The 121,896-nt window shown below is 41.1% G+C and overlaps 2 protein-coding genes and 2 pseudogenes across 6 annotated transcripts; 2 read left to right on the top strand and 2 right to left on the bottom strand.

Moving 5' to 3' along the window:
• Positions 1 to 18,028: 18,028 nt before the first annotated feature.
• On the top strand, positions 18,029 to 19,297 carry Gpr151 (G protein-coupled receptor 151). Its single transcript, XM_038329251.1, has one exon. The coding sequence runs from the start codon at positions 18,029 to 18,031 to the stop codon at positions 19,295 to 19,297; it is 1,269 nt and encodes a 422-aa protein (XP_038185179.1).
• A 2,838-nt stretch (positions 19,298 to 22,135) lies between these two features.
• On the bottom strand, positions 22,136 to 74,947 carry Tcerg1 (transcription elongation regulator 1). 5 transcript variants are annotated; one of them, XR_005285372.1, is made up of 24 exons: positions 74,850 to 74,947; positions 68,952 to 69,177; positions 66,248 to 66,400; positions 64,765 to 65,200; positions 61,186 to 61,428; positions 56,559 to 56,621; positions 55,352 to 55,552; positions 54,755 to 54,867; positions 53,720 to 53,808; positions 48,549 to 48,709; positions 47,135 to 47,191; positions 46,930 to 46,996; positions 45,854 to 45,904; positions 44,428 to 44,563; positions 43,549 to 43,638; positions 37,606 to 37,724; positions 34,953 to 35,103; positions 30,957 to 31,121; positions 30,388 to 30,570; positions 26,964 to 27,143; positions 26,234 to 26,317; positions 24,336 to 24,436; positions 23,444 to 23,537; positions 23,035 to 23,175 (listed from the first exon to the last, which is right to left on the bottom strand). XR_005285372.1 is itself a non-coding variant. In XM_038329620.1 (23 exons), exons 1-23 carry the CDS (start codon positions 74,906 to 74,908, stop codon positions 22,974 to 22,976), a joined length of 3,330 nt encoding a protein of 1,109 aa, XP_038185548.1. In that variant the 5' UTR covers positions 74,909 to 74,947; the 3' UTR covers positions 22,136 to 22,973. The 5 variants fall into 5 exon arrangements, 4 of the variants coding, with proteins under 4 accessions (XP_038185548.1, XP_038185550.1, XP_038185551.1 ...); XM_038329620.1 differs by lacking the exon at positions 23,444 to 23,537 and having other exon boundaries at positions 22,136 to 23,175; XM_038329622.1 differs by lacking the exons at positions 23,444 to 23,537; positions 45,854 to 45,904 and having other exon boundaries at positions 22,136 to 23,175.
• Positions 74,948 to 86,149: 11,202 nt separating this feature from the next.
• LOC119815343 lies at positions 86,150 to 88,596 on the bottom strand (annotated as a pseudogene).
• Positions 88,597 to 112,910: 24,314 nt separating this feature from the next.
• Positions 112,911 to 113,208, top strand: LOC119815342 (annotated as a pseudogene).
• Positions 113,209 to 121,896: the final 8,688 nt, after the last annotated feature.

Raw genomic sequence — 121,896 nt, 5'->3', positions numbered from 1 at the left:
ATGGGACTGGAGAAATGGCTCAGCAGTTAAGAGAGTTTGCTGCTCTTCCAAAGGATCCAAAATCAGTTCCCAGAACCTATGTTGAACAGCTCCCAGGTGCCTGTAACTCCAGCTGCAGAGGATCCAACATCGTCTCCTGGGCCCCATGGGAACTTACATACACATGGCATACACTCATCCACACACATACACATAAATTTAATAAAATATATATTTTATTTCAACTTTATGCTGGGGTATGGTGGCACAAACACCTGTAATCCTTGTACTTGAGAGGTGGAGGCAGGAACAGCAGGACTCCTAGGCTAGCCTAGCTACATGAGACCATGCCTTTAAAATTCAAAAAAGCAGAATGAAAAAAGGGGAGAAATCAGCTTTATGCTTAATACAGGAAATGCCACTTTAACTCAGGTCTTACGGTAGTCTTCTTTTCCTTGATTATCTCCAAACAAAATGCAACCCAACTCACAAAAGACATGCATGCGCACCATCATGCTGTCCTATTCTATAGCAGCAGTATCTGTGCCTGTGGAAGCTGAAGCTTCACCCAAAGTCCTAATTGGGTGTTACTAAAGTAGTTTTGTCTCAGAGCTCTTAGATGGTAAGAGAAAGGTCTGGAAACACACAAAGGGTCTGGAGAGAAGACAAGCAGTCAGGGAAAATCAGGAGACAGAGCTGCCTGCCGGTCTAGAGAGATCCTGCTTATTTTTAGTTGAAAAGAAAATGTTGTCATACAATATATTTTGATCAAACTTCTCCCTACCCCAACTCCTCCCAGATCCTCTCCATCATTCCCTTTTTCTTTCTTTGAAAAATAAGAGACAGGCCGGGTGGTGGTGGCACACGCCTTTAATCCAGCACTCAGGAGGCAGGGGCAGGTGGATCTTTATGAGTTCGAGGCCAGCCTGGTCTACAAGAGCTAGTTCCAGAACAGGCTCCAAAGCCACAGAGAAACCCTGTCTCAAAAAAAAAAAAAAAAAAAAAAAAAAAAAAAAAAAAAGACAAGAGACAGAAAACAGTAAATTTGCATATGCATACCCCACAAAAAAAAGCCACAAAAATGGAAACCAAAATATACACACAAAAGACCAATAAACCAAACGAAGCAATCTGAAACCAAATATGTATACACACACACACACACACAAATGCCATCAAGTTCATTTTGGGTTGGCCAACTAGTGCTGAGCATGGTTAATATTCCCTGAAGTGCAGTTACTATACCCAGTGAGACTCCATTGGGGAAAAAAAAATAAGCTTTCCTTTGCCTGTGGTACCTACTGGCCATGGCTTCTGGGTTAGGGGTAGGAGCCTGTGTCTCCTTCTGCTTTCAGTTCTGGGTTGAACCTGTGCAGGTCTTGTGCATGCTGCCGCAGTCTGTATGAGTTCATGTGTCCATCAGCCCTGTTGGGTCTGGAGGACACTGTTTTCCTTGAAGCCATTCGCCACCTCTGGCTCTTACAATGTCTCTATCTCCTCTTCCACATAGATCCCTGAGCCCTGAAGGGGAACGTCTGGTGAAGACATTCTATTTAGGACTAAATGAGAGCCTTCGTTTGACATGGAAGTTGTGGAGGAGTTGGGGAGGGGGTGGAGAAAAGACATGGAGGCAGGAAAGACGCCATCAAATCCGAGTGTTGCGAGGTGGTCCCCTCGCTATGGGGAAATGCAGACAGATGCGGAGGGATGACAGAGTCATTTGTGAGAGCAAACTCTTCTAAGGCCCAGAGGTTCACTATAGTTCCTAAATCAAAACTCCAGAAACCACACTAATGAGTGTGAAAACTACCAGGAAATAAAGCACAATATTTAAGTCAAAACATGGATGTTATAGGCATTGCCCTCCAGCGCATAGTGACAGACTCACACCAACTGCCCACAAAATTAACACGCTTCTTGATGAAAGGTTCTTATCCGGCAGGCAGGCCAGATTCCAAGATAAATCTATCATCATCTTGAAATTTTAATCCCAGTGGAGACAAGGTGACTTTCCCCCAGAATGCCGGAACTGTGTTGTCTTTGTCTCCTGGATCCTTATCTTCAACATGGAATATTCCATTATAAGAAGAGACAAATAGATGGAAAGAACCACACAGCAGTGAGCAGGACCAAAATGCATTATACACATCCAGAACCCATTATTTTGTAAAATTCATATATACTAATAACTGTATAGAAACTGATTTTAAATGGGGGGACAAATTCGGGCCATTTGCAGCCTCCCTCGAAGGGTCTGGATCTTGGCAGACCACAGGCCAAATTCAACCCTCTAGCATGGTTTTGTTTTTATTCTGAGCTTCAAAGTGATGCTTTAAAAGAAATTAAGCTCTGCATTTAAATTAGAAAAAAAATCAGAGAAATCTGGATGTGTTCTTCTCTTGAGGCATTAGAAGCACCAGCAGCTCTGGGCTTTCTTCCCACAGAAACCATCAACAAGCACCAAGAGCAAGCTGATCCCCTGCTAGCCTCACTCCTACCGCTAGAGATGCTTGCACAGCCCCTGCCATATCCTCAGCAAGGAGCAGCATCTACTCTGCTGCCCTCTGCTGGCCACATTCTGCAACTGCAGAAAACTACCCAACGACTCTGGCCTGTTTACTATCAGCAGCAAACAGATCCTTGACACTGGAAAACCAAATTCATCTCTATTCCCGATCTTCTCCCAGAAGCAGATGATACATATTTGAGAGATGCAAATTGAATTTAACAGACCACCACTTCAAAAGGGGGTTACTGAATACTGACTTCTCTTGTACTATATTTTACATAGACTTATTTGTGAATTCAGAATTGATTGCTTTATATAGCACATTTTGTTCCCTGGCGCCCCCGACCCCAGCATTTAAAATATTAATTTTCCCACCATGTTTCCTTTTTTCTGATTTTTCGAGACAGGGTTTTTCTGTAGCTTTGGATCCTCTCCTGGAACTAGCTCTGTAGACCAGGCTGACCTCGAACTCAGAGATCCACCTGTCTCTACCTCCCGAGTGCTGGGATTATAGGTGTGTACCTATACCCCACCACCACCACCCAGCTATATATATTTGTTTGGGGGGATTTTTGTTTTTGTTTTTTTTCAAGACGGGATTTTTCTGTATAACAATCCTGACCAACCTGGAACTAGCTCTGTAGAGCAGGCTACCCTCAAACTCACAGAGATCCACCTGCCTCTGCCTCCCAAGTGCTGGGTTTAAAGGTGTGCATCAGCACAATGTTTCTAATTATGATTAAAATATTTTTGAGACAGAGTTTCACTACATAGCCTTGGATAATCTGGAACTCTGTGTAGATTGGCTTGAACTCACAGAGATCCACCTGCCTCTGCCTCCCAAGTGCTGGGATTCACAGTATGGGCCCCCATGTCTGGATTATTAGTGTATTAAGTCAGTCTTGATGTATCCATGAATTACAGTGTATTTATCTAAGACTTCAAAGTTAGATTCCTTATCTGAACATGGTACTCATAGCAACCACAGCAGAACTAAAAAGAGGAGAGGAGAGGGAAGAAGAGAAAGGGATTTGGGAGGAGGAGAAGAAAAAGAAGAGAAGGGAATAGGAAAAGCAAAGGGGGAAAAGGGAGAAAAATAAGAAAAGGAAAGGGGAAAATTAGAAGAGGAAACGGTGCAGTGGTTTGAAAGAAAATGGCTCCCAAAGGAGTGGCACTATTAGGAGCTCTGGCCTTGTTGGAGTAAGTGTGGTCTTGTTGGAGGAAGCGTGTCACTGTGGAGGTGGGCTGTGAGGTCTCATATGGTCAAGCCACACCCAGTGAGACAGACCATTTCCTGTGGTCTGCAAGCCAAGATGTAGGCCACTCAGCTACCTCTCCAGCACCATGTCTGTCTGCACACCGCCACGTCACACCACAATGAAAATGAACTAAACCTCTGAAAATGTTAAGCCACCCCAATTAAACATTTTTCCTTTATAAGGGTTGCCGTGGTCATGCTGTCTCAGCAACAGGGACCCTAACTAAGACAAGCAGCAACCACCAGCACACAGGAGGCTCTCCATCACTGAGTCATGGCAAGGAAAACCTTCCAGGCGCACAGAGCAGCCAACATCTCAGAGGGCATTCCCAATCTGCCTGCAAAGATTTTATAACCACACCAATCCAATTCACTTTGACCAGTGTGTTTTGACAGATCCATGCAGCTAGAGAGATCTCTTCTCTGTTTTTGGATCCCCATTTTATTCCCACCCTCCCTTCTGGCAGCAGAAGCAACTCAAGATACAATGTACCATGCTCACTTCCTGCAGCTCATACTGGAAAGCCATGTTCACCAAGTACACCTAAGCAAAGGCTCCCGGGGCATCATCTAGCTTAGATCAGTGAACTGGGAATTATCACTCTTAGAGAAATTTGCTTAGGCCATTTTAAATACAACTCGGAACCCCAGATGAATTCTTTCCCACTAAGCAATTAGTGAATGCAGAAATAGAAATGGTTTGGGTTCTATATGCATGTGTTTACAGTGAATGTGCCTTAGTCTTTTGAATTTTCCTACAGTTTAAAGGTGGTCCCCTGGGGCCCTTCCAGGGGAGGGGGGATCATGAAATAAAACTGATCCCTAATCTTTGCCTTTTTCATTTCTCCCTTGCATATGCTGTAGCATTTTCTACAGGTTGCATATTCTGTGATTCTGCGACAGATAACACAGAAGGCGGGCTTTTAAAACACAAGAACATGAAACAATTTGACTCTTTCTCACTTAATGCTTCTTGAAAGTCTGTTTATTATGAAAAACATCATTACTTTTATTAACTCATTATGGGTGGCTTTTTCTAATTTTTAAAAATTGTATAAGTATATGAGCATGAGCTGCTACGCACGAATGCAGTACCCACAGAAGTGAGATCAGAGGGCGCCTGATCCCCTGCAATTGGAGTTAATGGTGGTTGTGGGATACCTGCTTTAGATGCTAAGAATTTAATTCAGGTGCTCTTCTAGAGAAGCCCAGGCTCCTAACCGCTGAGCCATCGCTCTCCAGCCCCTTGCTGTCACTTTCAACGTTGGCTTCTAATCAACTATTAGGAGACGCAAGCAAAACCAGTGTAGAGGTGGGGGCAGAGGAGCAAGAGCTGAAGGCCATCCTCAGCTACACAAGTTTTAGGTCTCATGAGGCCCTGCCGCAGAAAACAAGAGCCCAAACACAGCACCCGCCTGGATTCCCGATAGCCTAGATCCCCACATGAATGGACAGAACAATGTGGTATATACACACACACAATGGAGTTTTCCTCAGCCATAGAATGAATGAAATAATGCCCCTTTAGGAAGTGACTGGGACCAAATGCCATTAATACCAAGTGAAGTCAGCCCAGCTGAACAGCTTGGATGGGCAAATAAGAGCTCGCACATAAGTGAGCTAGAGCTAAGCATCCGCATTTATCTAATTTAAATTAATAAACTATGACCCAAAAGTATAAGGAAGACACTACCGTGTGGGAAGTACCTGACGGAAAGGGACGAATGGGAAAGGGACCTGGGAGAGGGAAGAAAGGTAAAATGTTGCAGGTTTTCTGTCATACACAAAATTTAGCCATGCGCACACATACGTTTGCATATGAAACGAAAATATTGGAGAGCCGGAGGGGACCTCTGAAGACAGGGAGGAGGGACTCGGAAGCAGCGTGGAGGCAAATATCAGCTAAGGCCGATGACCCGCATGCCATGAAAACATTTGTGGGGTTTTGAAAGAAAACGGCCCCCAAATAGAGTGGCACTATTAAGAGGGTGTCGCCTGTGGGAGGAAGTGCGTCACCGTGGGAGCAGGCTTTGAGGTCTCATTAGCTCAAGATACCGCGCAGCACACCGCCGTGCTCCCGGCCATGAGAATGGACTGAACCTCTGAAACTGTAAGCGAACCACTCCAATGAAATGTTTTCTTTTATAAGAGTTGCTGTGGTCATGGTGTCTCTTCACAGCAATAGAAACCTTAGGATAAAATTATAATCTATGGTTTTGTATGTTAAAAATAAAACTATTGGGAGGGAACATCAATTAGGCATTAATTAAAATACCAAAATAGGAAAGTGGAAAAGCTTCAAACGTTGCCTAGAATATAATAATTCCTCGTTAAACCTTGGAGACGATGGCAGGGCTGGTTGTCTGCCAATACAGACACTAGTACTCATCCGTCACAATTAAGAAAACTGAGGTGCACATGGTACCCAATCTCCCACAGCTGGTTACGTAGTGCTAGCAGCCAACCCAAGGCTAAGTTTAGAATCCACGCAGCAAACACTCCTGCTGTGCTCTACTGCGCATACTGCGCATACTGCGCATGCGAGCGCCTGAGCTGGTCTGGGTTCTAACTCGGAAGATCAGTGTGGGGCCAGAGTTTCTGTTCGTCCAGCAAGCTGCCAAGCCAGTCTGCTGCTCGCCCTCAAACCACGGTGAAGGTTGTACCTTTATCCTCATGGATGCTGTGAATTTTTTCTAACACGTGGAAGGAATGGAGGGGATGTGAGGTTGGGGACAGGGCGATGGTGGAGGTGGGGGTGTGAGTGTATAGACGCACGTGTGAGGCACACCCCAGAAGTCAGAAGAGAAGCTGATTCTCTTCTCCATCATGTTGGGCCTCGTTTTAATCCATGTGTTCATTTTCCTGTTTATAAATATTCTTATGCTGATTAAAAATTCTTCAGTAACTCCATTCATATCCCCTTCAATAGTCCCTTGTTTTCTCCAGACCTCTCCTTTCATGCTACCCAAGGCTCTTTAAGCTGCCCTCTCTCCTGGCTCGGCAGTAGTATTTTAAATCGTCACAAGGGGGCGCTGCTCACTAATCTCAGGCTCCACCGCAGCGCTCTCTGGGATGCTGGGCGATTGTGTAATTACTGAAACCGAGTTAACGGTGAAAGGAAGCTGGGAAAACAAAAGGCAGACGCTGTGTGTGTCCCGCCAAGGATCTCGGGCTGCCTGCCCTACTGTTGTGCCCGCTGCCTTTTCGCTCCATCTTTAGAACTGACAGAATCATTGCGAAGTGACAAGCAGGAAAGACAGCTACGGCAAGTTTTTAACACATTGCCATTGATGTCTTAACATCATTTGCTGTTTTCAAGTATGGATGCTCCGTTCTAAGGAATAATTACTCTTTCCGAGCAAGGAATATACCCAACACTGATGAGGTGGCTTGGCTTACATCAGTAACATGAGATCATTAAAGAACACACCCATCTTGCCTTGCGTGCCTTTTGTCTCTCACATTCAAAGAAGGGAACTCTGCCCCTTTAACGCTGTGCTTCATCAGCACTGACAGCATAGAAAGTTACTTAAACTGAATGTAGTGGCACACACCTGTAGTCCCAGCACCCAGGAAGAGGAAGGAGGGTCAAGAGTTCAAGGTAACCCTCAGCTACATAGCAAGTCTGAGTCTAGCCATCTTTAAAAAACAAAAGTTACTAACCTATGACATATTAGGAAGAGAAAAAGAAAACTCGCAATCGTATTAAAACAAGATAGAAACACAGGGAAATTATGGGGACTTGAGGAAAAGGTGACCTTCACCACTACAGGCTGTCTGAGTCATCAGCTAGGAAGCGAGAATGCCAGCACAACACTTACTGTGAAGGTTGCAGACACAGAGCAGTAAATCATTTTACATGTTGATATGTTAAAATAGCAATTAACCAGGCCTAAGGCCTGTCCTAGATGGTATACTATTACACCACGACCAAAAGCAACTTGGGGAGGAAAGGGTTTGTTTAGTATATAGATCCATAGTCACAGCCCGTTGAGGGAAGACAAGGCAGGAGCCTAGAGGCAGGAGCTGATGCAGAGGCCATGGAGGAGAGCTGCTTACTGGCCTACTCAGCCTGCTTTCTTATAGAATCCGGACCACCAGGCCACGGGTGAACTCATCCACAATGAGCTGGGCTCTCCACTATCAATCACTAATTAAGAAAATGCTGGCCGGGCAGTGGTGATGCACACCTTTAATCCCAGCACTCAGGAGGCAGAGATCTCTGATTCCGAGGCCTGCCTGGTCTACAGAGTGAGTTCCAGGACAGTCAGGGCTATACAGGGAAACCCTGTCTCAAAAAATTAAATTTAATTAAAAAAATGAAGAAGAAGGAAGAAGAAAAAGGGAGGAGATGATGAAGAGAAAGCAGGAAGGAGAAGGGGTGTAGATGGAGCGGCGGGGCTGCGTCCCGCCACCCAGCTAGCTTTACACCCGAAATAATTACACGGAAACTGTATTCTTTTAAATACTGCCTGGCCCATTAGTTTCAGCCTCTTATTAGTTAATTCTCACATCTTGCTTTAACCCATATTTAGTAATGTGTGTAGCACCACAAGGTGTTCGCTTACCGGGAAAGATTCAGCACGTCTGACCTGGTGGCTGGCTTCATGGCAACTGACCTAGAGAGGCATGGTGTTTGCCTCACTTCCCTTCTTCCCAGCATTCTGTTCTGTCTACTCTACCTATCTAAATCCTGCCCTATCAAAAAGCCAAGGCAGTTACTTTATTAACCAATGAGAGTCCTCCATCAAAGGGGAAAATAAGAAAATGCCCTACAGGTTTGCCTACAGCCCAATCTTATGGAGATATTTTCTCAACTGAGGTTCCCTCTCAGACGACCCAAGTTGTGTCTGTTTGACATAAAACTGGCCAGCACAGCTGACCCCTTGTCAATTTGACACACAAACACATCAATGTTAAGCCATAACCTTTCCTTTCTTGTTCATCCCCACCATCACCTATTAATAGAGACATCACAATATAAAACATTTTATAAATATAAAATGCCCCACAGCCTTACAAAATCAAACACATCAAAGGATGTCTCCTTAAAAATATCCAGGCTTTTTTTTTTTTAATTCAAAGTCTCTGTGAACCTCCCAATCTCTTTTTTAAAAGTTTCAAGTCTCTCAACTGTGCGCTGCTGCTGGTCTTGGTAGTCATCCCCCGGTACTGGCGTCTCCAAAATGCTGGAATCTCTGCGGTAACAGGACTGCAATTTCACCAATAGCCTGTCCTGAGCTCTCTTCAAGGCACCAAGCCTCAACTTCTCCCTATGACCCCTTTAATCCTGGGGCTTCAGCTTCTACTGAGGCTACCCCTGGCCTCTCACACACCAAGCCTCAGCTGCTTTTCATGCCGTCAAAACCAGGACCAGCTGGGTGACTCTTAGACCACCAATTAAGCTGCCAGCACGAGGTGCAACCCCGCCCCCCTCGGGATCACAGCTGTAGGCTAACTCTGAAGAAACACTTCCCAGATGACACCTCAGTGATGCTGGCCTCTTCTTAATCACCGTTCATTAACCAGTGTCTGGTCTCTTGTTAATCTCAGTGGGTTATTCAGCCCTAGCTAAGTAGAACCATCAAGTTCTCAAAACAGTAGAGTCTGTGACTCCCAAACGTCCCTCTGGAATGTCACAAGCCAGGTCTCCACCGTCTGCAACGCACCCAACATTCTTATCTTCCAAGCTCACCAAGCTTTAAACTCTCAACGGTTTTCCTAGCCCCAAGTTCCAAAGTCCTCCCACAATCCTCCGCAAAACAACATGGTCATCCTATCTGTCACAGAAATATCCCACTGTTCTGGTACCAATTTCTGTCCTAATTGTGTTGCTATTGCTATGACCTATGATGAAACATGACCAAAAGCAACTTGGGGAGGGGTTTATTTGGGTTACATAGCCCACCGAGAGAAACCCAAGGCCAGGAATCTGAAGACAGGAGCCGATGCAGAGGCCATGGAAGGAGAGCTGCTTACTGACTTCGCTCTCTATGGCTTGCTCAGCCTGCTTTCTTGTAGAACCCAGGATCACTAGCCAAGGAGTGGTACTACCCACAATAGGCTGGACACTCCCACATCAATCACTAATTAAGAAAATGTCCTACAGGCTTGGTTCTAGCCCATTCTAAGGGAGTCATTTCCTCGGTTGGTTGAGGCTTCCTCCTCTTAGATGTCTGTAGCTTGTGTCCAGTTGACAAAACTAGCCAGCACAAGGCCTGAAAGTACATGGCCCTAGGTAGGGCCTTGTCTCTGTTAGTTTTCTATTTCGTGATAAAATATCGTGGCCAGGGCTGGAGGGATGGCTCAGCAGTTAAGAGCACTGGCTGCTCTTCCAGAGGACCTGGGTTCAAATCCCAGCACCCAAACAGCAGCTCACAACTTGTATAACTCCAGTTTCAGGGGATCTGGCACCCTCACAGAGACATATATGTGGGCAAAACACCAATGTACATTAAATACAAGTAAATACACGTTTAAAAATCATGACCAAAAGCAACTTTGGAAGGAAAATGTTTAATTTGGCACACAACTCATTGGTCACACTTGGTCGCTAAGGGAAATCAGGGTAGGAACCCAAGGCGAACCTGGAGGCAGGAACTAAAGCAGAGGCCGTGAAGAAACATGTTCACCCCATGGACTTTTCCCTGTGGCTTGCCTCAACCTGCTTTCTTATGCCACCCAGGGCTGGCACCACCCCCTGTGGGATAGGCCATGTCAATCATCAATTAAGAAAATGCACCACTGGCTTGCCTACAGGTCAATCTAGTGGGCAGATTTTCTCCACTGAGGTTCCCTCTTCCAGAATGGTGTCACATTGTCATCAAGCCAGCTCAGGCCTCCTTCCCCTCCTGTTCATTTTCAGAGAAGCCCACAAATAGGACTCTTGACTGTTGACAGTAAAGCCATCCAACTTCTCAGCTTCCCAGTGACCTAGAGTTTTACCTTGCCAATTAGATCCGTGTTTAGGGGCCTTCGGGGAGCAACACGTGACCTCATATAGTTTCCTTAGCAACCTTTTGAAGATAACCTCAAGGTCTCCAAAATGGTCTCTAAGGCTAGAGACAGGGAGGTGACAGAGAGAGGCCCACGGTCACACTCTCAGGAGTGACTCGTTTTCTCCCCAGGTGTCCTCATTCCCTTAAGCCTTGTGCTTCCGAGCTCTTTTTCTAAATGTCGTCTAATGACCTTCAGCTGTACTTCATACTGGCTTGTCCTGAAGTTTTCTGCTGCATGGAAGCTCAGCATCTGGTTTGACCTGAGCCAGCGTGCCTGATTCGGGGGCACCTTAGTCTTGTGGGTGACAGCAAAGTTAGGTCTCTATCGCTGCTGCTGCTGCCGCCGCCGCCGCCACCACTGCCACCACCACCGCCGCCAGTACAGGCTGTGGTCCCTTCAAAATCACGTACAGGGTGGAATGGATTTGGAAATAGGCAGATGGAGAGATCCGGGAGGCATCACATCTCACCTCTGCCACAGAGCCTCCCCTGACAGACCCAAGTACTCTCCTGCCTCTGGGCATTTAAAACTGTTTTTCCTCTGTATTTTATCTTTAAAAACATTTTTTTTTGATACAGATCACATCTAGCTCAGGCTAGCCTTGAACTTCTGCCTTGGCCTCCTAAGTGCTGGGTTTCTAGACTTGTGCCACCAGCTCCCGCTGCTCCTCAAGATTCCAGGACTCATACAGCCCGTTAGAGTTTCAGAGGGCCCTCACGGCGACAACAGTAGAGGAGTGGAACTTCAAAACCAAGGGCTAAGATTCCACCTCCACACCTGTTTCACGTGGTCTAGACCCAGATCCCCACCCGTTATCTGTAAATTTCATCTGGGGAAGAAAGAAATGTCTCAGTTCAGCAACTAATCGGTTTTGTAACCACAAGCAGGTCACCATCTCCGAGGCACCTTTTTCTTCTTCTATAAAATGCTTATTATCAACTCCTTTGGCTAATTAGCAAGTTAGGAGCCAGGCATGGTGGTGCACATCAGTTCCAACATCAAGAGGCAGAGGCAGACGGATCTCCCTGAATTCAAGGCCAGCGTGGTCTATAGAGCAAGTTCCAGAACAGTTAGGGCTGTCACACAGAGAAACTCTGTCTCGGAAAACAAAACAAAACAAAAGTTAGGAAGATAAAGATTAAAGATATTTCCATTTCTCAATACAAGGGGATAAATAACGCCAAGGTAGAAGAATGCTGGTGAAAACGGACTTTGCTGTCCGCTCAATGCACACTGCACTAAAAAGGAGAGGTACTTCAAGTTCTTTGCCTCAATGAACTCAGCAGAAATGGTGATTCACAAGCATTTTGTGCCCAGGGGGAAACACTTAGCAGGAGTGTTACAGCTTCCCTGCTCCATCAGAAGAGTTATTCTTCCTTTGAATTTTTTTCTGATACATTTTGTAATTGGCGATGTTAAAAAATAATGCTAGCTAAGCAAATGAATGCCAATGAGTAAAAAAGCTTCTGGGGAAAAAATGTATTCATGAAGTGGCCACAGGGAGAGCTGGGAGAGGTGTCATCTTCCTTCTCGAGGGTAGGATGTAGGGCTATTTTAAGGCATGGAGAAACTTCAATTAATACCCATGGCCTGCAGAGCAGATGGTATCTCTAGGTCACAAATGGGTGCACAGTCATCTCGAAAAGGGCAGTGTAGCTTCCTTTCTCGCGCCACCAAGAAATTAAGGTAGTGAACATGCAACATTTGGAGCTAGTTATGTCTACAGATGCTGAAAATGTGTGTCAAGATGCCAGGGGTCCCACTGGGTTTAGTAACCATGGAAACAGCTCCCGTTTGCCAAAGAGATCATCACACAGACTGGCCGCTCTGACTAGAAAGGATAGGAACATTATTAAACCTGGAATTATACAATGTGATGGCTGAATTCTGTAATATACAAACTATAACTCACTGGGGCTACTGGGAATGTGGCAACAGTTATACAACAGTGTGGTTTCAATGGGCTTCTGTGGATTTTTTTCTTTCTTTTTCTTTTTCTTCTTCTTCTTCTTCTTCTTCTTCTTCTTCTTCTTCTTCTTCTTCTTCTTCTTCTTCTTCTTCTTCTCCTTTTTTTTTGTTTATCTTTGAGACAATTTCTAGTTATCAGAGGGTGGCTCAGAACCTGCAGCCCAAACCTCTGCAACCTCAATGGGACCCCCAGAACCCACATAAACATGGCAGTGGAGAGCCAACTCCAGAAAATTGTCCTCCGAGCTCCACACATGCTCCACGGAACTCAATGACCACCACCACACTGAGAGTAATAAAGAAAATACATTTTGAAATTTAACTTAAAGTACAAATGAAAGGATTTTAAAAGGGGGTGGTGAGAAGTCCAATTGAGTCAAGTGCTCACTGCACAAGCCTGCCAACCTAAGATCAATCAGCAGACCCCACATTAGAGAGTTATCCTCTGACCGCCACAGTTGTGCCAAGGCATGCCCACACATATCACACACACACACACACACACACACACACAAACAAAATCCATAATTACAACAGAAATGACACATGTGAATGAATTCTGCATGGATTATTGTGGAATGGGGCACAATGGGAGGAAGCTGACCTGGCACTCCAAGTCTATTCCAGACTGTATGGAAGGGCAAGATTGCAAGATTTGTTATTCTTGTCTTGTTCATTTGGTCACATGACTTCTTTCAGTTAGAATTTTACCTTTAATAAAGAGTTCAGATTTGGTTGGTTTTTATTTTAAGTGTGCATTGGTGTTTGGCCTGTGTGTATGTCTGTGTGAGGGTGTCGGGTCCCCTGGAGCTCTGAACTGCCACGTGGGTGCTAGGAATTGAACCCAGGTCCTCTGGAAGAGCAACCAGTGCTCTTAACCATTGAGCCATCTCTCATTTGAAAGAAGGTGGTGTGGGTGAGGGGAAAGCCAACAAAAGAACAATGTAATGTGAGAAAGGTATGTTTCTGTATTTTAGTAAATATTCAATTTTAATTCAATGTCAAAAAAAAATAAGATCTCATTATATAGACCAAGCTAACTTTGAACTAGCAATCCTCCTGCTTCAGCCTTCAGAGTGTTACAAGTACGGCATGTGCTACCATGCTGCTCTGGCAATGGATCGTTTTTTTATTACACTGTTTTTTAAATATTTATTTATTTATTATGTACAATATTCTGTCTGTGTGTATGCCTGTAGGCCAGAAGAGAGCACCAGACCCCATTACAGATGGTTGTGAGCCACCATATGGTTGCTGGGAATTGCACTCAGGACCTTTGGAAGAACAGGCAATGCTCTTAACCTCTGAGCAATCTCTCCAGGCTGCAATGGATCTTTTTTTTAATATTTATTTATTTATTATGTATACAATATTCTGTGTCTGTGTGTATGTCTGCAGGCCAGAAGAGGGCACCAGACGTCATTACAGATGGTTGTGAGCCACCATGTGGTTGCTGGGAATTGAACTCAGGACCTTTGGAAGAGCAGGCAATGCTCTTAACCACTGAGCCATCTCTCCAGCCCCTTTTGTTTTTAACAACTAGATTGGCCTCCAAATGATAGAACAAAATAGCTTATTAACCAGGAACATTCTGGGCCCATAAAAACATCTTGGCACTTCCTGAGAAGGTCCTATTCTCCTAAGGCCAGCCTAACAGTGACCCATTTCTTCTTCAGTGTGGAGAAACCCACCTCCAAATAAGAAAATGCCAATAGCTCAGATTTTTTTTTATCATTTTATCACTGCTTCTCAATTTTCAAGGGTACATATTGGCAACATTGTGGTAGGTCATGGAAAAGTCACATGAGGAGCTGGAGAAATGGCTCAACAGTTAAGAGCACTGGCTGCTCTTCCAGAGGTGCTGACTTCAATTCCCAGCACCCACTTGGTGGCTCACAACCATCATCTATAGTGGAATCTGATGTCCTCTTCTGGCATCAAGTTGTTCATGAATACACACACACACACACACACACACACACACACACACACACACACACACACACATATATATATATATATATATATATATATAAAATCTTTTGTTTATAGCTAGTATTCACTTATGAGTGAGTACATACCATATTCATCTTTTTGGGTCTGGGTTACCTCACTCAGGATAGTGTTTTCTAATTCCATCTACCCAAGTCTACCTGAACTAATGAGAGCTCACAAACTCCAGCTGGACTGGGAAGGAACAAGCATAGGACCAAACTAGTCCTTCTGATTGTGGGTGACAGTTGCATGGCTGAGGCACAGTGAGGGGCCACTGGCAGTGGCACCAGGATTTATCCCTACTACATGTACTGGCTTTTGGGAAACCTATTCTCTTTGGAGGGATACCTTGATCAGCCTAGATAGTAGGACCTTGGACCTACCCCAAAGCAATGTGCCTTACCCTCTCTGAGGATTGGATGGGCGTGGGGTGGGAGGGTATATGGAGGGAATGGGAGGAGGGGAGGGAGTGGGAACTTGGATTGGTATGTATAATGAAAAAAAAGATAGTTTGTTTTCTTTTAAAAAAAAATTAAAGAGGGGGCTGGAGAGATGGCTCAGAGGTTAAGAGCATTGCCTGCTCTTCCAAAGGTCCTGAGTTCAATTCCCAGCAACCACATGGTGGCTCACAACCATCTGTAATGAGGTCTGGTGCCCTCTTCTGGCCAGCAGGCATACACACAGACAGAATATTGTGTACATAATAAATAAATATTAAAAAAATAAAGAAAGGCCGGGCGGCGGTGGCGCACGCCTTTAATCCCAGCACTCGGGAGGCAGAGGCAGGCAGATCTCTGTGAGTTCGAGACCAGCCTGGTCTACAAGAGCTAGTTCCAGGACAGGCTCCAGAGCTACAGAGAAACCCTGTCTCGAAAAACCAAAAATAAATAAATAAATAAATAATAAAAAAATAAAGAAAAAATAAAATAAATAAATCTTCAAAGAAAAAAACAGGTCACATGGAACCCAGCTGAGAAAATCTGGGGGTGGCACCTACATTGTGCTAGAACCTGAGCATGAGGTAGAAGCAGACAAGGTTTTGCTGAAGGCCCATTGTTAAACCAGAAAAGCCAGGCATGCTGTCTACCGACTCCCTACCTTCTTTCTCCCTGCTCCTTCTGTCTGTGGCGACTCAGCAACTTTATCTCCACCCCAAATAACTATTTTTTAAATTAATTTATTTATTATGTATACACATATCAGAAGAGGGCACCAGATCTTATTATAGATGGTTGTGAGTCACCATGTGGTGGCTGGGAATTGAACTCAGGACTTCTGAAAGAACAGTCAGTGCTCTTACCCTCTGAGCCATCTCTCCAGCCCAACTATTTTCTTAAAAAACTAAAACAAAACAAACTGTGCATAGTGACACAGGGCTTTAATCCCAGCACTTGGGAGACAGAGGCAGAAGGATCTCTATGAGTTTCAAGGCCAGCCTGGTCTACATGGTGAGTTCCAGGACAGGCAAAACTACAACATAGTGAGACTATGTTTCAACAGCAACAAAACAAACAAAAACTGAGGCATTGTTCACATTGATCAAATTAGCACTTTCTGAATATATAATCAAAGGTAAACTGGTACATTCAATTGCTCAGAAAACCCCACAATAAAATTTTAGAATATTCTCATTACCAAAAGAAGGCCCATTGTGCCGATTTATAGCTCAGAGGACCCTTTCTATCATTGGTCCTTTCCGTCCCAGTTCCACCTCGTAGATACCTGGGAAAATAACAGAAGCTGCAGTCCAGCACCACGGCCAGCCTTCTCAGTGGATGGACTGCTACACTTCGCTGGTTTGGTTTTGGTTCTTTTAAGCTTTATTGATTCTTTACATGTTTGAGTGTTTGCCTGCATGTATGTCTGCGACATCCAGGGTTTTTGTTGTGCCCTCCTTTTCCTTCCCTGGGAAAAACTGCACAATTAGTACTAGGACCCGGAGGCATGACTCAATCATAGCCTGGCTGTTCTGGTCTGGCCACTAGAGCTAGAAGCCTATGCGCAGCCACACTCAGTGGGACAGTTCTCCCCGCTCCCACCTGGCACTGCCCTTTAGATCTTGGGCTTTCTAGACCACACTTTTTCCATAAACCTGTTAGGGAGATCAGTCCCCGGATAAACTGTACCATCTGCTGGTTATTCCTGTCTGAGCAATGCCACCTTCTCTGATCCCCTCCACTGTCCACTGCCTGGGAAATTCCACTCACCTGAGCTTTACTTCCCCCAACCTTTTTGTCACTGTGTATTTTGTGCATTGATATATATGCACAGCCAAGAGCGTCACCGCTCCTGTGGCGGACAGAGGGCAGCTCTGGGGAGTGGATTTCAAGTCGCCAGAGTTTGCAAAGCAGCTGCTTTTACTAGTTGCGGCACCTTGCTGGCTTTTCTGCTTTAAAATGGTACTTTCTCTCAAACCCCTTCAAAGCCTTCAACATAAAAATTCTGAAAAGCTTCATTTCCCGCGTGGCTTCATCACCATCACTTGCTGAGGTCTGATTAGTATGTAAACTAGTTCAGAGCTCCAAAAGTACCTCTAGAAAATCCGCAATAAACTTAGGTCATCCATAATTGGATTTAAAAACACTGTTCCAACTTTTTCACTATTCAACTTTGCCTGCTACCAGCCAGTTGATCTTGGAACTGATAGGCTAGTGAGGGTTGAGGAGAGAGAATGCTCCTGTCTGCAGAGGAAAGACAAGAGGGGAGAGAGCACTGGTTAAATTGTGGTCTCCCAGCAGCAGCGGCGGCGGCAGCAGCAGCAGCAGCAGCAACACCCAATGGGAACATGATAGGAGAGAACTCTTGGGCCCTGTCTAGACCAACATCAAGCTGTTGGATCCTGATGCATGTGAAAATTCAAGGGACTTGGATTCCTGAGGTGTCTACTGAACCACAGAGCAGTCTGTACTTAGAAATCCAGTCAAGAGTTTAGAAACAACTTATTGAAAATACCTCTTCTAATGATCCTCCCCTCCCATGCTGCCCTCACCCCAGGGGAGCACCCCTACTTATGTGTATGTTTCGACTCATTTATCATTTATGGGAATGTGTTATCACCTCATGAAGCTGGTATTTAGTATTAGACTTGCTAATGAGCTGTATCAACACACCCCCCGCTGCCTGTCATTCCATGCAGTTACAGGTATACTGTGTGCAGCACAAAAGCTCAGTGGCCAGCCTTCCATTGTCAGCGAACACGCAAGGGGAGGGTCCAGAAGTGTCGTCAGTGTGGACGACAGAGGGTATTTTTTTTCTTATGCAAAAGAGCTAAGAGAAAGACCAACCTAAACCAGAAGCTAACATCTACAGGGAGGAGCTCCATGGGAAAGGCAATGCTGGCCGCTGTCTTTGCTGACTCCAATTCCAGCATCATGAATGTGTCGTTTGACCGCCTCCACTTTGCAGGAGGGTACCTGCCATCTGACTCCAAGGACTGGAGGACCGTCATTCCGGCTCTCTTGGTGGCTGTGTGCCTGGTGGGCTTCGTGGGGAATCTATGTGTGATTGGCATCCTCCTTCATAGTGTTTGGAAAAGCAAGCCGTCCATGATCCACTCCCTGATTCTGAATCTCAGCCTGGCTGACATCTCTCTCCTGCTCTTCTCTGCACCTGTCCGAGCTACAGCATACTCCAAAGGTGTTTGGGATCTCGGCTGGTTCGTCTGCAAGTCCTCTGACTGGTTCATCCACACATGCATGGCAGCCAAGAGTTTGACAACTGTTGTAATTGCCAAAGTGTGCTTCATGTATGCAAGAGACCCAGGCAAGCAAGTGAGTATCCACAACTGCACCATCTGGTCAGTGCTGGTGGCCATCTGGGTTGTGGCCAGCCTGCTTCCCCTGCCAGAATGGTTCTTTAGCACCACCAGACTTCACGGAGGTGTGGAAATGTGCCTCCTGGACGTGCCAGCCGTGGCCAAAGAATTCATGTCAATGTTCGGCAAGCTCTACCCTCTCCTGGTGTTTTGCCTTCCTTTACTTCTAGCCAGCTTCTATTTCTGGCGAGCTTATGACCAATGCAAAAAGCGAGGCACGAAAACGCAAAGCCTTAGAAACCAGATGCGCTCCAAGCAACTCACAGTGATGCTGCTAAGCACTGCGGTCACATCTGCTCTGCTGTGGCTCCCCGAATGGGTAGCCTGGCTGTGGGTATGGCATCTGAAGGCTGGAGGTCCGCTGCCACCACAGGGTTTTATAGCCCTGTCTCAAGTTCTCATGTTTTCCATCTCTACAGCAAACCCTCTCATCTTTCTAGTGATGTCTGAAGAGGTCAAGGCAAGCTTGAAAGGCCTATGGAAATGGATGATAACCAGAACGCCTGCAGCTGCCTCGGAGGTTCAGGGGGCACCAGCGGGAAACACAGAGGCCCTCCCTGACAAGATTCCATCTCCAGAGCCCCAAACATCCACTCAAGAGACAGACAGACCTGACTTTCCCAACTCCAGCAAAGAGAAAACTGATAAGGCAGTGGCTCCCGTCCTCCCTGACGTTGAGCAGTTTTGGCATGAGAGGGATGCTGTCCCTTCAGCGCAGGACAATGACCCTGTACCCTGGGAACATGAAGGCCAAGAGACAGAGGGCTGCAATTAATGGACTTGATTTTCAAAGAAAAACAAATTGTGATTATTGTATTTACTTGGGCTGTTGCTTAGCCATATTCCTGATTATAAGTTACCATTAGAAACTGCAAAGGTTTCTATCTGCATTTCCAAACCATTCAACCTGGTAAGTAGATTGGCATGCAGTGCTTATGCTTCAGAGTTCTCTAAAGAACTTATTAGAAGTGTTATGTAAAGAAAGCTACAGCAAAGTGATTATTGGGTTCACAGTAACATATGCCCAGGGTACTGCACTGGCTGGAGTAGTTTATCAGACTGAGCCCGTGTACTCTCTATCTTCCCGAAACTGCTGGCCTCAAGTCAGTCAGCAAGTTATATTTCACCTAAGCATAGCTCAAAATCTCTTATCTTCTCTGGCTTTTTTTAAAGTGTAAATTTTACTTGTAGTTCTCTCCATTTGCTTTTAGTACATGTTAATATCAAGTCCATGTGATTTTTCTGAGCAAAATTTACAAAATAATGAATACATCTTCTATTCTGGGATAACTTCAAACCATGGCTTTTGGGGCCCAATTTTAAGTAAATTCAAGTTTTCCTTACAGTATAAAAGCTGTTTCAATCTTGAAAAATATACCTGAATGAGTTTTAGATGCAAATTCTGAGAATATTAGTAGCCTAACATGACTATATATATATATATAAAATAATACAGAGAATTTTCAAACTATAATGTCTCTCCCCAAACAGAGTATTCTTCTACAAGCTGAAATATATTCTCCTTGATCTCTGTTCTCTAAGGTAGACTGTAAGCTGAAGTTAATGATACGGGTATTAACTACTGGTTAAAGGAAAATGAGGGGGGACTTTCCCTGTGTCATCAAACTTGAATACCCTTAACTTTTAAAATATTGCAGGGCTTCTAAGATATATCATCAAGTGAAACAAAATGTGGAATAGTACACATTCAAAAAGAGAGAGAGAACCCAGCAAATAACACGAAATTTAGGGAAGACGAGAATGGTCCCAAGGACTATACAAAGCAAAGAACAATATAAGCACTCGGAGTTCCTAGATGTGGAAAATTTGAGTATAGCAGCAAGCCAATAAGACGTGATCATGCATCCCCCTTTAAAGATAAAAAGACACTTATGATTCTTAACTGCTCCATTAATAAAATTTTGGGATTTTTTTTCCACTGTTGGGTACTTCTGAGAATAAAAATGCCTCTAAAACAAGCAAGGGAGGAGTTTGGGGAATATTCTGTACCGTACCAAGAACTGTCATTTGCAATATTCAGTCTCGAAATGATTTTACTACAAAAGGCTGTAGTATCCAGCCTGGTCTACAAGAGCTAGTTCCAGGACAGGCTCCAAAGCCACAGAGAAACCCTGTCTCAAAAAAAAAAAAAAAAAAAAGGCTGTAGTATTCACAGAGACAAAGCTGCGCTCCTTTTCACTTGTTTCAGGATAAACTGGATTTGAAGCTGTCATTTTAAAATAAATAGTATAGCCCAAGATTCCAAAATAACTGCTTTGTGAATCCAGATCCATGAAGAGCTGCCAGTGGAACTGAAAGAAGCTTTTGTTTTATAGACATAATATGTAGAGCGTACACTTCAAGTATATGACATCTTGTAAAGAAATAAAAGCAATGCTTTACTTCTGACAGGTGTTACAGACTGAATGCTGTCTTGTGTCTTGAATTAGCATTTCAAACCATCAGTAAGAACAAGAGGGCTTTATGAGGTAGCCTGAGGGTGACAAAGTCCCAGGTTTCTAGATAAGCTGCAGTAACACCTTAAGCTACACATAAAAGAACATATAATTATAATGAATCGTTCAATAAGAACATCAGAGTCTGATCTGATCTCTTTAAAAATCTGCAAGGGAAGAACTGACTCACTCCTTCTAAGAACAGTCCACACAAAGACTGTGTGCCCAAACAAGGAAACAGAAGCTCCATCTCATCAAGCTGTTTCTTCACTCTTTTCTACTATGACTGATGTGGTGGATGTGCAGACACTACCACACGGAACTCAGAATGAAGGCCTCAGGGAAGGCACACTTCGGTAATAGTTTTCCTTTTGGCAAGCATTCAGTCTCACTCCTCAGAAAAAAACACTAAATTTATAAACGTGAATTTCAAAAGGGGTGGTGTACAAATTCTACTTGTCTATCACTTTCACAGCTTTAGAGCTCAGTCTGCTCATCAATACCAGTCTTCAACAGCTCACATAATTTCTATGACACCAAATACTAAAGAGTATGGATAGGAATGTTATACACAACACAAATAGGTCAGGCCGGTATTCTTTTCTTTCTCAGGCTTTGTTGCCATCCCAGAAGGTGGAAGACTAGAAGTAAGGCAATTAACCTCTCCTCTCACACATCTTATTTATGTGGCACCCTGGTACTAGCAACCTATGGATTTACAAAGAGAGAACAAGAGAGAGCAAGATAACGAGAGAAGCAGAGAGAGAAAAGGGAAAGCCAGGAGAACTTAACATCAGAGTAAAGTTCATGGTATATACACGACAAGTTGAAAGGAAGCCCAAAAGGCACAAACCTTTGATATGTTAAGATAGAAACAAGAAAACAAAAATAACAATATTCTTGCTTCTAAGCACCAGGTAGCATTAAAAGACTCTGAACACATAGGCACACAAAGGAAAAAGGAAGAATAGGCTTTCTACAAAATTTCTTGTCTTTTATATTGGAAATACAATATCATAGTCAAGCCTTTAAAAACTACATACTATCAAGAGTCAGTTGTCTCAAATCTCACTTGCTTTCTTTAAAAATAAAAAAAAAAACAGGTTTAAGAGTTTTTATAAAATATATTGTGTAACAATAATCATTTACAATCCACATATATAAAAGGGTTGGTTTATTGTAGTTCAAATACATAAACTGAACATTCAAACATCTTAAAATTAAACTTTAGAAACAAAAGTTCAACATTCAAACAGGAGTAGTTTACAGGGAACACCCAGAAAGGTAATTTTGTATCTAATTCAGAATTTGGGTAAAGATCATTCACTGGAGAAGAAAGTATATTTAACCAGGATTCTATTCTGGTCAACATGTTAGTTAAGAATGTGTTCATACCTGAGAAGAAATTACTAAATAAATCTTCTCCTGGGCTAAACAAGACTTGGCCTCTAACTCAGAGGGGAGAATCAAAGCACAGAAGTAAACAAATATAACTAAACTGTTCTTTAGAGACAAAGGTCTCTAAAGTGTGTCCATTAGAACAGTCATAGTCTCCGCAAGAATTCAATTCAGTGTTTTCTCTTTTACCCGCTTAAAAAAAAAAAAAAAAACAAAATCAAAACAAACCCCTTAGTTTTCTTGGAGTTTGTGGTATTTGCAAGCTCCAACCACAAAGGCTCCTGTCTTGCTGAGTAACACTGCTAGTGAGAACACCAAGTCACTGACTTCCACACCTCAGAAAAGGATGATTTTTAGCTTCAAGATTTTAAATTTACTAGACAGCCTATATTTGAGTATGTATGTCAGTCATGCCACACAAAGAAAAGCATTAAATATTTTCAAAGTGTTCTGTTCAGAGACTGCTCACAATTGCTTCTTCTGCTCATCAGGTGGTTTTGCAATAGGTTGACTAATGCACATGTATGTAAAAACCTGAACATTTGGCTCATGCAAGCGTTTTCAATTAACAGAGAGCCCGGGGAAGGGTATTTAGAATTATTTTGTTGATCGTCTAGTGGGCTCTGATGCTGTAGGAGGTGGAGGTGGACCCCGGCGATCCAGGTCATCAACGTAGGCCACAATCAATTTCCTCCTCTCTTCTGGTACACAGTCCAGTACTAGATACCGTTTGTCATTCTGCAAAATCTTTTCTACATCTTTCAGGTGCTGGTCAGATTCTTGGATTAGCTTTTTGGATCTGAAATAAGAAAAAAAAAGTACAAGAATTACTGACTGCTGTTCACTGGTCTTTGAGAAATGAGCTGGAAATGTCCATCTAGTTCCTAATTGTGTTTCCACTTTTTTTTAAAGAAAAATGTCACTGCAGCAGTCACCTTTGTAAGTCGCCTCGGCAAAGACTCCAAGGAGTGAAAGGGCCTCAGAAGCTGAATTACCCTCCCACCCCTACTGGTGGTCCCTCCAGATCAGGGCTGAGGGTGGGTAGGTAAATCTTGCCCGTGCTGTACCTGTTCTGTGGATGAACAGAGGACTTCAGTCTGCGGGGCTGCCAATCCCAGCATCTTTCACAAGCTTTCACTTTCACATCTTTCACTAAATTAACTATAAAAATGTAGAAAGAAGTCTTACTTCACATCTAATTTAAAAGCCCAAGCTGATGCAAAACATTAAGGATCCTGACCAAAAAATCCAAATGACAAAACACCTGAGAACCACACCCTCAGCACTATCTATCCTCCCATGCACACCCTTCATCAAGGTTGTCTTTAAAGGAAGAAATGCTGGAGCATGAAGCATAACCAGTTCCTTGCACATAACTGAAGGCAATGCCAAACTGATTTCCTGATGAAAGGTTACTAGTGGTGGTGGGTTACTGGGTGTGCCACACCAAAACCTTTCAAGGGCTCTGATTTTTTTTTTTTTATTTAAAAAATAAGTGTACCCAGCAAACTGATTTCCCAAGAGGGAAAAAATGATTTTTCTGTCTTAACAAGATGATTTCAGGCATTGACAGTCTAACCACACTCAGCAGTCCTCAGAGGAGGCAAAGATAATTCATAGTGAAGGATTCATTTCAAGTCTCTTTGTAAATTACAATTCTTAAAGAGTTGGGGGTCCTCAAAAAAGTAAAAAGAAGCAGTGAAGTAAAAATAAAAGTGTATTTAAAAACTGGATGTAGATAACACAAAATAAGAATTGACATCTGGGCCCTTTCTTTAAAAAGCAAAACAAAATCAAAAAGGTACTGTGGTACAGCCTGTATCTGCCTTTGCGGAGAGCTGGCATCTTCTGACCCCTACAACTCACAATGTCAACATGTGTGTGAGTGAACAGTATGCTCTGCCATCAGAGTACAGGCTAGGAGACACCGCTGCCAGTGGAACACCTGACTGCACGCACCTGTACGTGATGAATTTGGTCTCTTTCAAGAGTGTCCTGAAGTCAGCTTTGGCAGTGATGTATTTGTCTCTGATGTATTCTTCAAATTCCCTTTGTTTTTTCTGCAGGGATAGGGAAAAAAATAAGATTAACGAGAAAACCCACAAACTTTAACAACTTCTTTATTAAAGCAGTAATCTGTGAGTCCTGTAATAAAATTCAGAATAGAAAAAGACAAAGAAATGATATTTTTTTTTCTATAGAACTTACTGTAGTATATAACCTACACATTCTTTTTTTTTTTTTTTTTTTTTTTTTGGTTTTTCGAGACAGGGTTTCTCTGCAGCTTTTTTAGAGCCTGTCCTGGAACTAGCTCTTGTAGACCAGGCTGGCCTCGAACTCACATCCGCCTGCCTCTGCCTCCCGAGTGCTGGGATTAAAGGCGTGCGCCACCACCACCCAGCTTAACCTACACATTCTTAAGGAGAAAGAAAGAAAACCACAAGGGTGTGGAGGTACATTCAGCTAAAATGAAAGCTGTCTTCATAATGTCCTCAGGAAGTAAGCACAAGAGAAACAAGGCACTAAGAATCAAGCACTCATTTTCTATAGAGTGTCTATCTTTCAGCACAAAGAATAATGCCATATAATGTATGGATATACAGAGCAAGAGAACACTCAGAACATAAGTACATATTGTGCATTTAGCTTTCTCGTGAGGAATTGTAATAAAAGTTCTGTATTATCTGTATAGACCTTGCTATCAATTCCTTATGAGCAGTGAGGTCAATTAGGAACTGACAGTGGGCCCCCTGGCTATCAGTCTATGACTCTTTCCTAGTTCTACATATTCTGTGGTAAACACATCAAAAATTCAACTTAGTCGAGTTTGACTAAGGTTTGAGAAATTCAGTCTCTGTGCTTTTCAATGTCAGACCTCGAGATACCAATCAGTGACAAAACCAGTAACCCCAGAGGGACAGATGGTGTGTTATGGAAACGTACTTTGCTATATTATTTCTTTTTTTTGTTTGTTTGTTTGTTTTGTTTTTCGAGACAGGGTTTCCCTGTAGTTTCTAGAGCCTGTCCTGGAACTAGCTCTTGTAGACCAGGCTGGCCTCGAACTCAGAGATCCACCTGCCTCTGCCTCCCGAGTGCTGGGATTAAAGGCGTGCGCCACCACCGCCCGGCTTATATTATTTCTTATATGAGACATCAGGTGAGTTTGTTTCCTACACAGAAGCCAGTGCACAAGAACTTGGCTCTGCTTTTAAAATCTCATGCACAGGAGACTCTGCTGCTGTAGTCTCTTCTGCAGAAAACTCAGGACCTCACACTGTTTGTCAGTGACTTCATAGGAAATGAGTACCAACTGCCAGCCCAATATTCTCCTACCAGAAACTAAGTATAGTTTCTTTCAATTGGTAAGATCCTTAATCCAAACTCAACCCTACTAATTAAAATTATAAGCTTTAGATTACTGCTTTCTTGTTAATGTATAGAGCACAATTTTTAAAAATATGTATTTGAAAGCCAGGCATTTCAGCACATGCCTTTAATCCCAGCTCTAGGAAGGCAGAGAGCCAGGTAGATTTCTATGAGTCCAAAGCCAGCCTGGTCTATAAAGTGAATTCCAGGACAGTTAAGGAATTTACAGAGAAACCCCATCTTGAAAAACAAAGCAAATAAATAAAATATACCTAAATCCTGGCTTCTCTTTCATAATGAATTCACTTAAAATCATGTTTGGTGGAGCCACTAATGACATGCCTACCTATTGGTATTGTAAACGCCAAGGGGTTGTAGTGCACATGTGCAGTCTCAGCACTCTGTAAGCTAAGGCAGGAGGTCAACCTGAGCTACATAGTTAATTCCATGCAAACCCAAGTGCTATAAAGAGCTATCCCAAATCCTCTTACCCTGTCACTAGAGGAGAACTTAATGCACCGAGGATCTTCCTTAATTATTTTTTTCACTTCTTTCCATGTGGATGTTAAGGTAATCTTTGAAAAAAACAAAGAGAAAACATAAATACAATTCCCTTTTACTCAGGGAGTCAAACTGCAGCACATATGGTACATAATATTACACACTGACCTGCAATCTCTCGTAATGCCCAAGCGTAACTGGACTAGTTAGGGACAGGGAGCAGCTTTAATGCAATTTCTTTTTGCTGGCTTGACACAAGAGTTATTTTCATGGCCATACTTTCAAGGTGGCCTAAGACAATCACCTGTAAACCCTGTATTTACATGGGCAAACATCATAACTTCTGAAGAAACCATCACTAAAAAGAGCAGATAAACAGGAACAAAACCTGGATAACAAAGTATACAAACTGCCAGATGAGGGGCTCTAGCACCACACTGCAAACAGAGGGAAAGAAGTTGATCCCACTGGTAATGCACAGCTAAGGGCACTTCAGTCACCAGAGAAGCAGCTATACATTTGGAAGCTGCAAAAAGAACTCATTCATTCCTGACAAGTGAGAACAAAGTGGCATGCTTTAAAGTGGGAAAATCAGAAGAGAATGTCATAAAGCCTAAAAATTAAAAAATGGGTCTGACCAAGACACCAAAAACTATGTCAATATATTGTACTATCACACTATAAATGAAGATTCCGGAAATAAAAGACAGGGACTCTCACCGCAGAAGTTTCATCCAGAAGCTGCCTAAAGTGCTCCCTTTTCTTTTTGGTAAGTGCTTCAATGTGCTCATTAAAAAGCTTCTCTTTCTCCTCTCTTTCCAATAAGGACCCAGATTCCCAACGGTGATCTTTCCGGAGGGTTCTCCTTGTATCAGACCATGACACATCAGAAGAACGTACCTAAAAACAGAGAACAATGTGTGTGCTTGGTGTGTGCATATGCACGCGCGTGCACATGCACACCCACATACAACACCAAGTGGACTTTGTGTATTTACACAATAAGAAGCTCAACACTGTGGTCAGGAATTATTAACTTCATCTGGGCTTTATGAAGGTAGTCACATTCAAAACTAAAATACATTTCCTGAAAAACAAACGACCCTTTCAACTACATTACCTCATAAAGGGATCCTGTGGTAAAAGACCACTTTACATACATTTAGAAAGTGAATTGTTCAGGAGATTAGCTTACCACCAGGTTAACCAACAACCAAGCAATGTACATTTCCAGTAATTTAAGCAAAAACCTTAAAGCCTTTTTAGTTAAGGTTTTAGTTAAGCAAAAAACCTTAAGCCATTTTAGTTAAGAAGTCACCTAACACCTATTTTAGAACAGACACCTTAATTCCCAGTGATCAATTACATGATGAAATAATACTCAAGCTGGGGGTGGTGGGTAAAAATGAGGAGCTGATCATCTTCCAGTTATGACCACTAAAAAGTTTAAACAAAAAGTCTCGAAATGTGTCAAATTAAAAAAATGTTAATTTTGTCGTCTTCTATCACTCAGTATATCTCCTCCCCAAAAAGCAATACAATAAACCCTGAGCTCAAATCTGGACTTATTAACCAATCTACTAGAAGCAACACTTCTAACCCACAGCAAAAGTCAAAGTAATATATGGGAATTGGTGAGCACGGCAACACACATTCACAAAATAGTTAAGGGTAAAAATCATATGATTATCAATAGATATAGAAAAAAATATCGAAATTTAATACCCTTTCTTAACAAAAACTCGGAGTAGGAACCACCAAGATGGTTCAATAGGTAAAGGCACTTGCTGCCAAGTTCAATGACCCGAGTCTAATCCCAGGAATCCATGTGGTAGGAGAACAGACTCCTGAAAGTTGTTCTCTGAGGTCTACAATACTGCAGGGCACAAGGACATAGACACACTTTTACAAAAATAAACGTAATAGACTGGATATAGGGAAAATCAATGCAATGAAGACCATCCACGATCATCTCTAACAGTGAAAAGTTGAACATTTTCCTTCAAGCTGCGAGCTATTAGGACATCCACTCTTAGACCTCCCTCTCAAAACAATAATTTTAGAAGACAAGAGGAAAAAGACATCTAAACAGAAAGTAAGCGTTTAAAATGTCTCTAGTTGTGGATGACACGATCCTACATATAGAAAAAACTGGAGATTCCACCAAAACACTATTAAAAATGATAAATTTAGCAAAGTTAAAAGGATTACCACACAAATATTAGTATAATCTCACAAGCAAACAAAATGTAAAGTATGAGAAAATCCCACATGCAACAGCATTAACAACACTCTCCCAAAAACTGGTGTAAATTTAAGCCACTTGTATGTTAAAAACTATTACACACCGACAAAAAGAAAAACTGAATAAAGTACAAACAAGTTGAACAATATTCTGTGCCCACAGATTAACTTCCTATGGAGTCACAAGACCCTAAGAGCCAAGACAATCTTGAGCACAAAGAACAAAACACTCAAAATTTCAAAATGTAATTATGGAAACAACAAAGTAACAGAAAGCATCACAAATCCAGCTGATTCGCCACAGTATCAATGGCACAGTCCTAAAAGTTAAGTCACACTACAAACAATGACAGGAAATGGGGAAAATGAAAAGACCAAGAGGAAGAAAAGTATACAAATACTTTTATCATTTATCAAACATCTAAATATGTGTTTGGCCCTGGAACTACAACTAAGTAAGATAACTGTCATTTCTTTCTGAATTTATATTTTCTATAGGACAAATGTATTAAGTATGACAGTGGTGTATGCTACACACAAGGAGCTATGGATGAGAAAGAGCCCTAGGAGAGGGTGGTATGCACTCTTTGTTTTGCCTAGCTCATTTATTTATTTGGTTTTGTGAGACAGGGTCTCTGTGTAGCCCTGGCTGTCCTCTAACTCAGAGATCCACTTGCCTTTGCCTCCCAAGTGCTGGGATTAAAGGCATGCAAGCATGTACCACCACTGCCCAGTCAGTGTGCATGCTTCAAAACGAGAAAGTGTGTCACTGCGGTAGGAAGGTGAAGGACTGCGACAGACAGAAGGTGCCTCCTTAGGTTAAGGAAAGTTGCACACCAAGGATCGAGGAGCTCAAGAGTGACAGAGAAGGTACAGACAAGGAATTTTATCCAAGGACCTGAACTAAATATGGGGTTTCATACCTTGACAGGTAAGAGGATCAGTCACTGAGACCAGTCTGGGAAACAAAGGAAAACCCTGTCCTAAAACAAACAAACAAAGAAACTGAATTTTAAAACAAAATAAAAATCAAGAGTTGAACTTGACTGGCAGGCAGCTGCTAGGAGTATGAAGAGTCTTTGCCTCCTTCCAGAGCCAGTAAAGACAAAAAATGAGGTTTGCTCTTCACAAAATCATTGCAACTAGAATTAAAGCAAAAGCCGTGGGGGAATGCCCAGAAGGAAAGAGATCTCAAAACTACTGAAAATGTCCAGGACACAGAACACAAAAGAGTGCAGCAGAGCAAGGAAGGAATGAAGTGACAGCAGTAGCAGGAGATAGTGTAGGAAAGAATGACTGGGAGGGGCACACAGCAGAACGTCAGGGCTAAGGGAGAGGACCTTCAAGAAAGTCTCAGAGCCATCTCTTGGGCTAGCACCCTCCAGCACTGTATCTCACACCATCTACTATGTGCCTCTCATCACCACAATGATCCTAAACCAATGGTTCTCACATATTAGATATCCTGGATATCAGATAGTTACATTATGATTCATAAGGGTAGCAAAATTACAGTTATGAAGTAGTAATGAAAATAATTATATGGTTGGGGGTCATCAAAACATGAAAACTGTTCTAAAGGGTCACAGAATCAGGAAAATTGAGAGCTACTAGCCCTAAACTATCTAGAAAAAAAAGTCCAATTATGTTCAGCATTCCAATGGCAGTATGTAATATTTCAAGATGGCTTTCACCAAAACCTATCTTAAAAATTAAGTTTTGAAGTTACAAATTTTTATTTGTAAAACATTGAAACTTTGAAACTTCTTGTTTTCCCATGCCAATAATACCAAGAATTCAATTTTTAAATGCTCTGCAAATAAGAAATATTTCATAATCAATATACAGAACATTGGTAATAAAATGGACTTCCAATGTCCAGTATTCAGAAGAAAAGTACCATGTCAGACAGAAGAGCCTTGAAATTCTGGATTGCTTCTTCTCGTTTGTGCTGTTCTCTCTCTCGGTCAATTTCTTTAGTTTGCTCAGAACGTGCTTTTTGAACTTCTCTTTCTCGTTCTCGGAGGCTTGCCTCAATTCGGGCTTGCCTTTCCAGCTCCTTTTCCTTTTCTGAATCTAAATTCTGTAAAAATAAAATTACATTATCCTCCTTACCAACACCATTAAGATTTTTTTCATAAGTTGGGCAGTGGCAGTGCATGCCTTTGGTCACAGCACTTAGAAGACGAGGCAAGTGATCTATGCGTTCAAGGCTAGCCTGGTCTACAGAGCAAGTCCCAGGATAGCCAGGGGCTACACAGAGAAACTGTCTTGAAGATTTTTTTCCCATAAAACATCTTGTGAACAAGTGTTCAAGTGTAATTTTTGCCTAAAACATTTCTAAACATGTCCTCTCAAATCAACTACAAGATTCATAATTCCACCCCAATATCCAAGCACCATACACCCTTAAACAACATTAAGCAATGTAATACCCAAGGGTATAATACCAGGGAGCATAACTGTTACCTTAGCTATTTTTTCTATGTACTGTTTGAAAAGGTCTTCTCTCATTGAAGAACTATCCACCGCTTTGTACCGTGGGTCACTTTCTACTTTGTCTTTTACTTTGCTCCATCGAGACTGACTGTCCAAGTGATGATTGGATAACAGCTCAAAGAAATCCGATTTAATCTACATTTTAAAACAAGAGGGAGCAGGATGATGCACTGTGAGAAATTCTCCTTGTCTAAGTAATTAACAACCCAACAACCCACTTCTTACCTTAAACATGATCATAGTAACTTTTAAAAGTCACTTATTTGGAGGGCAATGAATCTTACTGAAAGAGCAATTCCCCCATTATTAAGAAAAGATAAAACTTAAGACGCATACAGACTACTTAAAATCTGCCAAATTCCCACCATCATATTTTAAACTATACAGACAACAGCATTTAGTTGCTTACAGCCTTTGAGTCCAGGGCTGTGTGTTTTCATACGGAACATCAACTCGAACTGAGATACACAGTGTTAACAAGATCCAGGCTTATGAGGTCACAGCAAAATACTTTAAGATGAAGATGGTAAGAATGATTCATTTTAAAAACTAGATGAATAATTTTCATTCATTAAAATTAAGAGAGAATCCAGAAATCACTGAACATAAATAGTTTTTATGATCTGCTATCAAATGTCTAAAATATAAGAATTTAAAACTTCTATTTGCTTTAAAAACACAATATTTATATCTACTTTCCTAAGTAAATTATACATTTTTTAATTATACAAATTTTTATAATTACAATTAGTTTTAAAAAGTATTCCAGTGTCGACTTTTTGAGTAGTAGCTGCACATTCACTTTGCAATAAAGTTTAGAGGATACACATTTGTCAAGTACTATCATCAAATTCAGTGTCAAAGGCCCTAAGTAATACTAAACCCAGACCCCAACCCCAAGAGAGGTCTGTTTAACAGGGGAGGAAACGTGGGAGGCACTTGCTTTATGAATCTCCACGGTTTTACATGTTCATCTTTGATTATTACATACTGTTACAAAAGAAGATAACCCGGAGTCAGTTCAACAAAGGATTCTGGTTAAGCCTCCCTTTTAACCACTGGGATTAAATATTCTACCTTTCTCCTAATGGAGGAACGAGGAATTAGAAATGGCATTAGAATAATCTAAGATGTGTGGCACAAGAATGAACGGATGATGCTTTCTGTCTATTCCTATTATCATTTCCTCTCAGAACCACATTTCTCCTATCACGATTATGGGAAGTTATGTTCTTTTTGAAAATCATTTGTAAAGTTCTGAGACAAAGAACGTCTATATCAGAAATATTTTTGAACCAATCAGTCATGAATTTCTTTTATTAAACTTGAACCTTAATTTAGCTTGAAATAATATGAAATGCCCCAAAACCCAGTTTTTCAAGTATTAAAGCATTTAATATAATGGCAAATAGTATAATAAAAATTCAGCTTGTCAACTTTGTATCTAATAAATACCAAATTCCTAGGTGTATTTGGTAACTAGAAGGTGAAATTTACACTAAAATAACACATGTACTTTGTGTCAAATAAGATTTTCTAAGCCATGGGAATTTATATTAACTTAAAACTCTTCAAACACTAGATGTAAACTATATAAAGTAGTTACAGTTTTTAACATGTGTGATACATAAACAAATACTATAAATAAGATCTTAAAATCTTTTCATTGTTGGCATTACCATGATGAGCCTACTAAAGCTGCTAAGCATGAAAAATAGTTAATAAATGAATGGGAAAAAATGAAATTTACCATCAGCTTAACTCACAGCCCCCGTTTTTTTATCTTTATCACAGCAAAAATACACTGTAAAGCACACAACTTTAAACAGGAAAAAAAATGCAAATTTCCTAACATGAGTAACTCCATTACTGTTGCCTTCAAACGTGTAGTTAAAGAGGATGAAGTGTTCCCACTAAGCAGCAGTAAACAAAAGCTCAAGTACTGGCTTTACAAACAAAATGCAGACTCCCATCAAGTAAAAGCAAATCAACTCTAAGGGCATGTTTTTTACAAAATGAAAGGCTACAGTGAGCAGACCCTAATTATCCATACCCTGCTACTGCTGCCAGTAGTACCAATAACAAGGTTACATTTTTTAAAGTCTAAGATTAACAGAAACAATACAAAGGAAAAGAGATAAAATTTCATTAACTAAATACCACAAAATGTGAACATAAAATCTATTACACTTAACCCTTATAAATTCTCTGATGGTCTATCGGTTTTGCATTTTTAAAATTAGCTCAATCTGTCTTTATAATCTAGAGGATAAAGATTTTATAGAAGTCTTTATTCGGATTTATTTGATGTTCTGTCTATTGAATGCTCTTGACTGGGGACACCACACTGTAGGGATATCAGGGGAAAAACTAAACATATGCAAGTACCAGAACTTCGGGACGCTAAAGCAACAACAGCACAACTAGGAGACCCCCTAATACCAAAAGCAGCACCAGTGATGGGCAGCTGTTAAAACAAAGGCAGTCGTGACCCAGTCGCAGAGGAAGCAAGATGTGACTGCCTCGCCAAAAAAAGCACCAAGCCACATGGCCAAAATAGACAAGAATTATTGGCTAATACAAGTTATAAGAATTAGTTAACAAGAAGAGCCTGAGATACTGGGCCAATCAGTTTACAATTGGGGAAAAAAAAACCAAAACTAAATTGCCTGACAGGCCACATAGAATAAAACTGCAAAGTTTTATTATAAAATAAAATTAAGTTATTCCAAACATGTTTATAGAAATTAAGTTATCAAAAAACCCAATTTACATTAAGTGTAATCATATACTAGCAAATGATTGTTTGGTTTTCATTAATTAAATATATTATTCTAAAAGTCAAAAGTAGGGGCAAGAGAGATGGTTCAGCAGTTAAAATAACTGGCTGCTCTTCCAGAGGACCCAGGTTCAATTCCCAGCACGCACATGGTGGCTCAAAACTATCTGTAACTTCAGTTCCAGGGTTTCTGACACCGTCACACAAACATACATGCAGATAAAACACCAATGAACATAAAATAAAAAAAGCACATTAAAAAGAGTAGCAATTCATTTATGTGATCCTTATATAAAATATTCATGCAATTTGTTTGCATGAATCTTCTGTACATTTCTTTTAAGCATAATCATTTAAAATTATCTGTAAATTCTATGAAAGTTTACTTTGAAGCCCAACATATTAGATAACCAGAATTCTCCTATAACTATCAAAAGCTGTTTCATCTAATATTCTTACTATTTTAATTGGAAGAGGTTTCTTAACAATGAGACTTGGGATGATTTCCCTAACAACGTTTCTTAATAGAATTCATAACATTTTAGCTTCCCACAATAGGAAGCAATTTTGAATGTCAGAAATGATGAGGCTCCAGAGGGACTATTTCCCCCATCACAAAGCACACTGGAACACTCAGGAGAGTGGCTGTTTTGATGGCTCTCACACCACTGGTACCATCTCCCACTGTTCTGCCTCCACAGCGGTGAGCTCTCTATTCCTGACATTGCTATCAAATGACATTTCAGACGCATTAATCTTTTATAGCTGACCTTTAATTCTGATAAGCAATAATTTATATGTAAGATACATTTACTGAAAGATTAGAAACTTACTAAAATGATATTTTTATGAAATAAAAAGATTAAGAAGCCCTTTGAAATTCAAATGTTAGTATTTATAAAGACTTCTGAAATCTTAACACACTTTAGTTACCATGGAGCATGTAGTTCTAAAACCTTGTTCCAGGTTTACCAGATACCTTATTTAACAGAATTTAAAGCAATTCAAAATAGTTTACTGAGGTCTCTAAAATAAGGATTATGAAAATATATATGTATAATATATATTATACCAACAATTGTGCAAAACACTGATCCAATTGCTTGTGCCTACAAACAAGGTTAGGAAATAGTATAATCATTAGTCCTCATTCTACCAAACAGGCCGCTAGAAATAAACCACCTTACCTTCTCTCCTCTGGTCTTCGAATCTTCTTTTTCTTTCTTCCTTGCAGCTGCCACAAATTCATTAAACAATGCTTCTCTATCTTTCATCTTTTCAATTGCTTTGAATCTTGAATCTTTAGCATGTTTGGCAGCAAATTCACTAAAAGTAGCTCTGTAAGAAAATGGTCAGTATGCTAGCTTTAGTTGACTACTTGTTTCTAAAACAAGCATAAAAGGAACACACCATTTTCCTAGCAAGAATATGTGCCACAGACGTGTAGGCACCAAATCTCAACAGTGACACACAGTAAGGAAAGAAAGAGGCCCTAACTGAAAATGTGGTTAGTGGTTGTATGCCACCAGCCAAAATCAGGGAATGTAATAAATTACCTTTTAATAAAGGCACACCAAGATGAAGAATGTATCTAGAGGCTTAATAACTCAACTACTACCTAAGAGTTATGTAGCCAAAACTTGCTTCAAACACAATGGGATAGCTTATCTGACCGACTCTTCCTAAACTGAACAAAGTACATAGGGCAGCTGATGTACAGCAGACGATAACAGGTAGGAGTAACGGTACCTGAAAGGAGAGAATTCGTGAGGTATACCATACTCTTACATAGCTTCATGTAACCGCCCAAGGTGCAGATCTAGGTGTGTATAACACAGTGGCACAAGAGTTTGGGCACTAAAAGAGCAGAGGAAGAAGTCCTAGAGACAAGATTTCCCAGAAGACTCAGTGAGGGGTAATACTCAATGGGGACTCAGACACAACCTACCTGTTGAAAAGCATGGCACAGCCATTTTCTCTGCTGTCATCACAGCTAAGAGTGAAAAAGCATCAGGGCATGGTGGCGCACACCTTTAATCCTACCACGAGGAAGGCAGAGGCAGGTGGATCTCTGAGTTCGAGGCCAGCCTTATCTACATAGCAAGTTCTAGAATAGCCAGAGCTGTTAACACAGAGAAACCCGAGTTTGGTTTCCAACACCTACCTCAGATGGCTCACAACCACCTGTAATTCCACTTCCAAGGTATCCAACACCCTTTATGGTCTCTGCACGTCACTGCACTCACCCTCATATAGACATATACACATAATTAAAAACAAAAAACTACAGTGATAATAGACATTCAAATATGCTGAAAGAATAGTATTAAGCAAGTCCATAAAAGATTTACAAGGGAGATAGTTCCATTTGCAGAAGTCCATGCTAGTAAAACATAAGTCAAGCCAGTAAGTAAACTGTCTGCTTAGCAAATGGAAGATATAAGAGTACAGAGTTTGTAAAATCCATAATGCTAAATATTAAAAATATGATACATACAAAGAATTATGTACATAGCTTCAGGGAAAACAAACCCTAGACAGACATCCAGATACTGTTCTAAGAACCAATCAATGTTTTCAAGCTATTATAATTACACTAGAAAATTAAATAAAAATCAATTCAAACTGAAAATTATCTTAATTAATAAGAAGTTTCAACACACAGTTGGCTTCAACTTTACAAAGATCCACCTGCTTCTGCCTCCAGAGTGCTAAAATGCATGCACACCCAAACTAGAAAAAATATTTACAAAAAATTAAAACCATTAAGAAAGATTAATTGAGTATGTTTAACATTATAATGAACACACTAAGAAGGTCATTCATGTGAAAGCTAGATCAGTAACAAAGGATGAGCCACAGAATGAGTGAAGGTGGGGAGCCAGGAACATAACACTACTTACTAATACATGAACAGGCAGACCCCAAAAGAGCAAAGAGTACATGAGGACACAAAAACACTAGCCAGAATTCCCCAAATTTAATTAATACCAATTTTTAATTCCAAAAATCTTTGCCAACCCCAGAAGGTCAACTACAAAGATAATGGCTCCAGGCTAAGGATATAATGAAGTAAAGGGGCAGTTCCTACAAGCCAAAGAGTCATGAGGTTCAGTTGGGGCTGCCTACCTTTCTTAGTCCTAACAGAAAGGTGCAACTTGTCCTCTGTGCTATTTCTTTCTTTTAGATGCTGGCCAGAACCAAAGTGGGCTTTGACCGGAACTTCGGGCTTTCTTACTCTTCCTCTACAGCATCTCCCCATCATGCACCCCCTGTCTAACCAGTATCTGATCTCTGAGCCTGCTCACATGGCTCGGATATTTTCATTCTCTTCTCTATTCTCCTCCAGGCAGCTGCTGAGATTTACAGCTTGCCTGGCCTGGGATTTTTTTCCTTTAATACAAAAAAACTATACTCAAACTTCAAAAACAGGAAAAAGGTAATTTTCCCATGAATACAAAGCATTCTTTATAAAGCTTATAAAATGAGATTTACTCCTACAATAAAACACTTTCATACTGGAAAATGAAAAGGAAAAATAAGGCTTATTTATCCCTTTAAAAATCATGTCACTACAAAACTAAAATACACTACCTTCTTCTGTGTTAAAACAACAAGCTAACACCACTACAGTCACAATTAAGCTACAAGCCACTCCTCCTATCTACACTATTTTGAGCAATAGCAAACTCCTCTCTTGTCACCACCACCTAATCTGCTTGTTTACTGCCCTTATCTACAAAATAGGTAGGTATAACTTGATTCCTCACTCACTTTCCACACATACACACTCGATTACGGGGGAAATACATACTCATATGTGACTGGTAAAACACATACCTTGGATTAAACTTTGCTTCTTCCATCATTTTTTTGAAATCTTCCTTGGCTTGCATTATTTTGTTTTTCTTTTCCCTGCGTTCTTCCTCTGCTCTGGTCTTGACATACTGATCAAACACCTATCACACATACACACACACACACAAAAAAAAAATACCAATTTTATAATGCAGTCTAATAGAAAATTATAAAACAAAGTCTCCATCCAAACTGTACTAGGGACCGTACACTAAGTATAGATAATTAACAGTAGATTATCTCCAGCAAATCTCACTTAAAAGTTTCACCAAAATAGTGCACAAGTATATGGCTCTCTGTTTAGCTGTCTGGGACAAAACAGAAAAAGAGAAACAAAAACTCTTATTTCATAATTTTCTCCCAATGGTACCGTATATAAATATTTCAAACAGAGACATCCAAGCTAAACCATAGTCCTCTTGAACTCATTCTAGCAAAGTCAGCAGCACAGAGTCCATAATTTAATTCTACTTCAATACTTAAGTCTATTCTATACTATTTCCCCACTTAGTATTGTACAACCAAGATGAGTTAACTAAGATTTAAATGTCTGGGTGTGTATAAAGTTTTGTTTGAACAGGCATACTTATTGCTTTACATATTGTCTACGATGCTTCCACACTAAAATAACAAGTTCACAGTTGCAACTGGACCACAAAACCCCACTATTATCTAGCCCTTAAGAAGTTTGCTCCCTGTTCTAAAAGGTCAAATAAACGAGTGTCTCTTATCTTGGGGCAACATAATTTCTGAAAGCAGCATGCCAGAATAAGAACTGAATCTCAGCCGGGCGGTGGTGGCGCACGCCTTTAATCCCAGCACTCGGGAGGCAGAGGCAGGCGGATCTCTGTGAGTTCGAGACCAGCATGATCTACAAGAGCTAGTTCCAGGACAGGCTCCAAAGCCACAGAGAAACCCTGTCTCGGGAAAAAAAAAAAAAAAAAAAAAAAAAAAAAAAAAAAAAAAAAAAAAAAAAAACCTGAATCTCAGAACTGAGGCACAGCTCTCTCTGAAATATGGGTGTTGGGGTTACTCCCCTCAATTAAACTAATCTAAGTAATCCCTCACAAGCATGCCCAAAGGCTTGTCTTCCTGGGTGAGTCCAGATTCTGTCAAACTGACAATATTAGCCATAACCAGAGCATCTTTGTAGAAGTGTCACCATGGGAGCCCACCCAGATGGCAAGCTGTTTTGGTGCTTCACTCTTCACCATGAGGCAAGAGTTCAAAGGAATCTGGTTTAGGACTCTGTCAAAATCAAAGTTCCAAAGGAAAGGGGGTGGGGGAAACCAACTTAAGCAACTTATGAAACTAACTATAAAAGAAACCTAAAAAAACTTAAGACATTAATATGGGAAAAGTAAAGTTTGAACTGAACAAGTTGGCTGACAATAGTGAGGGAAAGCACATTTAAAAAAAATCAAGAGGAAAAAAACAGGAATTTAAGGATGAGGGCTATGCATTTAGTTCAGTGGCAGAGCACATGCCCGACACATTGAAGACCAGGGGGTTCGATACCCAATACCACAGAAGAAAAGGGAAGGGGGAAAAATGGTACGAGAGAGGCTGGGGATAAACCCAGAACTCAGAAAATTAAATCTGCTGCTTCAAAACAAAACAAATTTGGAGAAACTGTGACTGGGAAGTTCATGCACCATACAGAGAACCTAGTATTATTTTTATAAATGTGTATAGTGTCAAACTTTCTTCTAAACACTTATCTCTATACCCAAAATTTACTCAAGCTTTCAGCCGTCATCATAGAACCTCCTTTTGTAGTCAATGGCTATTAATAGAGAATGAGTAGGCCTAGAGTCCTCAACCCTAAATGAGACACCTGTATCACACTCCTCCCCATGGTGCAGGGAGCACTGTGGAAGAGGAAGTGGAACTACCACTAAAGCATATGTTGAGGAGGAACCAGAGGCTATGACTGCCCGGAAAAAGACCCGGTTAAGACCAGCCTAGGGCAAAGTCCAGCACAAGAGAGGAAGGCTACAGGACTTATATAAAGATGAAGACTTTAGCAATTAAGGACTGTTGAGTAGAATGGCCCACTGGGTTACCTGTGATCCAGTCAATGGCCTATACCCATGCACACAGGAAAGCACTGAACAGGACTCAGTGGGCTATGAAAAGAGGACATGAGCTGGGAAGCAATCATGGCAAGGGAGGGTCTGGAAAGAGCTGGGGTTGATATTATAATACACTGTATGCATGTATGAAACTCTCAAAAAGTAACAATAGTGACAACCAAAGAAATGAATGAAAGAGAATTTCCCAAAACCAAAAGACGGCAGTTTCCATATTGCATAATGTAATCTACTAAGACAAATCTCACTGGAACAACATCAGATCACAAAGGATTGAGAGAGAATGTACATACTGGGCCTAAGGGGAATCAAGAAAACAATAGGTAACACTACAGCTTCAAAAATATCTCTGAACATTAAAAAGCAAAGCAAAATCTTTAAGAAACAATACTTAGCCAGTCCTACAGTGCCAAAAAAGACACAAACAAGGCTTCCTCAAATACGTAAAACTCATTAAGTTATCAACACCCACCCCCTACTTCATTGTAAGCTAAAAAGGAATGAAAGCAGCAAAAATAAGTACAACAAAAACAACCTCTAATTGGGCACAATGGAGGTAGAGGGAGCACAATCTTGAAAGCAGCCCAGACTACGTGGGAATATCCATCTTAAAATGTAAGCACCAAGGAGGAGCTCAGTAGCAGAGCATTTGCTCAGCTCACAGAACACCTTCATCTATGAAAACCAGACAAAAACCTCATGATGGAACCAACCCTACAAACGGATGAAAACAGGCCTTCCAAATGATTAGAGTTGTCATCACTGAAGATGACAGCCAAAGAGAAGGTGAATTCAGAGAGCTGTGGGGGAAAATGTCTCACTCCAGCATCAGAAGGTCCATAAATGCACACCAGCAAGACTACATGAGATAAACAGAAAATGTTTCCTAAAATGCCTCTCACCAGGCCAGTCTACCCACAGCACTACCAACAAAACTGTATTGAAACTCTAGATTACCTTACCCTGCCAGGGACAGACAACAGTCCTTAAGTCACAGGAAAGCCTCTTTTCTCCTATCTTCCTAATCACCCAAGTATTACATAATATATTAAAAGTAACTTCTTTCCTTGAAGCAGGAATATAAATGAAAGCCTCTGTATCTCTGCTTCCTGAGATTACCACAACAACCTCTACCAACTTTTTCGATACTTGAAAGAATTGTATATCCCCTCCTTTAAGATAGTCCAGACCAATGCTATGGATTACTGAGATGCACATCATAGAAAATAAGGGTTCTCCTATGCCCTCCAATAGCTCCTTATTCCTTTCATGCTTTCCATATACTTGGTTCAATGTGTCCTATTTTAAACCATCATTTTCTTTTAATTTCAACTCATGAATGCAACATTACAGTGAGAGTGGACAGGTTTTAAAAGTGATTCCTAGCTAAGTTCCTTTTACAAATATAAGCACAACTACATTAGAAAAGGACTATACCACCTAGGCAGCTTTTAGGATGTTGGTAACATTTCTTGATCTTGGTAACTTACATGCATACATGTTCCTCTTGCAAATATTCACTCATTATTTTTGCTTTTCTATGTGTTCTTTTTCTTCATAAAATAGTTTATGGGGCTAAAGGATGGTAACACCAGTAAAGTGTAAGCATGAGTACTGAATTCAGATTCCCAGCACCCACAGGAAAATGAGAAACAATGGTGCACATCTGGACCTCAGGCTCTGGTGGGAGTGAGTGGATGAAGACAAAAGGATCCATAAAGGTTACTGGCCAGCCAGTCCAGCCAAATCAGTAAGCTCCAGGTTCAACGAGAGACTAACAAAACTAAGGTAAACAATGAGGAAGAAAGACACCCAACCTTGATTTCTAATCTCCATTTGCACATGCATGCACTCACACATGCACATCGCACCTGCATAAATATGTATGTTTACTAAAACATGAGACTATCTAATTATCATATCAATATCGCCTAGATTCACAAACCTAAAGAATCATGCTGACAATGTGATCATAACAGTCAATTTTCTGAAACTCTGAATTACATACATTAAAGCAATAACTCATCCAAAGGTTAGTAATTATCTACACCAGAGCCTAAACTCCTCCATAGAAGTCTGTTCTGTGAAAACACTATTTTATAATTTGTCACAACATATAATAAAAATTTCTAACCCTTTAGGATACCTTTCATCCAAAACAAGATTAAAGACAAACCATAAGCTAAAATGTATGGTTAGAACCGAAGGATGCAATTTTAGATTAAGACATTAAACTGAAATTTTTTTGAAGTCAAAACACAAACTTGGATAGGAAATTATGATATGCAAATGTTTAGTAAGCACCTATTTACTTTATCCTTTATTTTTTATTCACATGCAAATAATAAAACCAAGTACTTAAGATATATGTGTGTGTGTGTGTATATATATTTATACTTGAATGCCAAATATGAATTTCTCTTTCCTCTCAGAACTACCACTACAACTTTATGAAGACAATTTCCTTAGGAGACATAATCTCCACAGAGGCTCTGTTTGAAATAGCATCCCCACTGCTGTACTGTAATTCTAGGAAGTAGCTCAATCTCTACCAACTTGCAATGCTCCAGAAGTTGAAGAACTTAAGTTCTAAATAGTACTTGGGTTTCACTCAGACAGAAATTTTAACACTTAGTAACATAAAAATGTGCTGTTAAGTCTTCTAGGTTTTTTTTATAATAGTCACTAATCCAGACACCATATAGAGCAAGAACCAAACTGCTGCCCTTACAGAGTTTACATCCTGCAGGACAGGGAAACATATAATAAACAATGTAATTTTATTTCGACTTATCTATCTGTATGTATTTATGTGTATCTATCTGTGGAGTATGTATATGGGCATGTATGCCACAGCATGTGTATGGAGATAGAGAACAAACTGCAGGGACTGGTTCTCTCCTTCCATCATGTGAGTTTGCAGACCAACTTCAGGTCAGGTGACTCACCCTGCCAATTCCAATCTACTAATTTCAGATAATTAGAGCTATCAGTGCTATTCAAAAACCATAACAAAACCACAAAAGGTAAAGAGAGAATATTAATACAAACTGATTAGGCAAAGGAAGTGTGTTGCCTTATCCGTTGATGTGGCTATAATAAGCACAGAGAAGAACTTTAGAGGAATATAGCAATGACCACATGTAAAACATTCCACGTCAAGAGTCTGTTTTACCTTAAATGAAATAGAATGCATTAGACAATTTTAAGAATAGCAACTTAACTGACTTTCTCTTAAACCTTAAATGACTCTTGGCTACTATGTAGAAAAACTTGACTACAAAAAAAGGAAATGGGCTATTAAAAATATAAAGAGGCTACAGGATAAGAGTCCATCTTTGTGGCTTAGACATGTAGCATTCCAAGTACCACACTTCCCAGTATTCACACACACAGACAAATTGGCGCACTGGTTAGGAAGGCAGTGAACAGTGGTCATGTCTGCTGGGAATTACAGATGGGTGGTTTTTCTTTCTTAAACTCTATTTTGTTATTTTCTACTCTAAATTTGCATCATTTGCACAAATTGATAAATGCAGACATAACTTCATTAAGTATAAGGCACAAGGACAATATGTTCATGTGAAAGTGGCAAAAATAACCTTGTTTCTGAGTTGGGAAAGCTTCTACACTGACCTAAGCACTAAGATGCAAAAGTATGCTCTGAAATACTGCTAAAAAATAGACGGTAGCTTAAACGGTCTGTGCTGTGACTCCAGCACACGAGAGCAGTGCAGAAGGACTGCAGGCTCAGCTCGTCTGGGAGCTTGTTTAAACACTTAAAACATCAAATTTCATTTAAGTAAGTTCTCACTATTTTATTTCCTTTTACCTGTTTTCTTTCTTTAGGATTGAGAAGCAAGTACCGAGGGTCAAATACTATCTTGTGCAACTCCTTCTCCCATGTTGAAAAAGCAGACACCTTTAAAATAAAAAGAAAGCATTGCCTCATAATTAAGATACTCTAATACCAACCAGAAAGGTCATAATTTTGCTTGAAATCTACAGGGCATCTGTTTATAAAGGAGACATTAAAACCATAGTGAAGTTTCCATCACTAATAAATGATAAGCAGTGGGAGGCTAGCAACAGCAAATTTCCACATTAATTGGCTCTGACCATTTCTTTGTTATAAAGAAATAACACACACTTCATTGCTCATTAAAATAACCACTACTGTGTGACATTTAACCTTAGTACATCAGAAAAGGCCTTGAAGATTTGCATTTTGATTTCACACCCTTAACTGCAATCTTAAAAGCAATACTGTGATTTAAAATAGAATGGCTTACTTATTCAAACACATTTGTAAATACAACCAAAGTTTCTTTCTCATTTAGCTTTCAATATCATTAAGTATCGGTTCTTTCGCCAAAAGCCACTCTGAAGATAGTGGAAGAATCATATATACCTTACCTATCCGAAGCAGTCCGCAATTCTGCAACGTTAATACTCATTCATGTTACCGAAATTATATGACCCCACAAATGTTAAATGCTATTTTTACTTAAGGACAGCAAAATGCCACTTAGTTTAACATGATATAAGCCAAGGAAAAGGCCACTTCAAAAGTGTACAGTAATTTAACAGCTTCCCTTATCCTTCCCACCCCAATTTTATGAGCACTAACCTTAGATTTGACCTTTTAGCAAGACATATTTATATTACTTATATAAAACAGAAATATCTCCCCCAAAGATTGTTTTCTGACCCCTCTCTCTAGCAGCATGTCCTTGAACTGCTTCATTCGAGCCTCCAGAGGGACAATGGCCCTTTCTCGGGCAGCTTTAATTTCAGCTTCCATGGCAGCTTCTTTCTCTGAATCAATGTCTTTATTATCATCTCTCCTATAAAAAAAATAAATCGTAAGGTGGTATTAATACAAATCTTACAAAATTCTTAAAGTCAGGGGCATTTTCAAGGCACTACTAAGCAGCATATCTTTGACTAAACAAATCATCCTGAGGATCTCAAATAAAATATATAGCATAGCTTTCATTCTAATAATAAAATTACAATGCATTTCTAAAATTACAATGGCTATACTTGTCAAAAAAGTTAATGTACTCTCTCTCTTACTCCAGTTAATATAGAAGGTGAACTAAAATGAAAAAACTTTTCAGACATTGCTTGCAAAATTATGATAGAATTAAATAGAATATGTTTTTAGTTCTTGATACACAGAAAAAATTAGCATTTCCCAAAATATTTTATTATAAATTCTTAAAATATTTTAAAAATCTATTGAGATGATAAAAAGTCTTAATAATTTCAAATATTTATTTTAGGAATAAAATTAAAGTGTCTTCTAACTTGGTCAAGTGTATGATGTCTGAGATAAACACCTTACCTACTCGACATTTTTATTACTCACTTTCTGGGTGTCAAGCTGAAGTTTAAGTTGATGGGCAGGTCACAGAGAACAACAAGGGCACAGGAGTAGTTAGGTAGGAGGGATCAGTAGGAAATAAAATGGTTCACCAATGGCTTAGCTTACTTCTTGTTTATCCAAAAATGCACTTCGGGGCTAAGGTCAGGCCTATTACTTGTATGTATACAAGAAGACTGTAAACACGAAATCAGGTGACCTCTCAAAATATTTGCACTATGAAAAAGAACTATATTTGTATATCTAATCCAAAAACTAAAACCAATGTATTCAAATGTATTTGAACAGATCTTCCTTCTTAAATATGATCTGCTAAGTATATAAAACTAATATAATTCATTTATATTCCCTATACGAGTTACTGCAAATTCAAAAGTATGTCATAGGTAGCCCACGAGCTACAAAGACTAATTAATAGTGACAGGTAATTAGCAATTGGGGAATAAAGGAATGCCTCAAAAAGAAACAGAAAACACCACCTATGACCTACAGGAACTTAGCAAGACAGTCTGAGACCTAAGACATGCACAAAATAAACAGGAAAAGCAATTTGCCAAGCAATATACCTTCTTACTTTACTGAAGAACTATTTAAATAGCTAAAGGAGTTCAAAGACAGCAAACAAATATAATAGAATCAACCTTTACAGAACTATACTAAATGTCACAATACAAACTATCACTATCTAGCTCAATAAGATAAGTAAAAAGAAAACTAAGCCAGGAAAAACAGGCTTTTAGCTTTGTACCTAAATAGAGAAGCTCGGGCAATCCACATAAAGGACTTCTTTGACATTCTCCTGATAAAAGCAGTTAAAAACCTTACAGAGATGTCTATAAGAACAAACAATTAAAAACAATCTAAAAGTTTAACATCACAGAAATATCTAAAAATATGGTAAATAAACAGAATGAATACAATCATTTACAATAATTAAGAAAACAAATGTCTAATTCTACAATTTTCTAAAAAGAACATAAAATAACCACAACTAGTAAAAATACATTTGACTAAGGAATGAAAAGGTCAATCGTGAAAATGAGAAGAGCTGTCTCAGTTGCAGATTACAGTAATTCTCTTTAATAAGACTTTAATGTAACACTGCTGCCCATAAACAAACAGGTAAAAAGCCACTCTTGCAGGAGTTGTTCTATTCATCTCGCCACAACCGGGCTGCAGTCAATCTGTTCTTTTTCAATCAGAACAATTATCAACTGGTCCCTAGAAATGATCTCAAACTTTCTTATTTGCTGCAAAATAATAATCCCATTTACATACACTCTATACTCCAACTTTACTCCCACCCATAAAAGTAACATCACATTTTGCCCAGTTCTAGAAGACTATTCACACCAATGCTACAACCCTCTTCCAATGTCTCTCACAGTATTTTCTAACTAGTAAGTCCACCCCCCACCAGGAAATAATGACCAGACTCTAGGAATAGGCAGATCATACACTAAGCACATATAACAAAAGATGTCCATTTTTTAATGACATTCCTTGAATGGCATTTGTGTAGGTATAAGAGAAATTTTATTTTTAATAACATCTAGACCTACTTAAGACACTAGAAAATTAATCAATGAATTCCAAAATGTCAGCTAGCTTCATATTATCTATTTGTATAACCAAGTATTCTGAACTTTAACAACAGAAAGGAAACCATCTCTACATTACAAAACAAGATTGATATCAGGTCCAAGAAGGCAATTATGACTACTGTTTCCTAATCACAAATACTACACATTTAACTTCCAATCACAAACTGATAACTCTATACTCTAAATCTACCTGGATATGCATAAACTATGTGTTACTTACTTCCGTTTTTTTGCTTTAATAGGCTCATCTTCATTCATTTCTTCCATTAATTCTTGTTCTTCTTTAACTGTAAGATAAAATTTAGAAGACTGCATAAACATAAGCAGATAACTACTGAACTCTCAGTCTTGACTCTTCTACTAATAACTATCGGAACATGGGTGTTCATGCATGAAAACGCTGCATTTACAGTTACTGCACTCACTTGCACTCATTGAGAACTGCCACTTTTGGATGGACAGCATTGTCGGAGCCGGGTGTCCTAGCAAAGACATTTCAAACACTGTTACAACAGTTATATACACATATTCACAAACTTTTTTTTAAAAATGCAGTCTAGATAAAATATCTACCTAGCAATCACTCACTAAGCCAAGTAAGACAATTCTAGAGTTTACTTTATCCTCCCTTCATAGTGAAGAATCAATTTACATTGAGGTTTCCCACCTACCCCTTAACTTTAAAAGGTACAAGTTTTCCCAGTTTTAACTTTACAAATAAATATAAAACTCCTGATTCATAATTCATAGAAGCTTTCTTAGATGCACATTATGCAACAAATGTGACTCAAATATAAAGAAAATGTTCCCCAAAAACCCCAAAAGCAAATTGTGTAATTTTTTTGGCACCATTCACTACTATGATTAAAATAACATCATCATGCCTATAAAGTAAATATTGCTGAAGGTGAAAAAAGAGATGGTACCAGAGTGCCAGATAGGCAGTTACATTGATCTACAAAGTACTTTAAAGCACAAAATGACAGAAATTACACACACACACGTATATTCCATGTAAAGTTCATGACCACTTTAAAGACTACATCAAGATTTATTAATTAGAAGTTTTAAATTATTTGCTTACCATGTTTCTAATTATTTATGAATGAGTTTCATAAAAACTGAATAAAATACTCTGAATAAACAAAAGTGTAATGAATATATAACAAAAAGTTATACACAAATCTTTGACCCAATATTCTGAAATACTATCAGTACAGGAAGTAGATTTCAAAATCTCTTAAGATATAAGGATTTCTTTACTCAGGAAGAAAGTTATTATTCAGTTCAAATGATTTGGGGGGCTGGGCAGTAACCGCGTCTTACTATGTATGTAGTCTTGGCTGGTCTGGAACAAACTCTGCAGACCAGACTGTCCTGGATCTGAGATCCACCTGCCTCTGCCTCCCACATGGTGGGATTAAAGGTACATGCCACCACAGGATCAGCTACTTATATTTTCATAAAGTTTGCATTTTGTAGTCTACAAAATTTTAGCAAAATAAAAGTATTCTGCGTAGTCTGATTATTGCAAAATATATCATTAGTAACAAAAGGAGATGAAAGGCTATCCAAGGAGTGTTTCAGTGCATTAATGAGCACTAAGCCAATAGTAACAATTCCAAAATCTCAGACTAACTGAAAACCTTCACAACAAAGTTAAGACTGTTCTACAAAACAAAACCTTATCCAAGTTCTTCACACTTCTCACATTTCTTATTGTATCAAATCAGAATAAGTCTATTTTTAAACATTAAATATTTTAAATGGCATTTATACTTCCATCAAAAAATAAAAAGGGGTTAAATTCAGAGGATGAGTTCCTAATTTCAAACTTACTTAGCTTCTTCATGTCTTCCAATCCTTTTTTATGAGGGGGCTCTTGAATAATTTTGTCAACATCTGCCCTTCCAATCAAATCATCAGGCCGGTCCCACATGGACAGACGAGTGGTGGGATTGTAAAAGAAGACCCGCTCATCGCCAGTCCAAACGACACACCTGGAGATTAAGATAAATTACCCTTTTTCTATATTACAAAAATGCACTCTGATGGCTATGTCTTTTAATGTTAACTCTCAGAAGACAAAAGTTCAGTAAGTAGTAAGAAAAGGAAAGATCCTAATTAATAATGGTTTTCATATGGCTTTCAGAACAAAAGAGGGCTGAGTAGCTACAGAAATGCAAACCAATGTGTGGTTAGAGTTTAAAATGCTTAGAAACTGAATTCACCCAATTTGACAGCACTAAATTTTAAACTATTTGAAGTTCAAAGGCAACAAAAACGCTATAGTGTGCTAGATGTCTCTATAATTTTGTTCTAATGACTGCAGAACCTGAAAAGGCTGTTGCTGCTATGATGCATAACACACCGCCATTATTGATTTATTTATATAAGTATAAATATATACACATATATAATTTGAGTTGTGCTGTCAATTTTGAAAAAAGTATCCCAGTTTACTGCATTGAGTCGGCATTGTACAGAAATTAACAGCCATATTGGTCTCAAAATGTTGAACTTAAATTTTTCTTTCCATTTGTTCAGGGGTAACGCACTGTATTAAATATATAAGGTCTTATCTACTTGGGTTTGATTACAAAAACTAATGAAGTATTCTCTAAATAATAAAAAAAACCCATAAAAACTCTATAGCTTAAAAAGCAAGTCACAGTACCCAATAAACTTTTATTATTTCTTAATAAAGCAAAATTACATATCAAATGCAAACATGATCTAATTACAGGTGATATAAAGAACTACACTAGAACCCCACAAACCACTACAGTCCATTAATCCTGGTTTTACAATTAGAAAATTCAAGTCATAACAAAAAACAAGTGTAAGAAAGGATTTATAAGTTTCATAATAAATATATAGAAGTACAGTGAGTCAAAAATTTCAGAGGCAACTATAAGGAAGTAAGTAGCCATTTATGCCCCTTTACAAGAACTAGTCTGATGATAGTGTGTATAAGAGCATACAGCTAAAAGTCCAAAGGAAACCAGATCTTCTCTCTAGACAATCAAAAATTAACAGCTGTCAAGCTCCAAGTGACCTAGACATTGAAATGAGAAAAGGATCCTATGGTGAAATAATCAGATTCCACAGTAACAACTAAGTTTCATGAGATAAAGAAAACCATATCTGAAATTAATGAGAAAAAAAACAGCCGTTTTCAGAGAAGAAATAGAAACAATTTTAAAGATAAACAGGAAATTGGTTAACTCAAACTGGGGTTGGAGAGATGGCTCAGCAATTAAAAGCACTGACTCCTCTTCCAGAAGTACCTGGTTCAATTATCAGCATCACTTGGCAGTTCATATGGCCTCCTCTAGTCTCCCTGGGTACTACACACGTAATGCATAGACATACATGAAGGCAAAACACACACACATAATATTTTCAAAGGCTTATATAATGGACAGACTTTGCTCAGACAGGTATAAGTTCAGTAAACCTCAAACAAAATAACTTCAAAACACCTGGCCTAGACAGGAACAGCTCTTAAAGCACAAAAATCACGATAACTAGGGATGGGGGAAAGAAATGACAAAACTTCTATGAGCGAACTTTAATTCTTACCAAGAGCCCCACAAACCAAAATATGAAGGAACATCATTAAGGTCCTGGAAAAAGAAATTACCAACCAGAACTTCACATCATACAAAAGGGGACGCATTTTAAAGAAAAGAGACTAAGAGGTTCCAACCCAGAAGACCAGTCTGAAAGGAACGTTCTCCACGCTGATAAATCAACAAAGCCTGTGTCTTTAGCAATGAAGGCAGGAATTGTCAATACAAAACATTTTCTTCTTAAGTTCTTTGAATTTCTATTTGCCTGATGGAATTTTAATGCACGCAGCAGTTATATGTAAGATAACTAAGACCTAAGCCCATGTGTACAGTTTAAAGGGACCTACCACGCAAGGTTTATCCATACAACAGAACTTGACTTTAAACAGAATGTGGAAGTTACATATGGGTACTATAATTCCTGAAGTAACGACTGATGACAAGAGATGTCCTCAAAAAGCCAGTAAGTTAAACAGAATGCTAAACAAATCGAATATAAATTAAGAGAGACTAGAGGAACAAAAGGTTAGAAAAGAAAACCAGTTGATGTAGGAGTGTTTCTATCTATCTGCTGTTCCATTGGTTAATTAATAAAGAAATTGCTTGGCCTGATAGGTTAGAACATAGGTGGGTGGAATAGACAGAACAGGATGCTGGGAATGAGGCAGATGCCTTGGGCAATTGCCCTACCTCTCCTCTCTGGGGCAGTCGCCATGATGCTCCAACCTGAGACAGATGCAAAAGAGCCAGCTGCCAGGTCAGACATGCTGCATCTTTCCCGGTAAGACACCACTCGTGGTGTTGCACAGATTATTAGATATGGGTTAGTCAAGATGTGAGTAAGAGGCTGAAACTAATGGGACAGGCAGTGTTTAAATGAATACAGTTTGTGTGTTGTTATTTCGGGGCATAAGCTAGCAAGGCGGCCGAGAGCCAGGTGGTGGGAATGCAGCCCGTCGCCTACATACATCACTACAACCAGTAAATAATTATATCTCAAATTCAATGCTATCAAAATTTACATTAGCTGTTAAGCTTCATTATACCAAATAAAAGCAAGAACTGACAGAGTAGATTAAAAATGACATTGTAAGCTGTTTGTATAAACCATAGCAAAATTGAAATATAAAAATATACAACCAGCCGGGTGGTGGTGGCATATGCCTTTAATCCCAGCAGAGAAGCAGGCCAACCTCTGGGTTTGAATTGTAATGTAAATATCTGTTTTCTGATGGTCTTAGGCAACTCCTATGAAAGGGTCATTAGACCACCAAAAGGGGTCACAAACCATGTGTTAAGAACATCTAACTTAAGGAATGCGTTAGACTACAGATACGGAAGCAGCAAATGGGAGTCTGAGCAGACTGGTGGTGGTGGGGAGGCCGTAGACCCAGAATGCTTAAGCCCTTCACCTACTACCTTGTTTTCAGATCTGCCCTGCTTAGTCCCTCCCCACCCTCAAGCTTTAACCCCCTTTAAAAAAAAAAAGTCTTAAAAGGTCAATTGGGGGTAGGGGGAACAACCCTACAGATATAAATCTTAAGAAAAACAGTTAAGGGTTTGGAGGGAGACTAGATCCAAACGTCTAGACATATAAATTACATCTGTTTCAGAACAGAAAAAAATAATGAAGCAATAATTACACAAAGTCTAAGAGAATGTTCAACTATTCCAAGAACAGGTCCACATGTTCTTGGATGTTCTTGGACCCAGAGAATGACGTATAAGGTTGGTTACCAGTTTTATTAGGATAAATCAAACTAAGGAGCATGAGTATTAAATACAGACTATTTTCATAACTCTGATTTTATATAGAAATATTTTGCATAATTACTTTTAAATGAGTTTAGTAAGTTTATTAAATCAGTGAATAATATATATAGAAAACCATACCTAGGGTCTTTAAAACACATTTTTACTACAAGCCTTAGTGATATTCCCTACACACAAAATTACAAAAGTTTAAATTGCCTTAGCAAATACATTAGAGATAGTGTCAATCACATTAGAGGTAGTGTCAATACTGATATTGTGACCCGTGTAAGAAAGGCAACTAATATAATTATGCTGCCATCATTGAGAAACAGTCATTTTCACAGCAAGAAACAGAGGAACTCAGTAAGATGTGAGACAGATGATGCATTCAGAAAAATGGTGCTGTAAAACTCAGTGGCACGAAATGGTATAAAGTCATATTGTACCTTTAAGTAAGAGTCTTCCACCTAAATCTACCACAGTATTTTTAAAGTAAGAATTCAACAGCAGCACTATCCCAAGATTCAACACTGTGACCTATAAATGTCACTGCTCATAAAAATGAACTAGGTCTTGGAAAACTAGCTAAATCAAAAACCAGAAATACAGAAAGACAAGCCTCAACATCTTGTCACAAGCCTCAACATCTTGTCACAACAGAAAGAAACAGAAATATGAAAGACTCAAATCGGGAGTGATTTAAGAACCAGAGATAAGCTATCAGTAAAGATAATACCTCTACCAGAAGAAACATAAAGACATTTAAGTCAACTATTCTGGAATTGCTAAATCCTTTCTAATACAGCTGTCCCCTTAAGATACCACCAATGCTAATGAAGGTCTCTCTCCACAGCTATTTCCATTAATAAAGTAAAAAAAGAGCTAATACAAGGACACACCACTGTCATCCCTTAATAACATAGAATCTAGTCTAGGGATGTCATCGTCCTCAAGATCTGCTTGCTATTTTGTGGGAAATTCAAAAAGAAAAGAACCTATTTAACATTACCTCTGACATGTTTTTTAAACACAGATGCTGGGCCACCACAGGAAAAAAAAAAAATTGAGGGGGCAGCAGAGAGAAACAGGGACAAAAGTAGCAACAAAAATAAGTTGTGAAAGATCTATGAAATAGTACAAAGCCTCAAGAAGAAATGTCACCACAAGTACTGCATGGATATGGGTTAAATAAGTGAGAAGGGACAGGAGAAGAAACACTAATGTGGCAGAGGAAGAAAGGGAAAAACCACACCCAAGTAAAAAACAAGCCCAAGAAGAGTAAGGAGATTACTCCATAATTGGACTAAAAGCTGTAATTTTACAGATTTCTGTAATAATCACATAGTGGGAGTCTACATATGCATATTTATATGTACACAGAAATAAATTTAAAACAATAATAAAAAGCAGGCTCAAGATTTCACAGTGGTTCAAATACACAACTATTAGCACTATCAGGACACGACCATAAAGGGAAGAAGATATTTGTTTGGTAATTATGGAAAATATTTGTGCCAACTGAATTTTAGGTCTGCACATCCCAACTATAACAAACAAGTATCAAAATATTGAACAGTTAAAAAATTATGACCTATACTTTTAAAAACCTTTTTTCTTCCTACAGAAGTCATTTAAGAATCAAGTAAAATAAAAAATAAAATTCATCAGTTAAGTACATACCACGGAGTACCAGGAATAGGAGTAGTAGCTACTGGCTTTGCCTTCTGGGCAGCCTTTTCTTCTTCAGTCATCTCTTCTTCTTTGGGCTCCTAAGAGAAACAGTACTTTATTTAATAAATAGTACACGACAAATGAAAAATAAAGTATCATCACAAATACCTCAAATGGAAACTAACCTAAGACCTATTGTAAGAACTGTAAGATTCTGAGTAGGAATTTCTATAAAGTTCTACATCCTTGCCCTACATTAAGAGCTGAATCTCACATCAGCAGAAACAAGCAGCAACAACTGGCCCTATCTCACAGACAGACTAGCCATGTGCTTACAACAGAAATAACTAGAGAAAATTAGGAGACCTCTTCCTTTAACATGGTTTCTTACTTCTTCTAACTTTTGTAGTACTGAAACATGGCTATAACTGTCATCTTAGAGAATAAAAAAAGCTCCCCAAACCAGAACTCCAGATTACAAAAGGACCACTGCACACTAAGTGGACAGTGAGGAAAGCAGATGAAACACACCCAGCATTCTTCAAACAGCGAATTGTACTTCTAACTTTAACATGAACCAGCGTGCAGGTCAAGAGGTTGGAGATTAGTTTCAACCTCTAGATCAAAACCTTACCTTTCAATGGACCTCAGTTAAGTATAAAAAGGAAAGGGCTGGAGAGATAGCTCAGCTGTTAAGAGTGTGTACTGCTCTTTCCAAAGACCTGAGTTCAGTTCCCAGACCAAGCAATTTATACCACCTGTAACTAAAGATCCAAGGATCTAACACCTACTCTCTTCTGGCCTCCAAGGGTATCCACATATATACGCAATGAAAACACACACACACTTTAAAACAAAAATTATTACACCTAAAGTATTAATGAACCTTTCAAAGGGAAAAATATTAGAAACTTCAAAGAACCTCAAAATTTCAAAAGTCAAATTTGAAACTGTTTTAATATCCATCAAATACATGTTCAGTTCTGTGTAGATACTACGAACAACACAGGCTGGCCCCCAGTTTAGCATGCCTTAGCCCTTTACCTCCTTTATCTCCTTTATAGGCTCCTCCTTAGGATCTTCCTCCTCTGTCTCCATTGGCAGTGGTTCTTCAGATGCCTCCTTAATTGGCTCTTTAATCTTCTCATCTAATTTTTCTGTTAAATAACTAAGACAATGTCATTCAACAGTTTTCTGTAATTTTTAAAAGAACTTGCAGAGTAAGCAGTCGAGGTGCTCTATTTCTAAATGATAACCATACACATAAAATGTACTTCTTGGTGCTGTCTCTAATATAATTAGAAAACTCTTTAACCTGCTGACTTCAAGAGAACATATTCTCAGGTCTATTGCCTGCAGCAACTACCCATAAAATACCCATAAAATGTTGCGGAGAAGCAAGGACTCGTAACAAGCAGCATTATAAACCTGCTACATACTAAATGCCAAAGACCTAAATTTTGTTAATCAGTGTTTTCAGTCTCCATAAGGACAATATAAGTATACAATGCTTCATAACTGAAAAATATGTAATATGCATGAACATTTAAAAATTATTTTGTAGCTTACAAAATATGAATTCCAAATAGCATTCTACTTATGACAGTTCATACTACGTCCTAAGCTACAAAACAACTATACCTTTTTCCTTCAGTTCTTGGGGCTTTTCCCATGTTGATTCCAGTGTTCTATTATTGTAATAGTATGTCTTCCCATCTGCCGTTTTATATTCAGTCCACTCAGAAACTGCTGTTGCTCCAGCTAAGGAAGCAGGTGAAGCTGCAATAGCAACCTGGGGATGTATCATGGGTACTATAGGAGGGGCCATTCCTGGTAATACACCTAAAAAAGAATAATAAAAAGTTAGTTCCAACTACTAAATAAAACCACAAGCTAATCCTCCTCATATAAATATTAATAAATACTTAGAACAAGAATAGTATATATGGTGAACTAAATATTAGTCACCCTAGCTCCTTGGTCTTTTGACTCTAATGTCTAAATTCAACTGGATGCGGAAACTGGATCCAAAAACTAATCCTTAAGAACAGTCAAAAGTTTAGGTGTCCTCTATGACAGTGTCTAAATACCATGATATACTAAATATATTTTTAAGTTCTCAAATTCTAAAGAGATAACAATTCACTGAGTGTAATTCCCAACACAAATTCCCTACTCAGAATAAAAATTCGTTTTAAAGAAAAATGATTTAATAACTGCAAATGATAAACCATACAGACTATTAGATCATCCTTTCCCTTAAAAAGTCAGAGACAGAATCTATTTTTAAAAGACAAGCCACAGTTTTTGTTTTTTATAATGCTAAATAAGCTGGTATTATTTAAAATACTGTTAAAATATGGATACAAGAATACAAATGGAAAACAAAATCCTAGGATCTAGGTTCTAGGCAGTCTTACTTTGGTCACTTTAAAATGCAAACATATGCTATATACAAATATCACACGCACATAGTCACTTGCATGCAAGCATAATCACATCATTTTACACATGGAAATGACATTTTATATTTAACTTAAAAACATACATCAAAAATAAAATTAAATGTTATGAATATGAGAATGAAGTTGTTTACACTTATTACATAAATTAAGATATAAAGTGATCTGACCTCATTTGCTTTTGTGAACCAAAGAAGCTAATACTACAGGCAATTGGGAAATTAAGTGTTGGCCAAATATGATAACTGAATTTAAACTGCTCATTAAAAAGAAAAATATTTTTTAAGCTCCACTCACTAGGGCAAAAAATAAATAAAAGGATAAACAACAACATTCACTACCATGCCAACTTACAGACAAAACAAACTAAGATGTTTTAAAATTACCGGTCTTGGTGGTAGCGACTGTCTTTACATACGGGCAGCTGACTATTTGCATCATTGCTACACCTGTAAAATGGATAAGCAAGCATTGGTTGGAAAGCTGCCATTGTATGTCGGCTACCACTGGGATTCAGGGAACTGTTTTACCACTACAATTTAGAATCTATTTCCAATGAGAAAGACCAAGAATGGAATAAAATAGTAGTTGACATTTTGTGGGAAGTGGTGCCAAAGCCAATGATTCTATTTCTAAGCTATAACACCAATTACCTACCAGCTCTCACATCTGAAGGAGTCTCAAAGTTTAACTTCAATGAAAGAAAACCCCTTTGTCACATATATGTAATAAATTCTCAAGTGGGAACTTTTCCCGCCAGACACCAAACCCAGCTGTGGTTGCTTACAGGCCAGTAAAAGGCAGTGCACGCAGCACTGTGCTGACAAGGTACTTTTGCTATGCTGATGCTCATTTGAAACTACAGGCTGGGTCTGAAGAATAGAGCACAACTATGCAAAAACAGAAAGGAAAAGACAGGGCAGAGGGGCAAGGAAGATAAGAAAATAAGGCATAAGATGGATCCAAATACCCCAATGCAAACAATGGTGAAACCAAAGCACAGACTGAGAGCAGCATTCAACTAGTGTCTGGATATCTGCCTGGTGCCACAACATGGAATGGCACGAACATGGAGCACTGTGGAGGCAGCCAAGACGTCACTGTCTGCTGGGAACAGCAGCCACCTCTAGCACTCTGCTGCCTGCAGTAGCCCGTGTATGAAGAACAGGCATTAGGTACAGTTTTGAGGAGGAAGACTCATCATAAGGCATTACAATGATGGGAAAAGAACGAAAAGAAAAGCTGGAAAACCGAGGAAGTTCAAAATTGAATGTGAATTTCAAAATGTTTAAAAGTAAGTCTGAAGAATACAGGGGAAATAAGTTTTTTTGTACCTGGAAAAAAACCTCAACTTAGTTTGGTACTACAAATCTAAAAAATTAAATCCTTTACTAAAAATAAACTTTATTGCTTATTTTTATTTATTAAATTCTATTGAAGGTGGGGAAAAGAAGTCTCTCCTAATTCAGAAAGTAAACTGTGTTTTCAAACAATTTAAACTGGACACACACGCACACGCACGCACACATTTTTGAAGTGTCTTTAATTTCTTTGCCATTTCACATAAAGAATATTAACACTAAACTTTCTACTAACTTAAATCAAAATAAAATCCTTGAATTATCAAAGCATGCTGAGTGAAGAAAGCTCTATATGTAGCTTTATTTCCATAATGTTGAAACAAAGCAAAGAAAAATTCACTTCACTAAAGAAGTTACAGGCTGTAAACATTAAGTTAATATGAATACTGTAATCTACAGGATCACCAAACCTATTAAGCCACCATTTCCCTTAGAATATACATACTTTATTCCCATCTCTATTCTTCTAAACTAGCCTCCAAAAAAAATTTCACTGTGTAACTTAAAATGAGTTGAATCTTCATATTCAGACATAACTACCAACGATAAAAATCAACAGGGCCAGCTCTAATCTTTCCACCTGACTATAAGCTAAATCGACAACTCTAAGGCTTTCCCTGACAATTACAAGCATATTATGAATACTCACAAAATAACCACATATCTGAAATACTAACCTTTTTAAAAGGGGGAGCTTCTGTCTAATTTTCCTACAAATTATGCTATCCTCAAAATATGCTCTATTAGGAAATGAGAAAATTCCACTTAGTATTCTGGATAATTCTGATGCCAGTGACAGTGAACTTCTTAAGACTGCGGTAAGAGTTCAGTTGTAGAGACACCCCTAACCCTAATCTGTTACCACCTCAAATTCTACCTCTTATTCTTGTATTTCATCTAATTCTTCCACTACTTTCCTTCACCATGTTTATCTCCTACCTAATTATCCTTATTACAACCAGATGATGCTATTTTAAAGAATTTCAAGCTGCAAAATAAATAATATACAAATAACTCCTGGGCGGTGGTGGCAAACGCCTTTAATCCCAGCACTCGGGAGGCAGAAGCAGGCAGATCTCTGTGAGTTCAGCCTGGCCTGCAAGAGCTAGTTCCAGGACAGGCTCCAATGCTGTCCTGTCTCAAAAAACCAAAAAGACCAAATAACTCCTTCCAATTTAGCTAAGCCATGGCACACATCTTTAATCTCAAGAAGCAGAAGCAGGCGAATCACTGTGAGTTCAAGGCCAGCCTATTCAATAAAGTGAGTTCCAGGACAGCCAGGGCTACAGAGAAACCTGTCTTGAAAAATCATTTAAAAAAAAAAAAAAAACTAACCATAAAACCAATTTACTTTAACTCAAAGTTGACATTAAAACGGGGAAAAGATAGGATCTAATTGTACAGAATAAAAACTACAGGGAGGAGAAACTAAGTGTTTTGGTCATTTTCACTAAACTAATTTGTAGAACTTAAGGGTAATGAGAAAAATAGATGAATATTGAATCAAAAATACCATAATACCAACAAATACTACTGTTACTTTCTATAAGACACCCTCCAAAGAATTTTGGTATCTTGGACAGCCCAACTGCTACTCAGCTGGAGTTTTCTTGGGCTGGAAGTATAACTCACGAGTACAGTACTTGCCCAGCATGCACAAGTCCCTGAGTTCAGTTCCCAAAACTGCACTCGCGTGCGCACACACACACACACTCCACAATGCGCACACAGAGAGGAAAGAAGAGTGAGAGAGACAGAGACAGGGGGAGGCCAAGTTTCCTTCCAGTTAACTTACAAAGTTTTATTAGTGGCTGCCATGTATTGTCATTTATTTCCAAACTTCAAAAGTATTATCTTGATTTTGTGGTCATCACTACCTACCCTAAATTTAGAAAGTGAAGTATGAAAATGAAGAATCTGACAAACTTCCACATTCCACACAAATCTTGCTAATGTGTGTGTACACCCTCTACCTTTTCTCTGCTCCAAGTAGGAACACTAGAACAAAGCAAGAATAGTGTGAAAGCATCACCATGCTACCTCTTAGTCTGTCCCTACAAATTAACAGCTTAGCACTTCCATACTCAAACCTGGAGCTAGCTCCTAACACTGTCCTTAACCATAAAGGAGACCACTGTTTCATGGTTTATGACTGGAAAAGTGAACACTAGGCTAGGATGACCTACACGGCAAGGCACTATATCTCTCAATAATAATGTTTTTTAAAAACAATGAGCTTTTGACAAGTGTCAAACTACACCCCATTTGCTACTTCCCTACAAAAATAAGATGCTGCTTGGGAGCTGGCACACACCTTTAATCCTAACACTCAGCAAGCAAATTTTTATGAGTTTGAGGCCCACCTGAGCTACAGAGAGAGTTCCAAGACTGCCATGTCTACACAGAGAAACCCTGTCCCAAAAAAATTAATAATAATAATAGTAGTAAGCAGCAGCAGAAGAAGAAAGTACTCAGCTTCTCTTAAATTTAACTCAAGAAAAAAAAGCAACCCTTAGTACTGAACAACTTCTGTTTTTCTTATTTTTAAATAACTAGAGTTTTGTCACCTTCACATATAGAATATTTATTTAGTACTTCAATAATATATAAAAGATTTTTATTAGAATAAAAAATCAATTTTTAAATTTTTGGTTCTTGCAAATGTTTACTATTTAAATGTAGTTGTAGCACATCTCTATTTTTACACAGAAGCCGATAGAATAAAATGGCAGTAATCTCAGGAAAAGTGTCAAACTTAGAGACAGTAGCTGGGTTCTCTTCACCCTCACCAAGCTAGCCTTGTGAACTTGTCTACAGGTATCACTATTTTTCAACTACAGCACATAAAGAATAAATCACGGATCAAGGATTAAATCTAGGCATTTGACAACAGCAAACGCACTCAAATCAGAATGCCCAACACTATTATGCAATCCCTGACAGAAGACTTACCCACAAGTCTTTTAATTCCTTCTCTAGTCTTCATAATTTTTTATATCACAACATACACAAATTTGCCATAACAAACCTTTAAATAAATAATGCACGTTATAAATGTTGCAAAGAAACATTCTGATTTGTCTTACACCGATCTGTTTACACTTAACTGACTCACATTTTCTTCCCAGAACAACATAATTATTAAGAGCTTGGTACCTGGACCTGGAGGGTACCAGATCGATACCTAACCCTATCACTTAGCTAGGTGACACTGTAGTAATTTAACCTGTCTATGTACCTACCTCCTAAAAGGATTCAAAACTTAAGACTGAATGCATGTGTTAGAACAATATACTGTGTACATTATTCAACCTGTGCAAGCAGTTATAGCTTGTAACTTATCAACTTTATAGACTCAATCCCTTTAAAATTACATTTAGAACACATTCAAAAACAAAATCATTTCTTTCACTGAGGCTATTATCCAAAATAAGTGTAGTTTTAAATGTGACTCTAATTTTAAGATATGTAAACAACAACAAAAAAGACATTTACCAAAACTTAGGAAAAAAAAAAATCGCAGTTAGCCATGAATCTTTCAAAAGCGTTTCAAACAGGTGAGATTCAAGGCAAAATTCAAATGTAACAGACACATGAGAACAGACTGACAATGTGAAAACAGCTAGAAATACAACTGCAATCTGTTGTTTACCTGGAAGTGGGATTGGCATGCCAGGAAGGGGAACACGAAATGGAGGCACCATTACTGGTGGAAAAGCAGGTATTGCTGCTGCTGGCTGAGGTACTGAATGAGGAACAGCAGGAGGTAACGTCTGGGGGTGCGGCTGGGGTACAGTTTGCACAGGTGTGGCTGTAGGAGCAGGAGTTGATACACTAACTGTAGGCGTGGCAACTGAGACAGCAGAACTTGGAGTCTGGTCCTGTGTCGTTGGTGCTGATAAAAGAGAAAACATGTATCACTCCTTTGGGAACCTTTTCACTATACACCTATCACTCATTCATTTAGCACTTAAAGGCCCATTATCCCATGCACTACAGAAATGTTTCACAAAATCCATCTTCAAGAAGCTTGAAAATAGCAATATGAAATTCAAGCAAGTAGTAAAAGAAGCAGGAGTGAAGGCAAAGAGGACAGAGCAACAGGAAGTGTTCAGAAAATGCAGGTGAGCACTTGACTCCTAAGACACCAGGCATCCCAATAAGAAGCCTTGAGTAAGGAAGGGTCACAAAGTCTGTACTTCTTTGCTGGGTAGGGCAACACTTATGCATACAAAATGGAGTTGGAAAATGGAAACCACTGTGTATAACTGTGTCTTCTCACACTATTAGCATAATTTCATAAATGTAAACAAAGAGTTCATGTGATGAATTAACACAGGAAGAAGAGAAGAAGGGAAATCAATTATATAACTGGAACTATCTAAGCAAGAACAGAGGGAACACGAATGTGCAAACAACTAAACTCTAGCTATGAATGAATAGACAGAAAACATGTCACGTTTTCTTTATTTCAAAATTTAAGAAAATATTTTATATATTTCCTATCTACAGTATATCCAGGTGAACTGTAAAATTCAGAGTAATCTGGGTTCTGCTAATAAATTTTTAATTATTTAAAATAAAACACTTCATCTCTAGAATTCACATTTAAAGTAGAAATTATCAAAAAAAATCTATTTCACATGTCTAATGTTTTAGCTCATTCACTAAAACTTATTTATAGCTTACCTAGTTCCAAATAAAATCCACTGTGATAACTCACTAGATTTCAGTCATTTTTTAAAGAAAAGGAAAGTATCAAACTCTATCTGTATTAGACTAAGAATAAACTCGCCAAATTAATAACAGAGCTTTTCCAATCTTTAAGCAACTTCAATTCTAAATAAAAGCACAGACCTGGATACGAACACCCAACTGCACTGCCCATCTGACAACAAAAATCTGTCCATCACCACTTTCTAGCTTCTAGAAATGAAAAACTCACTCAGGCTCGGAAGACGTGAGTAATTTCATACTTGTTAATGAGGAACTCACCTTGGCTAAATAGACAGCAGGGCCAAACAAGTATCTTCAGGGGCCCAGGAATGAATTGTTGGTCTAGCATAGACCTAGCCTTAGGGTACAGTATCATATTAATATAATTTATAACAATGTGAAAAATACAAAGTACATGCAACATTTGCCCAGTCCCATAGATACACCATTCAACAACAGTAGACCAGTATAATGTCTATTTATTTTCTTCCCAATTTCTCTGAGAAGGTGACTTTATGATCAGTTTACATAAACTTTCAAATTAAGTTTTGCTCAACTTCAAGTAAAATAAATCATTTGAATGTTTAGTCCCATGTACCCACAGATCTATACTCTAGCTTACAGAACTAATTTTAAAGTATTCATATTACTAAAATTATGTTCCAAAGCACCAATGCCAGGAAAATGAGTTTATAGGGACATAAAAGTTCAAGCAGAAAAGATTACAATCAAGGAGATGGCAATAGTATGCACTCATCTTTCCACAGCAGGGTATTTTGAACTTGCTTAGAGGGACAGTCAAAGGGAAACCTGGGAGAAAGGCTAATCAATAAGTTCCTATGAGTTCCATGTGCTCAAATAACTACCAACGTGCTACATCTCAACCCACGCTATTTAACCCAGGGTGGGATTCTAACAAGACAAGTGACCATGTAGAGAAGGTGGAGAAATAGTGAGACTAGAACCACAGCACCAGAAAACTTAGACACAAAACATAAAAACTGGTACTCTAGCAGCGAAGAGAGCACTGACTTTGTTATCTTATGTTGAGAATAAAGGTCCTTTCAGGACAATTACAGCAGGAAAGGTTGGAGCACTCAGAAAAAGGAGAATACACAGGACAACTGAAATACCTACATAACCACACTCCTTACATCAAACGAAGTACCATCCTTCCCAAGCCATCAGAGAGACCTTAAGCAACAGGAGTCTCCATAGAGAGCTACATTGCCTCTAATACCCTGTTCCCATGACCACCATAAACTCCATAAATCACTGGCAGGTTTCTGCCTTGGACACTCAAGCATAAAAACCATAAGCTAAAGATCACAATGTAGTTAGGTAGCACAACTTTCCTTTCATTTACATCTTATACTTGTAAAACATCTATGTTTTCCTGTTTCATGCATTTCCCCCAGTTTGTCTAAAAAAACTAAATAATGTCTAAAAACTGTCTCCAGGCGGGATTCATTGCTAAGCAGTAGAGTGCTTGTCTAATACGCATAAGGCCCTGGGTTCAATCCCCTGGGCTGGGGGGAGGGGGTGGACATATATGCCTATACACATACCTTACATCATCAATAAGGTATACTCAAATTTGATTATATGATTTATTATGATTATTATGATTGTATATTTCAGTATTTTTTTTACACTGATTCCCAAGCTTCTGAAGCTACCAAGTATAACGTGTGGCTTGTTTTTCTCATCCATTGTCCAGACAGTAAAACAACAGGAATATCCCATATAAGGAAATCTAGTCAGTGCAATGAAGTAACAATGATCACGCCAAGATTATTTCAAGAGTTCTGGCCCAGTCTGTTTCCAGAATGAGACCAACATACAGAATAGTTGTTTAAAAAAAAAAAAAAATCCCTCTTCAGCCCTTATATCTGATATGTATACATTTTCATTTTTATTTTAAAGTTCTAAGTCTTGGGATATAACTATATACTTGAAAATTCTTTTTCCCCCTGCATTTACAAATAACTTACTCAGGGCCCACCATCTCTAAAAAAGAAAAATTCCTAACAGCCTTCTCACTTCAGTTTCACCCAAACCTAGCACCTAAAGAACATTCCAGAACATCTGTCTGATTTTTTTTAGAACTATCCATCCCCTGGGCTTGCTCTCATGCAGTCTATTGACCAATATAAACTGTACTGCCTCAGAACTTCACTGCCAATCCCATAAACCACAGTCCTCATTTGTTGACCTTTGTTCAAGCCTCAATTAAAAACTCTATAAAATAAAGTCGAACACAATTTTGTAATTCCCTAGTCACTAGTGTTGGTCAATTAAAATAGCTAGACTTTTACAGTTTAACTTCAAGAACTACACTTGGGCAAGTAAAGTACATCTACTCAAATGCCTGGTTTTCTCTAACTCAGAAATTTCAATGTCAAAACATATTTTAAGTAACATCAAAGGTAATGCCAGAAATTACCTTTTCAGAATACAGTATTTATTTGATTTTATACCCCTAAATACAAACCCACAGTAGGCCAGTACTCACTTGAAACTGTCTGTGCAACCGAAGTAGCAGTTGTTGTGGTGGCTGTCGTAGAGGATGGGGTGGACGATGGTGTTGAAGTAGACACTGCAGGTGCTGGGCTACTGGTTGTAGGGGTGGGGGCGCCTACTGCCTGTGCTTGCACTTGCGCTTGCACTTGGGCCTGGGCCTGTGCCTGGGCTTGAGCTTGCGCCTGGGCCTGAGCCTGGGCCTGGGCCTGAGCTTGGGCTTGTGCCTGTGCCTGGGCTTGAGCCTGTGCCTGTGCCTGCGCCTGCGCCTGGGCTTGGGCCTGGGCCTGCGCCTGGGCTTGGGCCTGAGCCTGGGCCTGAACCTGCGCTTGGGCTGCAAGCATAGGTGTCAGTTCTGATTGCTGAATAACCTTTACTCCATCTGGCTTGGTCCACGCAGATTCACGTGTCCGAGCATTGTAGTAATAAACCTGCAAAGGAAGAGGGGGAGTGATAATCAATATCTGATATTACAAATAACGTTACTATATTTTGTCTTAAAACATTTTTAAAGTAACTTTAGAGGGGGCTGGAGAGATGACTCAGAGGTTAAGAGCACTGCCTGCTCTTCCAGAGGTCCTGAGTTCAATTCCCAGCAATCACATGGTGGCTCACAACCATCTGTAATGAGACCTGGTGCCCTCTTCTGGTCTGATGGCATACATGCAGATAGAACACTGTATACATAGTAAGTAAATAAATCTTAAAAAAAAGTAACTTTAGAGAAGGTTACAAAATACTCATATGAGTCTATGTGTCTATAAAACAGAAAGGAAAGCTAATGTAGTATTCTGCAAAGGAAGTTAACAAAGAAGACCTGAGACTACAAACAGACAAAAGCCTTGCTGACAATATTGGCCGTTGGATATTATGTTCAGAACTGGACTTGAGGTTGCTGTGCACTGCACCTAAACTGTGTATGCAAATGATGCAGCTATGCTGAAAGTCTGTTTTCCTTCTGGGAGTCTGAAACTTTAGGAAATGCCAGACTGTATGACCAACCTCTAATAAAATACCCAAAGAAAACCTCTAGGCTCAGGTGAGCATGCTGCTAGGAAAACTTCTTATGTGTGGCCACCACTCTACTAAGAAGCACACATAGTTTCATTCCTTAAGAGAACTGTGGGAAGCTGAGGTCTATTTCCCTTAGGTCACATTTACCTCAGGCACCTTCTCTGTTAGTTTTGTATTCTTTCACCATAGTCTCAGCTACTACAGTTCAACTACACACTGATCCCTGCTAATCCTTCCCATGCCTAAAGACAGTCTTGAGAATCTGTGGTACATCATTTAAAATACAAGCCTCCATGCAACCTTGTACTCCAGCAAAATCTAATGCAGCCAGTTCTTCTGGAGTTATACCCTAGCCCCTGATGGAGGCTCATTCTTAATGAACAGAAGTACTACAATCTCAATCTATCAAATTTTCACTACTTTGGCACCATGGAAATAACAAGTTGAATATGTTTGTAATTTACCTTCCCATCTGGAGTTTTGTTTTCTACCCATATCTCCTCAGTGGGAGGCAGTGCTGGGGCACCAGGAGCAGTCCCAGGAGGCATTCCTGGTGGGAACATCATACCCGGAGGAGGAGGCATGGCTCCCATGGGTGGAGGCATGAAAGGTGGTCTCTGTGAATGCACAAGAACAATATGGTCACTTATAAACTCCAGGTTATTATTAAATTATACCTCTACACAAAAGCAAAGAACTATAAAAGCAAATAGTTATCTGCTCAAATACATTCGGCTACTGCATAAAAAAAATGATTAATCTTTAATAAAAATGATTAAAAACAAGAATGTCACAATACTGACAGGTGCTAATTCTAGGTTATATCATCATGGACAAACTTATTGTTCTTTATATTTCATTGTATTTTTCATACACTGGATTGCTTTAAAAGAAAAAAGTTGTCTTTTTAGATATTCTGGGGATTTTTTTTCATGTTTTGTTTTTGTGGTGGTAGGGGTTGAACCCAGGGCCTTGTGCATGCTAGGCAATTCTTCTACTTCTGAGCTACATCCCAAGTCCCTATGTTTAAATACTAAACTTATCAATGACCTAAACTCATTCACAGTAGCTACTTACAAACATTATTTTACAAAATCACACAGCAATAACCCTTAATTATTTACTTCAAGAAAAATGTAGCTATATAGGTATTTTCCTATCCTATTTTTCCTACAATAGTAATAAATCTCATTTTAAATGTCAGTGAGTATCACAAATACAGAAAACAATTGTCCACTATCTTTGGGCTTCTTTTATTCTGGTCTGGTCTTGGCACTGGGAATTGAACTCACCCCTGCATGAGCCTCTATTCCTACTTTTTAGTGGAAACCTTAGAAATAACATACCACTCCTGTGAGTCAACAGAACCTGAAAAGTCCTCCACTGTCATAGGCTTGGTAACTTTAGCATACATAGTAAAGTACTCTTCAACCAAGTTTACACTATGCATCAGTTTCTGAAGTAAAAATAAAATGAATATTGGGACTGCCATTTTGAACAAGGATAAAAAGATGTTGTCTATAATTTCAATGTAATATAAAAATTCAATTACCAAAAACAACTTAAGTTGGACAAGGAACTGAGTCCCACTTTCCTGAAAGTACCCCCTACCCCACTTGTTTCTGTTCCATACACAGGCTTATATCTCTCCAGCACCAATAGATCTACCCTAATGTTTCATGAACCCTAAGCAACAAATAATTCAGAGGATTTAATGTAAAGCAAAACAAGTATCCATCAAGACCAAAAGCAGCATCACAGCATTTAAGACATGTCACTCCACTACTAGAGGAGCACACTTACTGAGTATATAATATTCAACTAATAGTTTTAAATCAACTGCACTAGATCAAATGTATATATAGTAAATTTATAGTCACTACTTAGAAAACTGGATTTTTGTAACTTCAAGTAAATATAATGCCACATTACTTATAGATAAGCCTCCAGTTAAAAACATGAGTTTAGCATATTTTATATGGTGGTGCATGTCAACAATTCCAGCACCCAGAGGCCAGTCTTGGATACACAGTAAATTCAAGTCCAATCCAGCCTATGCTAAACAGCAAGTCCCCATCAAATTCAAGAGAGAGAGAGAGAGAGAGAGAGAGAGAGAGAGAGAGAGAGAGAGAGAGAGAGAGAGAGAGAGAGAGATCTTTGTACATCACGAGGGGAAAAAAAAAAGAAAGAAAAGAAAAAAACTGATATCTAAATCTACCATCATTCTCCAAATTCTACTCCAGGATCATTTCGAGGAGTGGATAATTACTCGATATTATATTTAAACATCTACATCTATTATATACTTGCTAGCAACATAAGCCATGAAAGAGAAGCATCTTCCAGTCAGTACACTAAGATGTGAAAGTCTTCTCACACAGCAGACAGGTTACAGAAGAGAACCCAGTTACTGAGGATAAACATAAAATGGTCATCAAGGCAGGTGTGTTAATGGTCTTCTGTCACCACCCAACTAACTCCCTGCTGACTCCCATATTAATAACTTCATGTCTCCTTAAGTGTCATTTTCTATAGTTCTATAGCTCAAGTTGAAAACTTGAATCTTTGTTAGATGAGATCTCTTAGACCTATATTTAAGAGCTAAGGCAGGAGAATCACAGTAAATTCAAGGCCAGCCTGAGCTATAGAGAATTTGTCTCCAAAAAATAAAAAAACAGGAACCGAGTCAGTAGTTAGGAATGTTTGCTCCTCTTCTAGGGAACCTAAGCGTGGTTTCCAGTACCCATGTCCAGTGTTTCACAGCTGCTTGTTAACTCCCGCAAAAGAAGGCATTGGATACCCTCTTGTAGTTCCTGTGTGTGAGTGTATGTGTGTGCGCGTGCACATACACACACACACACTTTAAAATATAAAACATTAAAAAAATGAAATAAAATCTTTAGGTGCTGGAAAGATGGCTTGGTTTCCAGCACCCACACAGCGGCTTCCAACTGTCCTTAACTCCAGATTCAGGGTATCAGACACACGCTTCTGGCCTCACTACCAGGTATCTGGCATACGTGCAGTACATATACATACATGTAAGCAAAACTCATACACATAAAGAAAAATCTTTAAACAAAAACAAATAGAATCAAGTTTTTAAGACAAAATTTATATATAAAATTGATTCTGATGCCAAGAAATGGCAACCTCTATATTCTTTACCTGGAGGTGTGGTGGGCCCATGGGTGGAGGTATTCCTCCTGGAGGAGGCATTGGTGGCATATTAGGATCAAAAGGAGGCCGTCCAAAGGGGGGTCTGGGTGGTGGAGGAGGGCCTCTCATCATGCCGAAAGGAGGAGGAGGTCTCATGAGAGGTGGCGGGCCTCGCATCACTGCATTTGGTGGGGGAGCTGGGCCTCGGAACCTCAAGGCCTGCTGTTGAGCCATCCTGTATGGAAGAACAGTGAAGAGTTTCTCAAAACTACAAGAGTAGTTAATAGTGAACTAGAGCAATTATAAAGGGCTCAAGTGCAAGCAAGAGTTGGAAAGCCATTATTTTGCAATTCCATGGTAAAATGAGATGTGAATGAAGATTAGGAAGGAAATTTAGATGATTTTAAAATATCTTCCCACAACAGTACGTATAGTCACAAGGTAGAATAAAAAACAAATCAAAAAAAATAAGCAATATCAGATTATCATAATTAACATTGTCTAAGGATATGACTGAGAAGAACACCCCACATATTCCAACCAAGAGTATACAACTTCAATCTAATAATAAATATATAATGTTTTGGGCAGTGAGAAAACTCAACAGGTAAAGGCAATTACTGCCAAGCCTGGTGCCCTAAGTTTGATTCCCCAGATCCACAAGGTAGAATTAAAGGATGAAAGATGTGTAACATCACTGCCCGGCTTTTTTTTTAATTGTTTTCTTTTTGAAACATGGTCTCTCTACATGGCCCTAGCTGTCCTAGAACTAACTCACTACGTAGACTGGAATGGCCTCAAACTCATCTGTCTCTGCTTCCTGAGTGCTGAGGTTAAAGTTTTTAAGGGAGGATGGAGCACCGATGAAACAGCTCAGCAGGCAAAGGTGCTTGCTGCCAAGCCTGACGACCTGAGTTTGATCCCTGGGATCGACATGATAGGATAATTAATTCCTACGAGTGTCCTGACATCAAGGCACACACAAAAAATATTATGTAACGAGAATTTTCTCTTTATCAGAAGAAAGTAGAAGTAGCTTAAGACTCTTCAAATATTGTGCACCTTCCCCCACAAGCTACGGCCAAATATCTTAGTGTAGTCTCTCCACGGCATTTGAGTAAATAACTAAGGTCATAAATAGCTAGGTGGTGGTGGTGCACGCCTTTAATCCCAGCTCAGAAGGCAAAAGCATCTCTTTGAGTTGAAGGCCAGATTGTTCTACATAGTGAGATCCAGAATAGCCAGGGCTAACAACACAGTGAAACCTTGCCTCAAAAAGAACAAACAGTACTATTATTTACCTTTGCCCCGAGTGATTAAAAAAAAAATCCCTAGAAGTGCTGACAATGTGCCAGGGAGTATACTATGCTCTTTTCAAATACTGCTGGTTTAGTAACACTTCTATGAGAATATGAGGTGAGCACTACCGTTATCCCCATTTTACAGTAAGGAACTAGGGACACAAAACTGAAATAACGTGTCCGTGGCCAAGGCCTCACAGCTGGTTCAGTGGTTAAGCAAGAATTAAAATGTCAACGTCCTATAAACCCTTCAGAGGATTCTATTCACTCATTTCCCCAGCACACTGTCAGGTCTAGACACAGTATGGCCCATTAAATACTCATATGAGGGACTGAGAGATGGCTCAGCAGATAGGAACACTGGTTGCTCTGAGAGGTCCTGGGTTTAATTCCTGCACCCACATGGCAGCTTGCCACTCTCTTCAACTCCAGTTCTAAAGGATTCAACACTCTCACAGACATGCGAGCAATCAAAAAAAACACCGAAGCACATGAAATAAAAATAAGTAATTAAAAAAATACTCATATGGCCAGATATAGTGGCGCATACCTTTAAATTCCAGCACTTGGGAGACAGAGATAAGCAGATCTCTATGAGTTTGAAGCGAGTCTGTTAAACAGAGTGAATTCCAGGACAGCCAAACAAAACCAAAACCAAAACAAAAAATCCTACTCATATGACCCAATGCATACCTTGGTGATACTATACAAAAGCCACCTTACAAGGACGAGACACAGACCCTCCAATAATTTTTATGACTGCCAGACATGGTGGTTATTGCCTGCAATCCTAGCTATTCAAACAGAGGCAGAACAGGCAGAATGATGCAGGTCTTCAATCCCAGCACTCGGGAGGCAGAGGCAGAGGCGGAGTACCTTTGCAAGTTCAAGACGAACCTGGTCTACAGAGCAAGTTCTAGGACAGCCAGGGCTACATAGAGAAAACTTGCTTTAAAAAAAAAAAAAAAAAAAGGAAGGACAGACGGACGAACAAACTATATAGTGAGATCTTGTATGTGTGGGGGGGGACAATAGGATCATAAATTTGAGTACAATCTAGGCAACCCAAGACCCTTATCTCTAAATAAATAAATTTTTAAAAAGCCTATTATAAAGCTTCAACTTGACAAAGTCAATTAGAGCACCTACCCAGATCTTCTAGGTAGCTAAACTAAGTCTGTACATTACACACAATCTCAATTTCCATACCCAAAAATCTAGATAACAATAATATTCTTTCTTTCTTTGGAGTGGGGTTGGTTTTTCTATTTAATGGTGCAAACCTTTAATCCCAGCACTCAGGAGGCAGAGACAGGCGGATCTCTGGGAGTGGGAAGGCAGCCTGGTGTACATCTACAAAGCAAGTTGCAGGACAGCCAGGACCGTTACACAGAGAAAGTCTCAAAAACCATAAACAAAAACAAACAAAAAAGAATGTACCTTAATATCAAATATTCTTTTGGTGAACTTTTCCTTTTTCAAAAAACCTATAGTATTTCTTTCTTTGGAATGCATATCTCCTACCCTAATTTAAAGTCAGGCATTAAGCCAGGTGGTGGTGGCACACGCCTTTAATCCCAGCACTCGGGGAGGCTGAGGTAGGCTGAGCTCTCTGAATTCAAGGCCAGCCTGGTCTACAGGAGCTAGTTCCAGGACAGCCAAAGCTACAGGGAAACCTTGGCTTGAAAAACAACAACAAAAAAAGCAAGCATTGAGCCTCTAGGACCACCAAGCTGTTGATATTAATGTCAGCTGTTACTACCCAGCTAGTATCAGGCTGCTCTTATCTGGATGTTGTGGGCATTTCCAGACTCCAGTATTTCCGATCTTCAAATGCATCAACTTTATTAAGCTGAAGTTTATGCTTACAGTTCCCATGTATGGCATGTGCTGCCCACATCCAACTGTTAGTTATTCAGACTCAACCCAAATGTCACCTCAACCTGTTCCCCTCCTCTAGAGTCTGTCTCGCCGGCCCTCTCTGGACCTTTACCCAATCTGAGCTTTCAAGGCCAGCAAATGTTCTATGAAGCCCTCCATCGCTGACCTTTACCGCCAGCGGCCAGCTCTTTTAGTCCACTGACACTGCGCATCACTGTTAATAATGCCTATGAGCCGGCACTTCCTCTTCACCAGCACGGTTACCTGGGCATTTTCTGTACTCTCTTAATTCTTACAACTCAAGGTGAGTTTAATGCCATCTTTACAAAGAAAAAAAATAGCTTGTTACAGCGGCTAATTTATAGTAATGCCAGAGAATTCTCATTCCTGTTTCCACCAGCAAGGAAATCCAGGTTTGGGGTATCTGGTCCTAAGTATTAGTAGTAAACAAAGCCCCCCTGCACAAAACTGTCTGCAAGTTACTTTCAGGACCCTCAACCAGAGAATGACATTTGGATCTCTGAATTTCAGGGACTGCAAGCGACTTGAGATCCCACCAACTTCCCACATTTTGAGGGAAGTCTATGTGCATGAAGAAAAAAATGTCTTAATTTTTTTCAAAAGAGCATACTGAAAATAAATATATTTTTCTAGAAGTAATCTATCTAGATAAGCAAAATCCTCAGAGAAAACACTTTAGTTGAATGAGCAAGGAACTAAAGATGCTACCTACTTACATACGGGCAGCAAATATTGGAAACAATCAATTGAAACAGTCAGCTGGGACCCAAGACTTTGTCCCAGCCCAGCCAACTAGCTCCACAATGCTTCACACTTGTAGGCTAGTTCCTCATTTGATGGGGTCAGTTTCCTTTCAAATTTGACCAACCTCAATTAAAATGGAGGTCTTTGGGAACAGAGGACATTTTCTTCATTGCCAGGACCTAGGCTGGTAACTGTCACAGACTGCACGGTGAGTGCAGTAGAATAAGGTGACCGTATCTCAATACTGGTTTACTACCACACTGAATTTCTCAGACTCTATGATAGACACTATTATGAAACATATATGGGATGCAAATACAAGACAAAGGCCAGTTTCTGCCATCAAAGCAGCCAGTTTATCATAAATCTAGAGCTAAACCCTCTACAATGTTATCTACAAAGCAAGGACACACAGAGTCACAGTAATCGAGGCTGGCCTAAAATCTAACAGTCTCAGCTTCCTGGATGCTGGATTAACAAGTGTTTGCCACCATACACAGATCCATAAGCAACTTCGAAACCAAGAAGCTAAGGTACCAAATACTTGCAGCAGGCCATCTAATTAAAGCCTTATTAAAATCAGTTTTGCAATACTGTCTAGAGTCTAGACTATCAGGATTGAGCTCACGGGGCTACTAACTGTGAAGTTGAAGACACTCTCCACAAGGCTCTGCTAAGACCCTGAGACTAGCTAAAGTAACCTCTTGAGACCACAATCAAAAATAAACTTCCTATCACTAATACTGGAAGACCCTGAAAACGCACTCCAGCCATTCATTATACACGTGTGGGGATAAAAAGGGGTCAAGATTCACCTCAGAAATAAGACAAAACCTTGTTTCTGCCAAAGAGGGGAATTTTTGTGTGTGACATTCTGGACCCGAAAGCCATTATTTTCTTCCAAGCAAAGCTAATCTCCATTTCCTTAGAAAGTTTCAGTCCTCTAGAAAACACGAGTCCTCGAAACTAACACTGCTGTTTTCCTTTGGGAAAATGGCACGGTTCAGAATGGGAGCTGAGTATCTGAAATGGCAATTCTCCTTTACATTAAAAAAAGAAATGTACAGACAGAAAAACATAAGTCACCTCTCTTTCTCTTCAAAAACCACCTACAAAGAGATGGTATTTCCCGGTCACTCCGATCAAACTTTAATCACGGATTGCACAGGCACTGAGAGAGGAGGTCCCAGAGGAAGAAAGGTCACTGTCTCTGTAGGGCTAACGCGTGGGTAGCAGAGAGCGAGGTGGCAGGCTAGGGACCCGGGCACATCAAAGCCACTTCCTGAGTCCACCATTCCAACCTTTACCCGTTCTACCACCCCAACCCCTCTTGAGAAGTCCCCTCGATCACTAAGGCGGACGAGTGACAGGCCTGGCGCCGCCTCTGGCCCACGAAAGGAGCCCGCAACCCGTTCAGAGCCGGGGTGAGGATCTGGGGGGAAGAGAGCGCTTTCAAGATGCAGCCGTCGCGGCCCAGCAAACCGTCAGGGCTGCGAACCCTCACAAAAGAAACGGAATGGCGAACAAGGGCCAGAGGAAAGCAGGCCAGGCTGAGGAAGGGGGAGCGGGAGGCCGGGCCGGCGCGAGGCCGCGGAGGGCGTGGAGGAGGCCACGGCGGCTCCGGCAGTGCCGGCCAGGCCGGGCGGCGGAGGGGAGCGGTCAGCCGGGGCCGCCAGGCGAGGCCGGGGAGCGAGGCCTAAGGCGGAGGCTCACAGATCGGGGCTGCGGGCCCCAGAAGGACGCGGGTGCGCTCAGCCGCGCGCAGGAGGCCGCAGCCCAGCCCCGGCCCGGCTCTCATTCAAGCCGCCTTCCCTTCCCCCTATCGCCAGCCCCACGCGGTCCGGCCGGCCCCGGACTGCCGCGGCTCCTGTCCCCACACCGTCCCCCGGGCCTTCCGCAGCCAGCCCCAGCCCCTGGGACGCCAGTGCGCCGAGATGGGAGGAAAGGCGGTGCCCGTTACCTCAGCTCCCCCGGGTTGAATCGCTCGCCTTCCCCTCCGTCCCCGCCACGCTCCGCCATTACAGACAGTCGCGTTCATCCACCCGCCGACCCGGCGTCCCCAATTGGTCGGAAGGGTCGCCAATCCCACACCCAGGAGGTGGGACTACGCAGGATCTATAAGCTGATTGGGGAAGCTAGCCATCAATCTTGTCGCTAGGACGGCATTTGCTTGACTATTGGGCAAAGGGCCCGCCGACTTTGAAAGCGGTATTGAGGCTGTCAGTTGATTGGCCGCTCGTAGGCTTCATGGGAAATGAGGCAGTGGCAAGAAGGAATAGGTGGCGCCCTCTGGCGGAGAGAAAAGCCAGGTCCTCCCGAGTACCGCCCTGCCTAACGCAGCCACGTGTCCGCGCGGCTGGCTGGGGCCAGATGTGGAGCCATATTGGCCACTAATAGCTCAGGCTGCGAGCGTGTGCGTTCTGTGAGCCAATCGAAATCGACCTGGGGCGCACCTGAACCAATTACCAGGTTGCCAGGGAAAGCGGTATTTCTCGCCCTTGCAGTTTGCAAGAGGCGTAAGTCACTAAGCTGTGTATGCTTGTTCTGAAATAATTACAAGCATTAATTACAACGGGAAGGTATTCCAGTTTGTCTACTCAACAGCAGGCGGCTTGTTATATAAGTTACTGCATTAAAGTAAGTAAATTGGAGAAGGGAAGCCTCTGCGATTTACGGCTTTAGGATTTCTCCTTCACTCTCAAAGTAAAGCTGTCTAAATCTGCACGGGCTGATGCCAGAAGTAATCATAAGTATGCCATATGTTTAACTTAAAAAAAATCGGACCCAGGGATTTCAATGGCATAGTAAAAATGACCACTGTAATTACTGAACTCAAATTAATAATATTACACAGACCTAATATATGTGCTACGCACTATTCTAAATCCTGGCCATACATTGTTTCCTTTAGACTTTGAAATCCACTAACAGGTAAGTACAAATACTCATAATTTATAGGTGAGAATAAGACACAGTTGTTAAATTACTTGCTCAACATATGCAGCTATAAATGATACATCTTGGCCTTAAACCGAAGGCAGTGCGACATCAAAGTCCCGCTGTGGTCCAAAGTGATTCCACCAACTCAAAAACGTGTACTCTTATGGCCGCTGTACCATTATTCACAATGGTAGAAAAGGAGATGACATCCCTCCGCTGGTACATGGCTTTAAAATGGGATATAGCCCTATGATGTGCTGTAGAAATTCCTACCATTCCTACCACCAGTACCCTTTTAAGTTACCCACCCACTTGGGCATGGCCTCGTATACTATTTATGCCCATGTAAAGCACGCATCTGCTCTCTTTTTCTGGCTGCGGGATTTGGTTGCTGTTCCTCCTTCCAGCAGAGGATTGTGATCTGTGAGCTTACCCCTAAATAAATAACCCTCTATTATACTCAATTCTGAGCTAGTGTGAAATTTCTTTTAAGCGTCCTTTTTCAATAATGGAATATTTTTCAGACTTGAAATACCTAAAAAAAAAAAAAAAAAAAATGGGTGGTTGTTGAAAGCAGTATATTAAGTTAAAGGAACCAGACACAAAAGGCCACTGTTCTATTGCTCTATTTATATGAAATGTCCAGAATAGACAACTCAAGAGAAAGATTCAGTTATTAGAAGGAAGTGAAGTTGAGGAACTGAAAATGGCCACTAATGGCGTTTCTTTTTATATGATGAAAATGTGGGATTAAATATCATGGGTATGGTTGCACAGTTATTATTTTATTTTTAAAAAAGAAAACAAACATATCAATCCCAGTCCCAACTCACTCCCCTCTTCCCATTCCCTCCATTTTCCCCCACCTCACCGCCCCATCCACTCCACAGAGAGGGTACAGCACATTGCATTGGGGAAGGTCCAAGGCCCTCTCTACTGTATCTAGGCTGAACAAGGTATCCAACCAAAGAGAATGGGTTCCCCAAAAGCCAGTACTGTGCTGATAATTTTATGTCAACTTGACCGACCAACATGCTAAAGTCATCTGCGAGGAGAGAACCTCAATTAAGAAAATGCCACAGGGGCCAGGCAATGGTGGCGCACGCCTTTAATCCCAGCACTCGGGAGGTAGAGGCAGGTGGATCTCTGTGAGTTCGAGACCAGCCTGGTCTACAGAGCTAGTTCCAGGACAGGCTCCAAAGCCACAGAGAAACCCTGTCTCGAAAAAAAAAAAAAAAAAAAATGTCTCAGGGCTGGAGAATATGCAGGCCATGGCACGCCGCCTACCGCCCAGATAAATAAATGTAAAAATAATCCTCCACTATAGACAGCTATGTGTTTGTCAACTATGTCCCCTCTCCATATCTTCCCTCCCCCTCCTTTCTGCTCCCTCCTTTAGGATTTTGAAGCTAATCCTCAGATGTTTTTGCACCTAAGTCAGTGGTTCTCAACCTGCAGGTCTCAGCCCTTTGGGATTGCACACCATATCCACGTTATGATTCATAACAAGAGCAAAACTACAGTTATAAAGTAGCAATGAAGTCATTTCAGGGTTGGGGTCAGCACAGCATGAGGAACTGAATTAAAAGGCTGCAGTATTAGGAAGGCTAAGAACTACTGGGTAATTTCTGTGTCAACTTGAAACTATTATTAATTTGCTCATTGAACTGTTTGTTGCCTTGCACTAAGCTACGTTCAGGGGGAATGGCTTTAAAAAGCATGAACATGTCCCTGCTCTCTGAGTCTGCATCCACCTGCTGGTTGGAGTTACTTCTGAGTGACCTAAGTCACTGACTGTCTTAGATACTTCATGAAAGGTAAATAAAAGGTCATGGTAGTAGTATTGCGTATGATTGTTACAGAGACTACTTGGATAATGTGTAGAGATTTGAGCATCAGAATGATTGATTACAGTTGAATAAAACCTGTTAATTACTTTTTAAAAACACTCTGTGTTTATACTAGCACTTAAATGTTGGGGGAGGCTCCTTGTTCATTTTCCAGCCACCCAGACTCCCAAAATAATCACTCAGAAAACTATGTTAATTAAAATCACTGCTTGGCCAATCGCCTAAGTGTCTTTCCGGCTAACTCAATCCTAAACTAACCCATCTCCATTAATCTGTGTATTACCCTGTGGCTGTGGCTTACTGGGTAAAGTTCCGTCCCTGGCATCTATCTCTACTGGTGCTACATGACATCTTGCGACTCGACCTTCCTTCTTCCAGCATTCAGTTTAGTGCCCCCCTCCAGCTCTACTCTACCCTATCACAGGCCAAGACTACTTCTTTATTCATTAACCAATAAAAGCAACACATATACAGAAGGACCTCCCACATCATTTCCCCCTTCCTGTTTAAATAAAAACGAAGGTTTTAACTTTAACATAGTAAAATTACATATAACAAAACAGGTATCAAGCAAGAATTATAGTTACAATACTTATATCTACTTTATCTTTTATCATAACTAAAGAAAACTATAACTATCTATTCTTCAACTCCATTAAAGACTTCAGAAGGATTTACTATTACGTAAACCAGAAGTACATTGTAAGCGACTTCTAAAACTCTAGAATTGACAGAGACATCTCGCTGCCCAGACAGTCATCCAAAGTTTTTCTATACCGTTGGATCAACCATCTTCGGCCTACAGTCCCGTAATATCTAGCAGACTTTTCCACAAAGCAGGAAATTTCAAAGACAGTTTCGCTTATATTGGCAGTTTGTCAGTCACTTTCTTCTGTATCCTGTAGAACGTCTGGCAGTCTCTTGCATGAAGCGGGATCCCTGAAGGACTGTCTCCCCTTTAGCAACTTCAGCAGTCATTTTTCTGTGCATCCTGCATATCCAGTTCATACAGCATAACATCATGCAGTCCAGGCAGGAACAGTCTCTTGCCCAAATGGCCAACAACTCCATAAGGAGCCTCTTTGGTGCCCATCATCCTCTTGAATTAGATTGGTGCTACCAGGAGCAGATGAATCTTACTGTCATGAAAATGTTCAGTTTTTAAAACATTTTAAATGCCATATTCCATAGGTCTTTGAAAGGTTTGAAGATTATCTAACTGAAATATATCTTTATATATCTAGAAAACCTAACTAATGTGACTACAGGCTTGACTGTTATAGATGATTATCTGTTAACCTGTATTTCTTAATTATACATTATATTTTTGATGGAGGACTCTCATTGGTTAATAAAGAAACTGCCTTGGCTTTTTGATAGGGCAGGATTTAGATAGGTGGAGTAGACAGAACAGAATGCTGGGAAGAAGGGAAGTTAGTCAGATGCTTCAGGCAATCGCCATGCCTCTCCTCTCTGAGACAGTAGCCATGAAGCCAGCCACCAGGTCAGACATGCTGAATCTTTTCCGGTAAGCCACCACTTTGTGGTGCTACACAGATTACTAGAATGGGTTAATCAAGATGTGAGAATTAGACAATAAGAGGCTGGAAATAATGGGCCAGGGAGTGTTTAAAAGAATACAATTTGTGTGTGTGTTATTTTGGGGCATAAGCTAGCCAGGCGGCCGGGAGCCGGGTGGGAATGCAGCCCGTTGCCTCCTTACTATATTTTTAAATGAGTTGCATAAACACAACACCTTAATCAAGAGCAGAAGTATACATATAACAAAACTGACCTTAAGTTTGGATTAATAAACCAAGATCCATACCAATGCAAATCTCTATAGTACTTAAAGGAAAAGGAAATTCAACACTAATTTGAATATAGTTGACATGGCTGTCAAAATATCATTTCATTCTGAAAATTGACAAAGGGGAAGAGTTAGATCTTTATTCATTTTTTAAAATAATTTTTTAAATTTAAAATTTATTTTATGTGCACTGGTGTTTTGTTTACATGTATGTCTCTTATATCCCTAATCTGTCCAAGACTTTTAAGAAAGGGTGTTGGATTTTGTCATACAGTACAGCTTAAGCCACATACTGACCCTCAAACACTGATAGTGGGAGACTTCAATACCCCACTCTCACCAATGGACAGACCATTCAGACAAAAACTAAACAGAGGAATGCTGGAGCAAATTTGTATCATAAACCAAATGGACCTAACAGATATTTACAGAGCATTTTACCCAAACACAAACAAATATACCTTCTTCCCAGCACCTCATGCTACTTTCTCCAAAATGGACCAAATACTCAGACCCAAAACAAGCTTCAATAGATAAAGAAAACTTGAATAACTCCCTGAATTGTATCAGAATGCTATGGATTAAAGCTGGATATCAACAACAACAGAAAAAATAGAAAGCCTACAAACTCATGGAAATGGAACAGCTCTCTACTGAATGAAAAATGGGTCAAGACAGAAATAAAGAAATTAGAGACTTTGTAGAATTCAATGAAAGTAAGTGCACCACATAACCAAACTTTTGGGACACTATGAAAGCGGTACTGAGAGGAAAGTTCGTAGCACTAAGTGCCCACATACAAACATGAGGGAGGCTAATAGCAACCTAACAGCACATCTGAAGCTCCAGAACAAAAGGTAAGTATAGCCAGGAGGAGTAGACAGCAGAAAACAATCAAACTGAGGGCTGGAATCAATCAAATAGAAACAAGGAGAACAATACAAAGAACCAATGAAGCAAAGAGTGGTTCTTTGAGAAAATCAACAAGATAGACAAACGCTTATTCAAATTAACTAAAAGACAAAGAGAGACTATCCAAATTAGCAAAATTAGGAATGACAAAGGGGACATAACAACAGACACTGAGGAAATCCAGAGAACCCTAAGGACACACTTTAAAATATTGTACTCAACAAAATTGGAAAAGCTAAAAGGAATGAGTACTTTTCTAGATGCATAGCACCTACCAAAATTAAATAAAGATCAGATAAACATTTTAAATAGATCTATAATCCCTAGTGAAATAGAAGCAGTCATTAAAATCTCTCACCACACACACACAAAAAAGCCCAGGGACAGACAGTTTAAGTGTAAAATTCTACCAGACTTTTGTAGAAGAGGTAATACTAATACTTCTCAAATTATTCCACGACATAGAAACAGAAGTAACATCACCCAATTCATTTTATGAGGACACAGTTACCCTGATACCCAAACCACATAAATGCTCAACAAAGAAAGAGAATTACAGACCAATTTCTCTTATGAACATAGATGTAAATATACTCAATAAAATACCTGCAAACTAAATTCAAGAACACACCAAAAATGACTATCCACCATGATCAATCATCTCAGAGATGCTGGGATGGTTCAACATATGAAAATCAGTAAATAAAACCCACCATATAGGTGAACTGAAAGGAAAAAAGACCACACATGATCATCTCATTAGCTGCCAAAAAAAAAAAAAAAAAAGTGTATGACAAAATCCAACACCCCTTCTTGGAAAAATTAGGGATATAAGAGATATACCTAAACATAATAAAGGTAGTTTACAGCAAGCCAACATCAAATCAAATGAAAAGAAAAGAAACTCAAAGCAATTCCACTAAAATCAGGAAGAAGACAAGGCTTTCCATTCTCCATATCTATTCAATAATACTACTTGAAGTTCTAACTAGAGCAGTAAGGCAATTGATGGAGATCAAGGGAACACAAATTGGAAAGGAAAAAGTCAAAGTATTATTATTTGTAGATAATATGATTATATAAATAAAATCATATATATGTATGTATATATGTATGTATCTGGAAACTCCACCGGGAACTCCTACAGCTGGTAAATACTTCCAGCAAAGAGACTGGACGCAAGATTAACTCAAAACCTCAGTGGCCCTTCTATATACAAAAGACAAATGGATTGAGAAAGAAATCAGGAAGCCTAGGCGGTGGTGGCACACGCCTTTAATCCCAGCACTCGGGAGGCTGAGGCAGGTGAATCTTTGTAAGACAGGCTCCAAAGCTACAGAGAAACACTGTCTCGAAAGAAAGAAAGAAAGAGAGAGAGAGAGAGAGAGAGAGAGAGAGAGAGAGAGAGAAAGAGAAAGAGAAAGGAAAAAAGAAAGAAATCAGGGAAACAACACCCTTCATAATAGCCTCAATTCCAGGCACACACATAGCCTCTCACAACTGTCTCTAACTCCAATTCCAGAAATACATGTAGACAAAACAATACACATAAAATAAATTTTTAAAACAATTTAAAAAAGTACACAAAGATCTAACTCTTCTCCTTTTTCAGTTGTTAAAATGAAATGATGTATGACAGCCATGTCAACTATACTCAAATTTGTGCTGTAATTTCCTTTTCCTTTAAATGATAGCATAAACAGAGTTGTTTTTCAATAATTAGCAGGTTTTAGTCAACTGTAATCAATCATTCTGATGCTCAAATCTCTACACATTATCCAAGTAGTCTCTGTAACAATCATATGCAATACTACTACCATGACCTTTTATTTACCTTTCATGAAGTATCTAAGACAGTCAGTGACTTAGGTCACTCAGAAGTAACTCCAACCAGCAGGTGGATGCAGACTCAGAGAGCAGGGACATGTTCATGCTTTTTAAAGCCATTCCCCCTGAACGTAGCTTAGTGCAAGGCAACAAACAGTTCAATGAGCAAATTAATAGTAGTTTCAAGTTGACACAGAAATCACCCAGTCGTTCTTAGCCTTCCTAATGCTGTAGCCTTTTAATTCAGCTCCTCGTGCTGTGCTGACCCCAACCCTGAAATGACTTCATTGCTACTTCATAACTGTAGTTTTGCTCTTGTTATGAATCATAACGTGGATCTGGTGTGCAATCCCAAAGGGCTGAGACCTGCAGGTTGAGAACCACTGACTTAGGTGCAAAAACATCTGCGGATTAGCTTCAAAATCCTCAAGGAGGGAGCAGAAAGGAGGGGGAGGGAAGATATGGAGAGGGGACATAGTTGACAAACACATAGCTGTCTATAGTGGAGGATTATTTTTACATTTATTTATCTGGGCGGTAGGCGGCGTGCCATGGCCTGCATATGGGAACTAGAGAACAGCTCATTTTGAGTTGGCTCCCTCTGTTTCACCATGTGGGTCCTGAGGCCAGAACTCAGGTCACGGGCTTGACAAAGCATCCTGACCTGCTGAGACATCTCACCATCCCACCATGGATGAGTCTTTTAAAATGATTTATTTTTATTCCATGTGCATTGGCGTTTTTGCCGGCATGTATGCTTCATGAGGGTGTCAGGTGCCCTGGAACTGGAGTTACAGACAGTTGTGAGCTGCCATGTGGGTGCTGGGAATTAAGTCCAGGTCCTCTGGAAGAACAGCCAGTGCTCTCAACCACTGAGCCATCTCTCTAGCCCTGAGGCATTTTCCTAATTGAGGTTCCGTCCTTTCAGATGACTTTAGCTTGTTGGTCAAGTTGGCATGAAACCATCCAGCACAAATACAGTGCTAGAAAACTGGCTATCCACACATAGAAGAATGAAGCTTGATCCTTCTCTTCCACCCCGAACACAAATCAACTCCAAATGGAAGAACTCAACGATAGACCTGAAGTTCTGAAACAACTTCTAGAAGAAAAAGTAAGGAATACATTTTAGGATGTAGACACAGGTGAGGACTTTCTGCCGAGAACTGTGGGTGCCCAGGAAACACGAGCAACAACCAACAAGTGGGACTTAGTGACAGTAGCAGCTCCTGAACTGTAAAGGAAACATGACAGACTAGAGAGGCAGCCTAGTGAATGAGGCGGGGAAAGCTCTGCTAGGAACACATCGGCAGGGGATTAGTTTCCAAAATATACAAGGAACTCAAGAAGCGGAACGCCTTAAATCCCAACAACCAAGTTAAAAACTTGGCGGTGGAACTAAACAGAGTTCTCAGAAGAAGAAATATGGATAGCTTAGAAATACCTTTAAAATGGTTCACCATCCTTAGCCATTAGGGAAAGGCAAATTAAAAACTACTTTGAGATTTCGTTTTCCCTATCCAAACCAGCAAAGATTAAGAAAGCAAAGGACAACAAACGCTGATAGAATGTGGGAAACTGGGAACCCTCCTGCACTGTGGGTGGGAGTAAGACGTGGTTCATCCGCTATGGAAATCAGTGTGGGAATTCCTCGGAAAGCTAAAAATATATCTACCACATGACCCAGCTATAATCAAAGGCTTCGATTCCTACTACAGGGACATATGCTCATCCATAGTCAAAGCTGCTCTATTTACCGTAGCTGGATGAGGTAGTTTGAATGGCAATGACCCCCACAGGTTTATATATAAATGCTTAGGGAGCAGCACTCCTTGAAAGGATTAGGAGATGTCGTCATGTGTGAGGAAATCATCTCTGAAGTAGGCTTTGGGGTTTCAAAAGTCCAAGGCAGGCCCAGTGTGGTGTGGCTCTGCTGCCCGCAGATCTGAATGTGCCACTCTCCGCTCCCATGTCGGCCTGCTTACTGCCATGCTCCCTGCCAGGAGGATAATGGGCTAAACCTCTGAACCTACAAGCAAGCCCCAATTAAGTGTTTTCCTTTATAAAAGTTGCCATGGTCATGGTGTCTCTTCACAGCAATAGAACACGGACTAAGACACTGGGATAAGAAAGCAGCCTGTATGTCCACCAACGGGACCTGAGTAATGAAAATGTGATACCTACATACAATGGATGTCATTCAGCTGTAAAGAAAAATTACATTACATTTGCAGTTAAATGGGCGGAGCTGGGAAGCATTATACAGAGTGAGGTAACTTTACCCCAAAAGGCAAACACTTATACCATATATATTGACCTTGGAGTATCCATAGAATCCAGCATCTAGAAAGGAAGGGTTGATGGGAAGAGGAAGTGAAATCTCACAGGACTGGGTAAAGGACAAAGATGGTGTGAAGGGAGCAGAGGGAATGATACAGAGAGGCATTTACAAAGAGAGAAGGATGGGAGGAATGAGAGACGGAAGGACTAAACATATATAAAAATCTCTTATTTTTTCCAATTAGTGTTACCCTACATAGGGGATTATGCTCCTCCTGCAACCCATGGGTTGCCAGATTAAAAGTCCAGTACTGGATGTTGGGTACTTCCCCTTGAGTTGTTGATTAGAGGTATCCCAGAGACCCTGCCCCCACCACAACAATACAGACTATAGCTATTGCTATGGCGTGCCCACCAGAACTTAATGGTAAAACATTATTGTTAAAGAAACCATATTTGTTGGTCATCGGACATGGAGGACACCAACATGGTTGACTGGTTCAAGCAACTGACAATGGCTGGCGAATTCAGGAAGTGGCAGGCCCTCGATATGATTTCATAAGCCACCTGGGATCTGTGAGCCACAGATTGTATTGCTGAAGAATGACGTGAGCCACAGATTATATTGCTGAAGAATGGCTTGAGCCATGGATTATATTGCTGGAAAATGACTGTCTGTTTGCTTCCACAATTATTTTTCTTAGTAAGATACCATATGATTATTTAGGTTTCCACTTACTCAGTCAAATGGCGAGCACATTCTGTAAACAGAGTTTGTGGTTTTCCTGGGGTAATTAACCATGCATTTACAATCTCTTGACTTGTTAACAATAGACGGCGTGTATTCGTTTTGCTAGTTTACTCTCAGAAATGTTGAATATGTCTAGACTAATTAATGACACATTTGTAGCCTGGTAGTTTATTAACATAAACAGTTTATCAAACCCGCCATTGTAAAGTCGGTATTTCCACTGTCTTTCCAATGTCATGAGCAAACAAAGCCGACTCCCCTGTCTCTTTCTCTCCTGTAAAATCAACAGTGCCTTCTTGCACCCTTTATTCTAGCTCTAAAGTTGCACTGCTAACATTTTCTTGTTTCACAAAACTGATAGCAACCAAGTCTTGTATTCATCACATAAAGTCAATACTCAAGACTGCTTGTTAAAATACAATAACTTCATTTACTACTTTTCCTCTAGAATTTCCTCAAAGAACCACCTTGAAAAGTCACAAAAACCCTTGGCTGAAGGGCTGAAAGAAATCTGCAAGACTGCTTTGTCCACTGTAGCTCAACAAATAAGGAAATAGAGGCTGAGATTTGAACTGGGGTCTGGGGAGACAGAGGCCAGCCCCAGGTGTAGCTCTTTACGAGCTGGCCTCCTTATTTGTGACACAAGATCTCCCCCTGGCTTGGAACTTGTCTAGAGGGTTAGGCTGGCTGGCTATCGCGCCCAGGGGATCTACCTGTCTCCACCTCCCCGGCGCTGGAATTACAAGCCCAGATCACCACACCCAGTTTTTGTTACCTGAGCTCTGAGGAATTGAACCCTCGACAGCTAAGCACATTACCTATGGAACTGTCCCCCCAGATCCAGGAGATCAACTTTCCCTCTTTTTCTTTTCTTTTCAGACATACTCACTTTATTTTTCTGGTATAAAAGCCCTATGTGGTGGCCATAGATCCAAGATCCTCTGAATTTAGTCTCTAGTGTGGGTTTTCACAAGACAGTCAGTGGTTTTCCAATAAGGAGACTTGGTAAATATCAACTCTTGCCAGGCATTGGGGAGGGGGATCAGGTAAGTAGCTATGGGTCTTGGAGATGGCATGAAAGGTGGCCTTGTCAAGTTGCCAAGGTGGCAGTGTGGTCACTTGTCAATGTGTAGCAGTCTCTTGGGCACAGGAATAGAGACAATGCCAGTGACTGTGGGGACAGGGATGAGACACATCAGCACAGAACTGCACTGGCCTGTCACCTTGCATGGAACAATTATGAGCTTGCCAATCTTGTTGCCCCAGTAAGCCCTCCAAGCAGGACTGATGGCAAAGGCTTTGTTCATGGAGCACTTAACACCACGATCAATATGACCATCGTAGTCCCTAATACTGACAAGAATCTTGAGCCTGGTCTGCTGGCCAGCCAAGTCTGGTTCTGCACTGGCAGTCTTTAGAATCTCATCCTTTAGGAATACTCCCAGGAAAAAGGTAATCATCTTGGATCCCCTAATGGGCAAGAAGCAAGGTAGATCTCTAGATCTCTTCCAGGGAGTTGGTCTTCCTGTTCTTAACCAGGTGGTCCAGCTTGGTGATGGGAATCTACTCTTTGTCTTCAGCTTTGCCTCCACAAGCCCTGTGGTCTCAACCACAGCCATGGCTACAGTCACAACTGACTGTGGCCTCTAAGACCAGCCCATCCCTCTGCAGAAGCTTGCCCCATTCACCATTTGGTGTTTTCCCAAAGAATGAGTTTGAGTTTCTAGTGATCACGTGGCCCAGCTAATGGCAGAGAATGAACCAGAACCCAGATCTTTGCAACATCGTGTTCCTCAGGGAATCAGACACCATTACAATGACTTCTTAGAATTTGCCAAGTTCAATACCTGTACAGTGTCATCAGGAGCCGCCTCAGGCTCAGGACACGGGGTGAAATGGTAACTGTTTATTGTTACAGAATTAACTCACCATTTCACAAGTGTCCTGAACTCTTCTCCAAAAATCAAATATGTTATCCAGTAGTCCAAATCTGTAGTCAGAAGACAATCTTCCAGCCATTCATTTGTCAATTTGTCAAACATTAATTATACTGTTGATTATGTCAGTAAATATCACGCTTGCTAAAGACACTGAGTCCATGAAGCACACAGTCTAGCAGGAGACATTGGCCAAGACTAAAGACTAATATTCATTATGTGGTTAGCATACGTAGACATCTTAAATGAATTTTCTCACTTAACTATTCACGACAATATTGCATGATAACTATTTGTAACCATTTCACAGACAAGGAATATGAGGCTTGGGAAGTTTAACCAAAACTCAGGCTGATATAATTAGGCAATTCCATACTACCATGTTTTTCTCTGGATTCCAATATGATACTGCTTAGAGTTTAGGCAGAAACAAAACCGCAGGGACTCTTTGGAGAGAGCTCTTAAGGAAAACAAGTGGACAAACGGATAACCAAAGTGATGTGGGAGGTCCTTCTGTATAAGTGTTGCTTTTATTGGTTGATGAATAAATCTGTTTGGGCCAATGGCTTAGCAGAGTAAAGCCAGTCAGGAAATCTGAACAGAGATATATGGAGAAAGTAGGCAGAGTCAAAGAGACACCATGTAGCTGCTGAAGGAGAAAGATACCTGGTGGAACCTTACTTTACCGGTAGGCCACATTCTCATGGTGACACACAGATTAATAGAAATGGGTTAATTTAGGATGTAAGTTACTTAATAAGAAGCTTGAGCCATTGACCAATGTTGTGATTAATACAGTTTCTGTGTGATTATTCAGGTCTGAGCAGTGGGGAAACAAACAAGCAGTCTCCACCTACACTAAAGGATACATTAGAGACATCATTTTGGAAGAAACCTTAGGAACAGTAACAGTGTTACTAAGACTGGAGCATTGATGTACGGGGCAGGGGAGGGCAGTAGGAGAAGGGCCTAGAGAGATGGATAGAGTTGTGCTGTATTCAGAGTAGTAGAGCATGCATATTTACGGGTTTCAGGGTCAGGTGACAGATCAAGTGTGCTTCTTGGACACACCAGTTTGAGCACAATGACAATGGAGAGTTGCAGCCAAGCAAATTCATGGTTAGAGAGCTGGTCCAAAGCTCTTGAGATTGACCTTGATGAGATCCCGGACTGACAACAAGGAAGGGAACAATTCAGGAGTTATTTTGAAATTAGATTCAATAAAAACAAGGTGATGAGTTGAACGGCCTAGCAGGTAAAAGCCCTGGCTGTTCTTCAAGAAGACTTTGGTCTGATTCCTAGCACGCAAATGCCAGTTTGCAACCACCTGTAACTCCAGTCCCAAAGAAGGCAGCAGCCTCTTCCTGCTGGTCTGATGCCACAAATGTGGTGCCAGGCATACGTGCAGACAAAATATTCATATACATAAAGAATAACATAAAAATAAAGGGAATTTTTTAAAAAAAGATTTCAATATATAGAGTTAACTTACTCACTTTTCAGACCAAGAACAATTGTGTTCTACGTAGACTTCTACTTGAAACTGTTTTACACTGAGTCATAGCCCAACCCCCACTAATGAACTCTCTTTTCACCAGCTCCTATCTGCTTTTTGGAACAAAACAGAAAGTAAAGAATGTGGAAATAAAATTATTTACCCACAGCCCGATCTTATCAGCACTTGAAATCTCCACGACCTTTGAATAAGAAGTTTCCAGAACTGCCATGAAAGACCACAAGTCATTCTGTCAAGCAATGCTATCACAGTAAAATATCAATAAGTAGAGTGCTTCTCTGCCATGTTGGAGACCCCAGGTTCATTCCCCAGCACTGCCTACAAAACCAAACCAACCCACAACAGCTTGGAATGTGCACAGTTGGTAGGCTGCTCACCTAGCCTGTGTGAGGCTCTGGACTTGGTCCCCAGCATCATATAAATCTAGTGTGATGGCATGTGCCTAGAATTCCAGCCCTCAGGACATGGAGACGGGGGGGGGGGGGGGATCAGAAGTTCAAGGTCAGCTTCAGCGACACAGTGAGTTTGAGGCCAGTCTCAAACACACACACACACACACACACACTTGTGCCAAGGAAGACAGTATTGTGGAAATTCCTTAAGTGATTATTCATTTGTTTGCTAGGTTTCATTCCCTTCCTGGTCGGCACCAGTCTTATGGTAATAATGAAAGCAGTGGCGCTTAGACCCTACTCCTGCCAAGGACCTGTGGTTTAATAAGAAATACCAAGAGACGAAAGAACCTGGAGGCTCAGATGAAAAGAGTGCCAACAGGGATTAGCTCAGATGCTGGGAGTTAACCCGTGAATAGGGCAGGACTCAGGCCTGTAGGCAGAGTGCCCTGCTCACCAGCACCAGGCTACATCCCCAGGAGGAGGTGTCAGACTATGTTACAGGCAGTGTAAGAGAGCAAGGCAGGGGCAGAGAGGTTTGGTTGCAGAGGGTGTTCTATGAAGCAGTAACAAGAACTACACATGCAATGTACACAAACAGCTGCAGCCCCTGGATGCCAACCGCCTGTTTGAATCCGAGATCTGCCTCTTATCATGTGATTTGGAGCAATTTGTTTCTAGGGTTAACACATCTTCAAATGGGAATAGCTGTATTTTTACAAAGCATTGCGTTGAAGTTAAGTGAATGTAAACTCATTTGGGGAGTTTAGAGCGAGCTCATAGTAAGTCCTAATAAATATTAACAAGTGGCACTACTATAAATGCCTTTTTTTTTTTTCTGAGACAGGGTTTCTCTGTGTAGCCCTGACTGCCACGGAACTCACTCTGTAGACAAGGTTGGCCTTAAACTCAGAGATCCCCCCCCCGACCTTTGCCTCCCTAGTGCTGGGATTAAAGGCGTGTACCGCCACTGCCTGGTTATAAATGCCACTTGATGTCTTTATTTTTGTTGTTGTTGTGTGATCCTTCTTGTCTCAACCCCGTGAAACCTGGGATTAGGATTACACATATGGTCCATCGCGGCAGGAAAGGAAGGAAACATGAAAAGCTGGAACATGAAGAAACAAAGCAGGAACATGAAGCCGGCCACATTGCATCTGCAGTCAAATATCAGAGGACAGGCAGGAAAGACGGCTCAGCAGGTAAACGTATTTGCCGACCTGAGCTCGTGCCCTGGAACCCACATAAAAACCTGGATGTGGTGGTATCTGCAATCCTCACAGTCCTACAGTGAGATGGGAGTGCAGGTAGGAGAGTTCTTGGAAGATCACGGGGCCAGCTAGCCTAGAGTATGCAGTGCCCCACCGGAAGCAAGAAAGACCCCGCCTCAACAGAAGAGATGGAGCAAATTAACTCCTAAAAGTTGTCTTCTGAGCTCCACATGTACACCATGGCACATAAGCACCTGTGAGCTAACGTTTCAGAATAAAAAAGAGAAGCAGAGCAATGCCAATGAATACTAGAGCTCAACTCGCTGCATCATCTGCTGTTCCAGGATCCCTTGCCCAGGGAACATTCCCATCCATGGTCAAGATGGCTCCACCCACATCAATTAATACAATCAGGATAATCCTCCAGAGCATGCCCAAAGGTTCATCTTCCAGTTGAATCTAGAATTCGGTCAAGTTGGCAATTAACAGTAGCCATCATGTAGGAGGAGGCCACGAGTTAGTTCCCGGCCGCTTAGCCCCGAAATAATCACACAGAAACTGAATTATTTAAGTCATTGCCTGACCCATTAGCTCTAGCTTCTTATTGGCTAACTCTTACGTATTAATTTAACCTATCTCCATTAATCTGTGCATCACCACGAGGTCGTGGCCTACCAGCAAAGTTTCAGCACATCTGTCTCGGGCAGCTGCTCCATGGCTTCTCTCTAACTCCTCCTCCTTTCTCCCAGCATTCCGTTTAGTTTTCCCCACCTAGCTCTGTTCCCCTATAGCTCTGCTATAGGCTCAAAGCAGTTCCTTTATTAACCAATGATATTCACAACATACAGAGGGGAATCCCACATCACTATCACTTGGGACATCTCTCTCTCTTCATGCCTGAATCTGAATCTGTTTTTCTCTTTGTGGCACAGAACTCCCTCAATTGTCTTACAGCTTAGCTAAGAAGTAGATATGAACTATTAGTCTGCAGCCCAATTCATCACGGATTTTGCTAGCAATGCTAACTAATCCAAATTAAAACTTAAAATGACAATGATTACATGCAGTTAAATATAGTATTGACTAAAGAAAATCAAAGTGACTTTGATTCAGAACAAATAAATATACCCTGGGAAGTTGCATCTGATATAGCTAATAGTCCTCAAAGGCTTTTCAGACCAGAGACAACTCGAATCTAGACAGAACTCTTGGATGATTAAACTTACACCCTAAAATTTAAAGGAGAGGATTTGGGACTATAGCTCCATGGCAGAGCACCTGTTTAGAGTGGGCAAGGCCCAGGGTTTGATTGAATGAAAAACTGCTTGTGTCAGAGATCACTTCAGTAGCTGAGGGGGCAGGGTAGCCATATTAGTCACTTAAAATGTTTTTCTGAAACAGGGTTCTTTTTATAGCCCTGGCTGTCATAGAACTCTCTCTGTAGACCAGGCTGTCCTTAAACCCAAAGATCCACCTACCTCTTCCTCCCAAGGGCTGGGATTAGAGCTGTGTACCCCACCATCCAGCATCTCTAGGTAGTTTTAAATTGATGATCAGTATTAACCATTACAGGAACACTTGTGTATAATGTAAGTACTTGGGAGACTGGGGCAAGAGGCTCATGAGTTAGGAGGTAGCCTGTGTTATATAACAAGACTATCTCAAAACAAAACAAGACAAAAGACCTAATAACAACAAAGTAAAACAAAGCAACAAAGCAAAAAACAAACAAACAAAAAACCCATAATTTTTATTTATCTACTTTTTCTGAGAGAGGATTTCTCTGTGTAGCCCTGGATTTTCTGGAACTCCCTCTGTAGACCAGGCTGGCCTCAAACTCACAGAGATATGCCTACCTCTGCCTCCCAGAGTGCTGGGATTAAAGGTGTGTGCCACCATTGCCTGGCTCCATCTGTAATTTTTAATAGCAAACATTTTTAAATATAGTCTATGGTTTATCTGTAAAACACTTGTCTATATTATGGTTTATTATTTATTGAGTTTCTTGAAATTTTCTAGGGTTATTGGTGTTTGTATCTAAAGTGTTCTATGTTTATACAATTTTGATTCATTATTAGTTTATTACTAGGTTGAAGAGGATTGGGTTCAGGATTGGGGTCTAGATCAGACAGGGGGTGCGTGTGCATACAAGAGATGCTGGGGGAAACAAAAGGCAGTGTCCCCACTGGGCACCCTGCAGACCGTCCCCATGCTCTCAGGAATCTTGTCATTGATCATGACTGATGCCTCTAACTGAACACTGTCCAAACTTCAGAAAGGGTGAAGAAGTCACCCTTTCCCCAAGCTTCAGCTTCCTCTTCTGAACCTGGCAACTGCAGTGGCGCTTGCCTCCTGTGGTTATGGTAAGACCACAGAGACAATGCCCCTGGCAGGCGAGCCTGGCATGTGGTCAGCCTCAGTGCAGATATGAGCTATGGCAGCTCTAGCTCTGTGCAAGTTCATTAAGTTGCCTGGACTTTGTGTCTAGTTAATTCTGGTGTGTGATGCTTTTATTTATTTGCAAGTTTTTTTTAAAAAAAATAATAGTGTTTATTTTAAAAATAGCTACTATTTCTCTCTCTCTCTCTCTCTCTCTCTCTCTCTCTCTCTGTGTGTGTGTGTGTGTGTGTGTGCTCGCGCGTGTGTACACTTCTAGAAGTTACTCACATAGCCGACTTTGCAGTAGTTCCTTTGCAGTAGGTTCTTCATATCACATTTCCTCCCCCTGTTCTGGTTCCAGGGCCCCAACACAATGCCACACTTAACATCAGATCCTACTGATTTCCAGTCTGCGGCGGCAGTTGCGTGCAAAGAGAAAGTGAAATAAAAAGGGGGAGAAGAAAGAGGCTGGAAGCCAGGGCTGTTGGACATGTGGGGTGCATCAAAAGCCAACTGGACAGATGGTTAGCAGGGGAGCCGATCAAGGCAGGGAGAACACCTGGGCTCCCTACTAATTAACTGACAGGTGGGTCAAGGATGGGCAAAGATAGCATGCTGGATGCTGCTTATTCCCCAGCACCTGAGGCTGCCTGAGGCAGAGTTTGTTACTATCTTTTCTCCTCCTCGTGGCTGAGTTAGTACAAGTTCAAAATATGTCCCACTTCACCTTGAAGCAGCCCTGAGCACAAGGGAAGCGTTGCTGACAGGATTGATAACAGGGGCCTTTGGGGGGGCCACTTTGACCTCGGCCAGCTCTCTGCTTCCTCCACTTATTCCTCCCCCCCCCCCCCCCCGCAGCTAAAATACAGCTCGGAAAGACAGCCCAGTGCCCTCGCAGTAGCTGTGGCTTCCTCAAGCCATGACTCGCTTTCCCTTTTACGAGCCTGCGGGGCTGTAATTCTCCTTGCTTGACGGTTGTGGTGCATTCATGTGAGCCAGAGGCTTCCCAGCTGTTTTTATGAGAACTACCTTGCTTAGCCCTTCGGGGGTTAATTTCCCAGGCTGGTCCCAAGGACAGAGCAAGGTAGCCATGCCAGTGGCGGTGGCCCACTGGCCCCAGAGGAGCCAGAAACAGGGTTTGCAGATTTCACTGCTTCTCAAACGTACCAGAGCTGACTTGCTGTCCTCTGTGGCCTCTGCCACTGTGTCTAACTCTGTCCTCCATATCTGAGTCACCAACAGATCCTGAAGCCAAGACCCCAAAGGCACCCCTAAACCTTCTATTTCTATCAGCCCGCAACCTATCCTACTCCCAGCCCTGGCCACTTCCTCTCCTGCCACTGCCGTCATCCACCTGGGGGACAGTTGTCACCTCAATGTTTATTTACTGAATGTAACTTCCTGACATTTGGGGGCAAATTGTCCTGGATATCCTGTAAAAAACATATGGCGTGTATGTATACATGTGTACTCCAGGGGACGACCCCAGTGGCCATTCTTCAGGCCCCGTCCACCTTGTTTATTGAGATAGGATGTCTCATTTGCCCAGAGCTTGCTAAGTAGGCCAGACTGCCTGGTCAGCAAGAGATCCACCCGTCTTCATCTTCCTAGCACTGGAACACGATGCTCGGTCAAGCCAGGTTCTGGGGATCCCACCCAGGTCCTTGTGCTCACAAGGTAAGCATATACTGACCGAGCTTAACTACTGAGCAAGCTACCTTGCAGTCCAGCCAGTCTGTGAGCTCTCCAGCTTCAGTGAGAGACCCCGTCTCAAAACATAAAGTAGAGAGCCAATGCGGAAGAAATCCAATGGCAACCTCTGGTCCCTACATGAATGCACACACATACACAGCACACATAGGTTTTTTTTAAGTTGGAAAATATTGAATTTTAATTGAAACCGTTTGAAAACTTCCGAATAAAAGAACTCTATCCAGAATAGAATCCATGCTCCTTGTGGGTGGCAGACCTTCTGTGACAGCTGGCACCCCTGCTCACATCTCCCTAGTCTGTCTTTCTGGTACCCGTGGCTCCTGTCCCGGGAGTCTCCATGCACCTCTCTAACTCCTGGAAGGCGCTTGGGCCAGGCACAGAGCACACAGCTTCCGGCTAACCTTCCATTCCTTGCCGCAGATCCATCTTGAGTAGCCATCTTTCCACTTCAGAGCACTCTAAACACCCTCAAACATTTCCCGCCTGCCCCTTGAGCATACGAGCTCTCCTTGAAGAGAGACCTCATGCCCGTTTTCGGCCCTGTGTACCATGGCTCACACAGCACAAGGCAGAAAAGCCGGCCGATCAAACAACCTGCAATCTTCATTTTCATCAGTAGAGGGCAGCAAAGACCCTGAATTCTCTAAATTCTGGCATTGCTCTCAAAACTTCTAAATCGTTCGGTTTTGCTCTTTGTCAAAGAGCAAGCTGGAGTTCATCGTGAATTTAAGGAACATGTTCACCCATACAAGACTTTTTTCTTTCCCTCATTCACGGACTGTTCTTCACTCTGAATCACTTACAAGGCATTTCTGTTTGTTTTAAAGATTTCAAGCTGCCAATGTACCCTTAAGAAACAAGGCAGATGTTATATAGCCTAAGCCAAATAGAAGCCCCAAAAGCCTGAAGCCTTTGTGCCTGTACCTGCTTGCCTAACAGGCCAGGAGTGGGAGGAGAAGCCTACTTCACAGTTCACAGCTGTTAGGGGTTTACAGCTCTTCCCTATGGTGTGGGGGAGGAGCAGGCTACAGCAGTGGCCCTTTGTACTTCAGTACTAGTAAGAGCAAGCTGTGTGTCTGCTTCAGTCTTCTGAATCTGTCTCTGCTTATTCCATCTTCTCTCTCACTCGCTTGCTTGCTCTTCTGAATCTGTCTCTGCTTATTCCCCCCCCTCTCTCTCTCTCTCTCTCTCTCTTTCTCTCTCTAACATCTTGAACTCCCATCCCTTCAGGGCGAGAACTCCATCCAAGGTCTAAGTCTCCCGCCTTTATGGGCTGCCAGGGTACTTTTACTGAGTTCACACTAAACCCGAATCATCAGACATAGAACGTCCACACTCCCTCTGCTAGCACACCCTTTAATTCTTACTGTATGTCGGACATAGGTCAGTGTCCTGTGGGCGGAGGTGCTGCATTTGACTGAAACAACAGTAAGTGTAATCAAAAGGGGCACAAGGAGCCAGGCCTGCTACTTCAGGCCTAGAATCCTAGCTCCTTGAGAGCTGATGCAGGAGAATCAAAACTTCAGTGCCTGTTTGAGTGACAGAGCCAGTTCAAGGCCAAGCTGGACAACTCAGTGAGATCCTGTCTCGAAATGAAAAGGACAGAAAGGCCTGGGGGTTATAGCTCAGCGACAGGGTACTAGCCTACTATGCGCAAGGCACCAGGTTCAATCCTCAGTACTGCGGTTAAAGAGTGGGCTGTGAGCCTTGTCAACCTCAGCGTTGCTGACATTTTGGGCTGGGTAATTCTCGCATAAAGATATGGGAGAGTTCTAAATTGTTCATGACATCCCTGGTTCCCACCAACAGTGTCTTAGTTAGGGTTTCTATTGCTGGGATGAAACACCATGACCAAAAGCAAGTCGAGAGGAAAGGGTTTATTTGGCTTGTACTTACACATCACAGTTCATCATCCAAGACAGTCAGGACAGGAACTCAAACAGTGCGGGAACCTGGAGGTAGGAGCTGATGCAGGCACCATGGCGAGTTGCTGCCTACTGGCTTGTTTTCCATGGCTTGCTCCACCTGCTTTCTTACAGAACCCAGGACCACCAGCCCAGGGATGGCACCACCCATAGTGGGCTGGGCCCTCCCCCAGCTATCATTAATTAAGAAAAACCCCTACAACAGGATGTTGTGGAAGCATTTTCTCAATTAAGGCTCCCTCCTCTTTGCTGACTCCAGGTTGTATCAAGTTGACATAAAACTAGCAAAAACAGACAGGCTATAATGACCACAATGTTTCCAGATGTAATGGACAGTCTGGAATAACCACAATGTCTCCAGATGTTGCCAGCTATCCCCTGGAAGAAATTTCTCCCCCCAACCCTCTGAGCTGCTACTTTAAGGAGATGGTGGTAGAGCATTTAGAGATACTGTTGCAGCCTGGCATCAAGGACTCTGGGGTCTAGTTTTGCTCTCCTTCCTCCACGTGTATCTGTTGTCACTTGAAGCCTCTGGACTTGGTGGACTGGACACCTGACCTGACCTCACCTCTCAGTTTCTCTCCCCTGGGAATCTGAAACTCAGATCAAGGAACAAACCAGCCACCACATGGGTTCCTAGTGGAGGTCAAAGCTTTAATGCAAATGCACAAGGGGTGTGTGTGTGTGTGTGTGTAGGAGGTGATAGCATAGGGCCATGGAGACAGAACTGCCCTCATGCCGTGATAAGAATAAGAAACAGGCAGGAGGCACAAAGTGGGCACCTGGTGTGGGTTCCACCTGCCCCCAACGCCTTCGGAAGCACAGCTACTCTTCAGCCTTTGGTGGCTTAAGCCATCCCCCGTACATTTATAACCATGGCCTCTTTTGTGAGAGGGTGGGGCTTCTCATATTCCCTGTTACTGGTCAGTGTGGGGTTCTACTTGGTGCATTCTTTATGGCTTGGAGCTGAAACTGTAAGCTGAAAATACCAGGGTCCTGGTAGTTTCTAGAGCCTGCTCTTGGCTTGAACCTGGCCTAGCCTTGCCATAGCCTCTTATCTATGGACAAGGAGGTGTAAGGGAAATCTTGGGGGGGGGGTGGGCTTATGGGGAGGAATGTCATTCGAGAGAACAAACCTGAGTGGGTTCTAACCTGCACCCTTCCCATCTTTTTTTGGGCATGTCACGTGAGGACATGATGCATAAAGTTGTGTAGGCATCTTAAGACAGAGGTAAAGCTGAGAGACACGCAGGAAAAAGTGACAGATGAGGGTTTTATATCCTAGGACTGGCGACTCAACCATCCTGGAGCCATTTACCTTTGGACTTCTTATTACATGAGGTGTCCTTACAGTTTAAGCTGCCTTGACTCAGGTGTCTTGTTACTTGAAGCCCAGATGATCCTGACCAATGCAGGTCATCTCATCTTTTCAGGCCAGGTCACTTAGGTCCTAGGATAGAGTCTAGGTGGCAGGTCTGAAAATAGAGGAAATTAGACACTCAGTGAATTTTCAGTCTAAAGTTCTTCTGCACTTACCTCCTAAGAAACAAGGACATTCTTTTGCAGAACTGAATTGTTGTTGCTGCTATTGTCACAATTATTGCTATTATAGATTTAATATTTATTATGCTATCATCTAATACAAAAATCTTAAACGCCAATTTTGGGGCTGGGGCGATAACTCAGTCAGTAATGTGTTGTCTTTCAAGTGCAAGGACTTAAGCTTGTATATAAAGAGCCAGGCATGGTGACACAGCCTTGTAACCTCACACAACTAGAGGAAGAGATGGATCCCTGCGACTCACTGCCCAGCCAGCCTAACTTAATGGTCAAGTTCCAAGCCAATAAAAGACACTCAAAAATAAGGTGGATTGCTCCCTAAGGAATAACCCCGAGGTTGTTGTCTGCACTTGCGTATGGGAGAGTATACTTGCTCATATACAAAGGGGCATTGCAGGGGAGGGTGGGTAACTTGCTGGAGCTCAATAGAGAAACGACTTGACAGGCGCCATATAAATCTCGGCGGCTTCCTGGAGGCAGGAGATGATGAAGTAGTAGTCATGCCTTCTGGGCTAGGGTCGCAGTGGAGGTCTACAAGCTGCTGTGGAGAGAAGGAGGGAAGGCCTTTAGAGAAAAGAGTGGGAGACGCCCAGAGTGTTAGGGCCAGCATACTCAGCATTTGGGTGGCTATCCAAAGAAGAGACAGAAAAGGGACAGGGGGAGTTCTTCTCTGACTTAGAACTCGGAAGAGTCCACGGATCTCAGTGGTACAGGCCGGTGAGCAGCCTCCTTGAATCCTTTTTAGTCTGTCTTTTCACTTTAAGACATTATCTGCTGTGTCTGTTCCCTCTCCTGTTCCTTCTGTTTGAGTCTTCTGTAGTGAGGAGCTGCGGGCCGCTTCCCACCGCCCGGCTCCTGGCCGCCAGCTAGCTTTATACCCGAAATAATTACACAGAAACTGTATTCTTTTAAACACTGCTTGGCCCATTAGTTCCAGCCTCTTATTAGCTAATTCTCACATCTCTTGCTTTAACCCATATCTAATAATCTATGTAACACCACGAGTGGTGTCTTACCGGGAAAGTTTCAGCATGTCTGACCTGGAGGCTGGCTTCATCGCATCTCTCTCCCTGAGGAGAGGCATGGCAATTGTCTGAGCCATCTACCTCACTTCCTTCTTCCTGTTCTGTCTACTCCACCCACCTATTTTCTAACCTATTAGGCCAAGCAGTTTTCTTTATTAATTAACCAATGAAATCAACAGATTGATAGAAGACCCGCCTCCATCAGTCTTCATTTCTAAAATGTTTAATGTTGACTCTAGTTGTGAGTCTTACCTTCTGAGGTCTCTAATTCTGACTTCAATGGTCCTTTCTTTCCCAATGTTATTTTTGCTAGATCTTTGGATCATCTTCAAATTGCAAGCTACCTTTTTTCACTGTCTTCGTAAATATTTCCTTCTGGTATGTTTTTATTGTTGGAATGCTGTTTTGCCCAGTGCTTGCTTTCTTCTTATATCAAGTTATTTGAGGGCTCTTTGGTCATTTTTATACAAACTTCAATTTCCTTTATGATAAAAGATGGGTTGGAATAACCTTTCTAGCATTCCAACTGCATCACTTCCTCTCTGGGCCCTTAGAAGAACTTTATAACGTGTGACTCCTCTCCTTTAACCTGAGTCTTCTATGTAGTGGCATTTCATTTGTATTTTAATAAATAATTAATAAATAAAGCTTGCCTGAAGATCAGAGAGTAGAAAGGCCCCATTGGCCAGCCTTACAGACCAGGGAGTGGTGACACACACCTTTAATCCCAGTGGCCACAGTAGCTGCCATAGAAACCAGGCGGCAGTGGTACAGGCCTTTACTCCCAGATCTAGAGAGGGTTCTAAAATGGGAGGAGACAGCTCTCAGTCTCAGTCTCATTCTGAGGTTTCCTGGAGTCAGGATCACCATTTTCGAACAGAGGTTAAAGTAAGAGCCAGTGGCTGCCTGCATGGTTTTTCTGGTCTTCAGGTTGGACCCCAATATCTGTCTCTGAGTTTTTATTAATTGTACTTCAATACTATGGGTTCCCCTTTTAGAATTTTCTTTCTACACACAGTCTACTTTTGGTTGAGACTTTTGACTACAAAGGAACTTTTCAGTTTTGAAAGGTCACGGAGCCAAGACTAGCTCTTCTTCAGCCCTTCCCTTTGTCACACCCATAAATCCACTGCATCCACATATCCACTGAATCCATGTATCCACTGCATCCACATATCTATTGCATCCACATATCCACTGCACCCATGTATCCACTGCATCCACATATCTATTGCATCCACATATCCACTGCACCCATGTATCCACTGCATCCACATATCTATTGCATCCACATATCCACTGCACCCATGTATCCACTGCATCCACATATCTATTGCATCCACATATCCACTGCACCCATGTATCCACTGCATCCACGTATCCACTGCATCCACTGTATCCGTGTATCCATTGCATCCACGTATCCACTGCACCCACGTATCTACTGCATCCACACATCAATGTATCCACTGCATCCATGTGAGCACGGCACTTATGTATTCACTGCATCCACGTATCCACTACCTCCAAGTATCTACTGCATCCACGAAGCCACTGCATCCATATATCCACTGCATTCATGCATCCACGTAGCCACTGCATCCACGTATTCACTGCATCCACTGCCGTGTTCAACTGTGTTCCCAAACTGCCCTCCACTGCGTTTCAGTGGTGACCCATCCCCATCACTGAGTTCTCTTTCATCTCTGCCACATGTCTCATTGTTCTCATCTGTGGACACGGATGCAATGTACACCTTTCAGTATCTGTGTCGACTGTCAGGCACCTGCTCAGATTTGGGTGTTCAGGGGGCGTCACGTTCATCGAGTTAACTTTAAGTTGTTGACGCTGGGCCATGGATGTTGCTAATATCTGTCCTTTAAGAATATATTTGTTTTAGTTTATGTCTATGAGTTTTTGCCTGCATGTATGTATGTATGTGTCCCACATGCATGCCTGGTATCTACAGAAGTCAGAGGAAGATGGTAGAATCCCTGGAACTGGAGTTATAAGTGGTTGTAATCCACCAACCATGTGGATGTTGCGAATGGAACCTGGATCCTCTGGAAGAACAACAAGTGCTCTTAACCACTAAGCCCGCTCCCCAGCCTCTAAACTGTCCTTTTTTTATAGAACAAGAGGATTTGGAAGGATGTACAAGCCTTGTTGCTAGTGTTACCATATTCTTATATTTTTCTCCATTGACTTATTTGTTACTTCATTAGTTAAACACTAATTTTGAGCCCTGAATTGGAACATTTATGTTTCCTCAGATTCTCTTAGCGCCATGAGCTTTCAAAGTCTAGCTAATTGTTCAGCCCCGACTACCACTGTAATTAAGTCATTTAGGCCCATATGATACTGTCATCTGAACCGATCATCCATTTCCAGGACCCTGCTTCCAGCTGCCTTTGTGTGCTCCTAATGATAGTCTGTGTTTTATATGCTATTACCCAATATGATAATCTGTAACTTTATATAATAAGTGCTGTTAGATGAGAAAGACTCTATGTAACAAGTCATTTTTTGTCCCACCAGCAAGTTCCCAGATAATGACATGAAACCTTATTAATTATGAAAACTTCTTATTAATTATGAAAATTCAGCCTATAGCTTGGGCTTGTTCCTAACTAGCTCTTACAACTTAAATCAACTCATTTATATTAATCTATGTTCTATCACGTGGAGTTACCTGTCTTCCATCTTGTACCTCCTGTTTCCTCTCAGTGTCTACTGGCTTCTCCCGCGTACCTAGATTCCTTCTCCTCCTCCTTTCTCTCTCTGCCAGGAAGTCCTGCCTATACCTCCGGCATAGTTATTGGCCATTCAGCTTCTTATTACACCAATCACAGCAATGCAGTTTTACACAGTGTACAACTATCCCACAACAACAATAGGTTATAATATAACCATGACACAAGCTACGATTTATGGCTTTGTTTACAATGAGCCTTTTTAGGGATAGCATTAAGGAGTTTGAGCAAATATATACAGCTGTATAATCACCAACATAACCAATAATGTAGAAAATTTCCATCATTGCAAAAAAAATTCTTGGGCATTTTCTAGTCAATGTTCCTCTCCACCACCACCAACCACTAATCTGTCTTCTAATCAAGTCATTTCCCTTCCCCTCACTACCATATCAACAGAATCATATAACACAGTAACGCTTGATGCCAGGCATCTTGCAGCCAGCATTAGTGACTGGACCATATTGTAACACACGGAGTTTGTTACTGTTTCATTGTGTTGCCACTGCATTGTCTCACTGTAAGATTGTACCACAACTTGTGCATGTAGCCACCTGTGAGTGGGCATATGGATTGCTTCCAGAGTTTGGAGATTATGAATAAATCTGTGATGAGCATCTGTGTACAGATTTTTCCAAAGGCATACCTTTTCGTTTTTCTTTGGTAAACATCTAAAGATGATCTGTTGGGTCATGTGTTAAACGTGTGCTTACCTCCATAAGCAAGAACCAAGCTGTTTCCAAAGAGGCCATGGCATTTCATATCCAACTAACTATGTAAAAGATTGCTTTTTATTAATATTTAAGATTTGACAAGTATAACATGAATCCATTTTTAGTATTTAAATAAGTTAAAAAAATACAGAAATGTTTAAGACTCCCATTATCTTTTCTTTAATTCCCCCTCTACCCCTTAAATGGAACTGCACGGTTTATTTTAATTTATTTAAATATTTGTTCTTATATTCAAAGGACCCTTGAGGCCTTCACTGAGTTCTAGTTTCAAGTAGACTATGTGATAGAGGGGCAAGGCTATGGCATGGATGTCAGTCAAACCTGACTGTTCATAGTGGATTGGCTTTCTAGTTCCATAGTCACAAAGCCGCAACACATATAAACCATATATATATATTATATTTCATTTAATATATTTATATTTATGTATGCATATATGTAACCAATGTATGAATTGTATATGTGTAATATATATATATATATATATATATTATACACATAGGCACACAAAATCTTTTTTTTTCTGTGGTTTTTGAGACTGGATTTCTCTGTGTAACAGCCCTGACTGTCCCAGAACTCTCTTTGTAGACCAGACAGCCTCGAATGCCTGGCTACATCTCCAATCTTAATTATGTTTCTATGGAGCACATAAGTAAGCATATACACATATTATCATAAGATCTTTATCTATGTCTCATAATGTATAACATACGTTAAATATTTACATGTGTATACATAGATTTGGATTTCCATTTAACATTTCTTACCAATCTGAATTTATAAATATGTTGCCAGTTAAAATTAACACATTCCTGTAGTCACCTGCCTTGGGTATCAGAGAGACCATCCTATAAAAGTTTCCGTTTATAATTTAATTGTTCAAAAATTTTTTCAGAAGATGAAAACCATGAGTGAGAACTAAGCAATTTTATAGCAGATATCATTAATTAATTTCTAACATTTATATATATATTTTTTTTAATTTTTTTTCATGGTTTTTTTTTTATATTTAAAAATTTCCATCTCCTCCCCTCCTTCTCCCCCTCCCCTCCTTCTCCCCCCTCCCCTCCTTCTCCCCCCTTCCCTCCCCTCCCCTCCACCCATACCTCCCCTCCCTCCCTCTCAAGGCCAAGGAGCCATCAGGGTTCCCTACTCTATGCTAAGACCAAGGTCCTCCCAACTCCCCCCAGGTCCAGGAAGGTGATCGACCAAGCTGAGAAGGCTCCCACAGAGCCCGTCCATGCAGAAGAATCAGAGCCCAGCGCCATTGTCCTTTGCTTCTCAGTCAGCCCCCACTGTTGGCCACATTCAGAGAGACGGGTTTGGTCGCATGATCCATCAGTCCCATTCCAACTGGAGTTCCTGATCTCCCATTAGTTCTGTCCCACCATCTCCATGAGTAAATGCACCCCTCACGTTCCTGACTTTCTCCCTCATGTTCTCTCTCCTTCTGCTCCTCATCAGGACCTTGGGAGCTCAGTCCAGTGCTCCAATGTGGGGCTCAGTCATTTTCTTCATCTATCACCAGGTGGAGGTTCCCTCACGGTCCTGACTTTCTTTCTCATGTTCTCTCTCCTTCTGCTCCTCATCAGGACCTTGGGAGCTCAGTCCGGTGCTCCAATGTGGGGCTCTGTCATTTTCTTCATCTATTGCCAGGTGGAGGTTCTATGGTGATATTCAAGAAATTCATCAGTATGGCTATAGGAACTGGCCTTTTCAGCTGCCCAAGGAACTAACTGGGGGGCGTCTCCCTGGAAACCTGGGAACCCCTCTAGGGTCAAGTCTCTTGACAACCCTCAGGTGGCTCCCTAAATTAAGATATATACTTCCCTGCTCCCATATCCACCCTTCCTGTATCCCAAGCATCCCATTCCTCCGAGCTCCCCCCCATTCTCCCCTTCACGCTTTTCTCTCCCCATCTTCCCTTGGCCGAGTCTCGCCCAACCCTCAAGTTCCCAATTTTTGCCTGGCGATCGTGTCTACTTCCAATATCCAGGAGGATTACTATATCTTCTTTTGGGAGTTCACCTTCTTATTATCTTCTCAAGGATCCCAAATTATAGGCTCGATTTCCTTTAATTATAGCTAGAAACCGATTATGAGTGAGTACATCCCATGTTCATCTTTTTGGGTCTGGGTTACCTCACTCAGAATAGTGTTTTCTATTTCCATCCATTTGCATGCAAAATTCAAGATGTCATTGTTTTTTACCGCTGAGTAGTATTCTAGCATGTATATATTCCACAGTTTCTTCATCCATTCTTCCACTGAAGGGCATCTAGGTTGTTTCCAGGATCTGGCTATTACAAATAATGCTGCTATGAACATTCCTAACATTTATAAACTAGTTATAATCGACTGGAGCAGCTATGAGTTTAAATAGAGACCAAATCAGTTGCACAGAATGTTTCTATATTAATTTTACAATGACAAACTTGAAGAAAAATATCAACAAAGAAGAACTGCTTGCAATCTTACAGATAGAAAGCCAACAAAATTTTAGTACCAACATGGAAAGTGTTACAAATGTATTTACCTGGGAAAGAAGCCCAACAAAGCTTTTATATGGTAACTTTCCTTGTCTATTTGAAAAGATACATAAGTCCCAGTGTGGTGCCGAATGCCTTAATTCCAGCACTCAGGAAGCAGAGGCAGGTGGAGCCCTAAATAAGAGGCTAGTCTGATATACAAGTTCCAAGATAACCAGGATTACACAGAACAACCCGTCTCACAAAAACATCATCATCATCAAAATTTTAAAAATACATAAAATAATGTGTGTGCATGTTAGTATTTTTTTCTAGAAAAAGAAACATCAAAATGCTTGTATCATAATTCATTCCAATACTTGTGGGTTGAGCCTTCTTCTACTCCCCATATGGGAGTTAACGTGTTGGGGGTGATGGATTTTGTACCGAGCGTGGGACAGCCTTTAACCTGGACGAGAGGTTCCACCCCAAAGGTTCTGCTTGGAGTCCCACATCAAAGACTCACAATGGAAGGCAAGCTTACTAAAGAACACATGGTGCCTGCTGCATGGTACAGCCATGGCCCTCAGCATGCACCACCTCAATTGCTACCCTTGCCTTCTTCCTTTTTCTTTCTTGCTTCCTGTCCTGGAAGCAGAAGGTGACTTTCTCCATATGTCGTGAAGACTGTGGCTTGTGCTGCCGCCAACAGCACGGAAGGACAGACCTAAGTAGAAGAATTTGAGCTGCGGCAGCATTTCAGCAAGAGAAAAGGCCAATTAATTAACCTGTCAAGTCCTTCCTCTCAGATGTCATGAATGCTATAGATTCTTGCATAATAAAGTATTGTGTCCCAGAGGGTGATGAACATCCACTTTCTTGCTTCTTCAAGTTCCAATTTGTGGACCTATAAGTACTCAGGGATTAGTGCAGTGTCTGCAACAGCTGTACACGGTGGGCAGAGAACATTTGCAATATTAAACAGCACGCTTAGCTTTCATAAACAATATAGACATAGCACACTGGGATCTGGCTTTGTTTGCCTTCCATTGCTGTGATAAACATCATGGCCAAAGCAACTTGGAGGAGGACAGAGCTTATTTCTCCTTACAGTTTGTGGTCCATCAAGAAGGGAAGTCAGGGCCGGAACTCAAGGCAGGAACATGAAGGCAGAAACTGAAGCACGGCCATGGAGGAGTGATGCCTACTGTCTTCGTGGCTTGTTCACATCTGCTTTCTTATATCACCCAGGACCACCTTCCCAGAGATGGCACTGCCCACAGTGGCTGGGTCCTCCCATATAAACCATTAACCAGTAAAATACTTCACGCGGTTGCCTACTGGCTAATCTGCCAATCTGATAGAAGCATGTGGTAGTTTGAAGAAGAATGGCTCCCAGAGGCTCATATACTTGAATGCTTGTTCTAGGGTTGGTAGATTGTTTGGGAAGGATTAAGAAGTATAGCCCTGGAGGGAAGTGAGTCACTGGTAGGCGTGGGCTCTGAGGTTTCAAAAGCCACACCATTTCCAGTTAGTGTTTCTCTCTCTCTCTCTCTCTCTCTCTCTCTCTCTCTCTCTCTCTCTCTCTCTCTCTCTCTCTCTCTCTCTCTCTCTCTCTCTCTGTCTGTCTCTGTCTCTCTCTGCTATTTCTCCAGCTTCATGACTGACTGACTGCTACCATGCTTCCCACCAGGATAGCTTAGGGACTCAACCTCTGAAACTGTAAGCCCCCAATAAACTTTCTTCTTTAACAGTGTTTCTCAACCTTTCTAATACTGTGGCCATTTAATACAGTTCCTCCTGTTGTGGTGACCTCCAACCACAAAATTATTTTGTTGCTATGTCATACCTGTAATTTTGCTACTGTTATGAATCATAATGCAAATAGCTGATATGCAACTCCAAAGGGGTTACAGCCCACAGGTTGAAAACACTGTTTCAAAAGTTGCCCTTATTATATCTTAGCACAGCAACAGAAAAGTGTCTAATACAGAATTGAGAAGATTGTGTTTTCTCAGCTGAGGGTCCCTCTCTCCAAACGACCCTATCTTGTATCAAGCTTATAAAAAACCAACCAGCACAATGACATGACTTTTTTATTTGCCACTGATATGTTTTGAACAAAAATTGCATTTTTAAATAATTTGTATTTATAAAAACATTTAGTAAAAGTTTCTTTAGAAGTAAATACTTTTATTTAAAATGTTTAATTTGTATAAAATTCATTAATTACTATTTGTATTTTGCTATTATGTACTATTTGATAATTTTAGATGTTTTAGAAGAAAAATAACCTTAGGTTCTAACATATAAAAATACTTTTAGGGAGACGGGCGGTGGTGGCGCACGCCTTTAATCCCAGCACTCGGGAGGCAGAGGCAGGCGGATCTCTGTGAGTTCGAGACCAGCCTGGTCTACAAGAGCTAGTTCCAGGACAGGCTCTAAAGCTGCAGAGAAACCCTGTCTCGAAAAAACCAAAAAAAAAAAAAATACTTTTAGGGGCTGGAGAGATGGCTCAGTAATTGAGAGCACTGACTGCTCTTCCAGAGGACCGGGGTTCAACTCCTGGCACCCACATGGCAACTCACACCTGTCTGTAACTCCAGTTCTGTGGGAACCCGACAGACATACACACAGGCAAAACACCAATAAACATAAAAGAAAAATAATAAATTAAAAATATACTTTTAATTTTCTGGTATCTCAATAGCTACTTCCAATACATTTTTGGTGGGGTATACTCAGGCTTGAAGGCCTTTGAGTGTGATATTTTTAATTGTGTGTATGTGTGTGTGTGCATACACTATCCATGCTCAGAAACCAGAGGGGAATGTTAGGTACCCAGTTCTGTCACTCCTTATTCCCTTGCGACAAGGTGTCTCTACCTCCCACAGTTCTGGGTTGTAACCCCATGCGCAGCCACGCCCACCTTTTGGTTCACGTGCTGGGATTAAACTCGGTCCTCAAGCTTTCCGCAGCAAGCACTATTACCCAGCAGTCTCCCCGCCCTTCTTTTATTTGTTTGTATCATTGAGAATGGAAACAAAATGAGGCTGGGACAGAATTAACAAAACCAGAAAGAGGCGCTCAGAAGAATCGGGGACAGAAAAGAAGAAAGCTGAGCATGCTCAGAAAGTTCTGTCCTGCTGTCTCCTTTTACACTGGAGACAATGACAGAAAACAGCTTTCTTCCCAGCTTACCGTAAAAATCACAAGGAAAGCCGGGCGGTGGTGGCGCACACCTTTAATCCCAGTACTCGGGAGGCAGAGGCAGGCGGATCTCTGAGTTCGAGGCCAGCCTGGTCTACAAGAGCTAGTTCCAGGACAGGCTCTAGAAACTACAGGGAAACCCTGTCTCGAAAAACCAAAAAAAAAAAAAAAAAAAAAAAAAAAAAAAAAATCACAAGGAAGTCTGGCAAACTCTTCGTTTATTGAAGATTTAGTCACTAAGCAAAGCAATTAAAATAAGAGAAAATTCATAGACCAGAAAATTCTCTCACCTCATTTTTTTTTACTTATGAATGTTTTTCTTCTCAACCCAAACAAGATAATTAAAAAGGTATTTTTCTTTTCTTTGTTTCTTTTCTTTTTTTCTTTTTCTTTCTTTCTTTTTTTTTTTTCCTTTTCTTTTTCTTTTTTTGAGACAGGGTTTCTCTGTAGCTTTGGAGCCTGTCCTGGAACTAGCTCTTGTAGACCAGGTTGGCCTTGAACTCACAAAGATCCACCTGCCTCTGCCTCTGCCTCTGCCTCCCAGTGCTGGGATTAAAGACGTGCGCCACCACTGCCTGGCTAAAGGGTATTTTTCATATCTAACTCACAACTCAGAACAGATTTGACATGGATCCTCTTCCTGAAGATAAAGCACAGGAAAAATGGTGAATATGGAGAGGAAGAGAAAAGTTCTCAATCTTTATAAATTCTCATTGTGAGGAGCGCCTGGAGAAGCACACTCAAGCCTTCTGAACTCAGGAGCACGTCTCCAGGACAACAAGCTGATTCTAATCATTGATTATTGATTTTTCACTGTATAAACTGACAGAAAATTTAGCATTTCCTATCATGGTAGAATATTTTCAAAAGGGGAAACTAGCAACTTTCTAAAGTGGAAAGCCAAAGAATGCTGTTGCTGTTGCTACGCAATCAATCCTCCATTTCTCTTCACCTTCCCTTTCCCTCCAGTGATGAAGTTCACAGCCAGAAAGATTTAGGCTTTTAACTGAAAGAGCAGAAAATGTTAGTTGCACTAAGAACGAGGCAAGGGACAAATACTAGGATCAAAAAGAAGTCCGAAATAATAGCCAACAATCAGAGGCCATCAACAAGGAAGCATGCAGATATGGACATTCCTGCCTCACGATAATCGACTTACAGAAACAGCGTTAGGTTGTCCACATTTAGCCCAGCTTTGTGTGAAACCAACAGCGCAGTATTCGCAGAAGACAATGAAAATGATCTAGTTTCATAGAAAAAAAGCAGTGCAAACTTCACGCCAAGATGTTGAAGCCTGCAAGAGTCATAAAAACTAATGCGGAGAATAACATTTTAAAGGGTTGTTTTATTTTGTAATTGTGTGTGTGTGTGCACATGCACATACACACATGTATGTAGGTGCCCTCAACTGGCGTTACAGTTGATTGTGAACAGCCTGTGTGGGGCGGGGAGCTGAGAACTGAACTCAGGTTCTTCTGATAAAGATAACAACTTTCTTAAGAATTTTTAAAAATGATTTGCCTACTGGATACATAAAACCCTAATTGTAAATTAATGAGGTGCTGAGAAGTACTTCACACATGTGGACCTTGTGTCACCAGATTGAACACACATAGCTCTTTAAAATTTATAATTCCTTTATGACAGAGACATTCAGAATCGATTCTTCTAGAATTTTGTTCATTTGTTTTGTTTTTCAAGGCAGGGTGTCCATGTGAAGCTCTGGCTGTCCTGAAACTTACTCTGTAATCCAGGCTGGCCTTGAACTCTCCATTCTTCTAGCGTTTCGAGGCTACAGCACACAGTTTCTAACTAGAGTCACCCTCCTGTACAGCTGCATGGTACAGCTGCTGCTTTGTGAAAAGGTTCACTTATTTTTACATGTGTGAGTGGTTTTTTTTTTTTTTTTTTTTTTTTTTTTTTTTTTTTTTTTTTTTTTGGTTTTTCGAGACAGGGTTTCCCTGTAGTTTCTAGAGCCTGTCCTGGAACTAGCTCTTGTAGACCAGGCTGGCCTCGAACTCGCAGAGATCCGCCTGCCTCTGCCTCCTGAGTGCTGGGACTACAGGCGTGCGCCACGACCGCCCGGCTGTGTGAGTGTTTTTAATGCATGCATGTCTCTGTACCATGCTTGGTGTGTGCAGAAACCAGAAGAGGGCATCAAATCCCTTGGACGGGGAATTACTGATGGATGAGAGTTGCCACGTGAGTGCTGGGGAATGAGCTGGGATCCCCTAGAAGAGCAGTCAGTGCTCTCAGCTGCTGAGCCATCTCTCCAGCCCCTCCCTTGGCTTCTCACTCATAAAAAATAGCAACATAGTACCCATGGGACCATAGTCATCCCACCCGCACCTTCACCCCTGGTAAATGAAATTCTTGCCCATGTCTGTGAAACTTTTTGTCATTTTGTTTTGCTTTTTGTTTTTCTCTGTGTAGCCCTGGCTGTCCTGGAACTCACTTTGTAGATCAGGCTAGCTTTGAACTCAGAGATTCACCTGCTTCTGCTAGCCTCCCAAAGCTCTAGGATTAATAGGGTGTGTAACCACTGCCCAGTCAGGTTTTTTTTTTTTTAAGATTCCAAATTCATACAAAACTTATCTTTGTGTGCCTGACTTATTTCACTTAACTTTACGTTCTGAGTTTCTTCCATGTTGTTAGAAATGATAGGATTTCTTTCCTTTCAGTGCAGAATAGTATTTGATGTGTGGGCACGCACATGCACGTGTGTGCACGTACATAAATATGCACATTTTCTTTATCCATCCATCCACTGCAGATACTTAGATTATTTCCACTACTTGGCTTCTGTGAATAGTGTTACAACAGACATGGAAGTGAAGACATCTCTTTGGACATGCTGATTTCATTTCCTGTGGATACATACTTGGCATTGGGAATAATAGTTCTAGTATTGATTTTCTGAGGAAATTCCATGCTGTTTTCTATAATGGATGTACTACTTGGCTCTTCCACCAAACAATTGTTCTAGATTAAAGAATAGGCTCTATTAAAGAGTCATTTGGATCAATATGAAATATGAATAGTTTTTTGTTATGGTTTTTTAAATAAAAATCCAGCCTTAAAGATTGCTTAAAAAACTTAATTTTTATTGGAAACATATTCTCTTAGAGAAGAAGAAAATTGCATTGTGAGAGATTTGTATGCTGAAAATATGATAATATTTTTATGATAATATTCTGCCCAACATCATACAAGTTGTCTTAGGGTTTCTATTGCTGTGAAGAGACACCATGACCATGGCAACTCTTATAAAGGAAAACATTTAGTTGGAGCTAGCTTGAAGTTCAGAGGTTTAGTCCGTTATTATCATGGAGAGATGCATGGCAGCTTGCTGGCAGACATGGTGCTGGAGAAGGAGCCGAGAGTTTTACATCTTGATCTGAAGGTGACAGGAAGTAAACTGTCTACCACACTGAACATAGCTTGAGCAAAGGAGACCTCGAAACCCACCACCACAATGACACACTTCCTGCAGCAAAGCCACATGTCTTTATAGTGCCACTTCCTTCGGGAGCCATTTTCATTCCAACCACCACACTTATGAAATGTGATTTGTGAAACCTGTGCTTGATTTCTGAATGGAGACTGCTGAAGTAGCTTCACCGACAATCACAGTTGCTTTAGACTTGAAATCAGGTTTTCTCCACATTGCATTTAATTTTCAAATAAGGGTACACTGACCTAGGAAATGTTGCCTAATTTGGCATTCCTTCCTTAAAACATTTGTGTAAAATTCTTGAGGATAACATAAATGGTGGTTTTGTTAAAAATTAACGTGAAAAGAAGTGTAATAAAATAAATATGTAGCAGTATAACTATGTATGAAATTCTGAACATATTTGTCATTACTCAGCCAAACTACAGAACTCTAATAAGGGTGCAAGACATTGAAGACCAATCCAGAGAGATTGATAGAGGCCAGAGAAATGCCTCAAGAGTTAGAGGAGCCTGCCCTCCAAGCCATGATGACCTGAATTTGATCCCCCCAGAACCCACATGATGGAAGGAGAAGCCCAGTATCTGAAAGCTTTCCTCTGATCTCCACATAGGATGGTAAGCACTCCATTCTCCCCACACATGTGATTGCAAACACAGACACAAGAAATAAATGTGAAATTTTTTTAAAAAAATGCTAATATTCAGTATTCAGTCATGTAACAATCTTTAAAAATGTTAATATTCAGTATTCAGTCATATAACAATCTGTTTGCACTGTCAGGTATGGTGATACACGTCTTTTTGTTTGTTTTTGCGTTTTGTTTTGTTTTGTTTTTCTGGCTTTTCAGGACAGGGTTTCTCTGTAGCTTTGGAGCCTGTCCTGAAACTCTGTAGACCAGGCTGGCCTTGAACTCACAGAGATCTGCCTAGTGCTGAGATTAAAGGCGTGCACCCCATACATCCAGTGTGATACACGTCTTTGGGAGGCAGAGACAGGTTGATCTCTGTGAGTTCCTGGGCTAAATAATGAAACCAGGTCTCAAAAGACCTGTCCCTGTTGGGTGTGATGGCACGTGTCTGGAAATCTTAGCGCTCAGGAGACCGACACCGGAGAATGGAAGAGTTCAAGGCTCTTATTGACTCAAGCCCTCAAAATGAAAAAAAAAAAAAAAAAAAACCCGACTATAGGACTGGCTGCTCTGAAAAGCCATCTTTGCTTTGTTCCTGGGTCCTGCTCCGTGCTCCCTGCAGCCCCCTTTGCTGCCCGCCTCCTCCTCCTGCTCTGCGGGAGGACTACGGGGCAGCTTTCTCGCCAGAGTCCTCGAACTCGATCCCTTTCTCACTCGCTGCATCGGATCACTGCTACCCCATCATGTCAGACGCACCCGTGGCCACCAGCTCCGAGATCACCACCAAGGACTTGAAGGAGAAGAAGGAAGTTGTGGGGGAGGCAGAGAATGGAAGAGGCGCACCTGCCGTTGGGAATGCTAATGAGGGAAATGAGGGGCAGGAGGCTGACAATGAGGTAGATGAGGAAGAGAAAGAGGTGGGGAGGAAGAGGATGGAGATGAAGATGAGGAATCTGAGGCTCCTATGGGAAGCGGGTCACTGAAGACGAGGAGGAGGATGGTGTTGACACGGAGAAGCAGAAGACTGACGAGAATGTCTAAACAGCTAAAAGGAAAAGCTAAACTTAAGGCCACTGTGACCTATTCACCTGCCACTTCCCATCTCAGAATTTAAACGTGGTTACCTTCGAGTAGAGGAGCAGGCCCCGCCCTCCACCAACAGAGGACACGCGCTCTTCACCAACCCACCAAAACCACAACATGAACTTGCAACAGGGGAGGGGAAAAAAAAAAAACAAACTTCCAAAGTCCTGCTTTTTTTCTTAAGAATATTTTAAAAGGAAATTTTGTTTGTATTTTTCATTTATATTTTATTTTTTTGTACGTATTGTTAGGGGTCAGCCATTTTTAATAATAACTGTGACCAAACCAGCATTCAGAGCGTTCTCTATCCTAATTCTGACCTTACGTGTGACTCGACTGTGTTCATTATACTCTCAAAGGAGAAAAAAACTTGTAAAAAACAAAAACAACAACAAAACAATCTTATTCCAAGCATTTCAGTGTTTTGTGTGTGTGTGTGTGTGTGTGTGTGTGTGTACCTAGCTGTACTATAAGTAGCTGCTTTGTATGAGATGGTTAAAAAGGCCAAAGATAAAAGGTTTCTTTTTTTCTTCCTTTTTTTGTCTATGAAGTTGCTGTTTATTTATTTATTGGCCTGTTTGATGTAAGTGTGAAACAATGTCCAACAATAAACCGGAATTTTATTTTGCTGAGTTGTTCTAAAACAAGGAACAAGCAGAAGGGTGGAACATTCAGTAGTTTGTTAGCTTAACTTAGAACTCTTGATTATATTGACATCTAGTTCTTTGTTTATATATTTACACTAGACCTACAGCTATTCATGAGCTTTTTTTTATCACTAATGTTAATAAGCAGTGATATTTAAGTGTCAATAACTGGCTAGGCTGTAAGTTTTGTTTGTTTGGGTTCTGTTGTTTATTTTTTTTTGTTTGGTTTTTGGTTTTTAAGACAGTGTTTCTCTGTGTGACAGCTCTGGCTGCCCTGGCTTTGCCAACCAGGCTGGCCTCCAACACACACAGATCCACCTGCTTCTGCCTCCTGTGTGCTGGGATTAATGGCGTGTGCCACCACCTCCCGGCTGAGTCAGGAGTGTTTAGATAGCAGCTTACAGGATGTCTGAAAACATCTCTCATAGCACGGCCATGGGATCAATATTCTTCTTGGACCCGGAGAAACTGAGGCATAGAAGGATTAAGTTATTTGCCTAAACATGGTCAGTGCTGCATCGAATGAACAATGACTCATTCCAAGAGGAAACTATGAGTGAAGGAAACAGGACAGGGAGGAGCTTCATAAATGCAGGGTGTTTCTTCTGATCAGACCTACCCTTCTCCTCCAACCTGACCTGGCCCAGTTCCACAATTGGTGCCTTTGGCTTCAAAGCCCTCTTAGCCTCTGTAAAGCAATTCTTTGAAACAGAAGTGCACATTCAAGGTGGATGGGCCATGATGACCCACACCTCCAATCACAACTTTTTTTTTTTCGAGACAGGGTTTCTCTGTAGCTTTAGAGCCTGTCCTGGAACTAGGTCTTGTAGACCAGGCTGGCCTTGAAGTCACAGAGATCTGCCTGCCTCTGCCTGAGTGTTGGGATTAAAGGCGTGCGCCACCACTGCCCAGCAATCACAACATTCTTGAGGCTGAAGCAGAAGGATGGCGAGTCCCAGGCTGGGGCTGTACAGCAAGTTCCAGACCAGTCTTGGCTGTATAGCAAGACACTATTTCAGCACACACACACACACACACACACACACACACACACACACACACACACACCTGTGGTTATGTACACACATGGCCTAAAGAAGATGGCAATATTAAGCCAGCATATTTCTCAACGTTTCTCCCTCTAAAGTAACCCATCAGACAGTAGGAAACTCTCAGGCTTCAGGAGTCAGAGGACTAACACCAGAGGCCCTGATCAGTTTAAGTCTTGGTTCTCCTAAAAGCCGTACATGAAAATTTGCTCCATGCCCTATAATAATCTTGATATGAAAACATTAGGTTTAAAATAAAAATGATGCTTCAGCAGAGTCTTGGTCCTTGCCGTGAAGCACAACAACCTTGTCATGACATCCGGACTCCTGATCTGAAAGGCGGAGTCTTAAACCAGCCTGAGACCTTCAGCTAAGACCAGGAAAGCAAGGACACCCTGAAAGGGCAGCTAAGAAGCAGGCAAAATGAGGACAGGCGTGACGAAGACAAGACACTCGGATTCATCGCTTCCCCGATTCACTAAGGATCTGCCGTCTTCATGTGTGGTTTTATTCAACTTTCTCGCTTATCTGATTCAAACCCAGCCTGCAGACCGTCACGGGAGATGCATGGAGGAGGTGAACATGGCATGGTGGACACGAGACATGGACGGCCGGCTACCAGGAAGAAGTGATATCCAGGTGGAAGCTTAGATTGAGTGGGCGTTTGCTCAGGTTCACCTGAAAAAAAATCAAAAAGTTCCTGCATTTAGGATTACAACTAGTTTCAGCGGTGCTTTGTTCACCCATTCCACTTGTCTATCAGCTGAGTATTTAGGAAGAGATGTGTTGATTTTTATAGAATCAACCGTGTCCACAGAGAAAGAGAGGGAACGATGGTCCATCCAGCTGTCTAAAACCTGGGTCAGATATGGGAACCAGATTGCAGATTTACCATGCAGACCCTAAACTCACTTTATAACCAATATCCACAGCTGATTAACCAAGAGAAAGATGGGGGCTGGGGCGCGGCGGGTGGAGATGTCATGCTGCATTTGCTCCTGGGCTATGAACACAGAAAGAAGAAGGTGCTGCTACAGGGGAAGGGAAGCTCCTCCGTACAGTAGAGGTTATGGCCCTCACTGTATAGACAGCAGGGCCAATAAGCCAGCCCACAAAATTGCCAGTGGAAAAAAAAGCCCAAAGCCTTTGAAGTAGTTAATGAAGCCACTCTTTTTAACTTGCTCTGGTCTCATTGCTGAGAGCTGTGCAGTTGCTCCTGGGCAGAAGTTTTACTAATGCAGGCATGTTGACTGGCCACGGCATCAAATATTCATCAAGTCACAGATGGGAATCTACAAAGAGTTAGCAGAGAGCTTTCGTGTCTCCCTTTGGTTCTGGGGAAGCACATCAGCCCTGAGAAATGCAAGGCCACAAGCACACTTTTAAGGTGATGGGTAGGGTTGCTGGCCCATTTAAACAGGTTAAATGGGGCCAATTTAAAGGCTTTGCTTTTTTTCTTAAAGTAAACGTGTGCACTTTTAGCACAGACATTTTAGAAAACACCCTTGCAAGAAAAGAAGAAAACAGAACTCACCCCTCATCTTCACACCAGTTGTGCTGTGCACGGTATCATCTTTTGAATAAAAATCAAGCCAAACTATGTTGAGTATTTATACATGTTTCTTTCTCTAGCTTTTCTCACTTAACAATACATTCTCTTTTAAATTTTTATTTTATTTATGGTGTGTGTGTGCGCGCGTGTGCACATGCACGCCCCTGCATTCAGATACACATGTGTACCACAGTCCACCCATAGAGGTCAGGGGACATGTGTGTATGTGTGCATATATGTGTGTGTGTGTGCCCTTGCATGCAGGTACACATGTGTACCACAACCTGCCCATAGAGGTCAGGGGACATGTGTGTGTATGTGTGCATGTGTGTGTGTGCATGTGTGTGTGTGTGTGTGCCCCTGCATGCAGGTACACATGTGTACCACAATCCACCCATAGAGGTCAAGGGACGACTTTTCAGAAGTCAGTTCTCTCTGACCACTGTGAGCGACAGGGATTGAACTCAAGCCCATCAGAATGACACACGGTGAAGGGTGCCTTGGGGAAAGAAGGTGAGAGAGACTCCAGGAAAGGCAGAGGACCTTTTACCTCAGGTGCATTTTGTCTCTCGGATTCTTCATGAATATGATTTCTTGCCTCCTGTGTTAAACATTTACATTGAGTTTATAGGATATGTTTGTTCTTGTTGGATGTCGGAACATAGCCACAGAGCCCAGTCTGGCAAAAGGACTTGCTGAGCACTGTCCCCAGTGTACCCCGAATCCAGATATGGCCTTCTGCCTTGCTTTCATGTTTCCCCAGATGTGATCTATAGTATGTACCAGGTAATTGTGTTAAAACTGGTCTGTCCCGAGAAAGTTCTGGGAAAGGGATCTCTGCTGATATTTAGTATGTGTTTACTGATATTTATTTACATGTCTTTCTGATCATGTTTTTTATGAGCTAAATTAACCCATTGCTTTCCTTGTTTCGCTCGTGTATAAAGTGCACTGAAACTGAAGTTGTCTACAGCATTAGATGGCAGCCTGCGCCATTCTTCCCGACTCTCGACTCCCAGGTCTCGAAGAGAGATCTGCATCGGTAGAAGAGTCAGGCTCACATGGACATGGGTCAAGGTGCACTTCCAGGAAAAGTGATGTCTAAATGGAGGCGTAAAGATTGGGTGGGAGTTTGCTCAGGTTCATCTGGAAAGATCCCTGCTGAAGCTGGTTTGAATGATGAATAACGGCTCCCAGATGAACCAGGCTGCTGACCTTAACAATACATTTTCTTCTAGATAAAGAGTATTTTATTTGGTTCCTTTTGCAACATCTTGGTGGTAGATTCACAATAATTTTGGCATTTAACAAAACTCAGTGAATAAAATGTAACCCATGGACTCTTTTTGATATAACTTTTTTTTATGATTACATAATTCCCCCTCCCTTTTATCAATACATTTTTACAGATTTGATAATATTGAGTATTTTTCTACAACACATTTTATATGTATTTAGTCTCTCTCTGTCTCTCTCTCTGTGTCTGTCTCTCTCTCTCTGTCTCTCTCTCTCTCTCTCTCTCTCTCTCTCTCTCTCTCTCTCTCTCTCTCTCTCTCCCCCCCCCCCTCTCTGGTTTTTCAGACATCATTTCTCTGTATAGCCCTGGCTGTCCTGGAACTCATTCTGTAGGCCAAGTTGGCCTTGAGCTCAAAAAACACGCACCACCACCAACTGGCTGGACTTGCTGTTCTGCAAGGAAAGGTTACACAGTCTGCACAGCCAATCCCTAGGTGTTGGATGTTTCAGCTGTATCTAGCTTTCCTGAGTACTGAGTGGCATTTCTAATTGCTACCCTTATAACTCTCATTTCTATGTTCACTTCATGTTCATTTCTATGGATAGAGTATTTCAGTGTTCATTTCTATGGATAGAGTATGAGAGGGGTGGAGCTGCCATATTGATGAACTGACATCATCTCCCTTATCTCCAGAAAGGATAGGCTGCAAAGTCACTGAGAGCCACATCATTGCTGTAGGAGTCGGAGGGCTGCTGGTAGGTGTGTTTGTGCTCCTAACGGGCTCTCTGGGCTCCTGGTAGGTGTGTTTGTGCTCCTAACGGGCTCTCTGTAACTTGACCGGTTTCCCTCTTTAATTTAACAGCTTATCTTGTTTCACTAATCTCCCGTCTACTTAGTCACACTGGAGAGGAAGAAGGATCCATTTAATGATAAACAGCACTGCCTGAGCTCATGAGGATTTATGGCTTGCTGCTTTGCATTGCTAGTGACCACAATTCTAATGTGGGCTCTATCAATATCTCTTTCCTCTAGCAGTAGAATGTGAGCTGTTTCCTGCAATTGAAGTCTCCTGGAACAGAGGTTCAGTGATATATGGGGTAAAGCACAGAAGAGGGCATTGGTAAGACAAGGTCAGTGGCTTTTTTGCTTGCCAAATAGATGACCGTCATTTATTGCCATCCACAAGTCACTGAAGAGTGGGCACTGTCACACTCACGAACTCACACAAAAGAACAAAAGATGAGAACATGATTATGTAACAGGGGATAGCCTTACCTAAGGAAGAATGGTAGGCAGGCTTGCACACTCCATACTCCTCCTCCTCACAAAGGATTGGGAAACGTCAAGTAGTTTGGTGTAAATCCTGGATCTTTTACTTGAAGACCGGAGTCTTGGAACATCGTGACTAAGTCTGTCACACAGACAGGATCTGAGCCAATTCTCTTCTTCCCTAGACAAAAAAAAAAAAAAAAAAAAAAAAAGAAGCGAGAACATCCCTTCGTGTTCCCTTCCAGGCTCCTATTCCTGCTGGTCAGTGAGTTATTCCCAGACTACAGTGGGTATGGGTACCATTTTCACAGTTTGTGCATATCCGCAAGACACAGTATCAGTGAGTTAGGATTTGGTGTGCATGGGTGGAGGGGACGCCTTTTGTTGGTTTTGTTTTGATGTAGGGTTAGGGGTCAAGCAGATAGCCTCACACACAGAAGGAAGTGCTCTACCCCTGAACTATATTCCTAGCCTTAGCATTTGTTTGAAATCAGTACTTTTTAAACTTCAATGATTAAATTTAATTAAAAAGAAACAATGTTGGAACATAAATGAAGCACCAATATGCTTGTCATAAATGAATGAAAAGAATTACATCAGATTTTAGCCTGTGATTTATGCCTGTCATGGGTCCTGAGCCTGAGACCTGTGCTTTCTTTGTTTTTAAAAACAGAAAGAGGGAAAAACTGTTAAAAATTAACGCTGGTGGATGAAGGATGTAGACTAGGTAACGCTCTTACCTACTATGAGAAAGACCCTGAGTTCACTCCCCAGAGCTGAGAAATAAAAGATCAAGTCTAAGTGGAACTTTGCCATTGACAGAACCAGTGTTTCAGGGGGCTGTAAAGGGAACAGGTTTCTCAACATGAGTAGCCACATGTTTGATGCTTGTGTGCCATTGGCCAGTGGGGAAGGGGGTCCCACAGTTTGGAAAGGGGGGGAGGAATAACAACCAGCGTTGGTTTCAGCCTTGCCAGCCACTCCTCAGGTAAATACAAAAAAAAAAAAAAAAAACCCTAGCTGCCAAGCAGATAGTAATAACTCTGACAGAGATATTGGATGTGGATTGGGAAATGAGAACATGAACATTTCTGGATTTTTTTAATATCTCAAGTAGAAAGTGGAAGGCACTGGGTTTGAAACCACATGATAAGTTTGCTAACTAGAGGTAAAGAACTTTGGAAATGGTGCAATCTGAGGAGGCTGTGTTAGGTGAGAGGAGATGAATGGAGCAGGAAAGAGTGCCCAGGAGTCCCAGGGCCTCCATATTCTTCAATCCCATCTTAATCACCTTGGCTCTGCAGGGTTGCATGGGAATATCTGGAGCGTTCAGAAGCATCAGCTATACTAGGGGCTGGTACTTAGGGAGTGTTTCTTGCATTAGTAAGCCAGGCTTCTTTCATGCCCCCAGCTCCTCCCCAGGGCAAATATTATCACCCCCACGGTTGAAATGAAGGTTCTTCTACTAAGATGCTCTGTAAGCCTACTTTGTATGATACAAACTCAAGTGGAAGAGGGGTGGCCCCAAGGGCCACGCACTTCACTGCTAAGTCATTCCCCGGTACTGAGTGCTGGCCGTCACTATACTAGGTTCTACCGTACAGTTGCAGAAAAAAAAAGATAGCGCCCCAAGTATTCCTAATTTTAAAAGGATTTGTTGTAGAACCCTTTCACGTTCTCCTACGTGTGGGAAAATAGTAATCAACTTGGAAAATATTTTAAAAACCACAACTGGGGCTGGAGAGATGGCTCACTTGGTAAACTGCTTGCTGAACAAGCCTGAGGACTTAAATCCAAATGCCAGCATCCACATAAAAAGGAGCACCCACAGTCTCAGGGCTGGGGAAGCAGCCATAGGGGCACCCCTTGCTTGGGTTTTCTGGTCAGTCGTCAGTCTAGGAGAACAGTGTAATCTGAGTTCAGTGAGAGACCCTATCTAAAAAATAAAAGCAATAGTAATTTTAAGGAGATGCAACCAATGTTGACTTTTGGCTTCCATAACACTAGCACACATATGTGTGTGCACCTGCCCACACATGGGAACACACACACACACACACACACACAGAGCACACAACTGAAGACTACACCAAAGTGGACCTGTGTGTGCATGTGCACACCCTTGCTGAGAAACCCGCACTCTAATCTGAGATATCTCCGCAGGGCAGGTCTTTGGGAGATGGTGCAGGCAGATGCAGGATGAAGTCTAGAAGAATCTCCTGGGCCCCGAGAGCAGGGTTGCCTGTGGTTGAAAGAGGCCCAGCAAGATCTCTGACTGACATCGGTCAGTGGATTTTGTCTCTGCTTCCAGCAGAGCACATTGGGGCTTCTGAGACTTTCATCATTGCTGATGGAGGTGCCTGAGGCAGTCCACACCCCGGGCACACTGGCCACCTTGGCAGATTTCCCTTTAAGCTTGGTGTTGGCTTGTCAGCTTTCTCCTTACAGGCAAGTTAAACAAACAATCTGTTAGATTCTCAGCCTCTCTGGACACTGTGACTTTTATTTAAGGGATTGTTTTTGGTTTTTATATTTCTAACCTCACTAATTATTCCCTTTCCGGAGGAGAAAGGGTGTTTCTTTCAGCTTGAGTAAGAAGATTGTTATATGGATGTGGATGTGTAGTCTGCGTGCCTGTTATGAATATTCATAGGCTCTCTTGGATACATCACATCAAATCTGTGTGCCGGCGTAGGCATTTCACTCTAAAAATCAAAGCTGAATGAGATGCTTTTAAATCATCATTCAGTTTTTATCATAAATGAATATATTTATGTTAAACTTGTATTCCAATTAGATGTAATGCACAAATTCATAATTAGATAACTTGCTTTCTTCCCTTAGTGGTATTTCTTACAGATCTTTGCATTATCATTTAATTCTTAGTCTTTT

Source organism: Arvicola amphibius, chromosome 5, assembly GCF_903992535.2.
Source record: "Arvicola amphibius chromosome 5, mArvAmp1.2, whole genome shotgun sequence".
In the NCBI taxonomy this organism is placed as follows: domain Eukaryota; kingdom Metazoa; phylum Chordata; class Mammalia; order Rodentia; family Cricetidae; genus Arvicola; species Arvicola amphibius.
Note: the sequence above shows the minus strand (reverse complement) of the source record. Positions and strands in the feature narration are given on the sequence as shown.

Excerpts from the sequence above, each read along its gene's own strand:
- Gpr151 (XM_038329251.1), top strand. The coding sequence starts at position 18,029 with ATGGGAAAGGCAATGCTGGCCGCTGTCTTTGCTGACTCCAATTCCAGC.
- Tcerg1 (XM_038329620.1), bottom strand. The coding sequence starts at position 74,908 with ATGGCGGAGCGTGGCGGGGACGGAGGGGAAGGCGAGCGATTCAACCCG. Across the intron at positions 46,997-47,134 it reads GCAGTTCTCAATGAGTGCAA|TTAAAGAAGAACAAGAATTA; the intron begins GTGAGTGCAGTA and ends TTTATCTTACAG. Across the intron at positions 24,437-26,233 it reads AGTTCTCCTCTAGTGACAGG|AAAAAACAAAGGGAATTTGA; the intron begins GTAAGAGGATTT and ends CTATCCCTGCAG.